Raw genomic sequence first — 144,179 nt, 5'->3', positions numbered from 1 at the left:
CTCCCCACACCATGATGCCGGGTGTTGGCCCTGTGTGCCTCGGTCGTATGCAGTCCTGATTGTGGCGCTCACCTGCACGGCGCCAAACACGCATACGACCATCATTGGCACCAAGGCAGAAGCGACTCTCATCGCTGAAGACGACACGTCTCCATTCGTCCCTCCATTCACGCCTGTCGCGACACCACTGGAGGCGGGCTGCACGATGTTGGGGCGTGAGCGGAAGACGGCCTAACGGTGTGCGGGACCGTAGCCCAGCTTCATGGAGACGGTTGCGAATGGTCCTCGCCGATACCCCAGGAGCAACAGTGTCCCTAATTTGCTGGGAAGTGGCGGTGCGGTCCCCTACGGCACTGCGTAGGATCCTACGGTCTTGGCGTGCATCCGTGCGTCGCTGCGATCCGGTCCCAGGTCGACGGGCACGTGCACCTTCCGCCGACCACTGGCGGCAACATCGATGTACTGTGGAGACCTCACGCCCCACGTGTTGAGCAATTCGGCGGTACGTCCACCCGGCCTCCCGCATGCCCACTATACGCCCTCGCTCAAAGTCCGTCAACTGCACATACGGTTCACGTCCACGCTGTCGCGGCATGCTACCAGTGTTAAAGACTGCGATGGAGCTCCGTATGCCACGGCAAACTGGCTGACACTGACGGCGGCGGTGCACAAATGCTGCGCAGCTAGCGCCATTCGACGGCCAACACCGCGGTTCCTGGTGTGTCCGCTGTGCCGTGCGTGTGATCATTGCTTGTACAGCCCTCTCGCAGTGTCCGGAGCAAGTATGGTGGGTCTGACACACCGGTGTCAATGTGTTCTTTTTTCCATTTCCAGGAGTGTACATCGAAATGTTCTTTTAACTTTCACTTTGGATGCGTGCTGCCAGAGAACGTTACAACACGCGCGCGCTGAATTGACGTTTTATTTACAGGCTTCAAACCGGAAAAAAATACTTCGATCAAAAAAAATTTCCAAGCATGTTTAGTAAGATTGTAGGGACATACAGCTAATAAGGGAAAGCATCAGGAGGTCGTAGATCAGACAACGAAAATCCAATGTGGATCTGCGAAAGTCGCTCTGCAAGCACCGTTGAACCGTTAGGATAATCACAGGGAGCTTCACGCACAGCCGTCACGTGCAGAACAGAAAACAAAAGGAATCGCGTAGCTGCCATAAACAATGTGATGAGGGACTGAGTGGTGTGGTTTGTTTAGAAACATATTGGACAAGGAACTTTCTGTAATGTGCTTCTTTGTAATATTATGTAGCTCTAGCAACTTCGACAAAAAAGAATATGCAAAATCTAAATCACAGTAGCAAACAGAGAGAAATAACTGGGAACAGGCGTGCCACTATGTGCAAATAGCAGCGTTGGAAACCTGAAGGCTTTGGGCGCTTCAACACTACCGGCCAGAGTGGCCGAACGGTTCTAGGCGCTACAGTCTGGAACCGCGCGACCGCTACGGTCGCAGGTTCGAATCCTGCCTCGGGCATGGATGTGTGTGATGTCCTTAGGTTAGTTAGGTTTAAGTAGTTCTAAGTTCTAGGGGACTGATGACCTCAGAAGTTGAGTCCCGTAGTGCTCAGAGCCATTTGAACCATTTTTTGCTTCAACTCAACTGCCGGGGAAGGCAGACCACGGCGCCCGTGTTGCGGCCGTGAAACCGTCCAACAAATTCTATCACAGATTTCTCTTTGTGATTTCTCGATCGTTCCCTTCTTTTCAAGTTGTGGTATTGATCAATTCATTTTGAAATTTTCGAATCGTATGTTATCAGTTTGTTCATTTGTATCTTCTGGAGGCAAGTTTTTATTTGGTGTTGGAACGTTTGAAGTAGGAAGATACAAATGTCAGTGGATAGAGTATCTCTCCCAGTTCTTAACTCACGCTGCAGGCGCTCAGTGTGGGGGCTGTTTGTGACTTGGACGCGCCATTCACTGCAGATGCTACTCCCGGTTAGGGCGCCACGATATCGGCCCGTATTGGGAATCTGTTCAGTGCGTTACCTGTATGCAGGCGCGAACTATTCCGCTGCGGCAGTAACGGAGCGGATAACTTGCCTGCATGTTCTGACGCATGTTCCCCCTTGTGGTGCGCCCTGCAACTACGCCACGGCGTGTGTTACGAACCGAAACTTGGCAAGATACTTTATCCACTGGTATGAGACTGTTTCTGCAAGCCTCGTAGTTTTTACGCTGTTTCCTTCTGAAAACCCGGAGGTATGAATAATACAGTGTATTAGCCATGCAAAAACTTCTTTCACAATGTTATCCTTTAAGAACACAGCTCTTTGTAAAAAGTCAGTAGAAAGATGGGCTTGCGATTACTTATGTGAAAGACCTTTTAGTGAATGACCGAAAAATCTGTATTCACAGTGTACAATATCAATTTTTTGTTTCATGAAAAGTCAAACGATGATGGGTTCCTTCATTTGATTCTAAAATATCCGACGAACTTGCTGCATCTCAATTTGTTGCAGAATCCGAGAAACTGAGGTAGCTGCTTGCAGTTGGCTACAATAAACTAGTACAATGGAGTTGCGGTGATTATTTCTGAATGTTGTGGACAAGGTGGAAATCTGATTCAGTACTATTCAAATCGCTTGCACAGAGAAACATTAATTTTAATGGTTAACCGGGAACCCATAAGTTACATTTAGCAGCAAATTTATTACTTCAAACACTGTCTGCAGTACTAGTTATTGAGAATCACGGCCTTTTGGCTAACGTTGTTCTTAACACAGATCACTATGCAAGTGTCTGAAGGTCGTGTCAAGAGCTTCAGGGATAAAGTTATCCAAAGGGAGTGTTTTAGAAATAAGAGAAGGTTTCTAAATCATGGCTGTTTATTCTCTCAGTAGGAAATACAACTGAGCGTGCAGAGAGCAGAATGACACACCACTAGGCACCCCATGTGGTTAGTAGTAGTAGTAGTAGTTGTTGTAGCTTTATTCATCCATAGATCACTTCTTACAAAGATATAGTACATTTCAAAGCATTTACAACTTTAGACCAATTTAAAATAAGCTAATTCGCATGCACATACATTTACAGACTTCTAATTAGAGACAATCATTAGATTTACTCATGGTATACAATACTTTTTTTTACAAATAACTTATTAAATAATGTAATCCCGTACTGTTCACTCGTATATCACTATCAGTGACTGCACACACTATACACAAACTGTTTCGTAACACTTCACTCACCACACACGTACACACACACACACACACACACACACACACACACACACACTTTGGGCCATTTTCCGTACCACAACTTCCCATTTGCTATCCTGAAAAACTGAGTCAGCATCCCTCAGTTCAGAAAGAGAAAGAGGTGTTAGTGTTGTGCTATGCATAGCTTGGGTGTGACTATTTACAGAAAAGGAAAAAGGAGGGAGAAGAAATATAGTGTCAAGGTGTTATGGGGTACGTTGGATGTTTTATAATCATTATTATCATTAATAATAATAATATTATTATTATTTATTTGTATAACATTTTTTACCAAATCCCTGCTTTGTTTCATCTATGTAATTCTTCAATATATAAATTGTATTGCATAACAGGTACTTTTTAGCTACCTTTTTAAGTAAGTGCATTTTTGCAATTTCTTTAATCTCTTTTGGTAATTTATTGTACAGTTCTATTCCTTGGTAGAAAATGCTGTTTTGAGTTTTATATTTATTTTTCTTGGTAATGTAAGTTGAGTCTATCTTTTATTACATGGTCATGGACAGAACTGTATGTGCAGTAATTACCGACGTCATTTTTGACGTGTACAACTGACTGGTAAATGTATTCACATGGAGCTGTTAAAATCCGCGTTGTTTTGAACAGATCTTTGCAATGAGCTCGACTTCTATTTTTGATGGCTCTTTTCTGGAGTGTGAAAATTGTTTTCATATTTTGTGCAATTTTCTCCCAAAACAGAATGCCATAGCTAAGAACTGAGTGTACATATGAATAGTATGTAACTAAAAGACACTGCATGTTACACACTGATGATGTTGTAGTAAGATGTTGTTTCGTGTTGCAAGGAATCCGAAAGTATTGAGGAAGGAGAGAAGAGCATGCACGTCATGACCATATCCAGAGAGAGAGGCAGTCCTTAGTTGGTCTTGATCTCTCACGCTCGTTATTGGCTGTTCTACTAGTGGTGCGTAGGCGCTTGCGCTTAGCGTTGCAAAACGTCGCGTTTGTTTGCTCTGTTAAGATCAAAAATGATTTACTGTGCACAAACTGATTAACTAACGCAATGAAATGTTAAGGCTTTAGCTGGGATCCTGAAATGGAGAATGCGTAATACTGAAAATAAAATTAATTAAAGGTTGTAACGCCGGAAATGCATATCCTCCTATTTCCATCTATTGTACTATTATTTTTTTCCTTGTTTTGTTACCTCAAGATATGACATTTCTGTCTCTTTATATATTGTAATTGCTTTACTGTTTGGATATATATATATTTATGCACTTATGTCGATGTATAATTGGTTTGTTTCGTAAATATTATTTGTATTTTTACGCTGGGTCTTGCCTAGGGAAAACTGCTATCGAACGATTACGTCGATAGGTCGTGTGAAGAATCAAAGTGTGTAGGATCTTTGGTAGTGTTAACTCTGCCGCGTGGAGCGCGGGGCAGAGGAGTAGGAGTCTGGCTGGAGTAGCGAGTGGAGCAGGTGTGTTGTGTGACGCTCCCGCGAGTTGCCGCGCTTTCGGGGTTTGGCAGCATGTAATTGCGCTCGACTCGCGATGATAGTTTCTGACATGGTGTCGCGGACGGGAAGCATTAGCTGGCGCACATCAAGAGCCCGTTTCGCCTGGTGACCGTGTCGAGAAGAAGGCGCGCCAACATCCAGCTTCTGCAACAGCGACGGCCGACAATGAGTGACTGTCGCCACCTCCTCGATCGACGGCTTCAAACCTTCAATCAACCATCAAGGAAGACTAAAAGCACGTAAAGTTTCAGAACTGTATGGCAGACCTCAGCTTTTCAAATTGTTCCATTTGCCTCGCAAAATTACAGCAACTTAGCATGAACCTCTGTTGCTCATTGTCCCAATTGCATTGCCAAGCAGGGTCCCTTCCTTTTCCGAAATGAACCCGAGTGTCGTTGAAATTCAAACGCCAGCATAATTCCATTTCACTGCTTTAATTTCAAAGTTCAATTCAAGCATTAGCTGGCTCCAATATTTAGATTGCACAAGCACAAATTAAGAGTGCGAGTTTTGTTACCGTATTTTAGTTACCTGTGACTGCAGCTCAGCTTGGTACGTACTAAATTTTACTATTGTTAATTGTTCAGAATCATTTAATTCAAGTTCAAAGTTAATTCTCTTATTTCTAAATTGCGTAGATTCAAGTAGCTTTTGAAATGATTGTTGAGGTAGTCCAAGACTAACCTTATTTTACTGAATGTCGATGTGCTTCAGAAAGAAAGCTCACTATTAACTTCAGCCACTAAATTAACTTTCGATTTTCCGGTTTTATTAATTCTTTTGCTAAATTAAGTCAGAGTGTAGCGAAATTTATTACTTCTGACAAACTTTCAGTTTTCACACTACACGTGTCAACCTTCAGTTGCCACGCTTCTAGTGTTAATTATATGTGTAATAACCTTTCTTTTTCAGTTACTATAGTAATTGTCCTTAGGACTGGCGACCGTGATTTCCCCCAAATCTCAAATATCTAATTACCGCTAGTTAATTGTTAACGTAACGGCCGCACATTTACTTTCTTTATTAACTTTACCCCTTTTCAAAATTAATTTCCACCAGTTTCATTTGCATTTTTCCTTTCATTTAGATGTAACCCTTTCCTCCCTCTTTACCGATAGATTAACTTCGGTGACGATTGCTTTTCCCAAATTTCCATTAGGTACACGCGGTTTAATTTTTCACTGTCATTAAGGTCGATAAGTGAGGGGGGAGGTTACACGTGGCGACCTGGTGACAGGGCAATCTTCAGATTTGAGGTTGTTCTGGACACGAATTTTCTTTGGTGCAAATGTCGTAACAAAGTACTGGTTACGTACAGGCCGTTACGTCAGCGAGAATAAGTAGTGGGAGTAATCCTAATTACATTTGAGATTTGTCATTTATATTGAAAATTATTAAAATGAGTGAAGGCAACAATTACCAAAATTTGGTAGACTTGGATACGGAACAATCGGTCGAACAGTGGGAAACGCGCACGGCGGTTCCCATTGTTCAGGGGCAGGCGGCTAGCATGAAAGACGCGACCGCCGAAACGCAACAAAGAGCAGAAATGGAATTCCAAACTTTAGAAAATGTTTCGGAATCGGAAGCGAAAATCAAATCTGTACCCCTTGATGATGAATACGGGGGAACATGTATAGAGGAACCAGCTACGGAAGTAAAACCGGTAGTCTCCGGGAATTTAAGTGATTTATTGAATGTTTTGATTAATGAAATCAAGAGTCAATCGGCAGAAATTATAGCTCTGTCTGCCAAGCAAGAAGCTCAGTCTGAAAAGATTGAACGAAAGCTAGACAATCAGAACAAAGCTATTAATGTTGTTAACAACAATGTTGGAGTTGTTAATACAAAAGTTGATAAAATCAAAGAAGATATTGTTGTAATTAATACCGAAATCGGTAATCTTAAACAGGAAATGATAGGCGTTCAGGCGGAAATTGCGAGCATAAATACTCGTTTTGATTCCGAAATTAGCAGAATCGAGAAAAGTGTAGGAGAAGCAGTTGCTCCGATCATCGAGAATAAGGTGACGGAACAAATTCAATTAGTGAAAAAAGAGGATCAACAGAAGGTGGAAACTTTAAAGGCTTTAGTGTCCGAAGTAGACACTAAAGTGAGGGAGCAGGCTAATACCTGCGAAGAGAAAAAGAGGGAAGTGGAAACGCTTGCGACAACCACTTGCCAAGTAATTACGAGAGTGTCGGAATTAGAAAAGAAACTTGACGAAAAACAGAGCTATGTGCCAATCTGTGCACATAGTTCGGAATTGTTGACGAAAGAGGAGCGGTTCGACCCCTTGAAAAAAGGCGGTATACACGCGACGGATTTCATTAAAAATTGTGAAAGAGTTTTACCCAGATCATGGACTAATGAGAGAAAAATTAATGCGGTTATTGATGTGCTGGCTGGTGATGCCAAGCGTTGGGGCTTAAACCTCGACATTACGAACCTGACTTTTGACGAGTTTAAAAATTTGTTTCTGGCTGAATACTGGTCAGAGCAAAAACAGCAAAGTGTCTGGCGCGAATTTGTCGTATCGAGGCCTTTCGATGCGAATTCGCGCGGTTCGATGAGGGAGTTTTGTGAGGGCTGGATCCGCAAGTTGGAATATTTGCGTGATCGCCGCACGGAATCCGAAATAGTCTGGGAACTCTACAAGAAGCTTCCAGATGATACAAAACGCTACGTAGGAAGCAATTACAGGACAATCAATGATTTCCTGGAAAGAGTTGAGGACGAGGACAATTGGCGCAATAATCGCGACAGTGGTAGAGGCCGTGGTAACAACAACGGGTACCACCCCAACCATAACAACGATAACCATGGGAATAATGCATACCGCAGCAATGACAATAATGGTTCGGACCGTAATAACAATCGGTACAATGCAAATAATAACAGGAATGACGGAAACCAGTATCATACTAGCGTGATACGGGCTGCGCAGAATAGTAATAACGCCAGAGGGTGTGACCAGCCGCCTCAGCAGTATCCGGGCAGCGTATCTGCTGGGACGAGACAGGGAAACCATTAGCCGCGCCGGTGAGGGGCCGAGCGGGCGTGGAGAAATTTTGGCGGCCCAATAACAAGAGAAAACCCAGGTGTCGCCGTTATGAAAATTCCGTATGGAATAATCAACGGCGGGAGAGTGTGCCAGTGTTAAGAGAAAGGAGTGCGCCCACAAGTAGTAGATCAGCAGTATACACGGCAGTAGGTAGTACATTCACTGTCAGTGAGAACAATTTAAGTAGTGTTCCGGAAATCGATTATAAAGTGGCAGCTGTAATACCCACAGCGGAACTGGAGATTGAGTTTAAGAATGGTTCGCAATTGTTGAGAGAAGATCAGATGTCGGATAACACGTCCGTCATCGAGCGAGGGGATGCAGAGAGGGATGAGGTCTGGTTAAGGCAGTTCGGTCGCTTACACGACGAACTAAGAGATTATAGGGGTCTGTATGGGAGAAGCGTTTATGGGGAGCGCGTGAAGGATTTTCCGCGTCTCGTCCCGCAGGAAGATAGTGTTTGTGAAATGATAGAAAGTTCTGGCCCTAACCGGCAGACTTTACTAGAAATAGTTGATGTTAATGGGGAGCACGAGCAAGATGCGTCGTGTTTCGTCCCGCAGGAGTTGAATGTTGAAGTAGTAACGGAAAGTTCTGGCCCTAACCGGCAGACCTTACCAAAAGTTGTAGCGGTAGAAGTAGCCGTCCTATCCTACACAAAACTCCAGTATAAACATTGCGAGAGTATTAATGAGAAAGATTACGAAAATTTTAGTGGTAGCCGGACACGATTGGTAGAGAAGCACGTAGATTACAGCGTGTATGAGGTTAGAGCTGACGTTATACGGTCAGACGGTAGCAGTGTGGGTTGCGCAGATCCAGAGGAAGTAATTTCAGATGCTACTGGGCACATTCTTCCAGGTAGATTGGCAGATGAGATCAATCTGACCAAAGAGGAATCAACGAAGGTGACAATTAGTGAAGTGATAGCAAAGCAGCACTCACTAGTTGACGAGTTACAGGAAAAGGTTTCGATATTGGAGGCGAAGCTACAGACTAAGCCTCAGGACAGACGTGTTGAAATTAAAACTGTAAGTGAACAGAGGCTGAAAAAGCCGCCAGATAAACCGGATTTAGGATCAAAGCCGGATGGTTTTTTCTGGGATGACCTGGATATAGACGAGGATTTACTGTGGGAAAATAAAGAAACAGTCGAGGACAAGTGTAGACAGATAGTAGTGTCGGTTAATATGCACGACCTACAACTAAACGTGTTGATTGACACCGGTGCAGAATTGAGTGCTGTATCTGGGAAAATATTTGAGTTACTGAAAGTCAGACCTGGCATCGTAGTTATGCCAGTAACAGGAGTGAAAATTATCGGTGCTACTGGGAAGGCCAGTAAACCGGTCACAAAACAGATTTTTGTCCACTTCGAGATATGTGGGGCACGATTTGAACAAGAGTTTGTCGTCGTGCCAGACTTGACTACGGGAGTAATTATCGGGTTAGATTGGCTATTAAAGTACCGTGCAGTGATTAATTGCGAAAGCAAAACTTTGACATGTATGTCACAAGATAAAACAATAGTAGTTAGTTTTGACGAGGCAGGAGACTGTGTGCATAGGCAATACCAGCCTATACACATTGTTAACTGGCCGGATGACATTGATGTAGGAATGAATTTGAACTGCCGTGACGTGAGGAATTTCGGCATTGACAGAAGTAAAAGTTTAGTGGAAGAGATAATCAAATTCCCTCCACGGATTGACATTAGTATTGGTGTGAAAAAAGATCGTTTGCCAGAAATAATGAAGCTAAGAACTGATGCTCGCATACGTCGTCATGACGCTAAAGCGCGTTTTGCTAAGTTTGCAATCGGAGACTTAGTACTTGTAAAAGCTCATGAGAAATCGAGCGAGATAGACAATGAAATCTCTAAATTTAAGTTTGTTTATAATGGACCATATAAAGTCATTGGTATGCCTCACACAAATGCTTACGGAATATTGTAGACTTGAAATTGTACCAACCTAGGATCGATTAATACCACACAATGGGTAATTTATACAGTATGTAAAATAGAGTGTAAGATTTAACGATTTGCTAGATTGCCATGCTTTTGACTGACCAAGGTCATTAAAGAAGTTGTAATTAATAAGTAATTAATTTTGATTAATCAATTTAATTTTAATCAATTTAATCATGATCTAATCAACTGAAAAATCCAAGCTGCTAGTTTAAGTTTTCAGCTGAGTCACAGTGGATTAAGGAATGTAAATATGATTTTGTAAATAGCTGTAAGATTTCATAAATATGTGATTTACTAGTCATTGCCGATGTACTTAGACGCTGTTTTAAGTTTCAGGCTTGTACATGTGTGATGATGGACAGTGTTGAGTTATCCACTGTGATAGTGTTTATGGACTCCTTGAGATTACTCGGGAGTGAGTTTTTCCGAAAGAATTCAGTGGAACGGACGTTCTGGAAACGCCGTCACAAGGGCGAGTGAGATCAAGCGTGCCGCACACGTGGGCGCAACAATACTGGCGAGGCGAGCCGCTGTCGGCTCTTGTGCCGCTGTTGGCTCTTTTGGGCCGCTGTCGGCATCCTTTGTACTCGCGAGTACGGAATGTGGAGTTGCTTTTCTTCCCGGACAGCTGATGTGAAAGGATTCTGCTGTCAATATTTATGTTTTATTTTATCTGCTGTATATTATTTTCTTGTTTAGCGTTAATTGGACATGACGAGAATATTAATTATGAAAAGGTTACATAAATATGTGTATTCTATGTAATTAATTATCAGTTTGCGTATTTTGATATACCTGTTTTTTATGACCATGTACTCTGATCAATTTTGCAAATAGTATTCCATTTCTTATAGTGTTACGAATTTTAATGATTTTGGAATAGCTAAACCGTTTTCTATGTTTTCTATGAATTTTGATATGTTGTCAACCTGTTTTATTTTGTGCAAGATGACAGAGTGGAATAAGATTAGGAGTTTCTCCACTCAATTATTATTGTCTATAAATTGGTTTATGGTTAATTAGACGAATGCTAAATTTTTTTGATGTTTTGAGCATATGCATTTCCGCTGTTTCTTTTTTGGGACATTTTCTGAGTCTGTTTACGTTACACGAACATCCTCAGATAATGTGGGGCACGTGTAACGCCGGAAATGCATATACTCCTATTTCCATCTATTGTACTATTATTTTTTTTCCTTGTTTTGTTACCTCAAGATATGACATTTCTGTCTCTTTATATATTGTAATTGCTTTACTGTTTGGATATATATATATTTATGCACTTATGTCGATGTATAATTGGTTTGTTTCGTAAATATTATTTGTATTTTTACGCTGGGTCTTGCCTAGGGAAAACTGCTATCGAACGATTACGTCGATAGGTCGTGTGAAGAATCAAAGTGTGTAGGATCTTTGGTAGTGTTAACTCTGCCGCGTGGAGCGCGGGGCAGAGGAGTAGGAGTCTGGCTGGAGTAGCGAGTGGAGCAGGTGTGTTGTGTGAAGCTCCCGCGAGTTGCCGCGCTTTCGGGGTTTGGCAGCATGTAATTGCGCTCGACTCGCGATGATAGTTTCTGACATGGTGTCGCGGACGGGAAGCATTAGCTGGCGCACATCAAGAGCCCGTTTCGCCTGGTGACCGTGTCGAGAAGAAGGCGCGCCAACATCCAGCTTCTGCAACAGCGACGGCCGACAATGAGTGACTGTCGCCACCTCCTCGATCGACGGCTTCAAACCTTCAATCAACCAACAAGGAAGACTAAAAGCACGTAAAGTTTCAGAACTGTATGGCAGACCTCAGCTTTTCAAATTGTTCCATTTGCCTCGTAAAATTACAGCAACTTAGCATGAACCTCTGTTGCTCATTGTCCCAATTGCATTGCCAAGCAGGGTCCCTTCCTTTTCCGAAATGAACCCGAGTGTCGTTGAAATTCAAACGCCAGCATAATTCCATTTCACTGCTTTAATTTCAAAGTTCAATTCAAGCATTAGCTGGCTCCAATATTTAGATTGCACAAGCACAAATTAAGAGTGCGAGTTTTGTTACCGTATTTTAGTTACCTGTGACTGCAGCTCAGCTTGGTACGTACTAAATTTTACTATTGTTAATTGTTCAGAATCATTTAATTCAAGTTCAAAGTTAATTCTCTTATTTCTAAATTGCGTAGATTCAAGTAGCTTTTGAAATGATTGTTGAGGTAGTCCAAGACTAACCTTATTTTACTGAATGTCGATGTGCTTCAGAAAGAAAGCTCACTATTAACTTCAGCCACTAAATTAACTTTCGATTTTCCGGTTTTATTAATTCTTTTGCTAAATTAAGTCAGAGTGTAGCGAAATTTATTACTTCTGACAAACTTTCAGTTTTCACACTACACGTGTCAACCTTCAGTTGCCACGCTTCTAGTGTTAATTATATGTGTAATAACCTTTCTTTTTCAGTTACTATAGTAATTGTCCTTAGGACTGGCGACCGTGATTTCCCCCAAATCTCAAATATCTAATTACCGCTAGTTAACTGTTAACGTAACGGCCGCACATTTACTTTCTTTATTAACTTTACCCCTTTTCAATATTAATTTCCACCAGTTTCATTTGCATTTTTCCTTTCATTTAGATGTAACCCTTTCCTCCCTCTTTACCGATAGATTAACTTCGGTGACGATTGCTTTTCCCAAATTTCCATTAGGTACACGCGGTTTAATTTTTCACTGTCATTAAGGTCGATAAGTGAGGGGGGAGGTTACAAGGTGTCAACCGAAACAAATTTTAAATGAATATGTTAATTTATTCAAATAAAACACAAACATGGAACGAATCTGACCATATGACAATACTAAGTTAACATTACAAAACTCCACCATAAGGTTTGCGACAAGTGAACCTGATGGTTCCCAGAGTTACTTGGAACGTTTGAGAACGTGACCTATAGACGCAACTGACGTTCCGAAATGAGACGTGAGATTCTAACCAAACGAACACAGTGATTGTCTCATTGATTGTTAGACTGAAAGCCGCATGCATCGATCAATGTACTGGTGGATGTGGGACAGATAACGGCAATGGTGTGACTAAATTTAGACCAAAGATAGTCCTAAGTCGACAGTGATACTAAATTTGCGCACCGTAAATTATCGGCATGAGACGAGAAATGTGTTGACGTCGTAACTGGCTCTCTGAAGTACAGTACGGGGGTCATGCTCCTACATACACTGGAACATTGGACCCACTTTCGGCTGCTCGAACCGAGTCTGCATGCCACAGAGTTCCGCTCAGTGCCAACACCTGTGTCGAATTTTCCATTTTCTGTCTGAATCGAACAGCCCACTATTTCCCTCTCACGAACCACGACATGACTACTAATTGTTGTTTAAGAATGCTCAGTCTGTCAATGGCGTAATTTCTTTTACCACAAAAATCCCACCAAGAAACAAGCGACGTGACAATACTCCAGTGACGTTTCTATCCAACCCTCTTTTCCAAAAAACTTCTCCCTGGCATTTTTACCAAATGCAGTATTTCACACCAAGCAGCTATCTTCACACATACAACCCAAAAAAATAAATAAATAAATAAGAAAAACCTGTGCTCGAGTCTAGGCTCTTATTTCGTGTATCACATATTACTTTTGGAAAGCCACTATTCCGAACAGGGCAGAACGCCGTCTCCCACTACTAAAAGTTCTTTCACCTGGCACTGCTCAGCCGCTAAGATGGGTCGTAAATAAACTGTAGCACCAATCATCCGGATACTCGCCCGGTGACGCAGTTCTCAGACTGACAACACGTCATGCTAATTGCCGTGTTCTCTGCAAATGCCAGAATCGCTGCTGGCTCCTCAAGTCCACTTTTTCTTTATGCTAGACACTACTGTATGCCAAGCTCGATGATGTGTTCTTTTGGTGTGTGAACCACATGTAGGAATAGTTTATAATTTACTGTTGGCCTCTTGTTTTGCACTACACAGCGTACGTGTTGCCTGCAGGGTTTGGCACCATATTTAATAAAATGGGTTTGATTACTTGGGGAGAATTCCAGCGTGACGTGTCATTTCTAATGCTATATTTACATTTGCCCTATGTGTGAAACGCCTGGAAGTGTAGTCCTCGATAGTTTAGCCGGTGCTTAGTAATGTCAGCTGTACATTGTGATCTGAGTTGCACAATATGATTGAAATTCTGTACCTGGTTTCTGTAATTGAGGCTGCAGCATTCGTGTAGTGATTTCAGTCATGTGCAACGAAATCGGTACATTATTAGATCCTATGCAGTATGCTCCTGGAAGCGGTAGTCTTTGTATTCTTTACCTCCTCTGTCACATTGTTTTCTAACTTATTTTGAACTGTGAAAATATTGGCTAGCCTCGTTCGTGGTCACTAGCACCAGGCTAGAGTACAAGTTGCTTCCTTCGGCAGGCGTCAACAAGATGTTGTCATCAGCAGGGTTAGTAGTGAGTTTGGATGGCGTATGTGAGTCTGGTCTACCACATATCACGCGTTCGAACTGGTTATGCCTCCTTTTTAGGGTGTTTCAAAAATGACCAGTATATTTGAAACGGCAATAAAAACTAAACGAGCAGCGATAGAAATACACCGTTTGTTGCAATATGCTTGGGACAACAGTACATTTTCAGGCGGACAAACTTTCGAAATTACAGTAGTTACAATTTTCAACAACAGATGGCACTGCAAGTGATGTGAAAGATATAGAAGACAACGCAGTCTGTGGGTGCGCCACTCTGTACGTCGTCTTTCTGCTGTAAGCGTGTGCTGTTCACAATGTGCAAGTGTGCTGTAGACAACATGGTTTATTCCTTAGAACAGAGGATTTTTCTGGTGTTGGAATTCCACCGCCTAGAACACAGTGTTGTTGCAACAAGACGAAGTTTTCAATGGAGGTTTAATGTAACCAAGGGACTGAAAAGCGATACAATAAAGGATCTGTTTGAAAAATTTCAACAGACTGGGAACGTGACGGATGAACGTGCTGGAAAGGTAGGGCGACCGCGTACGGCAACCACAGAGGGCAACGCGCAGCTAGTGCAGCAGGTGATCCAACAGCGGCCGCAGGTTTCCGTTCGCCGTGTTGCAGCTGCGGTCCAAATGACGCCAACGTCCACGTATCGTCTCATTCGCCAGAGTTTACACCTCTATCCATACAAAATTCAAACGCGGCAACCCCTCAGCGCCGCTACCATTGCTGCACGAGAGACATTCGCTAACGATATAGTGCACAGGATTGATGACGGCGATATGCATGTGGGCAGCATTTGGTTTACTGACGAAGCTTATTTTTACCTGGACGGCTTCGTCAATAAACAGAACTGGCGCATATGGGGAACCGAAAAGCCCCATGTTGCAGTCCCATCGTCCCTGCATCCTCAAAAAGTACTGATCTGGGCCGCCACTTCTTCCAAAGGAATCATTGGCCCATTTTTCAGATCTGAAACGATTACTGCATCATGCTATCTGGACATTCTTCGTGAATTTGTGGCGGTACAAACTGCCTTAGACGACACTGCGAACACCTCGTGGTTTATGCAAGATGGTGCCCGGCCACATCGCACAGCCGACGTCTTTAATTTCCTGAATGAATATTTCGATGATCGTGTGATTGCTTTGGGCTATCCGAAACATACAGGAGGTGGCGTGGATTGGCCTCCCTATTCGCCAGACATGAACCCCTGTGACTTCTTTCTGTGGGGACACTTGAAAGACCAGGTGTACCGCCAGAATCCAGAAACAATTGAACAGCTGAAGCAGTACATCTCATCTGCATGTGAAGCCATTCCGCCAGACACGTTGTCAAAGGTTTCGGGGAATTTCATTCAGAGACTACGCCATATTACTGCTACGCATGGTGGATATGTGGAAAATATCGTACTATAGAGTTTCCCAGACCGCAGCGCCATCTGTTATTGAAAATTGTAACTACTGTAATTTCGAAAGTTTGTCTGCCTGAAAATGTACTGTTGTCCCAAGCATATTGCAACAAACGGTGTATTTCTATCGCTGCTCGTTTAGTTTTTATTGCCGTTTCAAATATACCGGTAATTTTTGAAACACCCTGTAAGTGGTTTCACTACAAAGTGCGATTGGTGACTAGGCACACACGTGTCGTTTGTATTTTGGTAATCTAATTACATCACAGATTAGTGGCTTATAGTATGTCTGTCTGATGATTTTTGAGACCCTTGTAGCATCTGCTTGAAATATGATTCTGTATCTTAGTGATTTGAAACGAGTAATGGGGTTTGCCGATGAGAAAATACGTTTCGAATGTCGCTCAAGACGAGTGACCAGAAAGTCTTTTGCGTGTACTACGTGGAATCTTGAGCAACTAAATTAAGACCGGAGGTACTACCGTGTGTTAGATGATTGTTGTTTGATGTCACATCTGTGGCAGCCATGTTCCATAGACTATTAAATTTAACTATTTGCGTTTTATTAGCTTGTCATGAGCTTGTTGATTATTTTTTTGGCGAGCTTAGCTGCGTCATTGTCTCGAATTGCTCTGTGTTTGCTACTGGTACTCTCGCCATGATTTTGATGTTACTTGTGTGTTGAACACATTTCCATCCGTGTATGTTAAGTCGGCGATGTGAACTGATCAGTGTGTGGCTTGGGGATTTCCTTTGTGTGCTTTAACTGGTTCTAAGGAACGAGGTCCCTGTTGGTTTTGTTTTGTGAAGACTTATTACACGTTTTCATACTGCTTATTTTACGGAAAAGTACTTATTGACCTTGTGTGTGCAATGGTACAAAATGGTTACTGCTGAATAGTTGCTTTTCCGAACAGCATCTCATATGAACAAACCAGTTGCATCTTCACTTGTGGTCACTCATACTTTAGGTACTTGAGCTGCGCACAACTCTGTTTAGAAGGAACAGCTCGATTTAGTCATAGGGTTGAGCTGCACACGGCTGCATCCATTCCCCACAGCTAACTCTTTCAGATAATGTAGCGATGATCCTGCAGTCAATTACTCTCTGTACTGGATAGGACTGCGAGTTAATAAAATACACAGAAATACAAACTAACAATGTAATGAATACGTTATTAACAAGGGTTTTATTCTTACGTCTGTGACTGATCTAGACGACAGAGAATTATGTTACAAATGTTTATTTAAGAAAGAACATTTCAAATAAACAGTAAGTGATCCTACGTTATTCAGTTAAAGTACAGCCAGAAAATACATTTTTCAAATGCAGGAAAGTTACATTGGGAGCGTTACTAGAATGGCAGCGAAATTCCAACTCAATAGTCATTGGTGTTACGTAAAAACTAAGACATTTCGTAATCACAATACACGGAATATTCACCAACTCAAAACAGTTCAGAGTTCAACCTGATGATTTACAAATTGTCACATTTGATATAAAGAATAGTAACTCATACTATGTGTATCCTCAGTTCTGTGATAAAAGCACAATAAGTTAAGAGTTCTATTCTGGAACACATTCAGACCACTCGAAATATAGAGACCCTTCAGAAGTTAAGGTATGGTAGTGTTTGCTCACCGCCCAGAATCACACACACACACGTTACCTCAGGCAGGTCTGCGTGCTTCAAGTTGTTGTGTCCAGACAAGACAGCCTACACACAATGAGAGGAAGCCGAAAGGCACGCGCTTAAACTCACGCAGGCTGGCGTGAGGTCTGAAACAGGATACGTCATGAATGCTATAAAGAAAAGTACGTAGCTTCTGGAATACTTAACTTTAATCCACATTTGTAGAATATCGCTCTTGATGATACATTAATAGAATCTCAATATCAATTGAATACGGCGCCTTGTTAGGTCGTAGCAAATGTAGCTGAAGGCTATGCTAACTATCGTCTCGGCAAATGAGAGCGTATTTGTCAGTGAACCGTTCCTTGCAAAGTCGGCTGTACAACTGGGGCGAGTGCTAGTAAGTATCTCTAGACCTGCCGTGTGGTGGCGCTCGGTCTGCTATCACTGACAGTGGCGACACGCGGGTCCGGCGTATACTAATGGACCGCGGCCGATTTAAAGGCTACCACCTAGCAAGTGTGGTGTCTGGCGGTGACACCACACAAGTACCCTACATAAAGTGTCCAGAATCGATCCCTTGAGCTTTTCGCTCAAAAAGTCGCAGTCTCCACGTGACTCCCATAGTGTTCTGCAGCCGTCTGCTTTTCAATTGCCTGAAGGCTGTCCCCAGTCCCCCCCCCCCCCCCCCAGAAAGACATCGTTCTTACGTTCTACGAACATCATTCGATTCATCATGGCCACTTTCAGGAATAACTAATGTATAAAAACAATAATAAATAAAGAACTGTTATAAATATTTGGTCACACTCAGATCATTGACAATAATCAAAAATAAAGGTTTGTTGATAAATAAAAAGCTACTACTCTTGAGCAGGCGTTCTCACATTAAATGACAAACATTTATCATTAACTTTTGATTAAACAATTATTTATGTCCTCTTGACGGTCTTCTTAGCTCTCTTCTCAATTTCATTTCACTGTACGCATGTGATTGACAACTTTTTTATTCGCACATTTTTTATAGCACTTGAAATCAACATTTGAATAAAGTTACTGACAAAATAGAAAGCTGTTCATTTAATAAGTATACAAGTATGACAAAATATGTGGTAATGATGATGTGTTCATTTTCTGTGTAAATGTGAATGACTATTTTGGTTTTTGCCGTGCTCAACGGCGGAATTATCAATGCCTGTACATATTCCCAATCTTTTCACTGTCCAGTCTCGCCATTTCCCTCAGTGATGATGAAATGATGAGGACAACACAAACATCCAGTTCGCGGGTGGAGAAAAATCCGCAACCTGATTGGGAATCAAACCTGGGACCCCATGATCCACAGACGGCAACGCTAACTACTAGACCACGAGCTGTGGACGTAAATGTGGTGAATACAGTTTTCTGACAATCGTTCGCATAATGAAAAAGATAAAAAAGAAGTAATTAATCAAGAAATAAAATAGATACAGATACATAGCTTACAGAGATTATGGCTGTACTGCAGTGAGATATGGTCCGTTGCAATTTCATGTTGCGATTAAATGTTATTAATTCAGAGGTTCGTCGTGTAAATGTTTCTTGTAACACCTCGGTTCAGTTTACAGTGATAAAAGCTATAGAAAGAATAATTTAAAATTAAGAATAGAATTTTTAGAGGGAAAAATAGTGTAGAATCAGAGTTCGGTAATTGCAGATCAAAATTGTAGCATATCAGCAAGTAGTTTAACGTCTAAGTACAGCAAAGCCACGGAAGCTCCGTCATGGAGAAGGCAGTGACGTTAAACTCTTGTGATGAAAAACCTATAAAAAGGCCTGATCGTCATTATTGCCGCCTTTTTCTCCTTGATTGTTTCGTTAAAGGGCGGGGAATCCGTGTCAGTCAGCGAGACAATTATTAGATTGGACATTATCGTGTTAAGATTCACGATAAACTGTTAGAATATTGCGGAGATTAGAAGTGATGTAGTGTACGATATCGGACTGTTGGTAGCAACGGAGTATTAAGGGGATTTTAGGTCCCTAGTGCTAGATTGGAACTTTACGGACATATAGACGACAGAAATTCCAATTATCTGCTGATACGAGTGAATTCAGAGGTACCGGTATCCAGATATTAACGTGTGGACTTTTGAAAGTGTCGTGTGCCGTTAGTTGCGAATCTGGAAGTAGCGCGTGGATACCGGAATTTGCGAGCTATTTAGATTCCTCCAGGCTAGTAACCTTTTAAATAGACCGTCATCCATCACCATCTTAATCCTTGAATATAGAGTGAAATACAAGAGTGTTCCACTTATTTCATTTACCTAGTACTAATCAGTGAAGGTTTTACGGAACCAAAGCTATTCAGCAGTAAGTCAGCACCATCTAGCGGAAAGCGTAGGCATTAACTAACACGCTGACTGAAGTGAACGTTTAAGTGTTTTACGGACTGCTTAATATGAACTTTTGTGACTCTTTGACGTCCTCACTCCCTCCGAAAGGTGGCGCAGGCTGTCTTAATCATAAAAGGGGACAGTTTTAGCCGGGCAAATTACTAAATAAAAGCGATATTTACCAAACTCGCAGTAATAGCAAAACACAAGGCCCGCACCTCATCGGAGAGTCGTCGCTGTCACGTCGGGAAGTAAAGCCGGAAAACCTACCGACGATACGTATCTACGAGCAGACGTCAAAGTGGAGTACCTAAAAAGGGAACCGCAAGAGAGTTGGGGATGCTTCATTCTTCAGTGTGAATTATCAACTTCTGTAGTTTTAAAGATGTTGAAATATTGTAGTGTCATTTTTCTGAGATCGCACATACATTCACATTTGTGAGCTGTTGCCGAATTTCAAAGAGCTGTAACTTAGCCATCGTTAAGATTGTCCGAGACTCTGGCATTTCTTGGACCACCTCCTGCTTAAAGGCCATGTGAACAAGTCTTCCAAATCCTGTATTTTGGATTTACCCCATTTCCGGCCACACACTCCTTGTCTCTTTACCTGCACTCGCTCAGGACGACATGTGACATCCTCATCCAGCCGTCTCGCACCCAGCCCAGCAAGCATATAATCAAATTCATCTCCCCTCAGTACCATCCCTAGGTGGGTAAGTAACCCTCCAACATATTCATAACATTACAAGTTATATTAAGAACAATGGATATGTCTTTGTTGTCGTGATTCTCCACATTTTTTTTTCTTTCTTTATTGTATTTCAATTCCCCATCGGGGCGGGCTGGCAGCAGCATATGCGCTGCTCTTCAGCCGAAAGACATTGAACAAAACAATAGAAGACATTTAAAAACAGCAAAGGAGAGAAGAAGGCGAACATAGATAGAAAAAAGGGAGAACATCATGGAAGGCAATAGACAAAAAAAACGGGGTGACTGTAAAACGGAGATAAAAAACTGTTTAAAAGTAGCACACACAAAAAGCCTCACACTGCGACGATTAAAAGAACACAAGGCACAGTACGACTGGAGCACAAAGGTGTTGACGGATGGCATAGCACATAACGTAACACTGACGGCGAAGCTCAAGGCAGTACATAATTAAAATCACACCTCTTGACGCACACGAGAAAAGCACTGAACACAACACTGATGTGGCACACTGATGACGATCAATACAGAGGATCAGCCAGGTTCTAGGAGAGGAGGGACACCTGAAGAAGGGAGGGAGGGGATTTCTCCACATTTCTACGTGGGCCTTTAGAGCACTCACCTGCGAAGTTCCTCAGCGAGAACTGTTATCATTCTGTAGTAATATATTAGTATAGAGCGCTTGTTACTACTGAGCCTCTTGTCATATGTTAGGATTTACTGTTAATCAGGCTAGTGCCTGTTCAGTTACTTGATGTGGCTAACGCCTATTCAGTTATTTGATCGTGCTAGTGCCCTTTTATTTATGAGAGGATATAAAATGTAGACTGGTAATGCCAAGGAAAGTGTTTCTGAAGAAGAAAAATTTGTTAACACCGAGTATAGATTTAAATGTATTTGTATGGAGTGTAGCCATGTATGGAAGTGAAACGTGGACGATAAATAGTTTAGACAAGAAGTGAACAGAAGCTTCCGAAATGTGGTGCTACAGAAGAATGCTGAAGATTAGGTGGGTAGATCACATAACTAATGAGGAGATATTGAATAGAATTGAGGAGAAGAGGTGCTTGTGGCTCAACTTGACTAGAAGAAGGGATCGGTTGGGAGGACATGTTCTGAGACATCGAGGGATCACCAATTTAGTATTGGAGGGCAGAGTGTAGGGTAAAAATCGTAGAGGGAGACCAAGAGATGAATACACTAAGCAGATGCAGAAGGATGTAGGTAGCAGTAGGTACAGGGAAATGAAGAAGCTTGCACAGGATAGAGTAGTATGGAGAGGTGCATCAAAACAGTTTCAGGACTGAAGACCACAGCAACAACAATTCCCCCATATAAACTAAAATCGTAGTTCAAGCTACGGCTAGTAAAAAAATGGTTCAAATGGCTCTTAGTACTATGGGACTTAACTTCTAAGGTCATCAGTCCCCTAGAACTTAGAACTACTTAAACCTAACTAACCTAAGGACTTCACACACATCCATGCCCGATACAGAAATACATGTGTCATCCCAACTACTCTGTCACAAACTGTTCAACATTCCGTTTTCCTTCTTGTTTTACTGTTTTACAGTAACTGCTACAATTCCCAATAGTGTAGTAGTAAACCACTGTTGAATTTATTTATGTCTATGCTACACCTAGTGTCGACTCTAAGAGTCTCTGCAGTTCGATACAATCTTCTAGCACTACTTCTTCTCATAGATAACTGGATGCGACTGTTGCATGTATTATGAATTAAAAAATTGTCCTTTCCTTACATGAATCAAAGTAAAAACCACGACAGCTTCATTGCTTACACCATCCAACCTCCTCTCTTGCTTAGAGTTCAATTCTATGTTTCGCCCACGACAGATTGTACGTTCAGGACATCCAAAAAGATCTTACCATTTCCCACCCCAGACTGACAGGTTTTGACTCGAAAATGCCCCCCCCCCTCCCCCCCCTCCACCACCACCACCACCAGTGAGCTAGTGTGATTTGTAGATAGCAACTGGCGGATGAGTATTATTTATAAATCCGACGGCCGGGGTGGCAGAGCGGTTCTAGGCGCTACAGACTGGAACCGCGCGACCGCTACGGTCGCAGGTTCGAATCCTGCCACGGGCGTGGATGTATGTGATGTCCTTAGGTTAGTTAGGTTTAAGTAGTTCTAAGTTCTAGGGGACTGATGACCTTAGCAGTTAAGTCCTATAGTGCTCAGAGCCATTTGAACCATTTATAAATCCGTCACTCCACACATAACTATTTAGCCATCAAAGAGATGTTGCTGCTCGCCAATAACAGGTCGAAGCGTGTTGTTTGACCTCGATGTTAAAGTAGGAGTCGAAACTCTGCGAAGATGAGACTCGTTCACATGGAGTGGCAGCAACTCTGCTATAATCTGACAGATTCTATCTCGGCATCCCTGTCTTGGGCAGCCGCAGCAGCTCAGTGCATCAGCAGCCATTGTGTTTGGCAATGCTATGCTAAAACTAACAGCTTAAGAGTCATCGCACAGCGTGGTGAACATATGTGGTTTGCAGGATATGGTATCCTTTACAGTGGACAGACTGAGTAAATCGCGAGTCCATGTTAGGCCAATTTCGGGCGATGTTGTAAAGTGTGTATTAGAAAGGGATGTTCATGATTATGATGATGATGACGTTAGGTAGCTACAGAACTGCTTGTATCGGAAATTCAATGCAATATGCTATACCTACCCCACTATGTTTGAATACAATGTATGCAGACTGTGAAGCATTAAAAAAGCAATTATTCACGAAATATTGTCGCGTGGAGAGTGGAAGTGATATAGAACGAAAAAGGAGACTGAGTATGTTTTAAATCTGTAATATGATTGACCAGTGTTGTCACAATGACAGCGTATTGTGTATACGAGAGGAAGCTGTAATAAACCGTTACTCTTTTACAATTTGCAACATGTGTTGTAAGTAGGCTGTTTAGGTTTTTTTATTGGTAACGCCACCTCTGTATGAAAATCACTGGCTGTGCTGTGTGCAGTCTGTGGCTAGTTTTGCATTGTTGTCTGCCATTGTAGTGTTGGGCAGCGGCAGCTGGATGTGAACAGCGCGTAGCGTTGCGCAGTTGGAGGTGAGCCGCCAGCAGTGGTGGATGTGGGGGAGAGATGGCGGAGTTTTGAAATTTGTCATGAACTGCTATATTTATATATGATGATATCAAGGTAAATACATTGTTTGTTCTCTATTAATATCTTTCATTTGCTAACTATCCCTATCAGTAGTTAGTGCCTTCCATAGTTTGAATCTTTTATTTAGCTGGCAGTAGTGGCGCTCGCTGTATTGCAGTAGCTTGAGCAGCGAAGATTTTTGTGAGGTAAGTGATTTGTGAAAGGTATAGTTTAATGTTAGTCAGGGCCATTCTTTTGTAGGGAATTTTGAAAGTCAGATTGCGTTGCGCTAACAAAATATTGTGTGTCAGTTTAAGCACAGTCGTTTGTAACTGTTCAAAGGGGACGTTGCAGTGTTTGAGTCTACCGTACTTATTATCAGTGTATTTCACTACAAATGTGGCTTAAAAGAGCTGAATACTGTACAGTGTAGTCTTTCATAGAAATCAAGCATCCTGCCGTGACCGTAACGATCTTGCATGTAAAAACATGTCAGTTGATGATATTATTCGGCAATCGAATTGCAGTTGTAGAGGTAAAAATAAATCATGTTAGCGCATCATAGGCTAGTATGCTACTGACTGCTTCAAGACCACTTAGCATAGGTGATGTCGATTCCAAGTTTCACATGTTTCTATGCAGACAGTTGTCGTATTTTCTAGTTTTAGACATTGCTTGCAATTAATCGCCGATTTCTCACGGTTTGTTCTCTGTTGCACCAGCTATTATCGACATACACTTCACTGGCCGAAGGCACAGAAACGAGCACTTTCGTGGAATTTCATTCGCATCCATAGCTGCAGCACACAGTTAACGTGCTGTCATTACAATGAACTCTGTATACAGGGTCTGATTAAACGGTTCATTTGCACAGTCATTCCATATATTGGCTGAGTCATCTCGTTCTGCTCTTGAACTTGGTGTATCGTAGTGTGCTGTAGGTTCAGTACAAAGCCGTCTACCGTTTGTGTGAAATCCAGCCGGTCTTGCCGGAGCTCGTGTTAGTGCGACAGGAGAGCGTGCGCCCGCCGCTGCTGCTGCCTGGCTGCCACGCCCCCCTCAGCCTGTCGTCAGAAGTCGGAGCGGACGCCCACAGGCTGCCGCGCCGAGCCGACAAACCACCACACGGTCTCCCCCGTCTGCTTGCCACGTAACAACGTCCTTTGTGCCGTTCTGTCACGTCTCCACATTGCTACATTTACTTTATACAGCTGACTGTCAAATATGCACTACCTCACTGCCGTAGCTTACGGCAGCGGTGCAGAGTCATGTGATCGTCTGGTACCAAGCTTACACGACCTGCAGTGCTCCGTGGCTAGCAGTGGGGTTCTTTCAAGGGGCTGGCGGACATTTCGTCTGGCGAGCTTAGACATTGATAATGCAGTTCTTATTGTGTTTAGTAACAACAGTTTTGTGCATTAGAGTGTAACAGGACATCCTCCTACAGCGTTATTTTTCTTCAACAGTAGTTGTTGATACCAGAATTATTTTTCGAATTTTGGACGGGTCAGTATTCTGGTACCGCGCGCCACGAAATTTGAATCCGCGCCAGATGTCATGGACGTCGAAGACCCACAGAGGTCTCTGCACCATCGCGCCGTAAGCTGTGGTGGCGCGCGCCTCCTGGCCCGCTTTTAGTGTGAGGGCGCCACAGTGGAACACGTGGTCCCAGCGGCCAATAGCGGCGCCCCCGATAGCGTACTTAAGCGCCGGCCTCTCGCTCAGCCGACTTCTGTACTTGTTGTACACGGCGGACATGCCGCCGCCGTCACCCCCCGTCCACCTTCTCCAGTTTGCCGATGACACCGCCTTCCTCGCCCTTGCCCCCTCCCTGCGACGCTCCCAACACCTTCTCCAATCCCATCTTGACCGGTTCACCGCTTGGTGCAACCAGTGGTTGCTCAAGGTCAATCCTTCCAAAACCCAGGCGATCATTGTAGGCAAAACCACTCCCTCCTTCCGCCTCCTTGATTTCTATCTCACCGTTTATGGCCGTCCCATCGCTCTCACCCCCACCCTTAAGTACCTTGGCGTCACCCTCGACCGTCGCCTCTCCTGGACTCCCCATCTCCAGACAATCCAAGCCAAGGCACGTTCCCGACTCCGTCTCCTCAAGCTCCTTTCCGGCCGAACGTGGGGTCTGGACCCCTCCACCATCCTCCACACCTATAAGTCCCTCATCCGCCCTATCCTCTGTTACGCCCATCCCGCCTGGATCTCCGCCCCCCCTTCCTTTTATAAATCCCTCCAAATCCTTGAACGCCATGCTCTCCGCCTTGCCTATCGCATCCGTCTCCCTTCCCCCACGCGGATCCTGTATGACCTTATCCCCTTCCCCCACCTCCTCCTCTTCCTCGAAAGGATACGAATCCTATACACCTCCCGTAAACTCGATCCTCCTCACCCGCTCGTCTCCCCGATCCTCTCCCACCCCCGCCCGCTGCCGCGCCTGTACTCCCACGTCCCACCTGGTCTCCATCTCTCCACCCTCCTTACCCTCTCCCAAGGTGGTTTCCGCCAGCTCCCTCTCCCTGATGATGTCCTCGTCCCCTCCATCTACCCCACCTACCAACTTTGATCCTCCCACCCTCCTCCTGTGCTTGCTCCTCGGGGCACCCTCCCTCCCTTCTCTCCCTTTTCCCTCCCTCCTCCTTTTCTCGTCCCTCGTCCCCCGGGCCCCCCCCTCCCCTGTCCCTATCCTCCTGTCCCCGTCTCCTAAGCCATGGCATCCTCTTTTCCTCCCCTCTCCCCCTCCTCATCCCTGTTGCCCTCTTGGCAGGTCCCCGGACTCGCACACGCTCAGTGGACATTCGCGCGCCGGAGATCACCGCCATCAGTGTATCGTGTGTGCCGTCATGTTTAGTGTTCAGTGTTTACCGTCACACTCCATCGTTCACCAGTGCCATCGTCTCCTTCAGTGTTTGTGCGTCGTCTCAACAGTTTGCAGTGTGGCTTATCGTCGAGTGTGAACGGCTCCGTGTTTGTTTCTCTGTTTCTCCTGTTTTATTGCCCACCATTTTGTAACTTTTCTGTTTTTCTCCTGTTTTTGCTGATTGTACCTTCTATGGCTGAAGAGCAGCGTAGTATGCTGCTGACAGCCTGCCTGCTGTACAGGCTTTAAAATAACAATAAAGTAAAAAAAAAAAAAAAAAAAAAAAAGCTCAGCCGACCCTCTTCATCTCCTGCCCCACCAGTCTCTTGCCTCTTTGTGTACCTGCTGACGCCCCTACTCTCTTCATCCCGCTGCCTCCCCTGCAGCCCCTTGCTCTCCCCTCCTTTTCCATCCTCTCCGACCTTTCCCTCGGCAGGTCCCACCTGACAGTATTATTCTTCGTCGTGTGTGCTCCAAGTGGGTTTTAAATGTGTTCTTCCGGAGTGTTTTTCATAGTGTGGCCGACTTTTAACCTGTGCATGTGCATTCAGTGTCTTCTCTGTGTTTTAAGACTCGCCAACTGTGTTTTTTAACTTTCTCGTGATCTTTTAACTGTCCCGCATGAACGTCTCCATGTCAGTGTTTTTTTACCTCTGTTTTCTCCCCTTACTCTGTTTTATGCTCCCCTTTTTTATCGCCTTATGTATGTAACATTTTATTCTTGTCTTAGTTGTCATGTCACTCGGCTGAAGAGCGGCGGATTGTGCCACTGCCCAATGGGGCAGGGGAATGGAATCACAATAAAGAAAAAGAAAAAAGCTCTGCCAGCCAGTCTAATCTCGCGTATGTCGGTTTACACCTCGCTTCGCGCTAGACAGCTAACTTCCTTGTTCTGTGTAGGAGTGGACGTGTTTGTTTCATTGTGACTGCGTTGATCGGTTTGGTTGTATTCGTTCTGTCCTTCGTTGGTCATGTCCATCCTCTCCCGTTGTGTTGTTGTCCATGGGCATCTCCACGGGTCCCACCCCGCTTTCCGTCATTGCTACCCTGTGACCGTCCTGGTCACAGTTGCAACAAGTATTATCTCAGCTGCTTTTCTCAAAACTTTTTAATATAATTTTATACACAGTATGTTATATTTCAAGCGAAAATTTATCAAAAGGAATTACTTTATTTTGGACGTTATGTTTGATAAGTACTAGTTCTGAATATACAGTTAAAACTATTTCTTTTAGAAACATTTGAAATTACGAATTATTTGGCACACTTAAAATTTCCATAATCAATCATGCAATCTAGAAATGTTTACTCTGTTTATTTCTGAATTCATTTATGAAATAATAATCGAAACTAATAGAAATTCATTTGTCAACAAAAATTATTTCCGCTTAGTGACACAGTAGTAAGCATGCCTCTGAAGTGATCGGATGTACTTTTGTATTTTCTGCGAACAATGTAATTTCCGCTTTGTTAAAAAATGTGAAAAATCAAAAGAGTGTGTGATATACTAACAAAGTATATTAACGTAACAACAAAAATTCTGCAACAGCTATCTTCAAATTTATTTAGATCAATTCAACCAGGATGACGTAAAATGTGAGATTATCAGTTCAAGAATCAGACCCCTAGACAAGAAGAAATGCAACCAAATCTACGTGAAAAGATAAGTAAACTAGAAAGTTTATTGTAATCTTCGCCCCGCCTCGAATCTTCATAAAAGATGAATGTCGACAAAAGCAGCAAGTAGGAAGGAGGAGGTAGATTACAAGATGCAATTGTGTCAGTGTCAGGTAAGTACCGAACAAATTTCGTGTCTCTGGGCGCGTGTCGCGGTGCTGAAATTCTCCACCTCAATTCATATAGAGTTATATCGAAGCGTGACTACTCCACGTGATCACACTCTTGTCGCCAAACACAAATCGTGTCTGTTTCGGGGACGCTACCTCCACCACGCACCGTGCCCTGGCAGGGCACCTTGAACACTGTGCCACTGTGGAAGAGGGAGGGACAGTGGGCAGCAGCCATCGTCCCCTCCCCCCCACCCCCGCCCCCCCTGTCCGTGTCACCATCGGCGCGCCTTTGCAGCCGGCTGCTGGAAACGCCCACAAGGGCCACACACACACACACACACACACACACACACACACACACACAACAGGCCGACCTGGGGTTGCTTTGTGCGGCGTTCAGCAGCCATTCGGCGACGCTTTGGCGTCATATTTCACTCGCCTTATCAACGTGGCGGCAAAGCGCTTTCTGATGATAATGTCCATAGGCGCGTACTCTTTTCCTCGCACTTTGTGTCCCGTCTGCCCACTCCCGTCGTCCACCCCTACCACTCTTTCCCTGCCGCGCATCCGACACCAGTAGTGGTAGAAGTTGACACCATGATGTACCTTTGTTTTCCCACCTCGGGTTCTTTCTCGCTCACAAAGACCACTTGAGACAATAGTCTGCTGCCTAATAGACTTCTGAATCTTCCGGCTAGACTGCCTCTTTCACGTTTGATAGGGCACGTATGTAATTAAAGTAACACGCTGTTTTGAGCTTTGGGACGTCTCCATCCCACATTTGTCTAGCAAGAAACTTTCGGAACTGGGTAGAAGTACAATGGACCATGCGCTAAATATACAAGGTGAGACAGATGAGACAGGCCACCCCAGACATACCCAGAATGAGTAAATAAAGGGTGTCTCCAAAAGGATTTTACAACTTTGAAAATTCTTATAAATTAATTCATACCTACAGAGGTGATTGTAGTGTCAATTTGAAGGTAAATACATCAAGTTTTGTCTCGCTTAGTTCGCTAGTGCCGAATCGCACCGTAAGAAGGGCTAGCAGCAGTTGCGTTAAAGATGGTTGCCTTCAGTAGACCCGAGCGTGCTAGCTCTGTGTTGTGGTTTGAAGAATCGAAATCGGCGACAACAGTTCAGCGTAATTTCCGTACCAAGTACTCTAAAGATCCTCTTAGTAGGCCCACAATTTATGAGTGGCATAAATGTTTAGTAGAAACAAGGTGCTTCGTAAGACATAGGAAATCATCAGGTCATCCAAGCACATTTGACGAAGTTGCTGAGCGAGTGAGACGATCTTTCGTCAACAGCCCTACGAAATTGACCGAGCGTATTTCTCGTTAACTGCATATCCCACGTACGACTGTTTGACGTGCGTAGAGAAACCGTTTGCATTTGAAACCGTACAGATTGACGATCGTACAAGTAATAAAAGACAGTGATAAAATTGCTCGCAAGAACTTCTGTGCGGATATATTTAATCTATTACATGAGGATGAACATTTCTTGGACAAAGTTATCTTTTCTGGCGAGTCGACTTTTCACTTAACTGGCAAGGTTAACACACATATCTGTAGGATTTGAAGCAGTGAAAATCCACATCAAACATTGCAGCATGTTCGTGATAGCCCTAAAGCAAGAACAAAGTGCACAGTCCCTTTTTTTCCGTGAGGGAAGCATCAACGGTATAGTGTAACTAAATATGTTACAACAATTTTTGATACCACAGATCGATGAGGATGACCAAGAACGAAACGTTTACTACGTTCACGATGGTGCACCACCCCACTACCTGGCTGACGTCTGGGATTTTCTCAGTGACGGCTTTCCAGATCAATGGATTGGCCATGATGCGCCAATTGCATGGCCCCCACATTCCGCAGACCTGACACGATTTGATTTTTTAAATGGGGATTCATCTAGGATATCGTGTTCGTACCTCCAGTGCCAGCTTCTCTAGCCGAACGTAGAGCAAGAAATTACGCCGACACAGCGCAAGTTACACCTGCGACGCTACATCGAGTTTGGGAAGAAACTGACTTCCGATGGATGTATGCAGGATAACCAACGGAAGCCACATGCAACGTCTTTAGTTTAAGGTAAAAATCTTGATGTGCTTCCCTACAAAGTAACACTAAACCCAACTCTGTATCTTCTTTCAATAAATTTACATAAATTTTAAAAATTTTATAGACCTTTTTGAAACACCCTGTATATAGATGTGCAGTTTTTGCTAAGTTATAGCGGACAATATCGCGAATTTCCTGACAATAGCAAGTAACTTTATCATTTGTAGTTCCCGAATTACTACAGCGACTGGTTTCCTTGGGAATGGTGGGGGGGGGGGGGGCTATGTATGTTTTCTGTGGCATCTGAAATAAGCTTTCAAGAGACCTTCAATGACATAACATGCATGGAACTTGATCTAACAGCGTCAAGACAACAGTGCAGCAAACCACTGTCTCGCCGCCAGGAAAACAGGTTCCACAAACGTCTGCCGTATTGTACCAAAACTAATCAAGCACGTAACTCAGGTACGATTCTTGTGTTTACCTGAGCGCTCGGAGCTCTTCAGTCTGTGTTCATCTGTTGCAATGATCTGATAACTTGTCCGTAAGCCTATTGAGACATTCAGTATATACGACAGACCGAAAATTGCGTACTGTTCATGGCGAACGCAACCAAAGTATTAGAGCAGCGGTGGGGCTGTATGCTGAAGTGTATCTACATCGTCCCAAGCACCCACGATCTGTATTTGCAAACATTATAAAAAATGTTCTAGAAGCTAGAAGTGTGGAGAAAGAAATGCGCCAAGGAAAAAGAAGACCCACAGGTGAAAGAAATGAGACTAATGGTTTAGCAGCAAGGACACACAATGGAAATGTCATTAAGAGGCATCTCGGAAGTTCGAATACTGGACATCAATCAGCGTGGAAACAACAAGACGGATGTCTCTCCAATAATTCACAGGTACTGACAGACCCTCTAAATAAAACATTTACAGAGCATCGGAACGGTCGTTCAGAAAATACAGAATGGTCTACACACACTCACCAAACTTAACACTTCTATACTTTTAACTGCGGCGAAAATAAATCAAGAGGCCTGTCAGGGAATACAGACGATTACCGAAGGCATCAAATGCATTATATCACTGGCCTGTACTGCCGTTAACTACAGACGAAATTCAGCTTCTAATAACGTTTCTCCACAGTCAGTTTCTAGCGTGTAATGATGCTCACGGTCACCATTTTGACCACTTGGTACAACAGCCGTGATAATAAAGGCAACAATCGCATCAGGGTTACGTGTTTGCTTAAATGTGGTATTACAGGGCAGGCGTTTGTGAAACCTCTTCTTTTGACGGCGTGATAGTGCTTGGCGGCGCTGTTATCTTGATACTATTTGATAAAGTTCCAAATATATTACACCGCTGAAGCTCGCTTAGAAGCTTCTTTCAAAGGGCACATAAGAAAGCATAGGGCTCCTTAAAAAAAAAAAAAAAAAAAAAAAAATGAAGTCGGTGTCGTAAATTGGCGACGTTAAACGATAAAAATTACTTGCGAACATCAGAAACTTCGTCAGAATGTCCGCTACAGCCTGGTGAAAACCGCACATCAATGTATTTGACTGTTATTGTTTTTATGATGGTCTACTTTAGCTGCTTTATCCTGTACAGAAGGCTGTGAGCCACCTAATGGAATGGTGTGTGTTTGTAGCTGGCACAGAGTGTCTGTTTTGCAAAAATCAAAAGTAAATCACTATTTACTCCCTTCCAAGAATTAAGTGAGTAACTGTGTTTTCTCATACATTATAGACATCGTATTGAAACATTACTACACTTCTCAGATATTTTTCATTACCATCATGTAATAGTTCCCACAACAAAGTTCTGCCTCGAAGTCTGGCTCAAAATTTCAACAAATTCTGATCGTATGCAAAGTATACCAGTTAAAATCCCGCCCGGTTAGCCGTGTGGTCTAACGCACGGCTTTCCGGATTGGGAAGGAGCGCCTGGTCCCCGGCACAAATCCACCCGGCGGACTTGTGTCGAGGTCCGGTAAGCTGGCCAGTCTGTGGATGGTTTTTAGGCAGTTTTCCATCTGCCTCGGCGAATGCGGGCTTGTTCCCCTTATTCCACCTCAGCTACACTATGTCGGCGATTGCTGCGCAAACAATTTCTCCACGTACGCGTACATCACCATTACTCTAGCACACAAATATAGGGGTTACACTCGTCTGGTGTAAGACGTTCCCTGGGAGCGTCGACCGGGATCCAAACCGAACAAAAACCCTGAAAGAGTGGTTCGGTGTTGGGCGGCGGAGGGGTGAAGTGGACTGCGCTAGTCATTGTGGGGCTGTGGACCACTGTGGCTGCGGCGGGGACGGAGCCTCTGTGTCGTTTCTAGGCCCCCAGTTAACATACAATACAATACAATACCAGTTAAAAGTCTCAGCTTGATGCAATGGTGATTTTACCGAAAGCAGTGTTAGTAAAAAAGATTTCCCGAAATTCATTCAGCAAGGAAGATACAGTGATATTCCAGAACTGGAACCAAGAACAAATCTTAACAGGAATTATTGGTAGCTAGATACCCTCGGTGTCCGGTCTACACTGTACAGCCGGCCGGTGTGGCCGAGCGGTTCTAGGCGCTTAAGTCTGGAACCGCGCGACCGCTACGGTCGCAGTGTCGAATCCTGCCTCGGGCATGGATGTGTGTGGTATCCCTAGGTTAGTTAGGTTTAAGTAGTTCTAAATTCTAGGGGACTGATGACCTCAGATGTTAAGTCCCATAGTGCTCAGAGCCATTTGAACCAATCCACACTGTACATGAGTTAGCTACCTTTCGGAATATGGTCATGGAATGGCTACACTGTTGGAAGCCACATACAACCTGCGACCGAACCGCCGAATCTTTCCATCAGTAAATGGGGTATGTTCTCAACTTATTCGGTTGTTTTAACCCCCTCCACTGACGGAATGACCCGCTTCCTAATTCCGTATGTATAAAGCCAATACGGACTAGTAGCTGTCACGCCTTTGCGCTTACTGCTACGTATTTTAACCGTAAATAGCTCAGTCCTAATGGTAAGAGGTAGTAGTGAATTCACGTTGTTAATCTTTGAATACAGCACAGCTGCCACAAGCTCAGCTCACCTTTACTCCACTCCTACCCTCGCCATTGCACCACATTAACTAGGTGCTACATGGACCTTGCTAAATTCACTTGCGTAAACATTTTTGACCGTTACTCGCCAGTATTTACCTATTGGATTAACACACTCCTAACCGGACTATTTCCCAAAGAGCTGTGATGATTGAACGGGTTCGATCCACAGCCTACAGTGCCCTACAGTTCACACGGTAACAGTACCTACCTGACCCACTTAACTTGGTAGTGAGCTTATGTATCCAATCACCACTGCTAGCAGCAGTGGATAATCCTATCCGCACGACGAGAGCAGCAGACTTACCGTCGAATCATCCTGAAAATACTTATAACTACGGTCGCCAGCTCTGAAGGAGCAAAAGAATAAATCAATATTTTGGCTCGTTTCAAAGTGAAACGGCTTGAGTTGAATTTAAACTTAATTCTGAATATTACTATTTCTGATCGTTCTAGGTGATTCTACAAAGCAAATACTCTCTCAATTTCTGTGAGTTGGCTTGGTAATTGCTACCAAGACAATTTATGCAACTTAGGTTAACAAAATCCTATCCTTCAACTTATTTAATGATTTTGGATATTACTCTTTGGACAATTGATATAGAATTAGTTAAGTGACTTTACTTGAAAAGTTACTCAGAAAAATTTAAGTAACTATAAATAGGCGACTCATTCTGGTGTGACCATTGCTCTTTTCAACATTCTTATACGCTAAAGTATTCTACAACCAAAAGAATTGTAAATGAAAGAGGCGATGGTGGCCTCAGTCTGATTTCACTATACTATGTTTGAGGTTACTACACTTTACAATGAACAACATGTGTCGTAATTTTATTCATTACTATATTCTGTCCTCTGCACTTGCATAAAAGAAAACTGGTATTATCCTTTTACAGGTATACAAAGTTCGACTTAACAATTGCAAGCAGTCTTGCCTTGGGTAGACGTGTCGGTGCTGGTGGTGAGATGCATGTGGCTAACGCAGCTCTTCACGCCTCATGCCCTCAATGGCGGCTGGAACTACGAGCTGTAGCACTCGTATAAGCTACTGCACGTCCGCCATAAAATCTGGGCGCAGGAACTCTTACAATCAGCCCCAGTGGCATAGAGACGGCTTCGACAACCATTCGTCACGTTCTACTCCACAAACGGCGACGATATTCGCCTCTTCGCTGTTGCACAATCACTTTTGCATGAGCACAGTTACGCACGTCCTGTCACGTCAACACTCCCCAGGCCATTCCATTGTTCAGTCCCTGTGTCTCCAGCTACCTCTAGCTACGCTCGTATCACCAAGAGTGGGGGCGTTCCCCTACCACCTTCTGACCGAAATCATTTAGTATTTAAGAATATTTATATTTGTTACCCTGGAGCTCATACCAGTCATAATAATTTACTACTAGCGCTTTATAACATTAAATCATACAGTAATAACTTATAATTACCAAGAAAAAGAATACATTTGACTCCGAGAGCTTAGTGCATTGTCTGACAGGCAGCGCTAATTCCCAGTTTCGCCAATAGATGGCATCAGGGTGCACTCCCTGGCAGTCTCACACCAGCGCGCCCGTTTCCGACGCGCGGGCTCCAAATTACTGTCAGCCCACCATCATTTCAGTTCCGTTACACATGCCCCACTTCTTATTAAAGTATCTAACAGTGATAATTCAATAAGAAGTCTCTCCTATAATGAATCTGAAATTTTCGTTAAGCTTTTTACCAAGGGTTTTCCCTCTCTTTCTGATACACCTTGGTACTTACATTACTTATTTAAAATTAAACACCAATTCTTTCTATCTTTCCTGCTAAACATTATATAAATGATTTACATATATTCTTTCCAATTTTCTTACTTCTAAACACAGTACACTTTAAACATCTTTTTTACAAAAATTTTAAATACACTTCTTTTATCTCAGGCAAGTAAAACACACGTTATGCGCCTATTACTTTATTGCCCGTCCTTTTCACTTTACCTCCTCACTTTTCTACCTCTTCCACAACACTTATTTACACATCTATTAAGGCTTTCTTAGAAGCTCAGTCTTTCCCAGTCTGTTTAGTCTCTACTTAAACTAGAAGTTTCATTAGAATACTGCAACATATTTTAGTGAACATTTACCTTTCACATAGAACAAAAGAAACAAAACTATTTACATATTGGTTTACTTTAATATTTATTTATATATTTATTTTCAATCTGGTAGAATTCGTGGTTCATACCTTTTGAGATCCACTATGTTTCTTACTCCCAGGCGTTTGCCTGTTAATGGGTACTCTAAATAATAAGCATTCACATTGGGTATGGACACTATTTTAAATGGTCCATTGTATATATATTTAAATTTGCTGATCTCGTTATTAATTTCACTTGACTTTTCATGTGTTTTTACAAGAACGAGATCACCTATTTTGAATTTAGGATTCCTTACTTTTTCGTCATGACGACGAATTCTCGCATCTGCTTGTTTTCTCGTCTTGTCTTTTACTAAGTTCTTTTTACTATCATAATCTAATTCAACTCTATCTGGAAATTCTAGTAGGTCTTCTACTAGACTTTTACTTCTCGTCTTTTTCAGGATTTCTTCTGGAGTAAATCCAGTGCTCTCGTTTGTTAATGAATTCATGATTTCTTCGAATTCACTCACATACATGCCCCACTTCTTGTGGTTACTATGGTAGTACGTCCTAAATAACCGACCTATCTCACGCATATATCTTTCTGCCGGATTGCTTGATGGGTGATAAGCTGAGATATGTACCACTTCTACCTGTTTCTCAGTTATCCCATCCTTCCACATTTTTGAGCAAAACTGAACACCATTATCTGATAGTATTCTCTTTGGCTTCCCTACTTTCACAAAATAATCACACACCATTTTATCATGCACAGCTCTGGCAGTAGCTTTTCTCAAGGGATATAGCTTTATATACTTTGAGAAAAGTTCAGCTGCTACAAATATGTACACAAAACCCCCCATGGTTTTCGGTAATGGTCCAAAGATATCTACTGCTACTATTTCTAATACTTCATCAGGTTTTATTGATTGCATGGGCCCTTGATTAGTCGCATTTGTTACTTTCGCCTTTTGGCATAGATCACAAGATCTTATCCTCTGTGCTACCCTTCGTGCCATGTTGTTAAAGGTAATGCATTCATCTAACTTATCGGTACACTTCCGTGCACCACAATGGCCATATGCCAAGTGAACATAATCTATCAGCACTTCAGTGTGTTGTTCCGGCCAACATACTCTCAACTTCCCTGGATTATTTAATCTTTGAAGATACAGTACACCTTTATGTATTTTATATGAAGCCCTTATGTTAGTTGCGTCCGGATTGTCAAACTTGACCTTTACCGACTTGAGTGCATCATCATCACTTTGATATCTTCGCATATTCCGACATATTTCCCTAATTTTTTCTCTTCCTTCCGCTTTTTTGAAGTAATTCACCTCAAAAACATCTTCCCAATTCTTTACACTTTCTAGTGTCTCACATCCTTCCGGTAATCTCGACAAAGCATCCGGTACTGCATATTCTTTCCCTTTAACATACTTGATCTCTATATCAAATTGTTGTAAAAACAGCGCCCATCTGGTCAACCTGTTATGTAACAATCTGCAGTCCTTCAAAAATATTAAAGCTATGTGGTCTGTATGGACCACAGTCTTATGTCCCCATAAGAAAAGTTGAAATTTCCTAAAACCCCATACTATAGCTAAAGCCTCCTTCTCTGAAACCGTATAGTTTCTTTCGTACTTAGACATGGTTCTACTCGCAAATGCTATTTGTCTATGAGTTTTTTCCCCATCTATCATTACCTCCTGAAATATGGATACTCCCAATCCATAATCTGAACTATCTGTTGCCATGTGGAATGGTTCACACAGGTCAGGGTGCCATAACTTTATGTTTTTAGCCAAATTGTCTTTTAGCCGGTTGAATGCTGTTTCACATTCCTCAGTCCATATATACACACTGTTCTTTTTAAGTAGGTTGTTCAGATGTGGGCTATTGAACACCTGATCATCCACATACTTACGATAAAAGGAACAAAGTCCTATAAACGACTTCAGTTGTTTTTTATTCTTGGGAGCCAGACAATTTCTTATTGCTTTGACTTTATCGGGATCATTTTCAATTCCCTCTGGTGTTACTATGTGACCTAAAAACTTTATTTCTTTCTTCACAAACTCGCATTTTTTCAGGTTCAGGGTCATTCCTCCTTTAATTAAAGCTTTGAACACCCTGTCGCATAACTCCATGTGCTCTTCCCATGTCCTTGTAGCAATTAACAGATCATCTAGATAAACCGTGATTAGCGAACTAAGTTCACTCCCTAAAATTTTGTCTAAAGCCTGAATGAACACTGAAACGGAAGTATTTAGGCCAAATGGTACCACTGTGAAATGGTAGCATTTGCCATTGAATAAAAATGCCGTGTACTTCCTAGACTCCTCACTTAATGGGATTTGCCAGTATCCTGCAGTTAGGTCTAAACTAGTCATGTACTTTACACCATTAAACTTCTGCAATAAATTATCTATGTTCTCTGGACGATCCAACTCCCTCTTCACTACTTTATTCAGAGTACGAGCATCTATCACTATTCGTACACTTCCATCCTTCTTACCTATCACCAGTGGGTTATTATATGGGCTAGAACTCCGTTCAATGACCCCACATGAAACCATTTTATCTATTTCTTTTTGAACTGCTTCTTTCTTAGACAAGGGTACATTATATGGTGGTTTAAAGAAAGGTTCCTGCTCCTCTACCTCCATGCAGTACTCATAATTTATCACTCGTCCCGGTTTGTCCGAAAATACCTCCTGATTTTCTTTCAGAATTTGCCATAGATCCTCCCTTTGGGCATCAGATAGTCCTTCCGTTTTTTCCACTACATTTCGAAGGAGTGTCTCCTTATTTCCATCTTCAACTATCTGCCTCACCAGAAACCAATCGAATTTTTGACCTATTCCTGAATCATGATCATCTCTAAATTCTACCCATCTCAGCTGGTTCTCTTCCATTACTCTAGATGATTCAAATGATATTTCTAATACCGCACTATCAACTTTACAAACTATTATCCTTTTGTCACAATCCATAATTACTTTCTGTTTTATTAACCAGTCAATGCCTAAAATGATCTCGGCACTGAGCTCTGGAACTACTAAAAATGCATTCGAAAATTGCTTGTTTTTTATCTTAAATTCCATCATCACTTGATGTTTAACACGTTTACTACATTTCCCTGTCGCCCCTATCACTTTAACACCTGTTACTGGCATCATGACTACTCCTCGTTGCTCTTTGATCATCTCAAAAAATGCGTGCGAAATAGCACTTATTTGAGCACCCGTGTCCAACAATACATATAAATCGTACCCACATACATTAATGGGTAGGATTGTTTGCATCCTATCGTCCTCTTTCATACTTTCTTTATCTTCCCATAATAAATCCTTTTCCACTGCCAAGTCTTGCCATATTATTTTTCTTGTTTTTATACTGACCATTCCGTCTGGAGGTTTCTTTCTCCTTTTCATCCTAAATTCTTTCACCACTTTTTCCAATAGTCCTTCGTCTAGGCTCTTTAATGCCATCTCGTTCTCATTCGAATCTGTCATGCCTGAAGTCTCGGTTGCGGAATCGGAAACTTCCTCTACTTCTTTTTCTCCCTGGATGCTTTCTGATGCTTCTGACGATAATTCCTCCTCCTTAGAAATATGACCTTCTTCGGATTCAAATAATTCTTGCAAACTATAATCCATTTCTCTACTTTCCCTTTGTTGGATAGTGCATTCGCCACTCTTACTTTCATTATTTTCCCCTACTAATGGAATTCCAGTCTCACTCAACTCATTTGCTTCAGTACTACAGGGATCACAACACTCTTTCTCTTGGTTAGATACACTTTCTCTAATTTCCTTAAAAGAATCTTCATCACAGTCATGTACTCTTGCTGTCACTAGGTACATATCATAATCGGTATGGCTCTCTAACACTGTCATATTCGGGTCCAAATTAATCACTTGAGTGGAAGATCTTTCTAATTGTGCTGGCTCGCTTTTGAGCTGATGTACATATTCTGCATACGAGGTAATATCTGAATCGGCATGCGTCTCTGCACTATGCCCCTTTTTTTATCCACCCTTTCCTCTTTAATTACTTCTCGATGCGATTCGTCGACTATTCGTATGAACCTTTTACCATAAGTCACATCACTCCTCCCTTGCCCCTGCCTCTCTGCACAGTTGCCATCCCTACCGACAAACAACGCCTTGTCTGACTCTTCCTTCATCAAATCGTCACTCTGACCTCGAATTGTACTTATTTCATTCACGTGAGCCTTCACATCCAACCGATATTCTTTTTCTACTTCATTTCCCTTAATAATTCCTCCCTGCTCTCTCTCCTCTGTTTGTATCCCTGCATTATACTTCGCAAAGTTTCGTTTATGTAACTGCTCTTCAGGCGAACGACGCACTATCCTACTATAGTACTGACTACTCCGATCTTCCCTATATTTGGGCCATTTCTTTCTTTCCGCGCGCGTTAGGCCCTTGACCTGCGCGGTATTTAGTTTTCCTGATTTTGATAACGCATCCTGTTTCCCTGATAGTGTCCTCTCACTCGCTGAGAGTTACCTCCTCGACCTCTTCCTCTCATCATGTTAATTTGCGGTTCATTCCTACCACCTTTTACTATTCCATTCTGATTTCTGAAACCTCGAAACACTCTAGTTTCACGCCACCTATCTTCATTCTCGATTTTTTCTAAAAATTCATCGAATGTTCGATGAGTGCCTCCTACATAACGCTTTGAATTGTCAGGTAGCTTTTTCCACAACTCCCACACTATCTCCGATTCTGATCTACGATCTTTAAGATACTCCAAACGCTTGAACCATCCTTCACAGTATTCTTTCATGAGCCCACGCCCATGTTCTGGCATTCTGGCGACAACGAATTCTCTCCACAACCTATCTCTCTGTTGTGTGCTCCAGAATTCCTCAAGGAACTTTCCTTTGAAGTCTGTAAACTTCAAATTGTCGATATCCAAATTCAATCCCCAACGTTTAGCATGACCTGCTAAAGCGTCTATTACTAAATTAATTTTTTCTTTATCCGACATGTCTGTTGGTAAGACACATTCACAATTTTTTATAAAATCCATTGGATGCCAACCACCTTGTTTCTTTTAAGGATCGTATTTTTCCTCCCTACTCAGTATTTCCGATTTTTGCATTACCAATGGGATACCACTACAGATAAGAAACGTCTGATTCTGAACTTGCTGACTTAACAATTTTATCTCATTACGCAGTGTATTTTCCTGCTCCTGCACACATGCATCAAAACTCAACATGGTATTGCGCAGTGTTTCAATATCAGCTGCCGTTTCTTTAACAATATCTTTCTTAACAACTGGTACTATCACCTGAAATTTACTTTCAATTATCGGTTCTAATTTTTCACTAACCAAAGGTTCCACTGATTTCTCTATTCTCTGAATTTCGGTATCAAATCTTTTCTCTATTTCTGTGACTTTTCTCTGAACATTTGTTATTTCAGCCCTAATGCTATTTACTGATTTGTTTACCTCTGTGATACGCTGGCTTTGCGTGTTCAAAATATCTAAATTGGCTTTTATTTTACCAGATAGGTTTTCATCCAATTTGGATATATGACTAGCCATTTCTGCTTTCAAACTAGCATTCCCTTCTCGAATTTGCGCCATCATCCTAATTAACAAACTTGTTAATTCCATATCCTCTCCCTTGTGACTTGCATCCACAGATACATTGGGTTCACTTTTCACTACCTTTGGTTTCACTTCCCGTTCCTCCTGTCTTGTGGGTGTGGATTCATCTATAAGATTTTCCAACCCTACAACAGTATCTATGGTCCCAAATTCTGGGTCTGACCTTGTAATGTTTTCGTCTTGATTGTTACTATTCCACTCCATCTTATGCTGCTGTATTTTGTGCCTAATAGAAATGTTTATTAAACCAAGTATTACTTGTTTAACTCCTACTATTGGACTTTCTTTTGCTGCTTTGCAGGTTGTCTTCTTGAACTTACCAATTGTGGTATATTTGTCTACAACAGAATTTTAAATTTAAAATTTTCTTGAAACTACAAGTTTATATAAAACACTTTTATTGCAGCCATTATTCTACAAACTTGGTAAGTCCTGTCACGGTCGCCACATGCGACCGAACCGCCGAATCTTTCCATCAGTAAATGGGGTATGTTCTCAACTGACTCGGTTGTTTTAACCCCCTCCACTGACGGAATGACCCGCTTCCTAATTCCGTATGTATAAAGCCAATACGGACTTGTAGCTGTCACGCCTTTGCGCTTACTGCTACGTATTTTAACCGTAAATAGCTCAGTCCTAATGGTAAGAGGTAGTAGTGAATTCACGTTGTTAATCTTTGAATACAGCACAGCTGCCACAAGCTCAGCTCACCTTCACTCCACTCCTACCCTCGCCATTGCACCACATTAACTACGTGCTACATGGACCTTGCTAAATTCACTTGCCTATACATTTTTGACCGATACTCGCCAGTATTTGCCTATTGGATTAGTACACTCCTAACCGGACTATTTCCCAAAGAGCTGTGATGATTGAACGGGTTCGATCCACGGCCTACAGTGCCCTACAGTTCACACGGTAACACTGCCTACCTGACCCACTTAACTTGGTAGTGAGCTTATGTATCCAATCACCACTGCTAGCAGCAGTGGATAATCCTATCCGCACGACGAGAGCAGCAGACTTACCGTCGAATCCTCCTGAAAATACTTATAACTACGGTCACCAGCTCTGAAGGAGCAAAAGAATAAATCAATATTTTGGCTCGTTTCAAAGTGAAACAGCTTGAGTTGAATTTAAACTTAATTCTGAATATTACTATTTCTGATCATTCTAGGTGATTCTACAAAGCAAATACTCTCTCAATTTCTGTGAGTTGGCTTGGTAATTGCTACCAAGACAATTTATGCAACTTAGGTTAACAAAATCCTATCCTTCAACTTATTTAATGATTTTGGATATTACTCTTTGGACAATTGATATAGAATTAGTTAAGTGACTTTACTTGAAAAGTTACTCAGAAAAATTTAAGTAACTATAAATAGGCGACTCATTCTGGTGTGACCATTGCTCTTTTCAACATTCTTATACGCTAAAGTATTCTACAACCAAAAGAATTGTAAATGAAAGAGGCGATGGTGGCCTCAGTCTGATTTCACTATACTATGTTTGAGGTTACTACACTTTACAATGAACAACATGCGTCGTAATTTTACTCATTACTATATTCTGTCCTCTGCACTTGCATAAAAGAAAACTGGTATTATCCTTTTACAGGTATACAAAGTTCGACTTAACAATTGCAAGCAGTCTTGCCTTGGGTAGACGTGTCGGTGCTGGTGGTGAGATGCATGTGGCTAACGCAGCTCTTCACGCCTCATGCCCTCAATGGCGGCTGGAACTACGAGCTGTAGCACTCGTATAAGCTACTGCACGTCCGCCATAAAATCTGGGCGCAGGAACTCTTACAATCAGCCCCAGTGGCATAGAGACGGCTTCGACAACCATTCGTCGCGTTCTACTCCACAAACGGCCACGATATTCGCCTCTTCGCTGTTGCACAATCACTTTTGCATGAGCACAGTTACGCACGTCCTGTCACGTCAACACTCCCCAGGCCATTCCATTGTTCAGTCCCTGTGTCTCCAGCTACCTCTAGCTACGCTCGTATCACCAAGAGTGGGGGCGTTCCCCTACCACCTTTTGACCGAACTCATTTAGTATTTAAGAATATTTATATTTATTACCCTGGAGTTCATACCAGTCATAATAATTTACTACTAGCGCTTTATAACATTAAATCATACAGTAATAACTTATAATTACCAAGAAAAAGAATACATTTGACTCCGAGAGCTTAGTGCATTGTCTGACAGGCAGCGCTAATTCCCAGTTTCGCCAATAGATGGAATCAGGGTGCACTCCCTGGCAGTCTCACACCAGCGCGCCCGTTTCCGGCGCGCGGGCTCCAAATTACTGTCAGCCCACCATCATTTCAGTTCCGTTACACATGCCCCTCTTCTTATTGAAGTATCTAACAGTGATAATTCAATAAGAAGTCTCTCCTGTAATGAATCTGAAATGTTCGTTAAGCTTTTTACCAAGGGTTTTCCCTTTCTTTCTGATACACCTCGGTACTTATATTACTTATTTAAAATTAAACACCAATTCTTTCTATCTTTCCTGCTAAACATTACATAAATGATTTACATATATTCTTTCCAATTTTCTTACTTCTAAACACAGTACACTTTAAACATCCTTTTTACAAAAATTTTAAATACACTTCTTTTATCTCAGGCAAGTAAAACACACGTTATGCGCCTATTACTTTATTGCCCGTCCTTTTCACTTTGCCTCCTCACTTTTCTACCTCTTCCACAACACTTATTTACACATCTATTAAGGCTTTCTTAGAAGCTCAGTCTTTCCCAGTCTGTTTAGTCTCTACTTAAACTAGAAGTTTCATTAGAATACTGCAACATATTTTAGTGAACATTTACCTTTCACATAGAACAAAAGAAACAAAACTATTTACATATTGGTTTACTTTAATATTTATTTATATATTTATTTTCAATCTGGTAGAATTCGTGGTTCATACCTTTTGAGATCCACTATGTTTCTTACTCCCAGGCGTTTGCCTGTTAATGGGTACTCTAAATAATAAGCATTCACATTGGGTATGGACACTATTTTAAATGGTCCATTGTATATATATTTAAATTTGCTGATCTCGTTATTAATTTCACTTGACTTTTCATGTGTTTTTACAAGAACGAGATCACCTATTTTGAATTTAGGATTCCTTACTTTTTCGTCATGACGACGAATTCTCGCATCTGCTTGTTTTCTCATCTTGTCTTTTACTAAGTTCTTTTTACTATCATAATCTAATTCAACTCTATCTGGAAATTCTAGTAGGTCTTCTACTAGACTTTTACTTCTCGTCTTTTTCAGGATTTCTTCTGGAGTAAATCCAGTGCTCTCGTTTGTTAATGAATTCATGATTTCTTCGAATTCACTCACATACATGCCCCACTTCTTGTGGTTACTATGGCAGTACGTCCTAAATAACCGACCTATCTCACGCATATATCTTTCTGCCGGATTGCTTGATGGGTGATAAGCTGAGATATGTACCACTTCTACCTGTTTCTCAGTTATCCCATCCTTCCACATTTTTGAGCAAAACTGAACACCATTATCTGATAGTATTCTCTTTGGCTTCCCTACTTTCACAAAATAATCACACACCATTTTATCATGCACAGCTCTGGCAGTAGCTTTTCTCAAGGGATATAGCTTTATATACTTTGAGAAAAGTTCAGCTGCTACAAATATGTACACAAAACCCCCCATGGTTTTCGGTAATGGTCCAAAGATATCTACTGCTACTATTTCTAATACTTCATCAGGTTTTATTGATTGCATGGGCCCTTGATTAGTCGCATTTGTTACTTTCGCCTTTTGGCATAGATCACAAGATCTTATCCTCTGTGCTACCCTTCGTGCCATGTTGTTAAAGGTAATGCATTCATCTAACTTATCGGTACACTTCTGTGCACCACAATGGCCATATGCCAAGTGAACATAATCTATCAGCACTTCAGTGTGTTGTTCCGGCCAACATACTCTCCACTTCCCTGGATTATTTAATCTTTGAAGATACAGTACACCTTTATGTATTTTATATGAAGCCCTTATGTTAGTTGCGTCCGGATTGTCAAACTTGACCTTTACCGACTTGAGTGCATCATCATCACTTTGATATCTTCGCATATTCCGACATATTTCCCTAATTTTTTCTCTTCCTTCCGCTTTTTTGAAGTAATTCACCTCAAAAACATCTTCCCAATTCTTTACACTTTCTAGTGTCTCACATCCTTCCGGTAATCTCGACAAAGCATCCGGTACTGCATGTTCTTTCCCTTTAACATACTTGATCTCTATATCAAATTGTTGTAAAAACAGCGCCCATCTGGTCAACCTGTTATGTAACAATCTGCAGTCCTTCAAAAATATTAAAGCTATGTGGTCTGTATGGACCACAGTCTTATGTCCCCATAAGAAAAGTTGAAATTTCCTAAAACCCCATACTATAGCTAAAGCCTCCTTCTCTGAAACCGTATAGTTTCTTTCGTACTTAGACATGGTTCTACTCGCAAATGCTATTTGTCTATGAGTTTTTTCCCCATCTATCACCCTGAAGAACCATTTTTTCCAGTGTTGTCCGCTGCGAGACATGCAGGAAGAAAGTCAGTTGAGTTCTGGAAGGTACCTACAGGGATCTGGAACCATGTCGACTCCAGTTCCGTGGCCAGCTGTCATAGGTTTCTTGGTTAAGGAAAAAATGGAAACGAGTGTTTGGCATCGTTGATCGGGAGGCCCCTTGCGGGGCAGGTCCGACCGCCTTGGTGCAGGTCTTATTACATTCGACGCCACATTGGGCGACCTGCGGGCCGGATGGGGATGAAATGATGATGAAGACAACACAACACCCAATCCCTGAGCGGAGAAAATTTCCGACCCAGCCCGGAATCGAACCCGGCAGTCCGCCAGGCTGACCACTCAGCTATCGGGGCGGACTCGGTTGAGGATCCATAGCGCGAGAAGCCCGATTGAGGTGGTCCCACTGATTCTCGATTGGGACGAAATTCGCGTGTTTGATGGCCGGGGGAGTATGGTAAACCCATCCCGGTACTCTTCGAACGACGCACGCACACTTCGAGCTGTGTCACACGATGCATTGTCCTGCTGGTAGATGCCATCGTGCCCAGGAAAAACACTCCACATGGAGGGGAGGATGTGGTCCCCAGGCATAGTAGCACACTTGTTTTAACCCGTCGTGCCTACCAGACAGACGAGGTTACCCATTGGATGTCACGAATATATTTCCCACACTATATCGCTCCCTCCTCCGGTGGGACTCATCCGACGAGTGTTGCAAGTTCTTGCCTTCAGTTTGATGGGGTTTAAAACGTAATTCATCTGAGAAGTTCACCTGTCGCCCTCAGTGGACGTGCACTTGCGATACTGGTGTGCAAATTACAGTTTTCGTTGCCGATTAGCGGCAGTCAGCTTTTTTGCATCAACTAGGCGGCTGCTGCGGAAGCCCTTACGCAGCTACGTTTGCTGAACTGTCGTTGAGGAGACAATGTTGGTAGCCCTTTAATTCATACGAGGCGTCAGTTGCTCAACAGTTGCACCGCTATTCGCCTGTACACATCTTCGCAACAGTTTGTTCATCCCTGTCATCTATGGCATGAGATGTATCTCAGTTGCCTCGTTGCCGGTTTTGGATAGCACAGTTTTCAAACTTAACCTTTTCATAGATGCTTCCATCCTTGCCCCGAAAGCCAATGATCATGCCGTTTCGGACGTCAGATAAATCGCTCCATTTCCGTATTACGACAACAACTTAACCGTTTTCCGTGTTTCCCCTCCATTGCTAGTACCGCCACCTGCTGTCTCTGAGTGGTTAGTGCACGTTCATGTCGAACGTAGACGGTTCTCACATTAATGTGACTGGATCATTAGATGCATGTCACTGACATCGGTTTGTGTTATTGGTACACGAACACGTGAATTCTTGGTGTTACATGATGTCAGCCTTTTAACCTGGCTGGTCGGCAATCGGAAATGTGTGGGATATGGCGAAAACGACGGGTGCAGCGCCGTAACCCATTGCCAACAACCACAACTTTGGAACAAGGTGAACGCAGAGTGGATTGCTGTAGCACAGGACGCCATTCGCGCCTTACACGCGTCGATGCCTACACGCACGGAACAAATTATCAGGGCCCATGGTGGACTGTGCTTAGTAGGCAACAGGACACATGCTGAACCGAGATGACTGAAATGCTAATCATTTCTGCAGAGCATTCTAATGTATGCATATGGAATATCGTCTCAGTTATGCAACTGGATTAGTGATTTCCTGTCAGAGAGGTCACAATTCGTAGTATCTGACGTAAAGTCACCGAGTAAACAGAAGTGATTTTTGGCACAATTCGTAGTATCTGACGTAAAGTCACCGAGTAAACAGAAGTGATTTTTGGCGTTCCACAAGGTAGTGTTATAGGCCCTTTGCTCTCCCATATATATATATATATATATATATATATATATATATATATATATATATATATATATATATAAACAATTTTGGAGACAATCTCAGCATTCGTCTTAAGTTTTTTTCTGATGATGCTGTCTTCTGTCGTCCAGTAAAGTTATCAGAAGACAAAACCAACTGAAAAATGCTCTAGATAAGATATCTGTATGGTGAGATAATTGGCAGTTGACTCTAAATAATAAAAAGTGTGAGGTCATCCATATGAGTACTAAAAGAAATCCGTTAAACTTCGGTTACACGATAAATCAATCAAACCTAAAGGCCGTAAATTCAACCAAATACCTAGGAATTACACCTACGAACAACATTAACAGGAAAGAACACATACAAAATGATGTGAGGAAGGCAAACCAATGACTGTGTTTTATTGACAGAACAGTCAGAAGATGCAACAGATCTGCTAAAGAGACTGCTTACACTACGCTTCCCCGTCCTGTGCTGGAGTACTGCTCCACGGCATGAGTCCCTTACCAAGCACGATTAACAATGTATACCGGGGAAGTTCAGTGAAGGGCAGCAAATTTTGCATTATCAAGAAATACGGGAGAGAGTGTCACGGATGGGTTATAGGATTTGGTGGAAATCATTGAAACAACGGTGTTTTTCGTTGCGGTCAGATCTTGTCACGAAATTTCAATCACCCAATTTCTCCTCCGAATGCGAAAGTAATTTGTTGACGCCGACCTGCATACGGAGAAACAATATCGTAATAAAATAAGGGAAATAAGAGCTCTTGCGGAAAGAAATAGACGTTCTTTTTTCCGCGCGCTGTTAGAGAGCGGAATAATAGAAAACCCTCTGCCAGTGTCTTATGTGTGATTTGAATAGTAACCTTGTATCTACATCTACATCTACATACATATCAATCCACCATACGGTGCGTGGCGGAGGGTACCTCGTACCACAACTAGCATCTTCTCTCCCTCTTCCACTCCCAAACAGAACGAGGGAAAAATGACTTCCTATATGCCTCTGTACGAGCCCTAATCTCTCTTATCTTTGTGGTCTTTCCGCGAAATGTAAGTTGGCGGCAGTAAAATTGTACTGCAGTCAGCCTCAAATGCTGGTTCTCTAAATATCCTCAGTAGCGATTCACGAAAATAACGCCTCCTTTCCTCCAGAGACTCTCACCCGGGTTCCTGAAGCATTTCCGTAACACTCGCGTGATGATCAAACCTACCAGTAACAAATCTAGCAGCCCGCCTCTGAGTTGCTTCTATGTCCTCCCTCAATCCGACCTGATAGGGATCCCAAACGTTCGAGCAGTACTCAAGAATAGGTCGTATTAGTGTTTTATAAGCGGTCTCCTTTACAGATGAATCACATCTTCCCAAAATTCTACCAATGAACCGAAGAAGACTATCCGCCTTCCCCACAACTGCCATTACATGCTTGTCCCACTTCATATCGCTCTGCAATGTTACGCCCAAATATTTAATCGACGTAACTGTGTCAAGTGCTACACTACTAATAGAGAATTCAAACATAAATGGATTCTTTTTCCTAGTCATCTGTATTAATTTACATTTATCTATATTTAAAGTTAGCTGCTATTCTTTACACCAATCTCAAATCCTGTCCAAGTCATCTTGTATCCTCCTACAGTCACTCAATGACGACACCTTCCCGTACACCACAGCATCATCAGCAAACAGCCGCACATTGCTATCCACCCTATCCAAAAGATCATTTATGTAGATAGAAAACAACAGCAGACCTACCACACTCCCCTGGGGCACTCCAGATGATACCCTCACCTCCGATGAACACTCACCATCGAGGACAACGTACTGGGTTCTATTACTTAAGAAGTCTTCGAGCCACTCACATACTTGGGAACCAATCCCATATGCTCGTACCTTAGTTAGGAGTCTGCAGTGGGGCACCGAGTCAAACGCTTTCAGGAAGTCAAGGAATATGATGCAGATTTACTTTCGCCATTTGTAAGTGCTTTTGTCAATCCTACTTATTAGTTAAGCTTGCTACTCACTGTTTTGATCTTCTGTTAACGACTGTAGTCACAGACATGGGTACTGAACGCTAACAGACCCCATTGCAAACCGCAAAGTTCAGAGAGAGTCTTTTTGGTAAGTATGACTGTACATTTGATGTAGTCGTCTCGCGATCTTCAGATTTCATTTGTGGTGACCACGATAACTTGTTGAATATCGTGCCTTTTGTAAGTTTTGTGATGTTAATGGGTGTTCGGCATGTTAAATGTGCTGGTAAATCATAATATTATGTTCTTGTAAAAAATTTGATGTGGAAATTCCTTTTGTTTGTTATGTATATCTACGTTAATCACGACTGTCTTTGACACATACTGATACCGTCCGTTTTTCACATGATCAAAATTATGGGCTTGTGTGTACTAACTGCCAAAACAGATGATGTGTTTAAGTTTGATGGTGAAGAAGCACCATATAACTAATGTGCTACTGCTCGCCGGTAAAGAGATTATAGATATATCTATCAGAAGCAATGATATCACTTAGGAGAGAAGACAGCTGTATGTCATTATATCGATATCACGTAATTTCTATTTGTATTGATGGAAACTCCAGAAGCAGACTGAGTAGTTCATGTATAAATGTTTTGCTGTTACTTGAAATTATCAGATACTGGTTTCAGAATTTGTAATGTTAAGATCATAAATCTTAACAGGTCATTGTGCACACAAATCACTGAGTTTGTCGCTCCCATTACCTGCCAGTGTATAATTGTGATATTTATCACGACAAAAGACATTTATAGACCTTTAATTTTTTCAATATGTCTAACACATTCCGTGCTCGACTCAGAGTCGATCTCGGAACTTTGCGTTTCTCGTGCGGTGACCTCATTCCGTTTATTGCCTGCGCGATGTTGACGGACAGGCACTCACGTATAAAGAGTCCTGCAGTGTGAATAAACGATCGCACGTCTGTTCCTCTGAACTAACGACTCGACGAACGAATCAAACATTTTCTGAGACGCATTGTCGTAGCGAAATACTTGAACTTAAGACTGCTGTACTGTACACTGAACATTTCGTTATCTGGTTGCTGGCGATAGGTGCAATTTAATTTGTTTATTTCTTAGGTGAGCAGACGAAAGAGCAAGATTAGTACATGGATATCAGCTTCATTTTTAATATAATCTGATTTTGTTGCGGTTTCTCGCTATTTTCGGGACTCAGAATGCCTTTACATTATTTTATAAACGTCACTCACTTCTCTGACGTAATTATTTGATGGAGTTAATTGAGTTTCACCACACTAGCTCTTAAAGGACATTATCTGGGTCGCCGTTAATGAAGAAAGTATTTATTACTGCACCCTGATTGTAAGCTACTGAAGCCGGAATGTCAGTGGCAGAAATAGTTCCATAAATTATTGTCTCGTCTTGCTTGTGATCGTAAAAGTCACTTAAGATTTGTAAATTTGTTGAAGACAGAGAATTTAAACAAGGAGTAAAAAAACAATTCTGAAAACTCCCACATGTAAGCAAATGCTATAATTTAAAATAATTGTGAATCGCTACCCTTTCAGGCACACCGGACTTTTCGAGTAATGACCAGGGAACTTTTCAGCTTAGTACCAGGCTGCCTGGAAGTGGGACAGAGACAGGTTCCAACCTGGCGCATTAGTAACAAATGGCGAGGGGTGGCCAGTATCCAGGGCCGGTATTTGCTTTACAACCAATGGAAAACTCCCGAGAATATTGTTTCGTGTAAGTGTGTGTGTATGTTCCTTGCATTCTTCATCTCATCTTATACGTGCCAACAAAGTGTAGCCTCGACCCAGCGAGATACCCTATCGAACCACCTGAGTCGGGGAGGGCCATAACGATGTACAGGAGAATATGATGCAAGCGACCCTTAGTTGTTGTCTAACGGTAGTGTTGTGGATGTCCATGCTGTCCTATTTTAGATCGTTAGCAGGCAGCACACGCTTGCATCCAAGTTTTAGAATTTTTTTTTGGCACATGGCCAAAAGAAACGGTCTGTGACAAGTTTCTTTGGTGAACGGATCGCCTAATGGGACACCAATACTTGACATCAATGCAGAAACCACGGCGAAAGAATTTGTCAGTTTACGTATTATCCCACCTCAGTTACAACTGATCAATGCAGACAATTCGAATCACCATTTTTTTACCGAATTCTGTCATTTGTGTGTTCAGCACTTCCCGACTACGACTTGTCACCGTTCAATTAGTGGACTAGTTGAGCTATGGTACCGCACATTCAAAACAGTACTCGTGTGTTATGGAGGGGAGTAGGCAGAAGCCCTGCGACGAGTGCGTTTGGCGTATAAGGGGCATCTCCACCTCCCAGTGGAAATCCTGTACAGAGGTCCAGTGACTCTACTGGTGGACTTCACAGACCAATCTCAAGCGCCAGCTGAGATAGAATTCCCTCTTCTGATCCGCGAGGTGAAGCGGCACATCGGGCATCTCGAGATACCAACACTGGAAGCACATGGTTCACATGAAATCTTCGTCTATCAAGCTGTAAAGTTCTATGACTACTTAACAATGAGAGATGAGAGCGTCCGCCCGGCATTGCAACTGCATAGTCTGGTCCACTCCGAGACGGGAAAACAACCTGTTTGACATCTTACTGCATGGAAAACCGACGGCTCGTACCGCCAATAGGCTCAACCCCACACGGATCCTACCGCCGACGTTATTGTAATAGCACCGACCAGACAGACAACAGTACTCAATCCGATCTGTACGACGACGCGTTTCTAGTGTGAGTAGCATGCAACTGTTTCAACCTAAAGAGATCTCTGTTAAACCCATCGACGACCTTCTCGCCTTCTCGTAGTGCAAGGATACCACGACAATGAAGGGACACCTCCTGGAATTTTCTTTCAGCATTACAGACTTTCGCAGGATATCGACTCAGACACTATTACTTCTCGGTTGTTAGTGGATGGACCCCTCAGCATCAGAGTGACCAAGAACCATCGCAGCACTCGCAAACGGAGATGGACACACCTGCAACCACAGTTTCGCAACCTTCACCATTTAATGTTGCACCACACTCTAACGCTTATCAACAGTCTCGTTATGAACGCCCATATCGACTTCCCTCTCACTTTGCGGAATACCAATAACTCCTCTATTAACTTTCCATTACTTAAAAAATATCGCTAAATAAATGATATAAACGAAATTTCTGTACTGAGTAGCAACGATCACGTCTTACCTCATCCTCTCGATGCGCTGGTATGAAGAGGAGGTCAACAGCAGTGTCGTCGTCGCCCCTTCCCGCCCCCAAGCCCCAATGCTCCACACTAGCAGAGGGTGGAGGAAGCTCTCTAACGACCCAGCAGCGATTGCTTTGGTTAAGAGAAGAAAACTCTCTGCCCAGCCGTGCAGCTCTCTGCTGCAGGACCATCTTTGGACTGAGTTCGTGCTAAGCTTCGGTGCTACATGCCGGCGTTCGTATTTATTGCTACCTGGCAGTAAAATATACAAACTCTGTATTTGTGGTTACGAACACTATATCGTCAGCAACCTTAACTGGGTACTCTCCCCAATCACACTAGTCCCTCCTCCACTCAGTTTGGACGCCATGATTTCCAAACAATCTGTTCTCTTCATCGTATTTTTATTGACTGGAGTCCTTTATACCGCTCTTCGCTGACCAAATATCTATCATCATTATTCCGCAACTGCTGTACCAGATCAGATACGTCCAGCTCTTGGCTGTACTTTTGCACAACATTAAATCTTTCTGCACCTTTGTGTCCAGTCCAGCAACACCGCCATAGAACAGATTACTCTGTAACATCCCTTCATCTAAAACCACTCTCCATTCAAGAGTAGATTTAAGCTTTGTCGTATATCATTGCCGTTGCTTTCCTTATATTCTTTTCTCATCCTTTTGTGTTCCAGGTATTTCTTTCCATCTCATCTGCTAATCTCACCCCATTATTTGTCGTTCTTCCTTTGATCAATCAACTTTTTCTCCACATGGATTCCTTCTATTCTCTTACATGTGACAATTTCCATTCGCCAAGAACGTAATGAGAAACTTGGTTAATGTTAAGAAGACAGAAAATTCTTAGGTTCCGCATATTCATTACTACATATATTATTATCATTATTATTATTATTATTTCTTTACGTTCTCAGACGCTAAGTCTGATTAAAAATGGGACGTGACGCGGACCTTGATCAAGCGTCACTTCCTTTTAACTGTACGGTATATGTTATATTGCATTTAGGAACTTTCGGGTAATTGAACATGTATCAATAATTACGGATTTCTGTAATTGTATATATAAGTTTGGATGTAGCTGTATTGTATTGACGTACTGGTGGATATTGTGTGGTATGACTCCTGTAGTTGATAGTATAATTGGTATAATGTCAACTTTATTCTGATGCCACATGTCCTTGACTTCCTCAGCCAGTTGGATGTATTTTTCAATTTTTTCTCCTGTTTTCTTTTGTATATTTGTTGTATTGGGTATGGATATTTCGATTAGTTGTGTTAATTTCTTCTTTTTATTGGTGAGTATGATGTCAGGTTTGTTATGTGGCGTTGTTTTATCTGTTGTAATGGTTCTGTTCCAGTATAATTTGTATTCATCATTCTCCAGTACATTTTGTGGTGCATACTTGTATGTGGGAACGTGTTGTTTTATAAGTTTATGTTGTAAGGCAAGCTGTTGATGTATTATTTTTGCTACATTGTCATGTCTTCTGGGGTATTCTGTATTTGCTAGTATCGTACATCCACTTGTGATGTGATCTACTGTTTCTATTTGTTGTTTGCAAAGTCTGCATTTATCTGTTGTGGTATTGGGATCTTTAATAATATGCTTGCTGTAATATCTGGTGTTCATTGTTTGATCCTGTATTGCAATCATGAATCCTTCCGTCTCACTGTATATATTGCCTTTTCTTAGCCATGTGTTGGATGCGTCTTGATCGATGTGTGGCTGTGTTAGATGATACGGGTGCTTGCCATGTAGTGTTTTCTTTTTCCAATTTGCTTTCTTCGTATCTGTTGATGTTACGTGATCTAAAGGGTTGTAAAGGTGGTTATGAAATTGCAGTGGTGTAGCCGATGTATTTATATGAGTGATTGCTTTGTGTATTTTACTAGTTTCTGCTCGTTCTAGAAAGAATTTTCTTAAATTGTCTACCTGTCCATAATGTAGGTTTTTTATGTCGATGAATCCCCTTCCTCCTTCCTTTCTGCTTAATGTGAATCTTTCTGTTGCTGAATGTATGTGATGTATTCTATATTTGTGGCATTGTGAACGTGTAAGTGTATTGAGTGCTTCTAGGTCTGTGTTACTCCATTTCATTACTCCAAATGAGTAGGTCAATATTGGTATAGCTTAAGTATTTATAGCTTTTGTCTTGTTTCTTGCTGTCAATTCTGTTTTCAGTATTTTTGTTAGCCTTTGTCTATATTTTTCTTTTAGTTCTTCTTTAATATTTGTATTATCTATTCCTATTTTTTGTCTGTATCCTAGATATTTATAGGCATCTGTTTTTTCCATCGCTTCTATGGAGTCACTGTGGTTATTCAATATGTAATCTTCTTGTTTAGTGTGTTTTCCCTTGACTATGCTATTTTTCTTACATTTGTCTGTTCCAAAAGCCATATTTATATCATTGCTGAATACTTCTGTTATCTTTAATAATTGGTTGAGTTGTTGATTGGTTGCTGCCAGTAGTTTTAGATCATCCATGTATAGCAAATGTGTGATTTTGTGTGGGTATGTTCCAGTAATATTATATCCATAATTTGTATTATTTAGCATGTTGGATAGTGGGTTCAGAGCAAGACAGAACCAGAAAGGACTTAATGAGTCTCCTTGGTATATTCCACGCTTAATCTGTATTGGCTGTGATGTGATGTTATCTGAATTTGTTTGAATATTAAGTGTGGTTTTCCAGTTTTTCATTACTATGTTTAGAAACTGTATCAATTTAGGATCTACTTTGTATATTTCCAATATCTGTAGTAACCATGAGTGGGGTACACTATCAAAGGCTTTTTGGTAATCAATGTATGCATAGTGTAGCGACCTTTGTTTAGTTTTAGCTTGATATGTCACCTCTGTATCTATTATCAGTTGCCCTTTACATCCTCATGCTCCTTTGCGGCAGACTTTTTGTTCTTCGTTTATAATTTTGTTCTGTGTTGTATGTGTCATTAATTGCTGTGTAATGACTGAAGTTAATATTTTGTAGATTGTTGGTAGGCATGTTAAGGGGCGATATTTAGCTGGGTTTGCTGTGTCTGCTTGATCTTTAGGTTTCAGATAGGTTATTCCATGTGCAAGTGTATCAGGGAATGTGTATGGGTCTGCAATGTAACTGTTAAATAATTTAGTTAGATGTGAATGTGTTGAGGTGAACTTCTGTAGCCAATAATTTGCTATTTTATCATTTCCAGGGGCTTTCCAATTGTGTGTAGAGTTAATTGCTCGGGTGACTTTATGTTGCAAAATTATCACTTCAGGCATTTGTGGTATCATCTTGTATGTGTCTGTTTCTGCTTGTATCCACCGCGCATGCCTGTTGTGTTGTATCGAGTTTGACCATATGTTGCTCCAGAAGTGTTCCATGTCTGTTATGTTTGGTGGATTCTCTATTTTAATGTGTGTGTTATCTATTGCTTGGTAAAATCTCTTTTGGTTTGTGTTGAATGTTTGGTTTTGTTTCCTTCTATTTTCACTTTTTTTGTATCTTCTAAGTCGTTTGGCCAATGCTTGTAATTTCTGCTTCTTTTCATCTAATTGCTCTATTGCTTCCTGTTGTGAGATTTTACCTAACCTTTTTCGTTTTTTGTCTGATATTTCATTTCTTATAAATTGTGTTAGCTGTTCGATGTCTTTTCTCAGTTTTTCTATTCTGATCTGTAGCCTGTGTTGCCATGCTGGTTTTGTGGGTTTCTTCTGTGTGTTGGTTTGTTCTGATCTCTGCCTAGTGTGTATATTTAGTGTAGTGAGTGCTCCTATATAAACCAGTAGTTGTAGCTCTTCCATAGTTATATTTTCATTTATTTTGTTGTGTATGATTGTGTTGATAGTTTTTATTGTTGTTTCGACTTGTGGGTTATTTGGTGGTCTATGCAAGAATGGCCTGATGTCTGTATTTGTGTCTTTGTATTCTATATATGTCAGCTGAAATTTCTCTTCTATATCTAACACGTGTGTCTCTTCGTGTTCTATTTGTGCTTGTTCTGGTGGCTGTCTTAAGACTTCGTTTTCCTCTGATTGTTTAATTGATGCGTGTTGTTCTTTGTTTGTTTGCTCTGGGATGTTTGAGTCCATTACTGTATTTTCTTCTTCTTCTGATTGCACATTATTTTGTTCCAGTATTTGTTGTACTTGTTGTTTGATGTTTTCTAATTCTGACTGGGGAATCCTGTTATTTTTTATTATTACACGGATCTGATCAGCTAGTCGTTGTTCTGTTAAAAATTTTAATTCCGGGTATCTGGTAATAAATGTTGTGTATACTTGTGATCTGTATCCAGTTGTGTTGGTTCCTAGGTTTGTTGCTTGGTAATAACAGAACATGAGGTGTCGATTAACTTCATCTGACCATCTCATCCTCTGTCTTTGTTTTCCTTCTAGGGTGGTTGCAGGAAGCATATCCCGCAAAACACCTCTATTTGGATTTAAATCATTTTCCAGTTGGCTAGCAGTGTCGTTACCATTGTGGGCGGGCATAGGGTTCAAGCGTCGTTCCCGACCATGACAGCGCTTGTCCGAGGCTTCTTTAGTTCTGTCCTGAACCAAGTAATCACACTAAAAGGGGGGTTAGCCCTATTAGTGGTTTGTTCTTTTCGTCGCCTTTTACGACTGGCAGAACATACCGGAGGCCTATTCTTTTCCCGGGCCTCCACGGGTTTTATTATTATTATTATTCTTATTATTATTATTATTATTATTATTATGTGTACCTCTTGTTCTATATAAATTGTAACATTTACTCTCTGAAGAAGTCTTTTTAGCTGTAAGAGAGCGCCTGAAGGCTCTACTCTTGCCGGTTGAAAAAAAAGCACTAGTTAATAAACATTTGCAATACATGGCGCACCAAAATTTTGTATTAATCATTTGTCTTCCTCGTTGAAAATTACTCAATGCGTGGGACGTGGGTCTAGCTGCCTCCTAATTCAAAATAAAAATGTAATACTCCCTTCGTCTGTTCTGTCACTGCTCTCAGTTACGAGTTCATATTCTAAAAAAAAGTAAATGCGTTCCCCTCTGGGATTGGCACTCAGTAACCCATGTTTCCTCTCACATACACTCATTAATAAAGTCGCAGATTATCAAAAACTGATCATTCTCAGGCAACAGAAAAGTATTTTATGGTCTGCTCATCAAAAATTATCAAGGGAAACGAAACACATACAACCTCTGGCTAATTCGAAGAAAAATACGTCTTTCAGCTGCTCAGTAAGGGGAATTACGATAAACTGAAGTCATTTTTGCTATATCCACAACTGCCACTATATAAATCTGTCCTACGCGAAATCTTTCGTCGTGAGCAGGTGTATCATAGGCTCCCTTCATTATTCTCTGGAACCAAGGTCAGTTATGGCTTGTACTATCAGATTTAGCTGTCGATCGCTACTGTAGCTGCACAGTCGTGTCGTATTCGATGTCAACATTGTAGAGTCTATTAACACAAAGTAGCAACATACGTGACTAAATTAATTCTTAATATAGTAATCTGTTCATACGCTACAAACGTTATCCAGTGCTTGTTGCAACCACTGCATCAGAGTGTGCTCAAAGAACTGAGTTCCGAGGCACGATTTGCGACCCACCATCAGAGCTTCATTGCTGGCAATACTTCTTCTCCTACTTTCCAAACGTTACAGATGTTTTTCCTTCACAGCACGTTGAGTTGCCTGTCTTACGGTGCTTGAAATATTTTCTGGGCCACCTTGCCCTGAATGTGAGGTTACTGGCCTAAGTTCTATAATGTCCTTATCCCTTCGACAGTTTCAGTCCAGAAAACCGGTCCGCTTATCGGGTCGCTAAAATAATGGGAGGTGATCAATTGGGCAAGCTGGGCCACAAGATAAAGTGCTCAAACACCAATAGGGGTGGTCAAACGACTGAAAGGAAAATCACGAACGGAAACGGACTCGCAGAATAGGATTTATTCAGTTTTATTTGTATTGACTAAGTGTCCCATAAGCAAAGTACCAGTAAGCATATCTCCTCCGATTGTTTAAAGGATAAAACTACCATGTATAAAACAGCTTCAAACTTCTGATTACCTCTCATATGAGTAAAAATTGTCGCCAAGTAAATACGCGAAAAAAGTTTAAAAAAGGTTTCAAATTACATTTAAAATTTTTTGAAAATCGCCAAACCTTCTGATAACTGGATGATAATAGTCTTAGCTTTAGCGCTCCGTTAGTAGTATAGAAGTAATGAATTAAAACGTTATATCTGATACTAAAGTTTTATTGTATGAACAGCGGAAAAGTTAATAGAAGATCGCGTGTAGAAAACACATGTGCGATCCATTCTTGAGTCTAGTCGGGTGTTTGCAACCCCAACCAAGTCGGATTAAAGGAAGACATCGAATCAATTCAGAATCCGACAGTAAGAATAGACGGCTCACCAGTTCTTCGGCGCCACGAGGCACGATACCTGGGTGTAGTCGTCGACGAGAGGGGGAGGTATACATCACATATTGTCACCGTAACGCAAAGATCCTTAGAAACACTCAACAATCTGATAGCGATTGGACATAAACGATTTCACCTGCCACAAGAACTAATAAAACTATATCACAATAGTATTCTGACGTCAGTCGTAGGATACGGGTCAGGAGTCTGGGATCACAGGCTCACGAGGGTCATGCCTGCCATGGCCGTAAGAAAAGTGCAGCGAAATATGCTCCTGGGGGAGCACTAACAGTATTAATGGGGCTTTGTCCACTCGACATAAAGATCAGGGAACAAGGGGCATAGTAGAACGTCAAAAATGGAAACGGGAACAAAGTAATTGAATTAATGGGGATTCACGTGGTGAACAAATTAGAAATTAGACGTAGGGGGGAGGAACTTTGGCAAGAATACTGGGACAATGAAGACACAGGTCGTAGAACATATGAACTACTGCCCAACATCAGGGAGCGACTACAGTTAAAACACTTCAAGCCATCAAGAGGACTGCTGCACTTTCTTACGGGACATGGTCCCTACCCGGCATACCTATGCTGGTTTGGGAAACGGGCTACACCAGCGTGTGACTGTGGGGCCGCACCAGGCACCCCAGGACATGTGTATGAGTGCCACCTCTTAGACGACGTAGCGGCACAATTACGACAACAGTTACCAAACTATGACACGTATCACCTGCTCAGGCATGAGGACCACTTCCCAATCCTGAACAATTTAGCTAATGAAATATCACACAAAGTCATAAAGGAATTTCTGCGGAACAATAACTAACAGATCATATCTGATCACCCTACTAGACTCCGTGCACCTGTCCTGTTCCGCCGAGGTGTGGACCTGGCCAGCCGCTTCACGGCTGGGATCCGCCACGTCTGGGATTAGGGGGAGGGTGCACCTTTTACCCGATTCTAACACTCACCAGATATAGGACTAAATATAAAGTTAGATGTAGGATAATCTAGGATAGCAACATGAGTGTGGTACTACAGCGATTAACCACTCTGGGCTAGCCCGGTGCCAGGGGCATGCTCACCGGCATTGGCTCGGTGAGCACGGCCAACTAATGTAGGTTTATATACGCTGGCACACCAGTTACTCTGCAGGTAGAGTAGACTAGCGTAAGTACTAGTCCGCAGCTCGTGGTCGTGCGGTAGCGTTCTCGCTTCCCGCGCCCGGGTTCCCGGGTTCGATTCCCGGCGGGGTCAGGGATTTTCTCTGCCTCGTGATGACTGGGTGTTGTGTGATGTCCTTAGGTTAGTTAGGTTTAAGTAGTTCTAAGTTCTAGGGGACTGATGACCAGAGCTGTTAAGTCCCATAGTGCTCAGAGCCATTTGAACCGTAAGTAGTAGACATAGTTAAATATTCGTAACCTTAGGACATAGCAGTAGTGCCCATAGTGGAAGAGTAATAGAACTAACACTCTTAGAATAAAAAGCTGCAGTAGTAATAACTGTATTAGTATCAAGTAGGACCCACTAATGTATTACGTGGTGGACTGCTTATGCATCATGTATTGAAGAATAAAGATTGTTTTTTAAATCAATTTAAAAACTTGCTGCCAAAGTTGATAGGTAGGTTCTATGTGCATGCAAATATTACGGAGACGCTCAGCGAATATTCAAATGGGTATTTCTGGCGGGAAGGCGATGTTATTTTCGCGAAACACTGTTGAGAAAGTTTAGAGAACAGCCATTTGCAGCTGACTACAGAACGATTCTACTGCCGTCATTGTACATTTCACGTAAACGCCGGGAAGACAAGGTAAGAGGAACCAGGGCTCGTATGGAGACACACAGACAGCCGCTTCTCCCTCGCTAGGAAAGGAAATGACTAACAGTGGTTCGTAGTAACCACCACACATCGTACGGTGGTCTCCGGAGTAAGTATATAGATGTAGATGTAAAACAGACACCACAGATTCTTTAAGACATTAGTGGTTATCTCAGCGCTGATCTGCGACAGCTTCAAATTCGACGTGGCTCCCACATGATTCTCCTGTTGTTAAGTGTGATTTCTTTTTACGGAGTTATGTCAAAAATCGTATGCTCCTGGGTCCACTGTCAATTAAAATGGAAGAGATGCAGTGTGCAATAATTAATTCAGTCGCTGATGTCGGCCATGAAATGTTAGGCATGAGTTCGACTCCCGTGTTCTCGTTTGGCGCGTCACAAATCCTGCCCATTTTGAGCACCTGCAATGTGAGTAAATAAGCTGGACAGACGCTCTGGCCACTGACATGCGTCCTTTTTTTCTTATTTTTGGTATGCCTTGTAGTTTTCACACAATGTCCTGTAAACCCCGAAGGTACATACCAATAACGCTGAATATCGAGCACCTCACTGCTGTCATTTGTTATCTGGCTGGGTGTTCAATAAATTCCAAAATTTCTCAACTGATTTCAAGATTTTTCTTTCAGCTATTGCCTACATAGTTTTAATTTTTTTATTCTGAATTATCAGTTTCAGACATTTTACTCAGGCTTTTTGATTTTCAATTAATTCTCTTGGGAGAGGACAGTATTTTTTGTAATATGAAAACGGTCCTACTTTCCTCTTTGCCTAATCATTTCATGTAATTTCCTTTCTCTTGCATATGGTATTGTGATTCCTTTTGTAATCCGAGGCTTTGTTATGTTTGTTATTACTGCCATGCCTCACTGTTTTTTTAGCTAAGCATCTGTTGAAGACTGATGAACTCCATCCAAAAATACATAATATTTGTAACTGATATCTGTCAGATTATATACATCTCTCCAGTCAGCTTCAGTATTGCCATCACGGAACTCGTTTCATCATTAAACAGTACCAGCCGGAATACGTCTCTTAATGTCTCCCACAGTAATATTACATTGGTCATTTTTCAACTTCCGATGCTGTGCATGTAATAATTCTTGGTAATAGCAATACCATTCATGTTCCGAACATTTTACTGATCTTTTTTGTGTCTGCTATACATAGTGATACAGTAGTGTTTTCGAAAAAAGAAACATTTTTTTTTCTCGTTAACGCCGATTTTTGCCTTTAGCAGCGCTTTAAACAATTTCTTCTAAGTTTTCTAAGTGTTCGTCAATCGTATTTCCTGATACTATCATATCATCTATGCCAACAACAGTGGTAACGCTGGTTCCCGACAGACCATCGAAGTTATGCACTGTCGGGCTTGGCTAGCCCTTGGATGGGTCACCGTCCGGTCTGCCGAGCGCTGTTGGCAAGCGGGATGCCTTTAGCCCTTGTGACACCAATTGAGGAGCTGCTTGAGGGGGTAGAAGCGACTCCGGTCATGAAAACTGATAACGGCTGGGAGGGCGTTGTGCTGAACACATGCCGCTCCATATCCGCATCCAGTAACGCCTGTGGACTCAGGATGACACGGCGCTCGGTCGGTACCAGTTGGACCTTCCAAGAATCTGTTAGGACGGAGTTTAGTTTAGCATTGTATCATCTATGTAATTTGCTGCTTCTGGATGCTTCCTGGTTAATTTGTGTAGGTATCTTTGGTATAACGCCGGGATAGAATATATTCCAAAGATAATCTTTGTAAAGGCCAAATGGTGTGTTAACGACCATTATTTTCTGGCTTTCTTCGTTGGGTGGTGGGTGAAGATAAGTGACAGCAAAATGAATGCTTGAATGCTACCGCCCATTATCTACTTTTGCCATCATATCTTCAACCCTAGGGATTGACTACATGGACTGTGCATCATGCTTGGACTGTACATTCACAGTTGATTTGAAGTCACCGTGCAACCACAGCTTCACATTCAGTATTTTCTTTATGACTACATGCATGGGCCATCGACTGTTAGTAACGGTTTCAGTTGTGCCATTTCTTTCCGACCTCTTTAATTTCTGTTTGTACTATTCACACAAAGTGTAAGGTATGGGTTTAGTTTTACAAAACTCGCGCCAAGGTTGTATCCACCTGTTATGATCTCTGGAGATCCACTAAAAATTCGGTTGTAGTTTGCAGAAAGCCTTGCAGATTATTCTTTCTCATCCCTTACGTGTATTTCAAAATGTATGTGAAATCTTATGGGACTTAACTGCTAAGATCATCAGTCCCTAAGCTTATACACTGCGTAACCTGAATTATCCTAAGGATAAACACACACACCCATGCCCGAGGGAGGACTCGAACCTCCGTCGGGACCAGCCGCAAAGTCCATGACTGCAGCGGAGAGACCGCTCGGCTAATCCCGCGCGGCCTTTCGTGTACTTCATTTACTGAATTCTGGGCTGTGGACCCGAGCTTTTCACAGAGGTCGATCCCATGATGTTTGCAACCGCTGAAGACTTTCGTGAAATGTATTCGTAAATTGCTAATACGGTACCGCAACAGCTATAGTCGTACAGTTTACTGAAAAAATACGAAAATTTGTACCGGTTCGGGACTCGTACCTTGATTTTACGCCTGTCGCGAGTGTTCGCTATCGGATCACTCTTCCAGGGTCGACCCAAAATCACCGTATGTCCCAGTGTCTGCAGTGCTCGCACAATTACGTGAGTCCCGCACAGAAGACGACTTATTTTTCTCTTCAGGTTGCCTTGGATTTGGCACAAAACGCATTAGTGTAGTGTCTTTATTTAACAGTTTTTGTGTAGTTCGGTGCATGTCCGAAGCAGGAAATCCTAGTTTGAGTACCGGTCTTGCACATATTTTCATGTTTACATAACGGAGAGAAAATGCATCGAACTACACATACACCGCTAAACAAAGACACAACACTAATGTAGTTGAAGACTGTGTCACGAGAGATGTTGAATGCACTACTGTTTGCTTATATCTGAGCATTTACTGCGAATTGTCTTTTTATTTCCATCGGATGATCACTAAAGCTTGTCAGCGAGTAACGTAATTACACTAATAATATACCCATAGGTAACATATACTTGTAGTTATTTGTCATATGACTTTTTATCGAATTTTTACTAAACATATTTAAAGTATTTTTTAAGTTACGTAATTATTGTACCATTATCTTCTTATTGTGGTTTTTCTTCACTTGAATTTATATTAGCAGAATTGTGTAGAGAATATGTCAAATTAGTTTACCTAACGGTATGTAGAAACTCACCCTGGTTTCGATTAATATTTGGACATCCTTTGGCTGGGGAACTACCAATGACATGAAACATGCTGCAAGTTACCTCAGACGTGAAAAAGCTCGGTAGTTAGTCGCATGTGGACTGTTGACAAATGAACGGCATCTTGTCCTCATGTAAAGTTGTGACTGTTCTGTGCTGGTCGTGAGGCAAAAGGAGTAGTGGAACAGATAAAATATGGATGCTTTCTGCTCTAAACTGTAGTTACCGGTCGCGGATAGACGTTACACATCATGCATAACAATTGCACATAACGTAGTATGCAGAGAAAAAGTACGTGCAAACAGCTTGAGAGCTCACCAGTCTGGATCAATATTTCTGAACACCTTCAAACTGAGCACAAAATTCATCAACTTCGATCATCAATGGCGACATTTGGTTATTGTACAAACTTAAATTTGTTACATGATGGAGATTCGTGTTTTTACTAGGTATGCAAAAATTATAGTGTCACAAATTCAGTGTAATGTACTGGTGAAAGACTGCCCTGTTATTCCAATTCCTTTGTCTAATTCTGTGTGGTCGAGTATTTGTTTTATTAACGATTCCAATAATTAACTTGTTATCAGTGCTATTTCACAGTTACGAACGAAAAACTGCACTGATAACTCTTTCCACCCTGAGAGAAAATTTCTTAAAACCTTATCTGATATGTACCAATCGCCATACATTATTACGTGTAGAATCAGGTAAAAATACTGAAAAAATTCGCATAGTGATAGTTTGTTCAAGAATTCACCAGCATTATGATACTACTCAAAATTCAAACTTGTATAAAATGCAAATAGCATTTCATGAAAGTGTCTAGACACCTTACACACCTTGAGTGAAGCATTCTCAGTCTAAAACGATGCAGGAATTTCCTTAACCTAATGAAATGTTGGAAAACAGAATGCATTTATCTTGGTAACGCATGGCTTTGTCTTGTCGTTAAAGTTTAAAATGATCTGTTGCACTCTGGTGGTCAAGGCATGAAATAACACAGATGCCAAACGGAAGCTGGGTGCTCGCACCATCGCTGCAGTCTGGAGCGACGCAGAAACGTGATGTTGCTGAAACACGAAAAATTTATAACTGAACCCGCACGATTGTGCGGACCAGAGCGGAAAGGGTTAAAGATGGTCTCTTCTTGCTGGTAGGACAGATTTAAATTTTGAAAACCTTCAGTTATGCGTTACATTAATAATTTTGCTTAAATTTAATGACCTAGAAAGAATCTGTTCCAATGGAATAACTATCTATCCCAACGCAAGGGCAGTAAGTTCTGCTTTGTCAATTTCGTTTAAAAAACACTGCATTAATGTGCATACATCGTTAACGTTGACAGCAGATGTAATTGCTCTGCAATATTTCAAAGTTCATGCAAACAGACAGCATTTAAATGCACACATCCTTAGCCTTACAAGTCATGAAAAGGTTGTTGCTTCGCTCTCCCAACGTTCACTACTAAAGTAAAAATATCTTTACAGTTTGAAGCTAATGCAATGGGTTTCCTTTATTTCAGAGGTAACGCAAATAGACACTTTTCGAGCTTACACAGCTTCATCTTTGCTAGTAAATGAATTGTTTCAGCACTTCTCACAAATTTCATATAGTATGACAGTTGGGCAATCCACATATTTTAAAAATTGCAAGTAAATGAAATAGGTTTGCTAAGTTGACGCAAGGAAGATGTTTCCAAAGCTTACAAATATTTAGATTTGTGACTAAAAGCAGTTATTCTGATGCTTTAAATTTAATGTGTAAGGACAGCACTCATTTTCTGAGAGAGCTGAATTTATTAATCTTAAGTTTCTACGCTATTTCGCTCTATAAAATTATCAGGTGGGTGATATAAAGATGAGTTCTAGCCTCTGTGTTAGCCTGTGTACACCGCACTGCGACCAACTGTGATGCCGCAGCAGAAAACCAAGCAAGAAGGAAGTTATGGAATTACTTAACGACCATAGTTTAGTGGAACCATTGTATCCTGGGATATCGATTGCCTTTAATATCAGTTCTGTTCGCGATTCAGCCACACTGTAGCTGTTTCACTGGGTAGCAGGTTATTTATTGCCTTAAAACTGAGGTCACAACAAGTAAAGTAATTTCATTAAAACAGATTCATTACACGACAGTATAAAAAATTATATGCAAATAATTAATTAACTCGATCAATAGCGTAGTACTAAAATCAGAGATTGTTTTTTTCTGTAAGTAACAGCAAAAAGAGAGGCCGTCACACTTGGCTGTCGATGATAAAACTAGATTATATGATCTTAAACACTTGTTTAGAGGAAGCGCCGCTACAAACATATCTAAAATTTGTTTAACTTATGTGCCTGATTATGGTTTTGGAAGAACCCGTGTCTACGTACAGCTGCACACTAATCCCATTTATTTCCATCTCTGCAAATAATGTTTTAGAATCATACGATTCTGTTTCGTGTACCTAATTTTCGAAATGATCACTTAATTTTCTTCGTTACAAGTATTATACTAAATTTTACTACTTTGTTTTTATAGATCTACTTCTGCCTTATGCCCCTTTTTATTAAAATATAAACATTTCACTTTTTTAATAGAAAACTCAACTATCTTGTGTACTGAAACACTTGTCACATGATATTATTTTACTTCTCTTATTATTTGCATTTGCAAATGATCTCGTATTTCCTCATTTTTAGAGGTACTTTTGTAATCCCTTTACCTTCCTTTCAGTTAAAATGTCTGACATCTCGATTATATTTTGAAAACTTCGTTTTCCGTATTATTTCAAACAATTTCTGTTTCTTTTTTCTGTTGAAATGCCTGAATTAGTATAGTGTTCGGCTGTTTAACCTAATTAGGCCGTTTTTTAAACTGGCGTCAGGAAAATGTACGATTAGCATATCCCTTACCACCATGTACGTATATGACAGATTACGTTCACGGTTTCCACGTTTAAATTTACAGCCTCTGGTCAGACCTTGCAGCATAACAGCTTATACCTTAAAAGTTTGATGTACCGGTAGTTTCTTCTATTCTCTGTAAAATCTGTGGTGCACTGCTGCTATGAGGATCTTACTTTTGAAGCATTCTGTCAACTTTTCCTTACTCTCTGTGTAGCGTAATCCACTCAGATCTTTGTCCGAAAACAGTTGTTGAACTATATCACAGATTTCAGCTCTAACATTAGGTAGCATAAAATACTTTGCGTTACCTCACCTGTTGCTTCGTGCACTGTAAAATGCTGTTCCATCCAGAAGATTTAATTCCTCCATTCTCCCTTCTTCTGGTGAGACGGATGCCTGTGCCGTTCCCCCTATCTTTTCTTGTCCAAGATTTTTTTGTGTCCCATGTCTCCAGCAGCCTTTCCTGCGAGTTACTGATATACTATAGCAGGTGCAATACTTGCGTCCTAACATCGAGTTATTGCACCATTTGAAAATATAATCGACGCAGATTAATGTTCTTTTATTTAGTCTTCCTGAAAAAAAATGGTAGACAGTTTACCGTCAGGCTAGGTATCAAAATTTTTAAATTATGTACTATGTATTTATAATTTTCTACTATGCAAAATTTAACCGATGATGTATATCTCTGAACCACTGAATCCTTGAGTGCTTTTCACAGATTGTTCCAAGTTAACTAAGTCCGTTGCACTTGTTCTTTTAACTTAATAGCCGGAATAGGTGACTGCTGTATAATCGACGATCAAACAATTTCCGTTCGAAGACCGCACGCACCAGAATCCTTACGCCAATCAAGGTAAATCGCCGTAAGCATTGAGGTAACCATATCATCGGAAAACCAAGTTGAAGATACCCGTCTGGTAGAACACCATGTCCTGGTGCATATTGCACGTCCTCTTCCAACAGGAATCGGTCACCCTTGGCGACCTTTTTTAGGGAACGGAAGAGATGATAACCGCTTGCGAAGAGGCCACGATTGTAGGGTGGGAGCTCGAATGTCCGCCACTTGAGATGGTGGAACTCCCAGATCGACCGGCATCTTGTGTCCAATCGGGCCAACCCTAGAACTTGGCGCACCATTCCACAACGGTGATTTCCGGGTGGTGTCTGTCTACTGGTGTTTGCCTTTGGCACTCAAGAAAAGAATAACAGCACGTTGATCCCATGTGGGCGCATTTGGTAATAATGTCGCCATAGTTCATATTTCCGCATCAACCGCACGCACGTTGGATAGACTCGAATGTCATAGTAATCCCTTTCCTAGGTGTCTGTGCTCATATACAAGCATCGGTATCGTATCAGGTTGTATGTACGCTGCAGCAACGCGATCAAGTGGGAAGTTTTTGATCACCCCTCATCATTTCGCTTCGTCGCCAGAGAAACGGGAACGCGATGAATTCTCTACGTTGACAACAGTCTACGAGATGGCACTGATACTGAGACGAGTGCGGCTCGCGTTGGTGCCGTTGGCAGGTTTTACATTTACATTTACATTTATACTCCGCAAGCCACCCAACGGTGTGTGGCGGAGGGCACTTTACGTGCCACTGTCATTACCTCCCTATCCTGTTCAAGTCGCGTATGGTTCGCGGGAAGAACGACTGTCTGAAAGCCTCCGTGGGAGCTCGAATCTCTCTAATTTTACATTCGTGATCTCCTCGGAGGTATAAATAGGGGGAAGCAATATATTCGATACCTCATCCAGAAACGCACCCTCTCGAAACCTGGCGAGCAAGCTACACCGCGATGCAGAGCGCCTCTCTTGCAGAGTCTGCCACTTGAGTTTGCTAAACATCTCCGTAACGCTATCACGGTTACCAAATAACCCTGTGACGAAACGCACCGCTCTTCTTTGGATCTTCTCTATCTCCGCCGTCAACCCGATCTGGTACGGATCCCACACTGATGAGCAATACTCAACTATAGGTCGAACGAGTGTTTTGTAAGCCATCTCCTTTGTTGATGGACTACATTTTCTACGGACTCTCATAATGAATCTGAACCTGGAACCCGCCTCACCATCAATTAATTTTATATGATCATTCCACTTCAAATCGTTCTGCATGCATACTCCCAGATATTTTACAGAAGTAACTGCTACCAGTGTTTGTTCCGCTATCATATAATCATACAATAAAGGATCCTTCTTTCTGTGTATTCGCAATACATTACATTTGCCTATGTTAAGGGTCGGTTACCACTCCCTGCACCAAGTGCCTATCCGCTGCAGATCTTCCTGCATTTCGGTACAATTTTCTAATGCTGCAACTTCTTTGTATACTACAGCATCATCCGCGAAAAGCCGCATGGAACTTCCGACACTATCTACTAGGTCATTTATATATATTGTGAAAAGTAATGGTCCCATAACACTCCCCTATAGCACGCCAGAGGTTACTTTAACGTCTGTAGACGTCTCTCCATTGATAACAACATGCTGTGTTCTGTTTGCTAAAAACTCTTCAATCCAGCCACACAGCTGGTCTGATATTCCATAGGCTCTTACTTTGTTTATCAGGCGTCAGTGCGGAACTGTATCGAACGCCTTCCGGAAGTCAAGGAAAATAGCATCTACCTGGGAGCCTGTATCTAATATTTTCTGGGTCTCATGAACAAATAAAGCGAGTTGGGTCTCACACGATCGCTGTTTCCGGAATCCGTGTTGATTCCTACAGAGTAGGTTCTGGGTTTCCAAAAACGACATGAGACGCGAGCAGATAACATGTTCTAAAATTCTACAACAGATCGATGTCAGGGATATAGGTCTATAGTTTTTCGCATCTCCTCGACGACCCTTCTTGAAGACTGGGACTACCTGTGCTCTTTTCCAATCATTTGGAACCTTGCATTCCTCTAGAGACTTGCGGTACACGGATGTTAAAAGGGGGGGCAAGTTCTTTCGCGTACTCTGTGTAGAATCGAATTGGTATCCCGTCAGTTCCAGTGGACTTTCCTCTGTTGAGTGATTCCAGTTGCTTTTCTGTTCCTTGGACACTTATTTCGATGTCAGCCATTTTTTCGTTTGTGCGAGGATTTAGAGAAGGAACTGCAGTGCGGTCTTCCTCTGTGAAACAGCTTTGGAAAAAGGTGTTTAGTATTTCAGCTTTACGCGTGTCATCCTCTGTTTCAATGCCATCATCATGCCGGAGTGCCTGGATATGCTGTTTCGAGCCACTTACTGATTTAACGTAAGACCAGAACTTCATAGGATTTTCTGTCAAGTCGGTACATAGAATTTTACTTTCGAATTCACTGAACGCTTCACGCATAGCCCTCCTTACGCTAACGCTGACTTCGTTTAGCTTCTGTTTGTCTGAGAGGTTTTGGTTGCGTTTAAACTTGGAGTGAAGCTCTATTTGCTTTCGCAGTAGTTTCCTAACTTTGTTGTTGAACCACGGTGGGTTTTTCCCGTCCCTCACAGTTTTATTCAGCACGTACCTGTCTAAAACGCATTTTACGATTGCCTTGAACTTTTCCCATAAACACTCAACAGTCCTCCGGTATGTCTTTCGCCCCCTAACACACATCGAGACGACCTCCCGCTCTACCACAGGTGAGGGGCTAGCCTCAATGTGGGCAGTATCCCGGGCAGCCACTGTCTTAGTCCGATCGGGGGATGCGTGGGACGAGCTTGCCGTCCCCGACAAACCCCCATCCGGACCCCACAGTGATGCCCATTGGCAACAGCCTCAAGCTGTGTGACCAAAGCCAACACCGCCTGAAGCTGGGAGCGAAGGGATGCCAACTCAGCCTGCATCCGAACACAGCAGTTGCAGTCCCTATCCATGCTAAAAACTGTTGTGCAAAGAACGTCTGAACTAATCTACAGAGAGCACAAACAATTCGACAGAAAATTTAAACGGGTATTAAAATACAAGATTGCCTAGTAAATGCAGTAATGCTGCTACTTGCGCACTGCTGACACACTGCTCGGCGGCGGAAGGAGACTAAGCGATTTTACACTATTCAGGTACTAAAACGCGATGCTACAACTCTCAAATACTATAATACGCCCGAAATTTATGGATTAAACAATGCAAGTGCCAAAAACACGCAAATAAATTAAAAATTAAACTATGTAACAAATAAGTGAGCTAGGAGTATACGACTTGCTGAGCAGCTGCTTATCCAACGGCGGCAGAGAGCACACTGGCTGTGACCAACCAACAATAGCCGTTCAAAACAAAAACAGAAGACAGACGACTACGCGAATTTACACTATTCAGGTACTAAAACGCGATGCTACAACTCTCAAATACTATAATGCGCCCGAAATTTATGAATTAAAGAATGCAAGTACCAAAAACACGCAAAGAAATTAAGAATTAAACTACGTAACAAATAAGTGAGCTAGGAGTATACGACTTGCTGTTGGCAGCTGCTTATCCAACGGCGGCAGGGAGAGTGGCGTCTCGTTTTCTTCTTCTGTTTACTGGCGCCACTACGTTTGCTAGTGTTGTCTGTCCGCGAGTGGCAGCAACAACGTTTATCGATATCTAGTACCAGTACTATCTTTGGAAGGACGTAAAGTGTTTTCCGGGTCGGGTGTGTCGGTAGTTCGGTTGGGACGGAGCAGCAGAGAGGTCCGGCAGCGCGTGAACATGCCGGGACCTCTGGCGGCATGCACGAATTACCGGATCGAGAGGCTGTAGTTGCAAGAGCCACAACCTCGTCGTCCACCGGATCCAGGACGTGGAGTTGAGTGAACATTAATGCAGTAGTGAAATCTACACTATTTGGTGATCACGCAGTTTGTTCGTGCGTTGCCGCTCGCAGGGTCGCCGTGAGACGAACAGCAACAAGTGGAGCGTGTCGAGTTGCCAGAATCCATTAGCCGTCTTCTACTGGCTGTTATTAGTTTCTGAATTTGGTGTTATTATTGGTGAAGTGGAACCAACGGTATTTTACTGCCTAATGGCCACTAATGCCCCAATTACCTGCCCTGGAGGTTAGCGTATTTTTGCGGCAGTGTACTTTTCCTCGTCCTGCCGATGCTGTCCGGCATGACGTGAAGTTCGACAGCCTCCTCGATTGCGATGTGGATTGTGGTTTCTTTTGTCTACCTTGATTGTAGTGGTTCCTTCTGCCTTTCGATGTTTGAAACACCAGATTGTAAAGACGCAGTGCTGTCTGTCACTTCGTCCTCGTTTGAATTGTTCCGTTGTTATACTGGTTATCGCACGTTAGGTACATTTGGTAAGAGCATTGATCGGCGTTTAAAATGTCCCTAGTTTGAGTTGCCATGCTGTTACGTGAGCAAAACTCTCGGCTGTCTGTCTCACCGCTTATGCAGCAGTAGGGGATTTTCTCAGGTCGATCCTTGGAGCACTGTCTGTGGATCACTCCCTTCTTTATTTGGTCTGATTGTGACAATCGTTTAAAAATAATATTTTGTTTAAATTATTCCTATTGCTTATGGCCTTCAGTGGACAAATAATTTGAATTCTTCTTAATAAGGCCCTCTGCCGTCAGTGTAGCCTGTGTTAGTCAATTTTTTAAATGATTGTGTTAAAAAATTATTTTGGTATTTTTAACGTGTAATTGTCTTCCTCATTTGTAATTCAGGCACTCAGCCGTTACTTGTTCTAAAGTATTGCTCGTGGCCTTCAGCCGACGAATAATTTTGAATTCTTTCTTAATGAGGCCTTCAGCCGTCAGTGTAGATTGTGTTAGTCATTCTTTTAAAAATGATTTTTTAAATGATTTTTTAAATTATTTCCTTAAATAAACTGCATGTGTTTACTGTGCAACCAACGGTAACTGATTAGGCCCCGTTCACACCTTTTCCTGCTTTCCCTAATTCCCACGTTTCAGATCTTCTGAATAAACAGGTCCGCTACTTCCAACAGTGTCAAGCACGGATACATACAAATATTACAACAACTGAAATTGGTGCATGACCTTGTGTCCAAAAACACTGATGTATTCAGTAGCACAGATACACAATGTTCATGCTGTTATTGTAGAATAGTCCTAGCCTGTCTCATGGTCCCATTCAGAGACTAACAAGGGGAGGCCACCAATTGTGAAATTCAGATTCGATTCATACTGGGCATAATAAAAGCTCATGGCCAGAGGTGTAATGTGGCAAAGCACCAAGATGCACTTCTCAGCCGTTGTCGAGAAAATCGACAGTTAAAAGAAACCGTTGCGGTGAAATACTCTCTACGATTAATAATTTTCTACAGCGTCGTGGCGCAGCGGTAAGCCCTTGGGTACGTAATCCGAAGGTCGCCGGATCGAATCTCGCGCCATTCAACTTTTTTTTTATTATTTGTTTTTTGTAATTCAAATGTATATACACAATTATGCATATAATAAGTTGTTGAAAGTCGTTTGTCGTGGAAAAATAATACTTGAAATAAAACACAGTATCACAAATAATATTCAAGTGGATACAATTTATTGAAAAGTTCGGTATACACTCGCACATAATTAACAATTGGTGACCAGAAGTAGCTGGAGTATCGCACGAACCAGAGTGATAGTTATCATAGAAACATGGAAAGCAGAAAACAGCACGACATCGAGCACATCTGATAAACGATGCGTTTTTACAAGAACAATTGTTTTTTAAATTATCTGTTGGGAAACACACCTGATTGACATTCTGAAAAATTTTTCCATCGATCGTCAGGTTTGATGCGTACCACGCATATCGTATCATATCGGCAAAAATCGGAGAAGACAATTGGTGGTGGATGATGGATTGGATTTTTATACAATCGTCTCTGGAGTTGATGTCACGGTTTCGCTCGATTAAAAAAGCACAATTTTGAAGGCGCTTGACCAAATTTTTTACCTGCCGGTAAAAATACACGTCACACGGTTGGACGAGAGGAGTTCACTTCGGAGGAATGACTTTTATAGTGCACGTTGGTAACTTCTTATCGTCCTGGAACATCTCATCGTATAACGGCGGGTTCGTTTGCCTACCCCAAGAGTTTATCAGAAGGAGAAATTCTTTCTTTTGTACGTATGGTTGCAAAGCATTACGCAAGAAGTCCATGAACAAACCCGTTGTTAGTTTACCGGATTTGGAGGGTGTAATAACAACGTTGGTATACTTCTTGTCGTACTCGTCGACTGTCTTCTGTACTGTGGGTCCAAACGTAGCTGTGGACTCTTGGAGGCCTACGAAAACAAGAGGCAAGACTCGTCCAGACATCGTGATTGAATATTGTGGCGTATACGAATGCGTCACCTTGTTCATGTCGTGTCGGGTTACCAGGACAGCCTTTGACCCATTTATATATATATATATATATATATATATATATATATATATATATTGAATTACAAAAAAACAAATAATAAAAAAAGTTGCATGGCTCGAGATTCGATCCGGCGACCTTCGGATTACGAACCCGAGCGCTTCCCGTTGTGCCACGACACTGTATAAAATTATTGATCGTGGAGAGTATTTCACCGCAACGGTTTCTTTTAACTGTCGATTTTCTCGACAACGGCTGAGAAGTGCATCTTGGTGCTTTGCCACATTACTCCTCTGGCCATGAGCTTTTAATATGCGCAGTATGAATCGAATCTGAATTTCACAATTGGCGGCCTCCCCTTGTAAGTCCAAATCGGTTAATACGACCGCCTTTTTTTCTGGCGTAGACAATGCTCTGTGGCGATGTCTCGAGTTGTATCTGAGCTGCTGAAATCCCGTTGACGTGCGTAGTGACTCGTTTGTCAAACAGGTCGATGCTCCACGGCAGGTGAGCTACGGTGAACTGAACTGTAACCGGGGCTGAACGACGACGACGGCGACTCCCGCACAGCGTGGCTTACATCCCGTTAAGCACTGATATGAAGCTGAACACTATTTACCCACGTGATTGTTGAGAAGAAACGTAGTTCTCGTCCTCGAAGAAAGCACTTTACTTTGGTAGGCTGCTAGAACTGTTAGCGGACTGTGTCCGCCTGGCAACTAGGCTCTCCCGTGCAGCCTGCGTTGTTAGAGGGAAGACTGCCCTGAAGGAGTTGCGACAGTGCGAGTCCCGTTACAACGGAACCGCAACGCTATGGTGAACTTTACGTGCCGTATAATGCATATTCAGTCTGCACGGCACATTCTTCTGCGGGGGCCAGGTACGTCTTGCAAGAGTGATTCGTACTGAGTGAGTAGAGTCCTAATCTCCCCAGCACCATCACCTTGCCTACTCGCTGCGATATGACAACTATTTGGAATGAAGACGCCAGTCCGGACAATTAACAGAACTTCATTTTCCGTTAAGATCCAGATGCAACCCTCCACAAAGAGTGACGTCTGGATACAAACGATATCAGCACCATTATACTCAAGTAAAATCTTAATAAGTCAGATATGATCGGATCCTCTTTCAATGCAACTGCAGAGAGCTTACATGTTGGTCACTGCCTCTATGGTAAATACTTACTTCTACTGGGGGAGGATGTATGACTTCTCTGCTCGGAAATCAGCACAGGAGGGTGCCATAAATGGTTCATCAATTATTTGCGGTACATCAATGGACAATTTAGTCACATCTCGCAACTGGATTTACTTGTCTGTCTTGAGCAGATGTATGTTACACGCAACGAGTAACTGAGGAAAAGGAAATTCGACGGTTCGTTTCTTGAATTAAGTGATACGGAAGCGTTCCTGTTTTATTGCAGGTACTATTTAACTGCACGCTTTTGGTTTCGACAGAGAAATTACAACCTGCACAAAGAACTCATAGGTCAGCTACTTTACGAACAGTTCCTTATTCCAGAATATCGATTCTCCAGTTTACCCGCCTGTTCACCTGATCTGACAAGGCAATGTCTTCTATGTGAATCAAGATGGAAACTTGGAGTGATTTTAACTTATCCATTGAAACCAGAAGTTTACCTCGGTGGCAGTTAAAAGCTGACGATTCAAATGATTTCCACAGGTGACACACAGGTACATCGAATTTCAGTACTCCTTGGATATCGAGTCAAGATGAGGATATCACAGAAACAACAAGCGTACTGTGTTCACCATTTCGACAGGTGTAATTCAGTTACAACTGTGCTGCGCAGTTGTGGTGAAGGGCACGTCACTGCATCTTGTACAGCTCAAAGTATTCGACGATGCCACCAAGTGTTTCATGTCAGTGCTCGTTAACAATCGACATGTCGCCCCCGTTGCTTGTTCAGGACACTGAGCCGGCCGGAGTGGCCGAGCGGCTCTAGGCACTACAGTCTGGAACCGCACGACCGCTACGGTCGCAGGTTCGAATCCTGCCTCTGGCATGGATGTGTGTGATGTCCTTAGGTTAGTTAGGTTTAAGTAGTTCTAAGTTTTAAGGGACTGATGACCTCAGAAGTTAAGTCCCATAGTGCTCAGAGCCATTTGAACGATTTGAACCAGGACACTGACCGTATTCAATATATTATTGGACGTAGTCTTCAGAAGTCTGGTGGTCGTGAACTTGTCTGTCTGGCACGTCTTGCGGGAACTTTTCCGTTTCGCACCGTGCGGGATTCAGTTGCTACAGGACCTTCATAATATTCATTCCGAGCATGGAGATGGAAGATAATAATTTCGTATCGCGTCTAGTGTTTAGTGATGAGGTTACACGCCACGTAAGCGGAAAAGTGAGCCGCCACAATGCAGAAATACGGGGTCCCCAGTAATCACACTCCACAGTCGAGAGCGAGAAAGACTCTACGAGGCTTCAGCTGTTCCCGAGAAAAGATTTACGGCCCTTTCCTTTTTACAAGGGTCACGTGAGTGGATATATCGGAGATCTGGGTTTTTCCACAATTGCGGTAACGCGCCACAAATTCCATTCTTCTACAGGACGGAGCACCACCGCGCTAGCGTCTGTGAGAGTACTGCTTAATAATGAGTTGCCTCAACGATACATCGCGCAAGAGGGGTATATGGATATCACAGTGCAACATTGGGGTGTACGGTCTCCTGTTTTTACTGTATGTAATTCTTTTGTGGGCCACTCTTTCACCTCGCGTAGCATTAGCAGTGAATGCATTAACTATAGATGCACCCGCAAAAGTACTTGGCGAGTTTGACTATCGTCTGGATTTTTGTCGGACGTCCGGTGGGGGACACACTGAACATTTTCGAAACATAAATGAAAACTTTGAATGTAATCTTAATTGGAAAAAATATCCTGAAGTTATAGTGCATGGATGTTGTGGTATCAACGTTTGATACCACACTGGTTAAGAGTTGCAGTTACCGACTGCGGTCCGTAGTAGTATCGTTGGACCCGCGTGTCACGACCAGCGCCTTTCCGCGGCTAGTACAGGGTGTCCAGAAAAGGACTACCTGATTTCAAAATTAAATATCTCAAAAACACAGATCGATAGAGGAATGCAGTAAACGGTATGTTTATTGTGAAAGCTGTAAGAAGTTTATACAGCAGTTTGAAATAATAGTTACAAAAGCTGCTAACAGATGGCGCTGTAATCGCCATGCGTAATGCCTAGTATAAATAGTTATCCGAAGCCCAGAGCGATCAGTTCCACTACTGAAACGTGAAAGGAGGTTAGCGTACCGAAGGAAGAGATTAAAACCATGTACTCCATTGAACAACGCGTTTTTCTGGTGCTAGAGTACCACAGGTTAGAAGAGAGTCCTACGGCAATAAGGCGAAGTTTTCAAGCACGATTTAATGTTCCAAAAGGACTCGATGCGAAAACCATTCGTATACTCTTCGCAAAATTTCAACGAACAGGCAGCGTAACTGATGATCTAGTGGGGCATGTTGGCCGCAAGCAAATCGCAGTTACGCCTGAAAATATCGCCACAGTTTCTGGAATTATTCAGCGAAATCCAATGTCATCCGTCCGTAGAATCGCATCTGAGACTGGTTTGAAGCGTTCCAGCACGCAGAAAATAGTGAGAAAGAGCCTACACATGTTTCCATTCAAAATTCAAACGCACCAGGCCATACCCGTACGAGCTGTGCAACAAAGGGTTGCCTTTGCTAATCAGATGCTCACTATGATTGATAGTGAAGGATTTGATGTTGGCTGCATCTGGTTTACAGATGAAACACACTTCCACCTGAATGGATACGTAAATAAGCAGAACTGGCGATTTTGGGGTTCCGAAAACCCATATTGGTGTGAAGCGAAACCCCTGTATTCTCCTAAAGTTACTGTGTGGACTGCAGTATGCAGCAGAGGCATTATTGGCCCTTTTTTCATTCGAGAAACGGTCACTGGTGCACGTTACGTTGCAATTTTGGAAAAATTTGTCGCCACACAGCAAGCGTTAGAGGATCGACCAGGTACTGAATGGTTTATGCAAGATGGAGCCCGACCACATCGGACCGAACAAGTGTTTCGCTTTCTTGAGGAATACTTCAGGAATCGAGTCATTGCTTTGGAATATCCCAAATTTACTGGTGCAGGCATGGATTGGCCTCCATATTCGCCGGGTTTGACTCCCTGTGACTTTTTTTTGTGGGGCACGGTGAAATACAGGGTCTACTCGAAGCATCCCGCCGCGCTGGACGAGCTTGAATCGGCGATCCCTGTGACATGTGAATCCATTTCGGTTGAGACACTACGAAATGTGATGGCGAATTTCATTCTTCGTTTGCGCCACATCTGTAGTGCCAATGGTGAACATTTTGAAGGCATTGTGATGTGATTGTTTGCAAAGATTGTTTTCATACGATTATTTCACTTATGTATGCTGATATGAGCTGTACAGCGTACAGCGCCATCTGTTAGCAGCTTTTGTAACTATTATTTCAAACTGCTGTATAAACTTCTTACAGCTTTCACAATAAACGTACCGTTTACTTCATTCCTCTATCGATCTTTGGTTTCGAGATATTTAATTTTGAAATCAGGGAGCCCTTTTCTGAACACCCTGTATCAAGTTTCTAGAGAGCTCTCGTCCACCATTTCTCGGGACGTCAAGTAGTAAAGTAGCATAGCCTTCAGCTGATAGGAAGCAACCTTTAACAAGGCGCTTAGTAACGTATGGACTAAGTGAGGCCTCAGTACCTATCTGGTTATGATTATATGTATGCAGCCAAGAAGAATCCCGTACAACCAGTTACGTACAATATACATTATTTTTTACCAACGACTTCTAATTATTTTAGTAGTTGCAGATCCAGACCATGCAGCCAGCACCTTATCGACGTTACCGCAAACCTGCTGTGATTTATATGTTTGTATTTAGCACTGGCCGCCATTCATCATTGGAGACGACTTGTTCGTCGTCGTCATAACAGATTTAAAAGATATACCACTACGAAATCGAGTGACTCTTATGAACGTAATAACCTTACAGTCCTATGCGAAAGCTAAAGTTTATCCCAGGTTTCTATCTTCACTCATGTAGACGATACAGTGTATTGCAGCAGTTGGACGGATCCTTTTGAATTACCCAGCATTTCACCTTCAAATAATCACGTTACCTTCACCAAGAACAGTCGCTAAACCCATTTCCGCGCGTTGTCGAGACTATGCTGAGAGATGCAGACAGCTCTCGCTCGCAGTAACCTCAGGCGTGCGTGCGGTTTGAGGAGCTGCACATTTTATCTGGCTCACGTCCCAGCCGCGGTGTAAATATTCACCAGGCCCAGATCTGCTCGAGACGGCTGCTGGTAACACATGCGGCGCGCCGGCCCGCATTATTCAGTGGGCTCTCTCTCCGCCTCCTGGAACCAAACAAACGGCGGCGCGCGGCCGTCCGTCTCCCTGGAGGAACCGATCCGTCCGGGGCTTCCGAGTCCTCGTTACGGCATTGCCGTGGAACGTTCTCCGGTCCGGGTTTTCGGTTCTAAGGTTTTCTCGGAGTGAGTGATTAATGATGTGCTTCCTGCTGGTATGCCCAGTTATTGATTCCACTTTATGCCCAATAACTCGACAACGGACCCAGGTCCAAGAAATGGGTACTCAGTTCGTCAAACTGAACTGGCGCTAGAGTCAAAATCGAGATCGCCTCTTTCTCAGGGGTTCTCGAGATTATATATATAGGGTGTTACAAAAAGGTACGGCCAAACTTTCAGGAAACATTCCTCACACACAAAGAAAGAAAATATGTTATGTGGACATGCGTCCGGAAACGCTTACTTTCCATGTTAGAGCTCATTTTATTACTGAAACGTCCCCTTTGAACAATTATACAAGACTGTGCTTATACTAACACACAATATTTTTAGCGCAACGCAATCTGACTTTCAATAATCCCTACAAAAAAATGGCCCTGAGTAACATTAAACTATACCTTTCACAAATCATTTACCTCACAAAAATCTTCGTTACTCAAGCTACTGCAATACAGCGAGCGCCACTACTGCCAGCTAAATAAAAGATTCAAACTACGGAAGGCACTAACTACTGATAGGGATAGTTACCAAATGAAAGATTTTAATAGAGATCAAACAATGTATTTACCTTAACAGTCATAATATATATAGCAGTTCATGACATCCAGTCTTACAAATTTCAAAACTCCGCCATTTCTCTCCCCACATCCACCACTGCTGGCGGCTCACCTCCAACTGCTCAACGCTACGCGCTGTTCACATCCATCTGCCCAACACTACAATGGCAGACAACAATGCAAACTAGCCACAGACTGCACACAGCACAGCCAGTGATTTTCATACAGAGCGCTACGTAACGTTGCCAATAAGAAAACATAAACAGCCTACTTACATTACCTCTCTTCAAATCAAATTAATCATGGAATGGAAACACACAGCAACAGAACGTACCAGCGTGACTTCAAGCACTTTGTTACAGGAAATGTTCAAACTGCCCTCCGTTACCGTGGATACATGCATCCACCCTCCGTCGCATGGAATCCCCGATGCGCTGATGCAGCCCTGGAGAATGGCGTATTGTATCACAGCCGTCCACAATGCGAACACGAAGAGTCTCTACATTTGGTACCGGGGTTGCGTAGACAAGAGCTTTCAAATGCCCCCATAAATGAAAGTCAAGAGGGTTGAGGTCAGGAGACCGTGGAGGCCATGGAATTGGTCCGCCTCTACCAATCCATCGGTCACCGAATTTGTTGTTGAGAAGCGTACGAACACTTCGACTGAAATGTGCAGCAGCTCCATCGTGCATGAACCACATGTTGTGTCGTACTTGTAAAGGCACATGTTGTAGCAGCACATCCCGTATGAAATCATGATAACGTGCTCCATTGAGCGTAGGTGGAAGAACGAAACTAAAATGAGCTCTAACATGGAGATTAAGCGTTTCCTGACACATGTCCACATAACATCTTTTCTTTATTTGTGTGTGAGGAATGTTTCCTGAAAGTTTGGCCGTACCTTTTTGTAACACCCTGTATATATATATATATATATATATATATATATATATATATATATATATATATATATATATATATATAGGGTGGTCCATTGATAGTGACCGAGCCAAATATCTCACGAAATAACCATCAAACGAAAAAACTACAAAGAACGAAACTCGTCTAGCTTGAAGGGGGAAACCAGATGGCGCTATGGTTGGTCCGCTAGATGGCGCTGCCATAGGTCAAACGAATATCAACTGTATTTTTTTAAATAGTAACCCCCATTTTTTTATTACATATTCGTGTAGTACGTAAAGAAATATGAATGTTTTAGTGGGAACACATTTTTCGCTTTGTGATAGATGGTGCTGTAATAGTCACAAACGTATAATTACGTGGTATCACGTAACATTCCGCCAGTGCGGACGGTATTTGCATCCTGATACATTACCCGTGTTAAAATGGACCTTTTACCAATTGCGGAAAAGGTCGATATCGTGTTGATGTATGGCTATTGTGATCAAAATGCCCAATGGGCGTGTGCTATGTATGCTGCTCGGTATCCTGGAAGACATCATCCAAGTGCCCGGACCGTTCGCCTGATAGTTACGTTATTTAAGGAAACAGGAAGTGTTCAGCCACATGTGAAACGTCAACCACGACCTGCAACAAATGATGATGCCCAAGTAGGTGTTTTATCTGCTGTCGAGGCTAATCCGCACATCAGTAGCAGAAAAACTGCGCGAGAATTGGGAATCTCAAAAACGTCGGTGATCAGAATGCTACTATCAATATCGATTGCACCCGTACCATATTTCTATGCACCAGGAATTGCATGGCGACGACTTTGAACGTCCTGTACAGTTCTGCCACTGGGCACAAGAGAAATTACGGGACGATGACATACTTCATTCACCAACAGCGGTAACGTAAACCGGCATAATATGCACTATTGGGCAACCGAAAATCCACGATGGCTGCGACAAGTGGAACATCAGCATCCTTGACGGGTTAATGTATGGTGCGGCATTATGAGAGGAAGGATAGACCTAATTGGCCCCCATTTGATCGATGGCATTCTAAATGGTGCAATGTATTCTGATTTCCGTCGTAATGTTTTACCGATGTTACTACAAGATGTACTTCCAACATGATGGATGTCCGGCACATAGCTTGCGTGCGGTTGAAGCGGTATTGAATAGCATATTTCATGACAGTGGATTGGTCGTCGAAGCACCATACCATGTCCCGCACGTTCAGCGGATCCGACGTCCCCTGATTTCTTTCTGTGGGGAAAGTTGCAGAATTTTTGCTGTCGTGATCCACCGAAAACGCCTGACAACATGTGTCAGCGCATTGTCAATGCATGTGCGAACATTACGAAATGTGAACTACTCGCTGTTGAGAGGATTGTTCAAAATGGTTCAAATGGCTCTGAGCACTATGGGACTTAACATCTGAGGTCATTAGTCCCCTAGAACTTATAACTACTTAAACCTAACTAACCTAAGGACAGGATTGGAACCTGCGACCGTAGCAGTCGCGCGGTTCCGAACTGCGCGCCTAGAACCGCTAGACCACCGCGAGGTAATCACGCTGTAAGAGCATGCGTTCTTAGAAATGATAAGTTCACAAAGGTACATGTATCACATTGGAACAACCGAAATAAAATGTTCAAACGTGCCTACGTTCTGTATTTTAATTTAAAAAACCTACCTGTTACCAACTGTTCGTCTAAAATTGTGAGCCGTATGTTTGTGACTATTACAGCGCCATCTGTCACAAAGCGAAAAAAGTGGTCCAACTAAAACATTCATATTTCTTTATGTACTACACGAATATTTAATAAGAAATGGGAGTTCCCACTTTTTAAAAAAAAACCAGTTGATATCCGTTTGACCTATGGCTGCGCCGTCTAGCGGGCCAACCATAGCGCCTTAGAGCTAGACAAGTTTCGTTCTTTGTAGTTTTTTCGTTTAACGCTTATCTCGTGAGATATTTAGACCGGTATATATATATATATATATATATATATATATATATATATATATATATGAGAGAGAGGTGGAGTCTCTCCACGCGCCCGCATCTCGTGGTCGTGCGGTAGCGTTCTCGCTTCCCACGCCCGGGTTCCCGGGTTCGATTCCCGGCGGGGTCAGGGATTTTCTCTGTCTCGTGATGGCTGGGTGTTGTGTGCTGTCCTTAGGTTAGTTAGGTTTAAGTAGTTCTAAGTTCTAGGGGACTGATGACCATAGATGTTAAGTCCCATAGTGCTCAGAGCCATTTGAACTTAGTCTCTCCACGCTTACACAAACGTCGTGATCATCTCAAAAGGCCTAGTGCCACCTCGGTGTGTCTTGCTTACTAATCGAGGACTTCAGGGGATGTGGGGCAGTGATGTTATCCGTGCGTCTGGGTAGGATCACCCACTAACACAGGGTAGCGGTTTCAGGGGCAGAGGAAGAAAGGTGCCAAGGCAAGCGCCAAAGGAATAAAACATCTGCGATAGTCTGGACAGGGTAGTAAGAGCAGTTGCGGTGTCTTGCTGTCTGCGACAGATCATGCAAGCTTAGCGTAGTTTTCAGTTTTGCGTATTATGCAATGCTCGTTACCGTTGTCATAGCTTAAATCGTCATAAAGAGTGTCAGTCTGTTCGAGGAGAGGTACTGCTAGGCTGGCCACCTGCTAAGTCTCCTGGGCCAGCTGCAGCCTCTGCACCTGTCACATGCCAAGATTGTTATATAAGTGTTCGACTGGTCATAAATCGATCACTTCTTAAGAGTTTTTGTGGGGTTTGTTTGCATTGAGAGTGCAATGCAGATTTCCTGCGTTGCCAGTTGGTCGGTTAGTTAACAATATTTGTCTCGTTTGTGTGTTTGTGTTATCCAGAGGTGGTTAATTGTCCCTAGGCAGTAGAGAAAGAGAAATTAGGAACCTCTTATTTACTTTATACAGGACCAGTACTCGGAAAGATCGATAGCCTACTTCGGAATGTTGGAATACAGTGTATTTCGCTCCCTTCGCCTGATGAAAGATATGTTTTGTCATGTTAAAGACGACGCATATCACCGATGGGTGAGTGTGTTTCTCATTTCGTGCGTATGGGTCGTGTCGTAAATGGGCCACAATGTCGGAACAACGGACGAGAGATGCAAGAAACGTCGGCAACACACCCGACTAAAAAAGCTTCGAATGTAATCATGGAGACCAGCATAGTGATGAAAACGCCACGTTTCGGGGATAGCGAAATTAAAGAGTAAATGTCAGAAAAACTAATAAACAGGGACGGAGGTTTCACTTTAAAAGAAGCTTGCGGTGCGGCACTCATTTTATTAAAATCCCGCCTCCGGCCATCGCATCCACCAGCGCTGGAAAACGCTGAGAGAATTTGCGTTTCATCGAGTATCAGTGAAGGTGCTGAAAAACGAAAGAGCATCAAAAGGCCCGTAGTGGGCGTCGCTAATCGAACTCGTCTGTGAACAGCGGCGCGAGGTTAAGAATAGTTCACAGTCTGTTTGGAAACCACGCAGAGAGTACACAGAACAGCAAAACTCGCAGCTCCTGATGGAGACAACTGGTTCGGTCGCCAGTTTATTGGGCATGAAATGAATACAACGACTCAGCAGAACAGCTGGTTGCTCAGCACACCGTTACGTGTCATTTAGCGTTTGGCGTGTTCCCCTTCTAGGTCGATGCACTGTTGCCACACTTCTCCAGTGAATACATCCCATCCACGGAGGTACAAATACCCGTCTACGACTAGCATTACAGTCAAAACGCTTTTCATTTGTAATGCTTGGTATGAGTGATTGAAGAATTGGCTGAATGGGTCCGGTTGCTCTACAATTATTCTAAAAGTCAAGCACGATCTACTGTTAGATGACATTGTTGTTTATGTGGCTGTTGAGCAGGGTCTGCTCTTTCTCCCCTGCACCTCATTTTACTGATGGATACGGTCACCAGAGATCTTCAGAAATTAGTTTCTTGGACACTACTCTGAGCTGATGATGATCTGCTGGCTGCTGAAGACAAGAATGAAGACAAGAACGAGCTTCACCGAGAACTCCAAGCATGGAAGAACAGCCTTGAAAAGTCCGGACTACGTCTCAATATAAAGAATTCTCAGTATCTGTCAACAGAACCATTATCGATTGTGTCAAGGAAGGTTTTTTTTTAATTTTGGGCACAATAACTTTTCTTACGACGCAGTCATGACTCATTTGGGCTTAGAATGGCCATATTCAGATGCTACGATGAAAAATGAGAAGCTTATATTAAGACCAGAAACAAGTACCAATATTCTCATTAGGTCTTCTTGTAACCTGTGTAATGGCCTATTCAGGTCTTGTGGATCACATCTATTGGTAGCATTTGGTAAACAAATGTCATGCGTTGACAACCAAACATAATATCGGTATTTGGAGTACTGTACACATACAAGTAACTGTACTTCTCTTTCCCTACTGTTTGTGCTAGTCTCGTGGTCGTGCGGTAGCGTTCTCGCTTCCCACGCCCGGGTTCCCGGGTTCGATTCCCGGCGGGTTCAGGGATTTTCTCTGCCTCGTGATGGCTGGGTGTTGTGTGCTGTCCTTAGGTTAGTTAGGTTTAAGTGGTTCTAAGTTCTAGGGGACTGATGACCATAGATGTTAAGTCCCATAGTGCTCAGAGCCATTTGATTTGTTTGTGCTAGATATGTGCATCCCGTGTAAGACATTCTTGACTTGGAGAACCACAAAATGTAACAAATATTAAAATAACATTTCAATCAGTTATCCACAAAATATCAAAGTAGAATACAGATCGTTAGAGTAGTAAAACCAAATTTAAAACGGAGTGAGGACTTTACAATAAAAGAAACAGAGGCGAATCCTTGTAGTACAAATTTCTGATGTCTGATTGCGCTGAACCTTAGGCTGCTAGATGTTAACGCACGTCTCTACAAACGTATAAGAGACAGTATGGAATGGACTACCCGTGCAGTTGCATGCTGCCGCTCGCTGGCACCGTTCTTCCGGATTCGAGGTGTTCACTTAATCCGATCAGATTTTTGGAGTTTTAAACCGAGGCCCAGACACCACAGTGCGGCACTCGATGACAGGTAGGCCCCATTATCAGCTGGTGAACGTATTGCAGGACGCAGGGGCTACCTCAGATAAACAGATCGTCATAAAAATTAAAATATGCATCTGCTGCAAACACATACTGCTCACTGAGGAGCTTATCTGGTCTATATCTACATCCATATCTATTATCCATACTCTGTAAAACACAGTCAGGTGCATGGCAGAGGGTACGCCCCACTGTACCAGTTCTTAGGGTTACCTCCTGTTCCATTCACTTATGGAGCGCGGGAAGAATGATTGTCTAAATGTCTCTGTGCGTGCAGTAATTATTCTGATCTTATTCTCACGATCCATATGTGAGAAATACGTAGGGGATTGTAGAATATTCCTAGAATCATCATTAAAAGCAGGTTCTTCAAGCTCTGTTTATAGACTTCATCGGGATAGTTTACGTCTATCTTCAAGATTCCGACAGTTCACTTTCTTCAGAATCTCTGTGACACTCTCAAACGGATCAAACAAACCTGTCACCATTCGTACTGCCCTTCTCTGTATACTTTCAACATCTCCTGTTTGTCCTCTTTGATACGGGTCCCACATACTTGAGCAATAGTCTAGAATCGGTCGCAAGGGTGATTTGTAAACAATCTCCTTTGTGGACTGATTTCACTTCGCAGTATTCTACCAATAAACCGAAATCTACTACCTGCTTTACCCACGACTGGGCCTGCGTGACATTCGATTTCATATCCCTACAAAGTGTTACACCTAGGTATTTGTATGAGTTGGTCGATTCCAACAGTGACTCACTGATATTGTACCCATAGACTACTACGTTATTTCGTTTTGTGAAGTGCAGAACTTTACCATTTTGAAATCTTATCGAGATCTGACTGAATATTTCTGCAGCGTCTTTCAGATAGTACTTCATTATAGACAACTGCGTCATGTACAAAAAGCCTGATTTTACTATTAATATTGCCTGCAAGGTTATTGGTATACGGCATGACCAGTAAGGGTCCCAACACACTTCGTTGGGGCACACACGAAGTTACTTTTACTTTTGACGAGACTCTCCATCCAAGATACCATGCTGCATGCTCCCTACCAACAAGTCCTCAATAAAGTCACAAATTTCCCTTGGCACTCCAGCTGATCGTATTTTTGGCAAGCGTAGTTCCGTTAATGAGTCAAATACTTTTCGGATATCAAGCAATACTGCATCTTCCTGATTGCCATGATCCAAAGCTTTCAGTGCGTCACGTGAGAAAAGTGCGAGTTGAGTTTCACATGATCAATGTTTTCGGAATCCATGCTTGTTGCCATTAAGGAGGTCATTCTGTTCGAGATATTTCATTACGTGTGAGCACAGAAAATGTTCTAAGATTCTATAACATATCGATGTCAAGGATATTGGATGTTAGTTTCGTGGATCACTTCTACTACTCTTCTCGTACACGCGTATGACCTGTGTGTTTTTCCAGGAACCAGGCACGAATTTTTGTTAGAGGGATCTACGGTAGATTATAGTTAGAAAAGGAAGTAACTCATCCACAAATTCAGTATATTATCTTACAAGGATTTCATCGGGATCTGGAGCTTTGTTCAATTTTAACGATTTTAGCTGTTTCTCAACGCCACTGACACTTACGTCATTCATCTTTTCATTGGTACGAGGATTAAATTTGAACTATTCTCCTGGGTTTTCCTTCGTAAAGGAACATTTGAAAACGTAGAAGAGCATTTCAGCGTATGCTTTGCTACCCTCGATTTCAGTTCCTGTCTCATTCGCTATAGACTGGACACTTACTTTGGTGCCATCGACAGCCTTTACATATGAGCAGAATTTCTTTGGGTTTTGTGAAATATCATTTAACAATATTCTGCTACAGTAATCATTGAAGACATCACCCATTGCTCTCTTGACAGCCAAACGCTTTTTATGCAACATCTCTCTGGCTATAGGCTTATGCTTTGCTTTACACCTATTATGCTACACCCTCTGCTTCTTTGGAAGTTTCTTTACAGTGACTGTACACCACGGAGGTTCCCTCGCATCAAGAACTGTTCTACTGGTTACATATGTATCCAGTGCATGACCAACTATTCTTTCAAACCTGAACCAGACTTCCTCTATATGCTTCTGCCCTGTGCTGAAAGTTCCAATATCCTCATGAGATGTCACTATTGATTTTTTTTATCTAGTTTACTGAACATATATACCTTTCCGATTTTTTTGGTTGTTCATTGTACTTAGCTAATCTTTGTAGACACAACGGCTTCATGGTCACATAACAATTTCGATATGGACGTCTTCAAAGAGGTCAGGTGTGTTTGTTCCTATTACATCCAGCATATTTCTATTATGAGTGGGGTTCCTAAATATCTGTTCTAGGTAGTTTTCAGAGAAGGTATTTATTAATTTTTCACAGGATGCCTTACCACGCTCACCATTAACAAAACTATTATTTCTCGAGTTAATTGTTGGATGATTAAAGTCTCCACCGACGATTACTGTATGACTGGGAAACTTACGTGCAAGTAAATTCAGGGTTCTTCTAGATTTTTCAGTTATATCAAGAGATCAGTCAGGTGGGCGATAGAATGGTCCAATTATCATTTTGTGCCCACCCATGATACTGATTCTTGCCCAAACAATCTCACATGCAGAAACTGAATATCTGTCTTGATGCATTTGAGTTTCTTGTCTACTGCGGCAAATACACCACCGCCATTTCCCTTTTGTCTATCCTTCCGATATGCAGTTTCAGGTTTCGGCCAGCTTTGTGCCCCTGGTATTATGTGAGCTCCACTGCTTCCCGTCCCTTCCGTTTCGCAGTATGGATCTCCAGTTCTTCTAAAAGTCTAACCGTTTATTTCTTTCTGCTTTGTATACAATTTTGTAGTTGTTTGGCTATGTATCAGCATGTCCCTCGGTTTACATATGTGAGCATAATCCTGTTTTATTGTTGGTGTAGGTGTGCTCTTTAAATCTCAAGCCAAAGGAGCTGCCCCTCTGTTAGGTATAGCTTTTTACACAGTCACAACGTGATATTTTATAGGCCCCAGATTTCCCATATTTATGATTATTATCTGGCATGTTACAACTCACTCGTGTTTTTGTATTATCTATGTTCTGAACACAAAATGTTGTGTCGGTAGCTGGGCCGACACCGTGAAGTTGAGATGGCTGAAAAGGCACTCTAGACTAATGCAGACGGGCGTGAAGTACTGGAACAGGATACGTAATTAATGTTAGGAAGAAAAGTACGGAGCAGGTTTAATACTTAACTTTAATTAATCCTTGTGGTACATCGATCTTGACGATACACAGGAGACTTTAAGTACAATCACTGTATGGCTATTCTGTCTCTCGGCTAATGAGAGAGAAAGGCTTCGTACAACTGGGCGGTAGCTAGGTTCTCGTACAACTGGGCGGTACCTAGGTTCTCGTACAACTGGGGCGAGTGCTCTCTCGTATCACGAGACCTGCCTTGGTGGTGGCGCTAGGTCTGCGATTACACAGTGGCGACACGCGGGTCCGACATGTACTAAATGGACCGCGGCCGATTTAAGCTACCACCTAGCAAGTGTGGTGTCTGGCGGTGACACCACATTCCTCCCCCGCAAATCGGCGAACGGTCGTGTGATAAGGCTTCCGCCCGCCGTGGGGAGGACCACATGTTGACGTATGCGATGAGGTGGGGAGCCGAACAACAGGCGAGGCTGTGCCACCCGCACCCGGCCATCCGGTCCGAGGGGAGCTAGGAAACGCCTGAAAAACTAGTCCAGGGTGCACGTCAACATGCGGTGTATGCGCCCGTAAAGAGACAGGAGGTACCGAAGGGTCGACCTCCATTGCGTCGGGGTAGCCGACGCGCGATGACGTCATGTGGTCCGGAGCGGGCGGGAGTTCCATGGCGGAGGACAGCTGGTCACGGGAAGCGATCGGCGGCGCGTGACCCTGGGAGGCGCTTGGCGGCTGCAACGAAGCGTCGAATGCGGGCGGCGCCGGCGGGAGAACAAGCGGCGGCGGCGGCGGCTGCTGCTGCTGCGGCGGCGGCGGCGCGTCGCCATGGGGCAAAATGGAAGGCATCGTCGGTAACACCTGGGGATGAGGCGAGCCAGTAGATGGGTCCCCAGGGCGCTGACCGGACGGCACCGTCGCTGAAAGCAGACGGGGAGCGGCAGAACCCGAGCGACGACAGAGGCGCAGCTGATTGAGATGCCGACGCACCTCACCAGAGGCCCCCAAAACCAAATACATCGCGCGGCCGAGGCAGCGAAGAATGCGCCCTGCAAGCCAACGCCGTGAACCTCGATAGTTGCGATAAAATACAACGTCGCCTGGAGCAAAAGAAGGAGTCTGCCGCGGCACAGGAACCTGATGCGGCGGATGCAGCAAAGACATCAAGGTGCGATGAGGACGACCGTGGAGCAACTCAGCCGGCGAGCGACCATCTCGGGGCTGAGAGCGATACGAAGACAAAAAGAGCAACAATGCGTCCTCCCGAGAATGCGACTCTTTCAATTTCAACATCTGTGACTTGAAAGTCCGGACCAATCGTTCAGCGGCACCGTTGGACTGAGGCGAAAACGGCGCGGATGTCAGATGTTGAATACCATTGGCCTGGCAGAATGACTGAAATTCTGCGGACATGAATTGTGGGCCATTGTCGGAAACAATAGTCTGCGGAAGACCTTCTATGCAAAAGATAGCAGACAACGCTTGGATGGTGGCGGAGGACGTCGTGGAAGACATCCGGACAACAAAAGGAAAATTACTGAAGGCGTCGACCAGAACCAACCATCGAGCATTCCAGAATGGACCAGCAAAATCAATGTGCAAGCGTTGCCAAGGGGAAGTGGCTTTTGGCCACGCAAAGACTTTCCGCGGCGGTGCGGATTGTTGTTCGGCACACGCCGGGCACGAAGAACACATATTCGTAATCGCAGCATCGATTCCGAACCAAGTACAGTGCTGACGAGCAAGTTGTTTCGTTCGCACTATACCCCAATGTCCTTGGTGAAGAAGCCGTAAAACAGAGGACTGTAACGAACGTGGGACCACGACTCTGGACTGATCATTATCAGAACGCAACAACAAAACACCACGTCGAACAAAAAGTCTCTCCTTGTGAGCAAAAAATCGGCGAACCAACGGATCCTCGATCCGAGACTTTGACAAAGGCCATTGCGTAGCAACAAAACGTAAAACAGTAGCAAGGACAGGGTCAGCAGCTGTGGCTGTAGCGACACGACGAAAATCAATCGGAAACGATTCGACCACTTCATCGGTTTCCGAATCAATGAACATGCAAGCAAGTTCGGAAGAATCGAATGCTTTATCCTCAGCAACAGGCAAACGGGACAACGCATCGGCGTTTCCGTGCTTAGCAGTGGACCGATACAAGATATCGTAGCGGTACTGCGAGAGGAAAATAGACCAGCGAATGAATTTCTGCGCTGTACGTGGAGGTACAGGCTTGGTCGGATGAAAAAGCGATGTCAAAGGTTTGTGGTCTGTGATGATGGTAAAGTGACGACCATACAAGAAATCATGGAACTTAGTAACACCAAACACGAGAGCCAAAGCTTCTTTCTCTATCTGTGAATAATTTCTTTGCGCAGACGAGAGCAATTTGGACGCAAAGGCCAAGGGAGCCAACTTTGTGCGCAAGCACAGCACCGATCCCGAAATCCGATGCATCTACCATCAACAAAAGGGGTTTCTGGGGATCGAATGGCGTAAGGCAAGTATTAGAAAGCAACGCCGATTTCAACTGGCGAAAGGCGCGTTCGCATTCCGTCGTCCAGACGAACGGAACACCTTTACGGCGTAAGCGATGAAGCGGAGCTGAAATGGAAGAGGCATTGCGCACAAATTTATTGTAATAATTAATTTTACCCAACACACTCTGTAGCTGTTTCACATTTTGAGGGGAAGGCAATTCTTGTATGGCACGGAGGTGCTCTGGACTCGGATGTATGCCTTGGGCATTAATGACATGTCCCAGGTATGGTAAGTCACGAGCAAAAAACACACATTTGTCCTTCCTCAAGCGAAGACCATTTTGCCGCAAGACCTGAAATAAAGTTCGTAAGTTCGCAAGATGATCTTCTTCTGTCTGTCCTGAGATCACTATATCGTCCAGATAGTTTGCTGCAGTAGGGACCGACGCACAAATAGTTTGTAAAAATTGCTGAAACAAGGCAGGGGCGGATGCACACCCGAATGGCAGTCTTTTGAAGCGGTACAATCCAAGATGCGTGTTAACCACCAATACGCGCTGGGATTCGTCGTCCACCGGTATTTGCAAGTACGCATCGGCTAGGTCCAACTTTGAAAAATATTTTCCTGGGCACAGTTTAGCAAAAAGATCTTCCGGGCGGGGCAAAGGAAAAGTAGCAGTCACTAGCTGTGGATTCACTGTGGCCTTGAAGTCCACGCGAAGTCTCAATTTTCCGGAAGGTTTTGGCAAAATTACTAAGGGTGAGGCCCAGAGAGAAGCTTGCACACGTTCAATTACACCCTGTGATTCGAGATCGTGTAACGTTCTGGCGACCTCATCACGCAATGCGTGGGGAACATTGCGCGCCCTGAAAAATTTCGGTTGCGCGTTTACCTTCAGTTCTAAATGTGCTTCATAGTTTTTAGCGCAACCTAAGCCCGGTGCAAAAATGTCTGCAAATTCGTCACACAGCCGAGAAACACTGTCTGTAGGCACAGTCTGATTCACTGATAGGACCTGATTTACAATAGACATGTTAAACAACTGAAATAAATCTAGACCAAACAAGTTCACTGCAGAAGAAGAACGAAGAACGTAAAATGACACAAGTTTTGTTTGTCCCTTGTATGTTGCAAGAAGGCTGCACTGTCCTAACACAGGAATTTTCTGTCCGGAATATGTAGTTAGCTTAACATTTGCGGCACGCAACGGAGGTGCGCCCAGTTGTTTGTACGTGTCGTGATTTAGCAATGAAACTGCTGCTCCGGTATCGAGCTGGAATGGTATCACTTTGCCTTCAAAGTCTAAGTCCACAAAAAGTTTATTGTCCTGCTGACGACAAGAGCGACTGTTTTGTGCAATTTGAATAGACGCTGGTACAGAATCACTTGCTAATTGACGTGATTTCCGGCGACGTCGACGCACAGTTTTTGTGGGACGATCACAGTCACTGTTAGAGAAAGTGTCACTGGACGAAGTGGAATTAACGACATGAATGTCCATAGGCGAAGGTCCACGAGCCTGAGTGTCCTTGGTTCGATTCCGGCGCGAAGTAAAGGGCCTGGAATGATTGTGATTGTCTGATCTGAGCTTTTTCTGGCAAACACTTTGAACATGTCCTTTCTTATTGCAGAAAAAGTAAATAGCTTGGCGTGACGGGCAATGTTCACGCGAATGTCTAGTAGCACACCGCGGACATGATTTCACTGCATTTGTGTGCTGGCGCGGCACACCTGGCTTAGCGCGCGGCGGCAGCTGTGCGGACGTATGCGAGGGCAGTTGACCGGGCCGCGCAGCTCGTCCAGCGGGCCGGTTAATGTTACACACGGCTGGCGAAGTTTCAAAAGATTCCTGAGCACAGTCAAGGGTGTCCTGTCTATCCAATATGTCTATCACTTGTTGAAGGGAGGGATTAACTAGTTTCAAAATTTGCTCCCGTATGCGAACATCAGAAACGTTCTGTGCAATTGCATCACGCACCATTGTATCTGAATAAGAAAGACCACAGTCACATTCAAAGGCACAGTCCCTAGTAAGTCCTTGCAATGTTGCTACCCACTCCCTATTAGTTTGACCGGCCGTACATTTTGTACGAAAGAATGTATACCGTCTTGCAACCACATTAACTGTTTCTTTGAAATAGGCATCTAATGCAGACAAAATTTCCTCGTAGGACAGAGTTGCTACGTCTCGTCGGGGAAACAATTTCACTATCACACGGTATGTGGACACACCGACACAAGAAAGCAAAAACGGCCGCCGCTCTTTACCTTGAATTCTGTAGGCTGCTAGATGAAAGTTGAACTGGCGAGACCACTCGTGCCAGGTCTCCTCGGCTGCCACGTATGGTCGAAAGGGAGGTGCAACAGCGTTTAGTGGCAGCGGTAGCGAAGAAGCGGCGGCGGCCGCATCGGTTTGAATGGTACGTTGACCCTGGACGAGCTGTCCAAGGGCATCCAGTAACGCCTGCGTCTGCTGATTCTGCAAGCGATAAAATTCGGACAGTACATCTGGGGAATGTGGCGAAGCCATGACACAATTAAATGTAAGCAATCAGAAAGAACACTTTAAATCGTCGCCAATGTTGTGTCGGTAGCTGGGCCGACACCGTGAAGTTGAGATGGCTGAAAAGGCACTCTAGACTAATGCAGACGGGCGTGAAGTACTGGAACAGGATACGTAATTAATGTTAGGAAGAAAAGTACGGAGCAGGTTTAATACTTAACTTTAATTAATCCTTGTGGTACATCGATCTTGACGATACACAGGAGACTTTAAGTACAATCACTGTATGGCTATTCTGTCTCTCGGCTAATGAGAGAGAAAGGCTTCGTACAACTGGGCGGTACCTAGGTTCTCGTACAACTGGGGCGAGTGCTCTCTCGTATCACGAGACCTGCCTTGGTGGTGGCGCTAGGTCTGCGATTACACAGTGGCGACACGCGGGTCCGACATGTACTAAATGGACCGCGGCCGATTTAAGCTACCACCTAGCAAGTGTGGTGTCTGGCGGTGACACCACACAAAATTCCTTCCTCGGGAATATGTGCTGAGTTCTCTAATGTTTCGCATATATTTTTCTTATATACATATACAAGACCAGGAGATACTAAACACTCATATTATATATGTATTGTGTTTTGTATCTCCGGGTCGTATTCATTTGACTACTCACGAACATTTGTTTACCGACTGCCGCTCATTTGTATGATCCACATACATATTAGCAGCCCTTTACTTAGGTCACAAGAAGACCTAGTGAAAATATTTCTACTTGTTTTAGGTCTTAATATAAGCTTTTCATTTTTCTTCTTGACTCTGAAGGTGACCATTGTAGTCGAAACCATTTATAATTGTGCCATAAGAAGAGTGACCGTGTCAAAAATAAACAAAACTTTATAATAAGTCAGTCAGTGTCTCAAACGGGATGTCGTTTTTCCAAAATCTTCGAGTACCTCGCCTCAAAAATCGCCGCGATCGCTCACTCTTTCACAAAATCACAATCCGCGTTAGCAGTGTATGTCTTAGTTGGAGGACAGTGACTGGTGTGTTTCGTGATACAGTGATACTGGATAGACTCAAGTCGAAAACATAGCACTCTGCAGTTGGCTTGTACTGGGCAGAATGTTAGCTGGCAACAACAGAAGCATACCATCGTCTTGCTGTAATGGCAACCAAAATGGTTCGGTGAACATCTGGCCTCGCACTTAGTGATAATGTGACCAGTGATGAAATTCGCGGGTGCTACAAGGTGGCACCCATTACTGAGAAGAAGAAGAAGGAAAGTCATCCTCAGTGATATGGACACATGCATCGAGCATATCAAGAAACAACTGCAAAATGCGGGTGGGCAAACACAAAGGAAGAAGTTGGTGATGTGTGTAAGGTCAGAACGAGCAAATCTGGTGAATGGGATGGACGTGCCAACTCTTACTTTTAATCCCTTAGTTTCCGCACAGACGAAGCACCTATGGGTGAAGGTTACACTCTTCTGGTACACGTTCCTTTTTTTCTTTCTGTTTTTGTTAAAAAAAGATCTGAAAATCATCTTTAACCGTTTATCTGAGGTTAGAAGCTCATGTTGTCGTCTTTCCTTGTTTGTGATTTAAACATGGCTTTTAAAAATCTTAGCTTTTTGCGAAACACGAAAAAATCAAATTTCATCAACACTACTTCCAACGTAAATTTTCATTCAGTTTTTCCTTTTTCCGAAAAACTTGCGTAGCATTTACAAGTTTCATCCTTAGGAAGGTAATCGATAAGATTTTTTTTTTTTTCAGAGAACGAGGGCTATAAAGATTCCAGAAGATGAAATCGCGCTCTAATTTTTGGAACAAGGTCTCCGGCTTCTACTAAGTACTTTCACTACTGTGTGAACTGGTGGATCATTGTTTCATCCAGAGCAACACATCTGCTCATAAAATCAGTTACATTATCTTCCAAAAGGTTTAATCATTTCTGAGGTGTTCTTTTTCTTGTGTTCTTTTGGTCAGTTTTCAACACTGCTGGCACCCATATTTCATAAAACTTGCTCATAGTTAATTCGTCACGTAAATTTATTCAGAATGTTTCTTTTGATATGTCTGTGAAGTTAGCTACCTCGTACTTCTTTTTCGTCGATCGTCCAACATCGTATTGTGCTTTGATGTGGCATAAGTCCAAAGTCTACTGTTAATCATCGTAGAAGGTTATTTCCGCTTACGTCCGCAAAAAAAAAAAAAAAAAAAGAAAAATAATTTATTTCCACTGCAGCTTTGGATATACCTTATTTTGAAGCAAAATTTACAAAACAGATATGCAAATCAACTGTTCCAAACTTCGACCGAGGCCGAACGATATCCAAGTTATAAAATAAAAAGTTATACATAAAACCATGCCAGAATCAAGACAGTACACGAACCCTAACATATTTTTAAACGATCGTTAGAATATAAATATATTACTGTCACTGTTTTAATACGGTTTTATGTATATTTGTATTTGCGAGCTGGACTCCATCCACGATCGCTTGAAGAGTGGAACAATGGCTGTGTTTATGCCAGTGTTCATATCTGAATTTATGGCTTTTGCTTGGAAGTACAGGAATACTCGAAATTTCGCTTGAAATAAACAAGTTTTAGACAGCCGAGTGTAGAAATTACCGGGTGCACTTTCTCAGTGTTCTTATCTGTGCATTTTGGACATATTACATGGGCATCGTCTTCAAGAGAAATAGGACCCTATTTAAATTCAGTCTCACATTCCATAATTCTCGAAAAGGGAAGATCAGACTCATAAACAATCACCAACTTTGGATGTGTGACACGCCGTCCAAATAAAGTGTGTTATGAGACGATGTCCCCGATTATTCATGCGAGCAAAACACGCATCACGACTGCTTTGAGTATTCAAATAATTAGAACTATTCTGTAAACCTTGGCACTTTACTTAGCAACTCGTAACAGTACGACGCCTTGAGAAAATTAGGAAATCTTTACTGAAGTCTGTGTTGGTTCATTTTAGCGTTAAGTTTTGCTTTCAAAGATACTAAAAACAACAGTAGTTTTTTTTATTTTGGGAAGAGTAAGCCTGCTGCAGCTACTGCTACTATCCAGAGTAAGCCATTGTACAGCCAGCTACACAGTCTCGAGGATACGAAACTAATCAGACACGTTAGGACTACCAGTCAGCACCCTTAAGGGTGCGTTTCGCCGCTGCAGAAGGAAATGCTGCTGCAAGTTTCTGGAAAGAGAGATCCTCCTTCCGATAATGACATTTTGCCAAACGTGAATATACAGTAGACCGCTGATTTACACACTAAACACTCAGGGTGCGTGGTATACTCAGCGGCAAGTTACGAACCACATTGAAACCACCGTTCAGAGGCTTTGTAATGTCCACATGAGACTTACATGGTTACTTTTAGTAAAGACTGTAAGTTAACGAGCTTTGCGCTCTCATTTAAATACGAGGTTTGGAACTTAAATAGTGGCAACTATTTATTCACAACCGATACAAAAGAGTTACATGTTTTCACCTGTTACTGTCCTTCAAAGTAGTCACCAGCGTTGTGTAGAACCCGTTGCCAGCGATGTGGAAGGCGTAGTATACCGTTAGCAGAGCCTGTTTTGTTGATGGTGCGAATGGAGCGGTCTGTTGCCTGTCGAATCTCTGGAACAGTTCTGAAGCCGATGCCACGAAGCCAAAACTGAAACGCCAATCCAACGAATGACGCCATTATGGATCGCCGCGAAAGTCGAAGTATGATGAAAGTTATGGTGATTCTCGTGTACGACTGTGATGGTGTTATCCTAACGCATTACTTTTCTCCACGGCAGACGGTCAATGCACAGTATTACTGTTCGTTTTTGGAGCATCACCTGCGACTAGCTTTGCGAAAGAAGTGAAGACACTCTCTACGCAACCCACCCATCATTTTGCACGACAATGTGTGGGCGCATACAGCGCAAGCTGTGACTACTCTGTTCAGTCGATGGGACTGGGAAGTATTGTACCGTCCACCATACTCCCCAAACTTGAGTCCTTGTGACTTTGATTTGATTCCGAAGATGAAGGAACCACTTCGTGGCATTCGCTTCAGAACTGTTCCAGAGACTCGACAGGCAATAGATCGCTCAATTCACGCCATCAACACAACAGTCGCTGCTAACGGTATACTACGCCTTCCACATCGCTGGCAACGGGTTCTACACAACGCTGGTGACTACTTTGAAGGACAGTAACAGGTGCAAACATGTAACTCTTTTGTATCGGTTGTGAATAAATAGTTGCCACTATTTAAATTCCAACCCTCGTATATGACGGGAAGAGTCAGCCTACAGGGATTGTCATAGGGAAACCCAGCAGAAGTCGTTTGTGGCGTAGCAGTGTTAAATATAGTGGACCTAAAATCGGCTATAAAGGGAAACGTTTATGGAAACTATTTAATTCTGTGGTAATGCAGGGAATCAAGACACAGTAGTTTTAATCTGCCATCCTCCATAAATTTTCAAGGTGATCCCAAGAAAACTCGAATATTGATCATATCTATAATAGTTTAGGATTTACTGGTAATGTGAAATTAAGAAGTTTTGTAACAAAGACTTGAATGCTAAAATCTGAACGCTTTGGTCGATCTTAGCAATCGACTTTTCATATAGAATAGCATCATTAAAATGACAAATGTTGTAAATATCAACACTGTATCTTTATTTGTTTAAAATATATAGGAAATTTAAATTATCAGTATTGTCATTTAAACATCAGATCATCATTTCCTCCACACAAAACACATTGAACGATGACTGCATGACACCTCATTGAATCATTAGGTAATAGAATATTTGTTGTAAAGTTTAGTGCATAATACTTACTTTTGTTCTTTATTTATTTATCAGAAAGCACATCGGCGCAAGGCTATTGGCCGTGACGTTCAAAGTTATGAAAGAAAATTATATTGGTTTTATGTAAAAGAATTTGAGGTTTATTATGTAATAGATGTTATTGTTACTTTATGTAGAACATGAAAGTGGTCAACCTTTAATTATTAAAATATATGAAAATGTAAATTAATGTATAATAAGCCGTAGCCAGTCAGATGGACGGCTTCAGGAAAGGGAACTGCCCTAGTCAGTTGAGTGACAATAATTGGCGCGCGGGAAACGCGGCCGGGGACGGACACAGGGCAGTGCTGGGGCAGACCCTAAAGCGGACAGTCGGCTGAAGACACCAAAGGGTACAGTTCGGATTGAGACGCGAAAGCGGACAGTCGGTCTTCAGGCAGCTAGGAAGTGAAACGACTTAGAAAATTTCGCGTTGTGTGGTCTCGCGGGTCTTAGTCTCTGAGCGGTGAGCAGCCGCGCGCCTTCAGTGAACTCTAACTTTTCGCGTAGATAACTTGTATTTCACGATCAGACTGTGAATGATCGAACAGTGTCAAATGTATATGAGCTCGAGTGCAACAGTAACTCTAAATACGACCACTTTCGCTATTAGTTTCGCTTTCTGAATAAACATTATTCTAACTAAATCACAACTGTGTGGCCTACATCATTTATGGGTCACTAATGTAGTTCCTGATATTATTATTACTGTTATTATATGTTATATTAACTTTGTATTCGCAAACTTTCCATCAGCGAGACAATTTAACCAAAGGGTCACAAGTGTCTAATATACGACGTGTAATGCGACACGTGCGGTTCAACACCTAGACGAGTTTGAGCCAAGACTTTTTGAAGAAGAGGAATCGCATGTCAACCCGAACATCTTTGGGATGTTAGCTCGCAAGACTTACTACAGAGATTATGAAATGAAGACACGAACTTGGTGGGTGCGAACACAGAATTGATATGTCGAGAGTGCTGGTGACATTCCAAAGTGGCTCGTGCACTGCTTTGGCCGATATGGATCCAGTTGAGTCCTTCATCACTGAGGTGATGAACAGATTAGGGCTGTTGGGTCCATGTAACCATGTGGCTCTGTACTTGCCCACTGGTGTTCGATATGTGTGTCTAGCTGATGAGACGAAGAGTTGGTGCAGGTCATGGAAGAAACAAGGGAGTTGGTGTATGTCTAGTCTACATCGCATTCATTAGAGCGTGTGATTGATTTGACAAAGGTGCTATTTTTAACAGACATTGTTAAAATTCACGTGAAGTATTCACGAAAACGGCGGAAAATTCAAACTAGGATAGGTGGACAGGAATATGAACTCCGCACCATACCGAATAGGAGTGTAGTGTTTTAAACAGCGTAGCGTGTAGCACTGAGTAGATCTTCTGTTTCAGAAAGTCCCACTAAAGCTGTGATACTTGTCCATTGCCTGCCCTGCGGCGTATGTACAGGGGAACAGTGAAAAAATATGGAAATAGCAAAAACACAATACATTACCATAACTAATATGGTGTAGGAAAACCGTTGGTTTTAAAAACAGCTGCCAGTGTTCTCAGAATGGATAATTACAGGTCCTGTATTGGTTTTCAAGGGAGTGGTATAACATTCTTCTTGCAAAGCAGTGGCAAGTTCAGCTAACGGTGATGGAGGCGGCCAGCGCGACTGCTACGGTCGCAGGTTCGAATCCTGCCTCGGGCATGGATGTGTGTGATGTCCTTAGGTTAGTTAGGTTTAAGTAGTTCTAAGTTCTAGGGGACTTATGACCACAGCTGTTGAGTCCCATAGTGCTCAGAGCCATTTTTGGAGGCGGCCAGCGACGACACTTTCTTCTCTCCAAGGCAGACCTCAGGGGCTCGATGGTATCGAGACCTGATGTATGTGGTGCCCATGAGAGATGAGGAAACTCAATCTCTTGCTCACAAAACCAGTCCTGGGACAGGGACCCTGTAGACTTGGAACGCGGCATCACGGTTGGGGTACAGACAGTGTAGCGTACGATGGACCTGATCGGCTGGAATGGTCACGTAATGCTTGGCAGTAATGAGCCCATGGAATACGAAGATATGACTGCCTACCATGTTTCACTCTTGAGACGTAAACTCGACCAGCAGTTGGATACAATGTGTAATAAGATTCATCCGGCCAAATGACTTTCTTCCATTGCTCCATAATCCAAGTTTTGTGGCTTCGGCACCACGTTTTCCTTTTACAGACATTTGCATCATTCGTGAGTGGTTTTGGAATTCCATGTCGCCGTGTAGTTCCCTGCTTATGGGGCTTCAGTCGTGTTGTTAGGGTTCGGGAGTGCGACGTTCAGATCTACCGTGACTTTTGAAGCTGTCTTATTATTCATCACAATCCTCTTCAGTGATTCAATACATACTTTCGTCCGCGTTGTCATTTAGCAGATGATATTTCTGCGTTAGACCTCATAAAGGTAGTGATAAACTGAGAAATGAAAGACGAGAAAGGTCTTTATCACGAAAATTATTCTTTTTATAGCCCTAGAGAAGTTATATTAATAAATTATGACTGGGCACAATCTCAGATCTTACTACATGTTTACAATTTTCTGTTATTAAAAAATTATGTGGCTCTTGTGGAAATTCTTTCATCTAAGATAGTCTAAATATTATCATCTTTCCATGAAAAACTGGCCTTCTTAAAATTACCTATGAAGCTTTATTTCTCGTATACTGACTCTCAGGTACATACGATCGATTGGTAGCTTCAGTAATAGGCGGATACATTAATCAACGCTGACTTTCACATCGACTGTGACCCTTTATGAGAAACATGAATGGAGCGACAGTTTGTCTCCTGCATTTCCTGTATAGCGCCTGACATCGCTACCTTCCTCTGCATGAGACTGCCGTGGAGCCTGGTGGGAGAAGCTGACGTAATACATGTCGCTCACAGCTTATTCGACCACTTAAGGAAACAGCTAATCTCTACGCTAAACTTAGTGTATTCATTTGATAGCTAACTTTCATCGATGACCTTTTAGCCACGTTACCTATGTCGGGGGAACAGTGATCTTCTTCGTAATAAAAGGTAGCATATGTGTTAATTCAGGGTACAAGCTAATACCATTCCAGATTTCTACCAAATCCGTTCAGTCACTTCAGCGTGAAGGAGTAACGAACATACACGCAAACTTTCACTTTTACAATATAAGTGGGGTATAAGAAACCGTTTTCAAGGGTGGAAGAGGAGCTATATGTCACTACACTGGACTAAATATTAATTAATAACATACTCGCAGTATGCCTCTGCGAGCCACAGTCGAAGTTGTCCCAGTGCACTGTGCCGAATTCATGTTTCATGTTTTGTTCCTTATGCACTATTGTGACGTCAGTCACCTCCGCAATCCAGTCTAAGTTTACAGATACCATGTAGTGTAACAAGATTAAATGAAAAGAAATTGTCTGTTTGATGCTCTAGCCAAAAGCCAAACAACGGCCGGTAACTGAAGATGTGACTTTAATGACACATTCAACCTTTTTTTAAAACTTAACGTTATTTTTCTGTAAGAAAACAATGTTTTCTTAGTAATGCGGAGATAAAGTTAAGGGCTCTTTTGTCAGTAAAGTTCTTGTATGCGTGCGATAAACTGTTTCGTTATTTACTAACCGGCTTTCGGCTTATCAGGCCATCTTTTGGTGACAGCTGAATGTTGCAAACACAGATAATCATAATATGCGACGTACACAGTTATTTGTACAGAAAATACAAACGTGACACGGTGCTTACATAGGATGCATCAGACAAAAATTGGAATAATTACATTAACTGATAAACGGGTGAATATATGTATAACAAATGATGAGAAATAAAACAAGTTTACTGTGTGAATATGGTATTTGTAATGAAAACTTAATTTAACATAGGAGAAAGTGGAAACTGAGTCTGATCATTTAATACTAGGCTCGAATTCTGTGTCACATGTTTACTGACTAAAGTTCACATTCTACATCATATTGATGGATGGTTCTCTGATAAAATATGATAAGCAAAGGTCAAATCTTTCTTCTTAAATTGCCCATGATTTAAAAACTGCTACTGCAATTAGTGGCGAATTCCCACGCAGTGAGATCAGTATGTTAAGAAAGTTTAACAAGAAAATAATCTCCGACAATGTGATCACCACCAACGTTGATAAATCAAACTGTTTAGCTCCTTTGAACAAAAGTAATTACGTTAAAAAGTGAACCGATTCCTTGATAGTTCCGACTTCCAAAGTCTACGAAAAGAAACGACTACAGCTTTCAATAAAAGTCACCATTAAATCATGTAAATGTATTATATCTGAAACCAACAGCCGTATGCTAATTAACATGAATCTTGTGGCTTCCAGATTATATGACTTACCCAAATTACATGAAGATAGTGTTCCGATACGCCCAGTAGCGCCATCCTTTTCTGCTTCATGTTACCTACTACCAAATGAACTTGTGTATGTCACTGAAAAGAAAAGCTTTTGTAAGCCTAAGTTTGGTATGAAAAACTCTATGGCTCTTGTTGACAAAATTCAAGATATGATAATCCCACTCGGTTCTAAACTAGTATCGTTTGGTGTCACTAGCTTATGTACAGACGTTCCTACTGCTGAATTCATAAACATATTAACACATATTTTGCTAAAATTCAAAGTAAATACTGTCGAACAGCGTGACATAATCGATGCTATTCAAACGTGTGTAAAACAGAATTACATCAAGTTTGAGAAGAGGTTTTATAGTCAGTCTGATGACCTCCAAGTCCTATACTATCCAAAATGTTCATGGACAATTTCGAACAAAAGTTCTTACAGAAAGAGCCACTGAATTGTAAAATTAAGTACTGGTTCCGATATGTCGATGATGTTCTGTGTTTGTCGACTGGTACTTATAGACAGTTAGATGCATTACTACAGCATTTAAACTCGCAACATCAGAAAATTCAGTGTACAATGGGATTCACAGGCTCTTCTACAAACTTCTTTGACCTTAATGTAGATGTTAGTAAAAGGAAACACGTAATTAACATTTACAGAAAAACGTAGCTACTGATACAGTAATCCCTGCAAACTCCCAGCATCCACGCAGCCACAGACATACAGGTTTCCATTGAATGGTGCATCGTCTCATGTCTCTTCCAATATTCAAATCAGCCTTTCAGATAGAACTACAGACCATCAAACAAACTGCTTCCGGCAATGGCTACAGCTCTACCGTGATTGATTCTGTTCTACAAAAAAAGAAAATGAATAAAATCACACCGTTTCTGTACGCTGTCTAGCAACAATCACTCGGTAGTTTCAGAACCCGGTGTAAAATTTCATATCTTGCAAAACGTTTCAGTCTTGTAAAAAAGTTAAAGTGTCGCCACTACAGACCTGTATTTTATAATACCAATAACCTATCAAAATTTGTATTAAGTAGTAAAGACAAAATGCAACCCTTACGATAGAGTGGTGTATAAAAAATCACTTGCAAGCACTGTAAAAAAGTGTGTATTGGTCAGTCAGGAAGAGCTGTAGCAATTAGGCTACATGAACATGAGAGTAGCTGCAATTAAAGAAGAAAGATTCGACCTTTGCTGATCATGTTTTATCAAAGAACCATCCATATGATGTAGAATGTGAACTTTTATATTCTGTCAAAAAAAAGCAGAAATGACCCCACTGAGAAAAATGGAAATCAACAAACACATGATACAGAATGCCAGCCTAGTATTAAATAAACAAACTCAGTTTTCATCTTCTCCCATCCTTAATTAAGTTATCGTTACAAATACCATATTCAAACGGTAAATTGGTTTTATTTCTCAACATTTGTTATATTTATCTCTAAATAAAAACTTTGTTTTCCCCTTTTTTAGTTAATGTAATTATTGCAATATTTTTCTTATGTGTCCTATGTAAACACTTCCTCACTTTTGTATCTCCTGTACAGATTGATGTGTGTCACTCCCACATCTGTTTATGCGTGTTTACGATATTCATTTGTCACCTGGAGATGGCCTGAGAAGCCGAAAGCCAGTTCGTGACAAAATAAATATAATTTTGCAGAATATTAGGAAGTGTTTTCCGTTTTAATATTATTATGGTGTTCTGCAAAGCACCGACGGAAATTTCAGTGAATGTTAACTTATATAAATTAGGATTCCTTGGTTGTGTTTGTCGATCGCTGTATTAGAATACAATAAAGATTTGTCTCACCTAAGGACATGCAGAACTAGAACCTGTGCATCGTTCTGTAGCTCTTGTTGATATCAAAGGGTCATGAAAAACTAGAGCAGATCTTCAGTGATAGTTACCATTCGACTATCATTGACAAAGTGGATACAGTAACTTTCAGTAACAGTAACCAGGACGTTATCGACTGACTATAAAAAAAAAGAAAAAAAAAAACTGTAGAAAGGATTATTTACTACACCTCGTGGGTCAGAATAGATCACCTTTAACTTTGTGTGTCGTAGATGAACTGGTGAAAAATATGGCCATAGGTGTCTCAGGACGCCATCACATCACTGCCATTTCAATTACATTACACTCATATGGAGTCAACAGAAGACTTATGTGGCTAGGAGCAACAAAAAAAGTGTGCGTTAGCAGAAGTGGGAAGATTCACAAAGGATGCTATAATCCAAACTCCATCATCATACTAGCTTAATGTTGTAAGGCGCACGAACGGAATAATAATAATAATGAAAGCATAAGAAAATGAATGTGTCGTAGAAAGTAAAGCAGAACAACTTATTATTTGATTAAATTCTGAAAGCAGTTCCAGTGACTACACAGAAGATAGTGAAAGTGATACCGAAAAAACCGGCGTGAATTCGTTAGTGGTATATTGTGTTAGCCATACAAAAAATTCAGTTGTGTTCACCCGTTACAATTTTCTCCTCGTATTGAAATAATTTGTTCCTTCGCGGCATATGTGTGACTGAATACTCGTCTTATTGCTGTTGTTCGTCTATGACGTGTGATTACGGCACCTTAAGGCATCGCAGCAGTACAATACCCAACACTACCTACAAAGACGTTAATAGCGGTCGGTCAGCAGAATACTTGTTTCTTTTGTGCTGCACGGGCAACTGTGTACCGCATGAGCACGTGGAATGTTGTGTAGGAGCCGTATAGCGTCCCCAGTGCTATATTACGAAAAGACTTAAAAAACAGTATTTATAAAGAAGAGACATTTAAAAATTGAATAATATATTTTTATCATGTAGCCGTAAAACAATAATTTCTCTGTCGAGAAATGCAAGGAAATGCAATGCAAAGAAATAATTTATGACAAAATGATTTAAAGAGACGACAAGATACGCTCTTTTGTTAATTTTTTTAGTCGACTTCACTTCCAATCTTGTCTTTATTGTGTATAGACGGACATCTTTCGAGTGCTGGCAAATGTAAGCTTATATTAATTGAATATTATTATGCACTTTTAATTTGTAAGAGGTGATCCCGATTTCATGTCCGCCTTCCTTGAATTATCCTGTATTCAAGTAATTTACAGTTCAACAATCGCAGCGGCCGATGCAGCCAACGACGCCATTACGTGGCGATATTAACTTATGAAAAATTTGCGGAAGCGGAAAACTCGCCCGCTATTAACATAATATTAATTTTTCTCCACAGCCGCACGAAGTTGCAGAAATACGTAGCTTTAAGACTCTTATTTTCAAAAATGGTTCAAATGGCTCTGAGCACTATGGGACTTAACTACTGTGGTCATCAGTCCCCTAGAACTTAGAACTACTTAAACCTAACTAACCTAAGGACATCACACACATCCATGCCCGAGGCAGGAATCGAATCTGCGACCGTAGCAGTCGCGCGGTTCCGGACTGCGCGCCTAGAACCGCTAGACCACCGCGGCCGGCACTCTTATTTTCAGTACCATAGCCGAGAGCCAGAACCAGGACTCCCGACTAAAATACAGTGGTTAAGGGAGGTAAGAAAAATACTCTCGCGCGTGTGTGGGCCGCAATTGTAATTAATAACTAAAGATCTTTTGCTTTAAAGTGAACTGACTAGCCGAGGAAATTAATATGAAAGGTTTATTCCAATGTTCAACTTATATGCTCATGGTTTAAGATTCTGCAAGTCTAACATTCATTAACGTAACAAATAATTTGAGATTAATATTCTTAAAAAGGAGAACTTCAGGAAGGCATTTAATCGTAAAATCAAAATTAAATGGAATATTATTTTTATTAAGGCCCACCACGTAAGTCGGCAACAATCAAAAAATAATAATTACAATAATAATATATTAAATTACGACGGCCGACGGACGCGAGAGCCGGAAACTCTTCTCCCCACCATTGTCATCGACATCTGTCGATCACAAAGTAAATTTAACCATAGTATAGCTGGAAAAGGAATTTTTGTCAAGAGATGATATTTTTATTAGCTTACGGGAGGAGTCACCTCAATAAGAGAAGGTGCCGGTGAATAGAGACAGAGGAAATCTCCGCCAAAGGCTAAGGAGAACTTCGAAAAAGAATTCTCACTTTCTTCTGTGTGCTGGGAAGAAAACAAGCACTAGGGTCCAAGCACTTGTCGCATGCCTCTCGGAGGAATTCTGCACTTTCACTCGTGGTAGAAGTTTTGTGCAAGATGTATGTTGTGAGGCCCGGTGGACTAGTAACATAAACTCCAGGAAACTTTCTTAGGTAGAAGGATGCGGCTTAGGAATTCCGTGGTGTAAACCGGAAGGAACGTAAGTGATGGGATGTGGACTAGGCGCCATGTCAAGCAGGTAAGTAAGTCCAAGTTATGGAAAGCAAATAAACAATTTAATCACTTGACAAAAGTGCAATGAACTAACAGCAGGTAGTTCTTCTTTATTTTCTGAATGTCTTGACTGTGTCACTCAGCTGTCCTGATCTTTATGTCAGTATTAGTGGATTTCGAACTGAAACAAATTGTGTAATAAAGACAATTTCGTCTGAACAGCTGAGTGATACAATCAAGATAGCCAATAAATATTTCACAGCTATTATCCACCACCCACCAAATTTTTTATTTCTCCATTATTTCAGCATTGTTTAAACTTGCTCACATATCGTTGCACAGATTGCAGATCCGCACATAGACTGAAGTTTTTTCTTTGTTATTATAATCAAAATTCGATTCAGTGTACGGATTTGTGAATTACCTGTAGATCGTCAAAACGAACAGGTAAGAATATCAATTTCTTGTTGTTGTTTATATCGGAATCGGTTTCTAATGGTCAAGTACTTATTAGTGATGGAGACCCACTGAAATAATAGGCGGTAATTTATGAGAAGAGCCTCTGTGCAGGTGATACCCAAACACTGACACAGGCCGACGGAAGAGGTCGGAGCAGTGAATATGGTCGCAAGTACTTCCGCACACAAAAGACCGTCCGCTGTTAATGGCTGTATCCTCTTTAACAAAATCCGTGCAAAGCAGCTTTTCTGCCTTAAGCGGATATAAACGTTCCTCGCGGATGCAGTATACATTGTCTTTTGTGGCATATTGTGTGCAACTCATTTTGGAACGAAAGGTAGTTTTCCAAGGACTTGCGCAATGGAGGATGGTGTTTTAATATTCATAGACATCGATTTCTTGAAGTCAGTGTAAAAATCAGCCCAATACTTAAATAATTTGAAGCTCAAGCAAATCCAGATATGAATCATTGATCAAGTATCACAAACGACTGTTCAGCAGGTACTATGTTCATTTCCTCTGTCAAATACAAACATTGAATATGCAGAACTTGTTTCCTCATTAACAATGTTTGTACACTGTAAACGTACCATAACTATTCTTTTCGATGTCAAGAGTTTTTAAATATTAGTTTCCTTTTACTTTCAGTAAGAAAATTATATAAGAGATTTTGGTTTTTTCCAGTTTCCTCCTTACATTTGTCTTAGACAACGTCAGAAATCACCCATTTTATGTGAATGCGTTGGTGAATACATTTTGTTCACATTAACTCAATCCCTATAATTTTAAGGGGTAGTAAGGAAAAGTGCTATCCAAATAGTTTTTGTAGGTGTATGCTCTTGTTGGTTCCCATAAATAGACGACTTAACTTACTTGACGAAACATATGTAATGTTTCCACATTTTTTCCTGTTCTACGTCTAATATGTAAAAAGAGTATGTTCTTAAACAACCACTCGGTGTGCATTTCACCGACACATTGATTGGTGCTTAATAATGAATTTTGTCCCAAACAATCCAACACAATTTTTTCAAACTTTTGTGTGCGAAAGATAATTTCCCGAGACCGCAGGCAAGCGCTGTATGCCGTGAACGCCCCAGTTTCTCGCAAGTTTGTATCCAAGGAGATAAACATGTCCCTTTAGCAAAACTTTTCTCCACACACATTTTCTCCTTTCTGGTCAATACTTTCTCCTGCGCCACACATTAAATTTGTGTCGGCAAAATCTTGTAACGTTTAATGCGTAATCCTTCGTCCATGTCAAACCTCGGACTGTATACGGAGGTTAACTGCACCTTGGACTTCTCGCAAATGACTGTGTATTGTTTTTAAGGTAGCTTCATCAGTATCAATGCGGTAGACAGTTGTCTCGGCAGACATTTGTCTATATAGAAACATCTTCACACGAAATGCTTAATGAAGACCTTGTGTAGACGGCTGAATGGGCCAACCAGGTGTAGATTTTGATGATGACATCGTTTTTCTGGGAGAAACATCACAAAATTTACAGCTAATGACTACGAAGCTGGATGGAATGGGCAGTTCTGTAGGGCTAAAAAAAATAGTGATAAAAACAACATAGCCGGCCGAAGTGGCCGTGCGGTTAAAGGCGCTGCAGTCTGGAACCGCAAGACCGCTACGGTCGCAGGTTCGAATCCTGCCTCGGGCATGGATGTTTGTGATGTCCTTAGGTTAGTTAGGTTTAACTAGTTCTAAGTTCTAGGGGACTAATGACCTCAGCAGTTGAGTCCCATAGTGCTCAGAGCCATTTGAACCATTTGACCCATAAAAACAACGAGCACAAAAAGTGAAAATGCATCTACTCAAGTGATAATGCAACTGAAGATACTACAAGATGTTGACAGATTTTCATATCCCAGCAGGCCTATACTTAATAACGGGGATGCAAGTAACAGAGATCACCAGCAGACTTGTGACACTTCTACAGTCTTCAACCATTGCGACCCATATGACAATGAGACCGTAAGTAAGTCCACAAAGCTTAGACTGTAATCCTATGTCATCCTACCGATGGCCATATACGGATGTAAGGCCTCAATAATGTCAGCCAGATGGGCACACAAGTTCAATACTTGAGGCAAATTTTGAAGATCAGCAGTTGCAACCACGTTTCAAGTGAAGAAGTGCTTAGAAGAATCGCTGCTGAAAGAAGCTTCCGGGACATTTTCTGAAAGTTATTTGCTCTGACTCGATCGTTTGCTCATTCATGAGCTTTAAAGTGTTTTCCTGCATTTTACTTCAAACTGAATGTACTGTCCTGGAATTACTATTGCGAACAGCGTGTCTCAGTACATAAAGAAAAACTAACTGGCGTTCACTGTGCAGGAAATAACATCAAAACTGATACTCGAGAACCATAACCAAAATCAAACTGCGAAGTGCCCAAACAAATAGAAACACCAAAATTACGCAGCAACATTACGAAACACAAGCTGCTCACTGGGCCATTAAAAATCTGAATTTAAAAAAAATGCTTAGAATATGTGCAATGGAAACGTGAAATGAGAAACGAAAGAATCAACAAAATATGAAAAGAATCTCAGCTGTAAAATTACAGAATACTCAATAGCAACAGCACAGCATGAAGAAATCGTGGCAGTTAAAAAATGATAAAGTAAAACTATAAGATTGGGACGCTTTTCTCGTAAATAAACAACTTCTTACTTGAAAATATTAATCCACTCATTGTAATGACAATGTTTCATTTTAAACTCTTGTTTCACAAGATAGGCTGTTCTGTTTTAAGAGTTAGTTAAGTTATCAGTACGCACCAGAGAATATTATTAACTTAAAATCACATCCATAATGTAAATTCATTCTCTCTGTTTCATAACTGCTGCATGTGTAAGTCTTTCCATCAGATTAATAATTCCTAACAATTTTCTTCAGCAGAATCCTCCAATATGCATTACACTAAAACTCCTGCCATATTGCTCCATCTCCAACACTCGGATACAGACCGCTCTACAACTGAGCCAAAGATACACAAGTTCAAAGATACTACTGCCACTGCCGTAAGTCGACTGTTCCACAGATGTCAGACGCGACTGCTTCACTCTCATAATATGAAATTTCCACTCATTCTGAAACTATCTGCAAATATATGTCGACCTTTCGGTTCTACATATGAGAGATGGAAGAACCCCTGAACCAGCACTGTTGTGGGAACCATGGGATGGATACAGCAGAAGAGGAAGACATCGGAACAATTATATACGAATTTTTGCAAAAGATCTTCAGTGTATGAACATGAACTTGGAGGAGACCGAAAACCTGGCATGTCATAGTGTTACTTCGACTGAAATTGCTAACCTACATGCTACCTAGCATGCTAATATGTAAGTTAACACTTGGTTTAAGAATCATGAAAGATGATTGTACACATGGAGGAGACCTTAAGTTACCAGAAGATTAAAGAGACTTTCCACGAAAGAAGAGCAACTGTATGGATATTAAGAGCTGAGAGTCAGTATCGACCAAAGAAAGGAAGACCGAAAGGGGGATGGAATACTAAATTCTATATCGGTCAAAGAGGAAGAAATTTTAGCGTGAGATTCAACGAACAGACAAGAAATTGCGACAGCTGTCAATCAAACATTTATCTACGTTTCAAAAACCAAACCCGTAAAGTGGAAAGTATACAAAATGAATTACGAGTTCTACACAGAATACCAAAGGGACATGTCACGAACATCTTTAAAGAATTATAAATATATACACAAACATTTATCCAAGCGATATCCATAATGAACAAACCTATCTCAAACACAAAATTTGTCTAGAACATTGTTTTGCCATTTCACAAAACGAGAACGGATAAAAATTACAGAAAACAGATAACAAGAGATAGCCATAGATACAAAGGATAACAAAATTGTAACAGCAATAAAACAATGAAGGTAAATAAAAGTAGGGAGATTGCGGTATAGACTTAAGCTGTACGTCGTCTTGAAGCCAGAGTGGGTGGGATCTGCCACCATCTTAAATAGTCCAAAGTATTAGCATACTACTGCTTACGGTTGCTTCTTGCTCATTACTTCAATCATCTACCCGCAACAGCTGTTGTAAATACATTAAAAAGTACCGTGCTTGCATGAACAACATAGTGTCAGGAAGGCGATTTCGAATGTTTTTCTGAACGTGAATGCATATTTGCTCTTGTAATACGATATACTTGGCCTCATTAACGTAACTTGTTCATTGTCGATATATTTTGAATGACCAAGAACAGAAGGATATCATATGAAAAGGATGCTTTCGTAAAACAATTTAATTCCACTTTTACTGTATTTCTATGGACAGCGAATGAAGTTGGAATTTTGAAACCAATGCTTGTTTGCTTACTCGTACCGCTTCTTGTTCGTAAGATTTTCAGCTTTCAATTCGCATGCACAGCATTTTTAATGTTCACGTTTTTAAAAAGCTTACCCAAGTTTTCTTTGTTAGCTCGTAAACCTGAGCAGTGAGGAAAGAAGCAAGGCATGCTGTGGTATCTTTGGCGCGTCAACAAAGTGAACGATTACTGAAATGTCAAAGAAACAGAACTGCATTGTGGTATAATTCCATGAAGAATATAGTTCTTGTCTTATTAGAATGTCAGTGCATTAGTCTCGGCGTAGTTGCCACATATTCTCACTGCGAAATCTTACCTATGATGCGACATTCGGGGTGTAGCCAGTAATAGCAATTTACATAGTAAACACATATAAGTTTTTTAAACATGTTCCAGCGTTGTCCAGTGCTATGAAAGTGATTGAGGGAATTGTCTAAAACGCTTTAACCACCATAAGAAGAATATTTTGCTTTAACATGAATGTAACTCATTTTTTAGTGATTATAGCCTAAACAGTTCAACATATAGGGCTACTTTTCCAACAGTAGCCTATATACTTCATTTCCCGGATTATTTCTCGCCAGTAACTCTGTCAATTTTTCAAGAATAATCAAATATATCACAACTGGAATGTGCGTCTCCTTTTATGAAGTGCTTGATTCTACTTTCGAATTTCACTTTGATGTTTTCAAAGAATCTAAGGGAGATTCCAACAGTACAGACCGTTTTATAGTATCGGTCATCGCTAGATCACGTTTCAGCTATTAGGTGCTAGCAATTATCAGGGCAGCTATCATCACGGGGCCAGCCAATGTGGCCAGGCGGTTCTAGGCGCTTCAGCCACAGGTTCGAATCCTGCCTCGGGCATGGATGTGTATGATGTCCTTAGGTTAGTTAGGTTTAAGTAGTTCTAAGTTCTAGGAGACTGATGACCTCAGGTGTTAAGTCCCATAGTGCTAAGAGCCATTGAACTATCACGGGTGATCTGAAAGACACCATGATCCCACTCACGATACGTCGGGCCTTCTGTCCTGCGTTCCGTTATTTGTGAATTGTGGTCGCGGTACACATTTATGAGGTGTTGTTGTGGTCTTCAGTCCTCAGACTGGTTTGATGCAGCTCTCCATGCTACTCTATCCTGTGCAAACTTCTTCATCTCCCAGTACCTACTGCAGCCTGCATCCTTCTGAATCTGGTTAGTGTATTCATCTCTTGGTCTCCCTCTACGATTTTTGCCCTGCAGTACTAAATCGGTGATCCCTTGATGCCTCAGAACATGTCCAGCCAACCGATCCCTTCGTCTAGTCAAGTTGTGTCACAAACTCCTCTTCTCCCCAATTCTATTCAATACCTCCTCATCAGTTAGGTGATCTACCCATCTAATCGTCAGCATTCTTCTGTAGCACCACATTTCGAAAGCTTGTATTCTCTTCTTGTCTAAACTATTTATCGTCCACGTTTCACTTCCATACATGGCTATAATCCATACAAATACTTTCAGAAACGACTTCCTGACATTTAAATCAATACTCGATGTTAACAAATTTCTCTTCTTCAGAAACGCTTTCCTTGCCATTGCCAGTCTACATTTTATATCCTCTCTACTTTGACCATCATCAGTTATTTTCCTCCCCAAATAGCAAAACTCCTTTACTACTTTAAGTGTCTCATTTCCTAATCTAATTCCCTCAGCATCACCCGACTTAATTCGACTACATTCCATTATCCTCGTTTTGCTTTTGTTGATGTTCATCTTATACCCTCCTTTCAAGACACTGTCCATTCCGTTCAACTGCTCTTCCAAGTCCTTTGCTGTCTCTGACAGAATTACAATGTCATCGGCGAACCTCAAAGGTTTTATTTCCTCTCCATGGATTTTAATACCTACTCCGAACTTTTCTTTTGTTTCCTTTACTGCTTGCTCAATATACAGATTGAATAGCATAGGGGAGAGGCTACAACCCTGTCTCACTCCCTTCTCAACCACTGCTTCCCTTTCATGCCCCTCGACCCTTATAACTGCCTTTCGCTCCCTGTATTTTATCCCTGCCACCTTCTACATCTACATCTACATTTATACTCTGCAAGCCACCCAACGGTGTGTGGCGGAGGGCACTTTACGTGCCACTGCCATTACCTCCCTTTTCTGTTCCAGTCGCGTATGGTTCGCAGGAAGAACGACTGTCTGAAAGCCTCCGTGCGCGCTCGAATCTCTCTAATTTTACATTCGTGATCTCCTCGGGAAGTATAAGTAGGGGGAAGCAATATATTCGATACCTCATCCAGATACGCACGCTCTCGAAACATGGCGAGCAAGCTACACCGCGATGCAGAGCGCCACTCTTGCAGAGCCTGCCACTTGAGTTTGCTTAACATCTCCGTAACGCTATCAAGGTTACCAAATAACCCTGTGACGAAACGCGCCGCTCTTCTTTGGATCTTCTCTGTCTCCTCCGTCAACACGATCTGGTACGGATCCCACACTGATGAGCAATACTCAACTATAGGTCGAACCAGTGTTTTGTAAGCCACCTCCTTTGTTGATGGACTACATTTTCTAAGGACTCTGCCAATGAATCTCAACCGGGTACCCGCCTTACCAACAATTAATTTTATATGATCATTCCACTTCAAATCGTTCCGCACGCATACTCCCAGACATTTTACAGAAGTAACTGCTACCAGTGTTTGTTCCGCTATCATATAATCATACAATAAAGGATCCTTCTTTCTATGTATTCCCAATCCATTACATTTGTCTACGTTAAGGGTCAGTTGCCACTCCCTGCACCAAGTGCCTATCCGCAGCAGATCTTCCTGCATTTCGCTACAATTTTCTAATGCCGCAACTTCTCTGTATACTACAGCATCATCCGCGAAAAGCCGCATGGAACTTCCGACACTATCTACTAGGTCATTCATATATATTGTGAAAAGCAATGGTCCCATAACACTCCCCTGTGACACGCCAGAGGTTACTTTAACGTCTGTAGATCTCTCTCCATTGATAACAACATGCTGTGTTCTGTTTGCTAAAAACTCCTCAATCCAGCCACATAGCTGGTCTGATATCCCGTAGGCTCGTACTTTGTTTATCAGGCGACAGTGCGGAACTGTATCGAACGCCTTCCAGAAGTCAAGGAAAATAGCATCTACCTGGGAAACTGTATCTAATATTTTCTGGGTCTCATAAACAAATAAAGCGAATTCGGTCTCACACGATCGCTGTTTCCGGAATCGATGTTGATTCCTGCAGAGTAGATTCTGGGTTTCCATAAACGACATGATACGCGAGCAAAAAACATGTTCTAAACTTCTACAACAGATCGACATCAGAGATATAGGTCTATAGTTTTGCGCATCTGCTCGACGACCCATCTTGAAGACTGGGACTACCTGTGCTCTTTTCCAATCATTTGGAACCTTCCGTTCCTGTAGAGACTTGCGGTACACGGCTGTTAGAAGGACGGCAAGTTCTTTCGCGTACTCTGTGTAGAATCGAATTGGTATCCCGTCAGGTCCAGTGGACTTTCCTCTGTTGAGTGATTCCAGTTGCTTTTCTATTCCTTGGACACTTATTTCGATGTCAGCCATTTCTTCATTTGTGCGAGGATTTAGAGAAGGAACTGCAGTGCGGTCTTCCTCTGTGAAACAGCTTTGGAAAAAGGTGTTTAGTATTTCTGCTTTATGCGTGTCATCCTCTGTTTCAATGCCATCATCATCCCGGAGTGTCTGGATATGCTGTTTCGAGCCACTTATGGACTTAACGTAAGACCAGATCTTCCTAGGATTTTCTGTCAAGTCGGTACATAGAGTTTTACTTTTGAATTCACTGAACGCTTCACACATAGCCCTCCTTACGCAAACTTTGACTTCGTTTAGCTACTGTTTGCCTGAGAGGTTTTGGCTGCGTTTAAACTTGGAGTGAAGCTCTCTTTGCTTTCGCAGTAGTTTCCTAACTTTGTTGTTGAACCACGGTGGGTTTTTCCCGTCCCTCACAGTTCTACTCGGCAGGTACCTGTCTAAAACGCATTTTATGATTGCCTTGAACTTTTTCCATAAACACTCAACATCGTCAGTGTCGGAACAGAAATTTTCGTTTTGATCTGTTAGGTAGTCTGAAATCTGCCTTCTATTATTCTTGCTAAACAGATAAACTTTCCTCCCTTTTTTTATATTCCTATTAACTTCCATATTCAGGGATGCTGCAACGGCCTTACGATCACTGATTCCCTGTTCTGCACTTATAGAGTCGAAAAGTTCGGGTATGTTTGTTATCAGTAGGTCCAAGATGTTATCTCCGCGAGTCGCTTCTCTGTTTAATTGCTCGAGGTAATTTTCGGATAGTGCACTCAGTATAATGTCACTCGATGCTCTGTCCCTACCACCCTTCAGAATTTGAAAGAGAGTATTCCAGTCAATATTATCAAAAGCTTTTTCTAAGTCTACAAATGCTAGAAACGTAGGTTTGCCTTTCCTTCATCTTTCTTCTAAGATAAGTCGTAGGGTCAGTATTGCCTCACGTGTTCCAACATTCTACGGAATCTAAACTGATCTTCCCCGAGGTCGGCTTCTACCAGTTTTTACATTCGTCTGTAAAGAATTCGCGTTAGTATATTGCAGCTGTGACTTGTTAAACTGATAGTTCGGTAATTTTCACATCTGTCAACACCTGCTTCCTTTGGGATTGGAATTATTATATTCTTCTTGAAGTCTGAGGGAATGTCGCTTGTCTCATACATCTTGCTCACCAGATGGTAGAGTTTTGTCAGGACTGGCTCTCCCAAGGCTGTCAGTAATTCTAATGGAATGTTGTCTACTCCCGGAGAATTGTTTCGACTTAGGTCTTTCAGTGCTCTGTCAAACTCTTTACGCAGTATCGTATATCCCATTTCATCTTCATCTACATCCTCTTCCATTTCCATAATATTGTCCTCAAGAACATCGCCCTTGTCTAGACCCTCTATATACTCCTTCCACCTTTCTGCTTTCCCTTCTTTGCTTAGAATTGGGTTTCCATCTGAGCTCTTGATATTCATGCAAGTGGTTCTCTTTTCTCCAAAGGTCTCTTTAATTTTGCTGTAGGCAGTATCTATCTTACCCCCAGTAATATAAGCCCCTATATCCTTACATTTGTCCTCTAGCCATGCCTGCTTACCCATTTTGCACTTCCTGTCGATCTCATTTTTGAGACGTTTGTATTCCTCTTTGCCCGCTTCATTTACTGCATTTTTGTATTTTCTCCTTTCATCAATTAAATTCAGTATCTCTTCTGTTACCCAAGGATTTCTACTAGCCCTCGTCTTTTTACCTACTTGATCCTCTGCTGCCTTCACTATTTCATCCCTCACAGCTACCCATTCTTCTTCTACTGTATTTCTTTCCCCCAGTCATGTCAATTCCTCCGTTACGCTCTCCCTGAAACTCTGTACAACCTCTGGTTCTTTCAGTTTATCCAGGTCCCATCTCCTTAGATTCCCACGTCTTTGCAGTTTCTTCAGTTTTAATCTACAATTCATAACCAATAGATTGTGGTCAGAGTCCACATCTGCCCCTGGAAATGTCTTACAATTTAAAACCTGGTTCCTAAATCTCTGTCTTACCATTATATAATCTATTTGAAACCTTCTGGTATCTCCAGGGTTCTTCCATCTCTACAACCTTCTTTCATGATTCTTGAACCAAGTGTTAGCTATAATTAAGTTATGCTCTGTGCAAAAGTCTACCAGGCGGCTTCCTCTTTCATTTCTTAGCCCCAATCCATATTCACCTACTACGTTTCCTTCTCTTCCTTTTCCTACTGTCGAATTCCAGTCAGCCATGACTATTAAATTTTCGTCTCCCTTCACTAACTGAATAATTTCTTTAATTTCATCATACATTTCACCAATTTCTTCATCATCTGCAGAGCTAGTTGGCATATAAACTTGTACTACTGTAGTAGGCGTGGGCTTTGTGTCTATCTTGGCCACAATAATGCGTTCACTATGCTGTTTATAGTAGCTTACCCGTACTCCAATTTTTTATTCATTATTAAACCTACTCCTGCATTACCCCTATTTGATTTTGTATTTATAACCCTGTATTCACCTGACCAAAAGTCTTGTTCCTCCTGCCACCGAACTTCACTAATTCTCATTATATCTAACTTTAACCTATCCATTTCCCGTTTTAAATTTTCTAACCTACCTGCCCGGTTATGGGATCTGACATTCCACGCTCCGATCCGTAGAACGCCAGTTTTCTTTCTCCTGATAACGACACTCTCTTGAGTAGTCCATGCCCGGAGATCCGAATGGGAGACTATTTTACCTCCGGAATATTTTACCTAAGAGGACGCCATCATCATTTTATCATACAGTAAAGCTGCATGCCTTCGGGAAAAATTACGGCTGTAGTTTTCCCTTGCTTTCAGCCGTTCGCAGTACCACAACAGCAAGGCCGTTTTAGTTAGTGTTACAAGGCCAGATCAGTCAATCATCCAGACTGTTGCCCCTGCAACTACTGAAAAGGCTGCTGCCCCTCTTCAGTAACCACACGTTTGTCTGGCCTCGCAACAGATACCCCTCCGTTGTGGTTTCACCTACGATACAGCTACCTGTATCGCTGAGGTACGCAAGCCTCCCCACCAACGGCAAGGTCCATGGTTCATGGGGGAGGGGGGGGGGGATTTATGAGGTGAGTAATTGAATTTATTTTTGCATGTATTTCAACTGTATGGTTTAAAGAACGTGGAGCCGTAATACTTTCAGGACATCGTTTATTGATAAATATGCAGTCGGTATCGTTTTTATTGCTTGATCGTCGGCCCCTTGCCTTCCAGTACCGGCCCATCACAACGTTGGGGGAGAAATAATAATAACTCCTCGTTTTCCATAGTGAAATGGCTGAGAATAAGGAGAAAATGAAAGGAAATTGAACTGAATATGATGATGGCAATAAATGAAACAATATCGCGGAAAATAGCAGCAAGGCGAGTAGCTGAGTCTTTTCATGTACCGAAAAGCACTTCAGGTGATCTAACAGGAGACAAAGAGCAGGGAGAAGGACGTTAGAAAGAAACTTTAAGTCGGGTCAAGCTCTCAATAGAGAAACGTCAGATGTATCTGACAGAAGCAAATAAGTAAATAGTTCAAATAGCGATTCAACAAAACGGAAGCGTCAAAAAGAGCAGGAATTTGATGGGGACACTCTAACAACGGACGAGAGCATAATATTTATAGTATGCTACGAATTGTTTGAAGAAAAATGGGTACAATGTACGAAATGTAAATACAGGGCGCGTGTTGATTATGTAGGCCAAGAAATTGTATTGCATTTTATTTGTGACCATTGCAATAAGTAAACAATGGTTCTTGAAATTAGTGAATTTTGTTCATGTAATAGCATGTTTAATGGTTTTCCTTACATGGCAGTGTTATTTAACAGTAAAGCCTGAAAATGTTCCTATATAGGCACTGGCCGGTACTGGAAGACAATTTTTGGAAAAATTTGGAAATTTGTGATAAGGTCTTATAGGACCAAACTGCTGAGGTCATCGGTCCCTAAGCTTACACACTACTTAATCTAACTTTAACTAACTTACGCTATGAACAAGCGAGGACTCGAACCTCCGACGGGGGGAGCCGCGCGCACCGTGATGATCACCTTATACCGACCGGGGGCGGCGAGAGTTTTTGTTTTGACTGAAAAACTACTCGTTGTTGCTTCTACACGACATGTCACTTTTGTAAAATTTCAGGGAAATCATACATGTAAGGCATTAATTTAAGTACCAGATTACTGTATTAAATTCCCTAAATTCTAAATATTTCATATTTCACTGTTCCCTGTACCACATACTTCATGATGTACCAATAGTTAGTTAGTTTCATGTCTCATGAATAATTTGCACGATAAATCATAATGATGTGGAATGAGTCTCTTTTTTCGTAAGTAGACTTCCTTGCTAATCATTCATCTTTTTTTGGTTTTTCAGTTAAAGACAGACAGATGTTAGTCAGTATTCCTTCCCATCACCATTTAAACATTAGAATAATAGGTAATTTTGTGCGGAATGCGGGGAGTTGTCAAAGAGGAACGTTTTCAGTTTAGTTTCAAATTTTACTAGCTGTGTGTCAGGCATTTTATATCACTGGGTAATTCATCAAAATGTTTGATTGCAGCCTTGCGAACCGCTGTTCGTGCTACAAAAACCTTAACGTGACGCAATGAATGTAATTTTTTCCTTCTGATATTGTAATTACGTACATCATTGTTCCTTTAGATGAGCAGTGGATTATTTACAACAATCTTCTGAGGGACTAACTGTACTGTGAAGCGGACAGATTGCTACTCACACGCCGGGCATCAGGCAGGCACGAAGAAAAGTGTGTTCACGTAAGTTATCGGCCACAGCCTTCTTCAGAATGGAAGCAAAGCACACACATACACATTCATACAATCATACCACAAAACTCAAACACACATGACCGGCTGTTCTAACCAGTATCTTTTTTAAAGAGGGAGAAAATGTGAGCAATGAATAATTATCAGCGCGGGCACGTAGCAGTGTGTTGTGCGCGGACGAGACCGTTGATACAATGTCGCTCGGATGTCGGTGCGTTTGTAGTTTGCAAAGGTAACGAAACACACGCAAAGAAGAGAAAGAACGGACACTGAATAAGAAAAACTTTAGACCAAAATCAAACAATGGAAAATTCAGGATGGAATGTAACAATAGTATGAGAAGGAAAGTTGCTACCCACCATATAGCGGAGATGCTGAGTCGCAGATACGTACAACAGAAAGACTCTCACAATTAAACCTTTCGGCCATTAAGGCCTTCGTCCACACATAGGCGCACACACACTTGAGACTATGATAACAAAGGAATACATCGCTAACTTGTGGGATAGAAGAAAAGCCGTTAGGCAAAACTCAAACAATGGAACGTCCAGGTGGAAATGTCAACAGTATTTGCTAATTCTGGCTACAGCAGCTGGAGACAGCAATCACGCCTGCGTCAAGTATTGTGTATATGGTTGTACGGATATGTTTTTGTGTTTTCTTTCCTTTCTGAAGATGACTTTGGACGAAAGTTTGTGTGAAGACTGTTTCCGTCATTCCTATATTCATTACGGTGAGTAGCAATATATTCTTTTCACCATCTTGTTGATATTCCAACTTGTACTTTCCATTTCATTATTTGATATACTGCGAAGCAGTCAAAATGCATAATGCCTTACGCACATGTCTATAAGATGATCGCTGGTGAGCACCACGTCATATTCTTACAGCACGTGTTTGAGCAACAGCAATGAATATCTTATTTCTTAAAGATATATTTCTTAAAGATGCGTTACTCCAGAACATTATTCCATATGCTACACTTACGATAGAAAAGTTATTTCGTGAAACTTTATATTACGATCGGATACACCCGAAAATGACACAAGCTGGTATTTTTGATGAAACAACTAGGTCTCCACACAATCGAAGCGCTAGATACTATTTGGGATACGACCTCGAAAGCGGATAGATAACGCCAACGGTCGAAACTGGGTACAGGTACGTCAAAGTGACGTCACGGGAAACTATCACCTCATTTAATGAAACGTATCTAACATCACTGACTAGCAAAGATTATACTGTAAACATAAAGCATCAACGAGGATTAACTGTCACTCTAGCTGTCAAAAGTATTTCATGAAAATATTCTATACAAACAAAACTTACGTAATTATGGGATCTAGCAACAAATAGACAATCGACAGTTCACTCACTGATGCAATATGGGTATCTATTCCGGCTAGATGTAAGTATGTATGCAAACTGATGTTTACGTACAAATTTTATAAACGTAAGTAGACTCACCAAATGTAACATCTACGGGTTAACTTGAGGATGGCGCTATAGCGGAAACGAGCTTGTAGTAAAGAAGAAGTATTACTAATTAATTATTCGTTACAAAATGTAGTACAGTGACGTATTATACACTGTGGGCCCGGTCGAAAAGAAGGGAAAAGGAAATATATTTGGAAGATATAAGGCTAAAAGGATTAGACAGAGCACTGAAAGACTGTAGTCGTGAGGAATCCACTGGAGCAGACGTCTCTCAGAATTGTTTACATGGTTAAGAGTGTCAGCCATGACGAAGTTGTTATTGAACTTAGCACGTAAGTACGGGCCAGGCGAAATACTCACTGACGTGGAGAAGATTGTGATAGTTCCAGCTGCAAACAAGGCAGGTTCTGTCAGTGTGAATATTATCAACGATCAGTTCAATAAGTCACTGCTGCAGATTACTGACGGGAATGACAACAGAAGAATGAAAAAAGTGGTAGAAATTGGCCTCGGAGAAGATTAGTTATAGTTCCGGGACTTGGAGGCCAATACTGACACTTTGAGCTATCTTAGAAGTTAAAGTAGGACAAGTTTACGTTTATAGCGTTCATGGATTTAGAGAAAGCTGTCGATATAGTCCACTGGGATACACTCTTTGAAATTCTGGATAAAATGCATGGAGCGAAAAGTTCCGAAGAGTTTGCACGAAACTAGACTGTAGTTACAAGAGTGGAATGACATGATAGAGAAACAGCAGTTGAGAATGTGGTTTGACTGGGTTGTAGCTTGTTCCCGAAGTCATTCAATCTACACAGTGAGCAAGCAGTAATGGAACCCAAGTAGAAACTGGGAAGGGAATTAAAGAAAAGAACTAAGGTTACCTTTGACTTTATAATTCGGTCAGAAAAGCTGAAAGTCTTCCAAAACCAGTTGGATGGAATGATTAGTGTCTGGAAAAGTGGTTAGATAAATATAAAGGCAAGTAAAATGAGAATAATGGAATGTAGTGGAATTAAATCCAGTGATGCTAAGGGAAATGGGTTAGGACTTAAGCCTACTGGATTGCAATACGAGGGCTGTCCTGAAAGTAAGTTACGATTGATCGCGAAATGAAAATCACAGTGAAAATCAGAAATGTTTCATTTGTAACAGTTAGCTACACCTTTCAGCTACTTCTCTACGTAGTCGCCGTTCTGACTCAGACATTCGTCGTAGCGTTGTACCAACTTTCCAATACCCTTATCACAGAAGGCAGCCGCCAGTGCTTTCCGCCAATTCTCTACGCTGGTCTAAAGCTCGTTGCCTGTGCCAAAATGTTGTCTTTGTTGTGGATTGGCAAGACAGCCAACCCACTTTGAGAGGAAGCCGAAAGGCACGCGTTTTAGCTCACGCAGGCTGGCGTGAGGTCTGGAACAGGTCAAGGAAATGAGACTAACAAAAAACGTACGTAGCTGCTGGAATACTTTAATCCATAATTGGTGAACATCGCTCTTGACGGTACATGTTTTACAGCATCAATAGTAACTGGTAATGGCGCCTTGCTAGGTCGTAGCAAATGACGTAGCTGAAGGCTATGCTAACTATCGTCTCAGCAAATGTGAGCGTAAATTGTCAGTGAACCATAGCTAGCAAAGTCGGCTGTACAACTGGGGCGAGTGTTAGGAAGTCTCTCTAGACCTGCCGTGTGGCGGCGCTCGGTCTGCAATCACTGATAGTGGCGACACGCGGGTCCGACGTATACTAACGGACTGCGGCCGATTTAAAGGCTACCACCTAGCAAGTGTGGTGTCTGGCGGTGACACCACAGTCTTCATAGCCAGCGGTTCGTTTGAGCAAAGATGAAACTCTGTGGGAGACAATTACGGGCTGTATTGTGGGTAACCAAAAATTTCCAATTGGAACGATGCGGGAACATCTTCATTGCCCCTGCAGAATGAGGCTGAGAATTGTCTTGAAGAAGAAACCGCACGACAGTTATGTAATGTTGGTTGCGTAGCTTCAGGGGAAAATTCTCACCAGGCCCTCGTACTTGGCGGGAGACACTATTTTCTATAACATCTTTACGCGCTCACTAAGAGCTCATGAATGAAAAGAGCGACATAATTCTACCTAGAGTCATACTAAAGACACTGCCCAACACATCTTTGCAAAGCTTTATCGGATTTTCATAGTCGTTTCCATTTCGCGACCGATCGTAACTTACTTTCTGGACAGCCCTCGTATAATTGACCGTGATGGCATATGCCTAATGAAATTTTACAGTGAGTAAAGCTATCGTTACCGAAGAAAAATAGCACCGGTTGGTTGGAGGAAACTGTTAACAGACTCTTCTGAAGGAAGAATCTATTCTAAACTAAAGCTAAATACTGATGCTAATTTTGAAAAGGGTGGAGTACAGTGCAATCTCTCACGAACCGTACAGGTGTGGAAAAGGGTACCACGTAATATTTACTACAAAAATCACTGGTAACACAAAGAATACACTGATTAGCTAAAAAAAGGGATAATGAAATGGTCGCCAGCCCGCTAGGGCAACAAATTTCCAGAATCCTGAGAACGATAACGGCAGAGAAATTTAAGCAAATAATCACTGGCGTGGCAACAGAAGGTTGTCACGCTTTTCCACAGAACAACAGTTCACGAGAAAATAAATGAATCGGAAAGCACTGAGTTTGTAGTTACTTATTCTGATATATTAAATTCTGAAAGTAACGTTAAATGAAATTACTGGTTTAATACATGTAAAAAAAAAAAACTTTCAAATGTTCAAGTGTGTGGAATTCCTAAGGGACCAAACTGCTGAGGTTATCGGTCCCTAGACTAACACTCTACTTACGTCATTCGCTAAGCTAAATACAGAATAAATGAAATTGCCCACTCTTAATTTGTGCAGTATCTTTAGTTATTAGTTTTGCCATTGAAATTTTACTTTATTTTAAGCAGCCTCTGTTATACAATACAAGACTGAACAGTTGCTGTGGCAGAAAATTTAGATTGAAATTGTTCTTTCGAAACACACAGACTGGCAGTAAATAGTTAATCACTTTTCTTTCGTTTTCTGACGACACTCGTTGACTGCATGGAACGGAAAGGGACCCTGCTTGACAATAATGTTTGAGGTCAGTGACATCCCAGGTGCCCTACAAGTTTTAACTATTGCAAGTTATTACACAAGTTATTCATACTTTGTGAAAGAAAATCAACAGGACAAAGCCTCTACATTTCTATATCTGTCAGTTAACAGTCTTACGGTGTAGCTGTGCGGACGACGAAGAGTGTAGCAGACTACAATGCTGAGCTGCCGTTGCTGCTGCTGCTGCTGTTTGAGAACTCCGAGTCGTCTCCAGAGCCACGGATAATCAAGAGACAGGCAGTAGTCAGAATTGCAGCTTCCTCCGCCTCTCCACTCCTACCATGCTCTCAATACTCGCGGGTTAACGAATTAGACGCGTCTACACTGGCGCGAGCATAGCTGCACACCGCGGCGGCGGGAGCGCCCAACGAACACTTCCGCACTCTTTCCTAACTCAAGCTGCTCTGCTTACTCCCAGCTCGCAACACAACAGAGACTCTCCATACACAAAGATAAACAACGGCACAGCTAGTACCATTTTGCCGTTGCTATCGATACATTACAATAAAATTTCCTTGTCTATTACCGAGCAGTTTACAATATTTTCATTACAATTACAGTCAGTTATACACAGTCAAAAATAAATAAACTAATACATCGATTACGTATTAAATATAGTTTCTGTAATACAGCTTACATCTTCAGAATCAAAAGTACACACCAAGTTATCAACGGATATTAAACGGCAAAAACATTGGATGATGCAGAAGATATTTTATCTGTATTTTCGGTGTTACACACTCAGGATGGCCGAAACAGAGGTGATATAAAATGCAGACTAGCTACAGCTAGAAAACTATTCCAAAAAAAGATATATTTGTTGATGTCGAATATAAAGTGAAGTTTTACGTAATATTTTCTGAAGGTATTTCTCCGGAGTGTAGCCAAGTACGCACACGAAACGTTGGCGACAAACAGTTCAGACAAGAAGTGAACAGAAACTTTGGAAATGTGGTACTATATAAGGTTACTGAAGATTAAATGCGTAGATCAGATAAGTTATGGAGAGATTCTGTAACGAATTGGAGAGAAAAAAAGACATGGCAAAACTTGGCTAAGAGAAGGGATCCTTTGACTGGATCGATCCTGAGACACTAAGGACTTGTCACTTTTTGAGTAGAAGAAAGTTGGGGGGTAGAAAATGTACTGGGTGATCAAGGTGTGAGTACAGTAATCAAGTTCAAATCAATGTGGTCTGCACCAGTTACTGAGAGATGAAGAGGCTTGTACAGCATAGACTAGAATGGGAAACTGCATGAGACCAGTTTGGGCACTGAATAACGCAACAACAACAACAACAACAACATACATCAGGCACGATTTTCCTGTTTTATAATGATACGAGAATGTACTAAAAAGTATACGAAATTAATAAAACACCTGTAAAAATTCGATGACGATTTGATAGTAAAATATAAAACCGTTAGTGATGAGTATGTGCTCGATGACGACCTGGTAAATTAAAAACACAATAAACAAGCAGCCTAGTCTTTAAATATAAAAAATCGCAAAGGTTTTTGATCAGTTCAAACTTTTCGTTGTGCCTCTATATTTCAATCGAAAAGTACCGACATGATAGAAGGAACTGTTTTGAAAGTGAATCATGTCTGTCGAGGGTGGGCTGTTTTCCTGAAATGAAAACTTTGTAGGCCGGCCTCGGTGACCGAGCGGTTCTAGGCGCTTCAGTTCGGAACCGCGCGACTGCTACGGTCGCAGGTTCGAATACTGCCTCGGGCATGGATGTGTGTGATGTTAGGTTTAAGTAGTTCTAAGTTCTAGGGGATTGATGACCTCAGACGTTAAGTCCCATAGTGCTCAAAGCCATTTGAACCTTTTTTTTTTTTTAACTTTGTAGCATAAAACTGATATTGTCGTGAGAAACTCACTGTGTGTGTTCAGAGAAATAAATACGACGTGATGAAAGAAAAATGTGTTGAACCCTTATTTTAAAAGCATGATTTCACCTACTGCAGTTTGTCAAAAGATATAGGACCTCGGAGACTCAAACTACGCCACTGCACCGTCAGTATTGTTTTGAACTGTATGTTATGTAATTAAATGAGACCTCAGACTAGAACCACTTTACTACTGATGTTGTTGCTGTAAACTTTTTTGAATTTATTCTGATATTTAACTGAGCTAAAAGATTTTTTGGATCAGCCGTTATTTTAAACGCTGTGTTGGTGGTTCTGATGCTGACGAAAGTGAGCCGTGAAGACGTAACGCAGAGGGAACGTGAGGCCCTGTGCGCTTGTAACCTGAACACCGTGTGTCTCTCCCTCGCGGCCTCTACCGTAGGGCTCGACGGGCGGACTGTGCCGCAGCGAAAGGATGCGGTCCGTTACTGGGCAAGCTGCAGATGGACAGGAAGAGGAAGGAAGGGTTGGGGACCGACAGGGCAGGGCAGACAAGTGGTGTGGAGTCGCAGCTGGGCGCCGTTTCCTGCTGCTGGGGACTCTCTTCCCCCCCTCCCCCCTCTCACTCCCACCGCCCTTCACCCCCACCTACACCTCCTCACAACGCCCCACACCCTGCGTTATCTTCCGTCTCATTGCGCACGACAAAGCAGAGGAAATTATTCATCCACTTGTGATTTACGTTCACTGACCTTCAGACAGAGGGGAATCTGCATAGAAAAAACAGTGTGACGTACTCATAGTTTCACTAACTTGATAGCATACGTCTGTCCAGTTGAAACTCAACTTGGTACATTATAAGGCACAATAACCAGAACAAACAGACGTCTATTTACAGTAGTGTTTTGAATGGAAACTCACGATACTCTGGGTATCTCACGTAATTTGGGACATGCTTATTAGATAGATCGTCATCATCATCGTTACCATCATCATAATACAGTACTGGCCATTAAAATTGCTACACCACGAAGATGACGTGCTACAGACGCGAAATTTAACCGACAGGAAGAAGATGCTGTGATATGCAAATGATTAGCTTTTCAGAGCATTCAGACAGGATGGCACCGATGGTGACACCTATAACATGCTGACGTGAGGAAAGTTTCCAACCGATTTCTTATACACAAACAGCAGTTGACCAGCGTTGCCTGGTGAAACGTGGTTGTGATGCCTCGTGTAAGGAGGAGAAATGCGTACCATCACGTTTCCGACTTTGATAAAGGTCGGATTGTAGCCTATCGCAATTGAGGTTTATCGTATCGCGACATTGCTGATCGCGTTGGTCGAGATCCGATGACTGTTAGCAGAATATGGAATCGGTGGGTTCAGGAGGGTAATACGGAATGCCGTGCTGGATCTCAACGGCCTCGTATCACTAGCAGTCGAGATGACAGGCATGTAACGGATCGTGCAGCCACGTCTCGATCTCTGAGTCAACATATGGGGACGTTTGCAGGACAGCAACCATCTGCACGAACAGTTCGACGACGTTTGCAGCAGTGTGGACTATCAGCTCGGAGACCATGGCTGTGGTTACCCTTGACGCTGCATCACAGACAGGAGCGTTTGCGATGATGTACTCAACGACGAAACTGGGTGCACGAATGGTAAAACGTCATTTTTTCGGATGAATCCAGGTTCTGTGTACAGCATCATGATGATCGCATTCGTGTTTGGCGACATCGCGTTGAACGCACATTGGAATCGTGTATTCGTTATCGCCCTACTGGCATGTCACCTGGCGTGATGGTATGGGGTGTCATTGGTTACACGTCTCGCTCGCCTCTTGCATGCATTGACGGCACTTTGAACAGTGAATGTTACATTTCAGATGTGTTACGACCCGTGGCTCTACCCTTCATTCGATCCCTGCGAAACCCTACATTTCAGCAGGATAATGCACGACCGCATGTTGTAGGTCCTGTACGAGCCTTTCTGCATACAGAAAATGTTCGACTGCTGCCCTGGCCAGCACATTGTCCATATCTCTCACCAACTGAAAACTTGTGGACAATGGTGACTCGTCACAATACGCCAGTCACTCTCTTGATGAAGGCTGGTGTTGTGTTGAAGCTACATGGGCAGGTGTACCCGTACACGCCATGCAAGCTCTGTTTGACTCAATGCCCAAGCCTAACAAGGTTGCTATTACGGCCAGAGGTGGTTGTTCTGGGTACTGATTTCTCAGGATCTATGCACCTAAATTGCGTGAAAATGTAATCACATTTCAGTTCTAGTATAATATATTTGTCCAATGAATACCCGTTTATCATCTGCATTTCTTCTTGGTGTAGCAATTTTAATGACCAGTAGTGTAATTTCCCAAAGCCTACTTCCTGTCATTGCAACCACGCTCTCTTATTCTGTGCATTTCTCTTCAATTCTTAACAGTTTTGGAATTCTGTAACTTAAAATACATTGTCGACTATTTTCTCGCTTAGACTCTCATTGCTTTTCTTTCCCTGTTTTGTGAGAATTGCTGCGACGTTTCTACGCTCATTGATCTCATTCCAAACTTCTTCGTCGAAGTTTCTTTCTACCCAGCACCACCTCGTTATCCCTCTGCGAAGCCACAACTCCACCGTTTCAAAGCGCTTTCTACATTTCTTTTATAGCGTCCGGCAATCGCAGCGAGGCACACAACATGGACATATTGAAAAACTGTTTCTTTTTTCCTTACTAATTGACTTATTCTTTAGTAGATGTCCTCGTTCATTTAAAGAGCATTAGAGGTCACAATTCTTTTCATTTCTACGCTGCATCTGTTGGCTTCTGTAATTAATATGCCGAAATAACAAAATTTATCACATTTTCTATTTCATCACTTTCAATGTGTCCTAGTTTTTAATTTCCTTACATCATGATTTTGTTTTTTTTTTTTTTTTAGTATTAATTTTAATTTTAACCTTCACAAATTTCCTACAAATATGTGAAGTACATTTTGCTTATATTTTTCAATATCAGCTGTTAAGGCAATATGATTTGTAAATCTTACGCAGTGCGTGAGAATTCTGTTTAGTTTAACTCTAGATGATTCTCATTTGAAGATCCTCATGGATTTCTCGATAAATAAACTGAACCAATAAAGTGAAAATGATTATCCGTGGTTCACTTCTTTTCTGATTTTGGCTACACATTCCTCTCTGTTAGTAACCTACCTCACACCTTGGTTTTGATTTGGTTAAATACTGTACTTCTATCTTTACAGTGTAAAAGTGTATCTTTCATGGTCGTGAGGAGTTCCTTCCAGCTAATACTTTTGTACGTCAGTAAAGGCTACGTAAGACGTTCCTTCTGTCTTTTCCTTAGTATTTATCCCAGGTACTACAGGCTACAATTTTCCAACTATACATCACTTAACTGCGTCGCCAACTGCCCGTCGTGACGTCAAGGTAACCTAAGGGAGGGAAGTTGTCGCACCGTACATCTCTGAATAGACTGAACTTTTTTGTGTTTGTCGCATTTCAGCTGTTTGTACATCGTGTTATCTGAGGCGGAATTTGGGGACCAGCTCAGCATTTGTCTAAACAAGAGAGGAGAAACCACCTAAAAACCTACATTCAGACTGGCCAATGAATCAGACCACTGTTGTTATCCGAGTCGCGGATTCGATCTGCGTCTGACTCACCTCCACGTTTCTCTAGCTAGCAAGCTGTGCGTTACGCTTTACGAATATGATCAGAAAACTAAAAGTCGGTAGCTGTTCGCAACCAAAGTGAAAAGATATTGTATGAGCCATTCATTCTATAATTTCTCATAATATTTGGAATGGGATATGTAAATAGTATTTTACATTCTATTCACGTGGAACACTATTTTAACTCCATAGAAGCAGACGGTTGTCTGGGTATTTGCAAGCAGCAACGTGTCTGCTTGATATGATGCATTACACAAAGACAGCAATTGAGAAACTGAAGGATGACTCTACTTTTCCAGAAAGAAGTTGTCTTTCTGCTAATCTTCATACATGAATTAATACGGAAGTAATTCCATCAATTATCAGTGGGAGCACATTAGCAAAAGTCGTAGATTCTTGTTAGAATACTTCACAGATGTAGCCTGGAACGTCTGATTGAGCTCGTCAATGTGCTGCTTGACTCTTTCTGTACCCGTGATTCGGAACGTGTGTGAGAGAGAGAGAGTTAGTGGACATGAGGAAGATTCAGTAGCACACAACACTCATCGCATCTAACTGCCGAATGCAGTATTGTCCCATCCGAGCGATGCATAAGCGCTCCATGGACTGATTCCACAGCCCGACCCTTCCAAAGAAATCCTGCTGCTGACACTGCAGAATTATCCTCCCTGAGATGGAAAATATTTCGGAAGCAAGAGATTTTACTCAGTACCGACATCCACAGAATTTTTACTTGTAAACTTGTATCTACTATATTCCGTATGAAGGAATAGGAAACGACGATTAAGATTTACGTTGCATGTGGAGCGGAAGGCTGAATTAGAGAAGCAGAGCTCAGTCGCGTTTTTGTAGAGAACTATCTTGGTGGTTTAGGGAATCTACGAAAAATCTAAATCAGTTTGGCTGGACGTGGATTTGAACATAACTGCTCCGGAACCTTACTCAGTCCTCCATGTCACTTATTCCCGAATAATCGGATCAGCAGCATAAAATATAACACCTTAACAGTTACAGTTTTCAGTTACGTCGAAGTTCAGAAAGGTGAAGCGGATATGGGAGTTTGCGCCCTGGCAAATAAGTTGGAAATATGACTTTATGGCTGTAAAACGACAAACTTTCTATCGGTGGGAGGTTAGAAAACACAGTTCTAGCGTTGACTTCAATACGTTACCAGCTGCTGCAGAGGCAAAACGTGCGTTTTCTCGTTATGGTAATATTGGGTTAGATACAAAGTTGCTCATTTTTTGACCGCGTTGGAAGATGTTTCCAGATGCCGCGTCTTAGTAGCTTCCAGCGTGTTAGAATAACAAATGGATGAACACTTTCCTTAAAATTTTACGAGATTTTCCATTTACTCATCTGCACAGTATGTACAAAATATAGCGTCAATTTACACAGTTCCAAGTCCATAACTACAAGCCATAATCATTTGTGTCAGTCGTCGTGCTGATATACACTCCTGGAAATTGAAATAAGAACACCGTGAATTCATTGTCCCAGGAAGGGGAAACTTTATTGACACATTCCTGGGGTCAGATACATCACATGATCACACTGACAGAACCACAGGCACATAGACACAGGCAACAGAGCATGCACAATGTCGGCACTAGTACAGTGTATATCCACCTTTCGCAGCAATGCAGGCTGCTATTCTCCCATGGAGACGATCGTAGAGATGCTGGATGTAGTCCTGTGGAACGGCTTGCCATGCCATTTCCACCTGGCGCCTCAGTTGGACCAGCGTTCGTGCTGGACGTGCAGACCGCGTGAGACGACGCTTCATCCAGTCCCAAACATGCTCAATGGGGGACAGATCCGGAGATCTTGCTGGCCAGGGTAGTTGACTTACACCTTCTAGAGCGCGTTGGGTGGCACGGGATACATGCGGACGTGCATTGTCCTGTTGGAACAGCAAGTTCCCTTGCCGGTCTAGGAATGGTAGAACGATGGGTTCGATGACGGTTTGGATGTACCGTGCACTATTCAGTGTCCCCTTGACGATCACCAGTGGTGTACGGCCAGTGTAGGAGATCGCTCCCCACACCATGATGCCGGGTGTTGGCCCTGTGTGCCTCGGTCGTATGCAGTCCTGATTGTGGCGCTCACCTGCACGGCGCCAAACACGCATACGACCATCATTGGCACCAAGGCAGAAGCGACTCTCATCGCTGAAGACGACACGTCTCCATTCGTCCCTCCATTCACGCCTGTCGCGACACCACTGGAGGCGGGCTGCACGATGTTGGGGCGTGAGCGGAAGACGGCCTAACGGTGTGCGGGACCGTAGCCCAGCTTCATGGAGACGGTTGCGAATGGTCCTCGCCGATACCCCAGGAGCAACAGTGTCCCTAATTTGCTGGGAAGTGGCGATGCGGTCCCCTACGGCACTGCGTAGGATCCTACGGTCTTGGCGTGCATCCGTGCGTCGCTGCGGTCCGGTCCCAGGTCGACGGGCACGTGCACCTTCCGCCGACCACTGGCGACAACATCGATGTACTGTGGAGACCTCACGCCCCACGTGTTGAGCAATTCGGCGGTACGTCCACCCGGCCTCCCGCATGCCCACTATACGCCCTCGCTCAAAGTCCGTCAACTGCACATACGGTTCACGTCCACGCTGTCGCGGCATGCTACCAGTGTTAAAGACTGCGATGGAGCTCCGTATGCCACGGCAAACTGGCTGACACTGACGGCGGCGGTGCACAAATGCTGCGCAGCTAGCGCCATTCGACGGCCAACACCGCGGTTCCTGGTGTGTCCGCTGTGCCGTGCGTGTGATCATTGCTTGTACAGCCCTCTCGCAGTGTCCGGAGCAAGTATGGTGGGTCTGGCACACCGGTGTCGATGTGTTCTTTTTTCCATTTCCAGGAGTGTATAATGAAACACGGAATACCAAGCACGTGGCTGATGACCTCCGTGTCAAAGGGAAAGAGATAAAGCGGAAAAAGAACAACGAAGTGGAAATGACTAGTGCATTAGTTTAGGAAGAGTCTAAAGTATCCAGAAAACCGGAAGCACTAATTTTCAAATTCATTCTCCCGTGAGTATAACAATATAGACTGTAAGAACAAGTCTAACAGTCACAGCTACCGAAGAAATCCTTCGGTATGTTATCAAATAACTTTTGGCACTATTACACGTTTCTGAGTCTACTGGCTTATGCAGTTGACGTGATAATTCCTTTCACTATTTAGCTCTGAATTTAGATAGTAGCGTTTGGTACGTTGTGACTGATGTTCTTTCTTTATTTATTACAGATGTTTACTGTAAAATACATAAACCTGTTCCTGAAGCACAATGACTTCCATACGTTCACCAATCTGTTTCCCGTTTGTTGATGATGTTAGGACAGCAACCAGCCACAAATTTACTTTGAGTTCCTTTATTCAAAGGAAACCGTTACCGGTTTCGAATCGTTGTGATTCATCATCAGACGGTTTACACGCTTTCTTTCTGACATTAATCTATAAAAACACACCAAATATCAGAAAGAAAGCGTGTAAACCGTCTGATGATGAATCACAACGATTCGAGACCTGTAACGGTTTCCTTTGAATAAAGGAACTGAAAGTAAATTTGTGGCTGGTTGCTGTCCTAACACCATCAACATTTGTCTTCAAACAACAGCCACGGTCTCCAACATGTCATCATATGACAAAATTGCATGTTTCCCGTTTGTTTCTTTTCCAACAAATATTTACAATAAAAATCTGCTACTAACATAGTTATCTTCGCGTGGATAACTACAGCAGCCCTCTAATAGACTTTCAAAACGCTACTGAAATGCGATAATTATTACTACGAACATAATCAGGAAAGCTTGCTTGGCACTATCGGCTGTACTTCGATTTTTCGACCAGCTGCAACACAGAATAAACTCAGGTGTGATTCTCATGTACTCAATGCTAACCCTGCAACAAATTTAAGCATTTCACTGCTAAATTATTCTTCGATCAGGCCATCTGTCAGTGAATCGTTACTCCCAATGTAGGGACAAGACTGCCTCCGCCTCTTTATAGAACATACCAGCCGAAAGCAGCGGTGTCAACTTCCCAGTTTTCCGATAAAGAGAAGAAAGACAGTGCAATAAGCTTAGAATTTTTCCTGTGCAGAGAAATAATGCGAGTTTGCATACGTGCTGCCGCTTGACATGACGCTTGGTAGCATTCCTTTAGGTTTTAAATATAATGTTTGTCTGACTTTTCTTTTCAAATAACGATGTAACCATGTTACCATGCACCTACACTTCGAAAACTGTGAACATATTTTTTTAATGTTATCCCTTTCTCTTTCTTTTTTCTCGACAATATGAGAGTATAAGGCACACTTGTAGCGTGTTCTTAAGTTTTCCCAACCTGCGATGGTTTTGCGCTTTGGGTATCAGCAGGCCATGTGTCGACAACATACCTACATAGAAGCACCGAAACACCTCTAGCTTCTTAGCGGATGCAAACTTCAACACGAAGATTTGCAGCCAACTGTACAGGCAAAAACGTTGACGGTGGAGCTTTATGTGCAATTGGGTAGGGACTAATTTTTTCACAGACTCCCACTGCAATGCCAACAGCTGAATTTGACACTACTGTTGAGCAGGTGGATTTTCGGTACGACGTGATTCACTTGGGGAAATATATCTGCCACTCATCATTCCACGGAAGTCAAACGTCTGTACATAACTGCTGCAACCTGGACCCACCTGCTGTATCAAGTTTTAGTGTCTCCCCCCGCAACAATCTGCCCCTCTTCAACTCACACACTGGCACACACTACGCCCCATTACCATATTAACTATTCCTTGAATCCCCACGATGAGTGCAATCCCTTCTTCCAGTCATATTACACCATAATCCTCATTTCTCCCTGATTCGATTCAGTGTGTCATAATTTATTACCCGATTTACCCACCTAATCTTCGGCATTTTTCTGCGGTACCACATTTGAATAGCTTCTACTTTCTTCTTGTTTGTGGTGCTTATCGTTCACATTTCATTTCCGTGTAAGGCAATATATCAAACTTTAGTGCTTCCTGTAGATACACAGTGAACAACAGGGAGTATAGGCTACACACCTGCCTCATTCTCAACCATTGTCTTCCTTTCATGTTCTTAGACTACAGCTGAGCCCTGTTTCAATGCAAGTAATAACTTACCTTTCCATCCCTATATTGTGTCCCTGCTATCTTCATAATTTCAAAGAGTGTATTCTAGCCAACAATGTCAAAGTTTTCTCTGAATCTACACATGCTTTAAATACAAGTTTGCCATTTTTCAATCTTTCTTCTAAGTTAACTCGTAAGGTCGGTTTTTCCTGGCGCGTTCCTGTATTTCTCCGCAAACCAAACTGATCGTCCCCTGGGTTGGCCTTCGCCAGTTTTTCCGGTCTCCTGTAAGTAATTCTTGTTAATATTTTGCAACAACAACTTATTATACTGATGGCTAGCTAATACCTGCCTTCTTTGGAACTGGAATTATTATATACTTCTTGAAATGTGCCAGAATTTCGCCTGTCCTATATACAGTGTTTCCAGGAAGAGTGGTCATTCAGGGATATGACACGAACGTTCATTTGAAGCAAAAAATCTTCATACGGAGATTGTAACACCATTATCGATTGAAGTAGTTTATACAGTGTTATTGTGTGTATTTAACTATGAAGTGATTGCTCTGTACTAGTTAAGATCTTTGAACTGTCAGAGGGAAAGTGGAAGTTTATGATCTATATATTGTAAAGATGTAATAATGTTTAAAAATAATGAAACTTTATAAAATATGTATGCTTGTAAAATGGAAATTGTACTTAGAATACTGATTCATAATTAGGGAAGTTGTATTATATAAAGGAAAAGGTGTATGGAACCCCTCCGCTGGGGAAGGGGCTTGGCGCGCGGGAAAAGTTGGATTTGGCGGTCAATCTGGGCGGCAAGAGAGAGAACACGTTACGCAGTCAGTGGCCAGCAGTTGTACAGTCAACACCGTAGGTGCCAAGTGAGGCATTCGGAAGCCGATTTATGTTGAAATTGTCTCGGATGTGGTTTCAGCTGTAATATGGTGATCTTGTATTATGGAATGGCTCTGAAATGATTGATACGACGCCAAGAAGAGATCTGAAAAGAGCCTTAAACTACAAGAAGTGAAACCAGATAGCCGCCACTTGCTTGCCACCATTATTGCTCCGCTAACTTCAGGAAATCAAATATGTATTTTAGTAAGGACCAGTACATTTGTGTGTGTTTTTGCAATAATAGTGTCAGTGCTAAAAATATGTGTTTGAACTTTGAAATTGCCCTGATCATGAAACCAATGCGTGGTCTATCCTAAACGTGTTAGAGACTGACTGTCCTGTTTCTGAATAATCAGTGATTTGTTTCTACTTTGAATGTGCCAAAGTTTCAGGGCTAAAGTGTATAAATGATGCTACTTAAACCATCTGCTTCACAGATAGTAAAAGAGGCACATAATTTGATCTTTCATGAAACTTAACTTTTTTGTGACTATTACTAGGATCTAATTTCTGAAGTTTTATTTGAAAATATTGAGTAAATTGCTACACAGTGTTGAAATATAAACAAATTTAAGTGGCGTTAGAAATCCACTTTAGTGTAAACAAATTGTCTCTGAAATAGTTGCAGAATTTACCTGTAGAGTAAATGACAGTTTATGGGCCCCCTCTACATTCTTTTCCACTACGAGAAAGTCTAACTAAAGATTGTTTTTTTTGTTGCTATTAAAAGAAATCTGTGACATTGCTAATAATGAAGGCATAATAAGTACAGGTGTAGGATCATTTAATTTTATTTGTGGTATGTATGTGTTAGCTGAAATCAGAACTCTTTCCATACCCAGTTTGAGTCCAATGTGTCTTCAGTAACATCTTAATGTTGAATTAGTACTGAATTAATTAATGATTGCAATAGTAACTTTTATTACTATGAGTGAAGTATTGTTAGTTCTCTGTTTGCTGGTTTGTGTAAAAAGCTATCTACTGCTAACCACTACGTAGTACGTTCGTAATTTGTGTGTATCCATTGCACTGTTTAAAAGGGGCATTAATGGAAGTCTCTTCAGCAATCCATGTTCATTTTTCTTTAAACTTAATGTTTCAAGGTATTATGCGTGATTAGGCTGGCGACCGTTTAGTATTTCATTTACGTGAACTTTGCTACTTTCATTACTTAAAAAATTAAAGTCTTTCAACTTTCTATTAACTGCTATGGTCAGCAATCCATGTTCGATACCCTCTATCCATTAGGTTAACATACGGTCAAACAACTCTAAATTCCTCCCAGGGAGTAGCACTTAGTGTACGTTAACGTCATATCTGGCACAACGTACGTACAGGTGTTATAAGATATGCCCGTATCTCCGAGATAGAACATATTCAATGTACATTTGTTTTTGTACTATGGGCGCGCACGTATGTGTCTTACCCACGCAACCTCTTTGAAGTTTTATTCTAGCAGAAACTACCTCGGTGCTTTCAACCTCATTGTTCGGAATATCTTTCTCCCACTAACCCAGCCTATTGAATGCGCTGTTGTCCATGGTGTGTTGTGAGTGAAGTAGTCTGAAGGATTGTGGCAGTGTCAGAGAGAAGGATCTGTTAACTGTGTTTCTACATGAGCTGGGTAAAATGTCACATACCTGCACTAATGAAGGATATCCAGATGTAGTGTATGTTTACGGCTTCTGCGAAGGTAGCGCTCCTGCTATTGACGAACAATTCCGTGGGCGCTTTCCGACACCTCACATCCCCGATCCTAGACTGTTTACCAGAGTTTTCAGCACGTTGCGTGAAACGAGTCTTCTCCCAATTTCCATTTTTCTCTGAACTTATGGTTCAACAGCCAGTGCAGTAACGACAACATATTTTTGAAATGGTGTTGCGTAGTCCTGCTACCAGGACAAGGCGACTTTTTGCTCGTATCAATGACCCACGAACACGTGTGTGGCAAACATTACATGCAGAAAACATGTATCCATGTCACATGCAGCGTGTACACAATCTTCACGTTGGCGACAATGCCACACGACTTGAATATTGTTACTGGTTAAATGACAATCGTCATTTGCTTCCATTAATACTATTCACTGATGGAGCCACGTTTACAAGGAGTGACACTCACAACACACGTATCAATGTTCGATATCCACAGGTAAACTCTCACGCTACAATGGAAACCAATCTACAAATTGAAACTTCCTGGCAGATTAAAACTGTGTGCCCGACCGAGACTCGAACTCGGGACCTTTGCCTCTTGCGGGCAAGTGCTCTACCATCAGAGCTACCGAAGTACGACTCACGTCCGGTACTCACAGCTTTACTTCTGCCAGTATCTCGTCTCCTACCTTCCAAACTTTACAGAAGCTCTCCTGCGAACCTTGCAGAACTAGCACTCCTGAAAGAAAGGATACTGCGGAGACATGGCTTAGCCAAAGCCTGGGGGATGTTTCCAGAATGAAATTTTCACTCTGCAGCGGAGTGTGCGCTGATATGAAACTTTCTGGCAGATTAAAACTGTGTGCCCGACCGAGACTCGAACTCAGGACCTCGGTCGGGTACACAGTTTTAATCTGCCAGGAAGTTTCATATCAGCACACACTCCGCTGCAGAGTGAAAATCTCATTCTGGAATCTACAAATTGTTTTTCGACCAATGTTTGGTGTGACACGATCGGTAACATGTTGATGGATCCAATCATTTTAGGCGAGTGAATGACGAGAAAGAATTACTTCCAGTTTTGGAACATTCGTTTACTGAACTTCTTGAGGACTTTCCTTCGGTCACACGAACTGCAGTTTACTTCCAGAATGAAGGAACACCTTCAGAATTTACTATACATCCGAGGGAACATCGCAACTGCACTTCTTAGCTCAGTCGCTGGATTGGTCTTCATAGTACAGTTAACTGACCACCAAGACCGTCAGTCTTTACGCTATTAGATTTTTGTTTACGGAGTTGGAAGAGGAATACTAACGAAAGGTGAATACGCGATAAGAACTGCTTGGTCGTACCACAGACGCTGCTGGCGTTGTTAGGGAACACGCATAAGCACTTATACAAGCAATGCAACATCCTCTCCCAAGAGTGCATAGATGCGCTGAAGCTGACGGGATATTCGGACATTTATTAAGAACAGCTGCAAAATGACTTGCACTTTAATGTTTAAAGGTAATACGTAGTTTACATCTGATACTTTGTAAGACGCATGTTTTGATGTTTACCAACTGTTGTACGTGTGTAATCCTGACAATGTGTTGAACAATACAGAAAATAAATAATAATGTTCTATCTCGAAAACCATTCGGATCAAGACATATGCCCATATGAAGTTTTTGCTAGAAATAATCGTTCCTGCCATATCACTGAACATTGACCATTCCTCGAGGGACACCCTGTATTTTCTATGCCAGGTGGAAAATTTTTCATGATTGATTCTACCAAATATCTTAACAGTTCAGAAGGAATGTGGTCTACCACAAAGAACTTTAGAGCTAATGCGCAATGCAACTGATTTAGAGTCTGTTATGAAACGTGGGAGCCCTAGCCACTAGTCATCTGGCTTAGGATATTTGCATGTGAGGCAGCAGTCCAGTTATTATTTGACCACTGCGCACAATGTCAACACCACACACTGAAAACATTAACTTACAGTATACCCGGTTGTATTTGTTAATGATAGTCGCGTAACCATTGCAGAGGTTGTAGGAAACAGGGTTCCCAAATGGAAGTCGAAATCACAAATTTTCATTCATTTTTAAAGTACAAGAGCAAAGCTCACTGCGATGCTACTCTAAAAACAGAAACGCAGGAAACTAAGTTGAAAAACTGAAGCTTATTTTATGGGACTTTCACTGAAAACGCTACGGAGACTGAAAGAAGAAACAAAAAGAGTTTCTCATCTGACCAGCACGCACTTTCAAATTAACGAGAGAAATAACACCACGAGCAATGCATACTAGAAGAGCAAATGAACAAAATTAAATGTGAGCTGATCAGAATATGGACTCGGAAATACAACTAGAACGTCAAATGTGACTTACACCTTCGAAACCCAGTCAGAAAGAGACGAGAGCCAGGAATCAGACGATAAGAATTCGAAGTTCCCGGTTCTCAGCCCAGACTCTGCTATTCCCAATATAATGAGACGTGGATGACCCTCGAAGCTTGAAAACGGCGGGAACATTGCAAAAATTTCCCTGAAATGATGCACAAATACTCATGTAACAGTTTATTGGGTTGGTACAGAGTCCGAACGATCTTTTCCTGTTGATGGGTATCGCACACGGAGTGTGTTGAAGGAGGGGCAGTACACTGGATTAGATAGACAGAAATTCTTTTGAGAGGAGATGAGATTTTCTCGAAATGCAACATAAACAAGAAATAGTATACACTTGTTGACATCCGCGCTGAACAGCTGCTTGTCACAGCTAGAGTGGACACATGAGGGCTTGAGCGAGGGCCGGCCACGGCGTGCCAGAGCGCACGGCAGCACGGTGTGCGGCTTGCGTGCAGTCGGAGGCTTGGCCTCACGCAACTATTCGGTACAGCACGTCATTCCGTTTAGCGTTGCAGTGCAGCATTTTTCCGTGGGCACGACTTTCTTCAGTTGGAAAGAATTGTGTTGTCAGCGCTGTGAACCCTTTGCTGTTTCTCCGTGGCATAAGAGAAGTTCACAGGCCCAGTGGCTTTATGCAGAAAAAGAGGAAGTCTAGCGACTAATGTCACAACCCCTTATACATGAAGGGGACGGGCAAAAGAAGGATGAGAGTTCTCAGTATCTGTTATGTGATACAGTGTCTCCTAATAGACAGGTACAGCAAATTTGCTATGGAACGATATCACAACAGAATGGAAAACGAATTTAAATACACTACTGGTCATTAACATTGCTACACCAAGAAGAAATGCAGATTATAAACGGGTATTCATTGGACAAATATATTATACTAGAACTGACATGTGATTGCATTTTCACGCAATTTGGGTGCACAGATCCTAAGAAATCAATACCCAGAACAACCACCTCTGGCCGTAATAACGGCCTTGACACTCCTGGGTATTGAGTCAAACAGAGCTTGGATGGCGTATACCTGTACAGCTGCCCATTCAGCTTCAACACGATACCACAGTTCATCAAGAGTAGTGACTGGCTTACTGTGACGAGCCAGTTGCTCGGCCACCATTGACCAGACGTTTTCAATTGGTGAGAGATCTGGAGAATGTGCTGGCCAGGGCAGCAGTCGAACATTTTCTATATCCAGAAAGGCCCGTGCAGGACCTGCAACATGCGGTCGTGAATTATCTTGCTGAAATGTAGGGTTTTGCAGGGATCGAATGAAGGGAAGAGCCACAGGTCGTAACACATCTCAAATGTAACGTCCATTGTCCAAAGTGCCGTCAATGCGAACAAGAGGTGACCGAGACGTGTAACCAATGGCAACCCATGCCATCACGCCGGGTGATACGCCAGTATGGCGATGACGAACACACGCTTCCAATGTGCGTTCACTGCGATACCGCCAGACACGGATGCGACCATCATGATGCTGAAAAACAGAACCTGGATTAATCCGAAAAAACGACGTTTTGCCATTCGTGCACCCAGGTTCGTCGTTGAGTACACCATCGCAGCCTCTCCTGTCTGTGATGCAGCGTCGAAGGTAACCGCAGCCATGGTCTCCGAGCTGATAGTCCATGCTGCTGCAAACGTCGTCGAACAGTTCGTGCAGATGGTTGTTGTCTTGCAATTGTCTCCATCTCTTGACTCAGGGATCCACACGTGGCTGCACGATCCGTTACAGCCATGCGGATAAGATGCCTGTCATCTCGACTGCTAGAGATAACGAGGCCATTGGGATACAGCACGGCGTTCCGTATTACCCTCCTGAACCCACCGATTCCATATTCTGCTAACAGTCAAAGGATCTCGACCAACGCGAGCAGCAATGTCGCGATACGATAAACCGCAATCGTGATAGGCTACAATCCGACCTTTATCAAGTCGGAAACGTGATGGTACGCATTTCTCATCCTTACACCTGGCATCACGACAACGTTTCACCAGACAACGCCGGTCAACTGCTGTTTATGTATGAGAAATCGGTTGGAAACTTCCCTCATGTTAGCACGTTGTAGGTGTCGCCACCGGCGCCAACCTTGTGTGAATGCTCTGAAAAGCTAAACATTTGCATATCACAGCATCTTCTTCCTACCGGTTAAATTTCGCGTCTGTAGCACGTCATCTTCGTGGAGTAGCAATTTTAATGGCCAGTAGTGTAGTTAACCATGAAAGAGCAAAAATGGACAACGATCGACAGATAGGGTTCACTGTTCTGTACATAAACAAGCACTTCGTGCTATATTTACAGGCACTGAGCCCGTGATGAAATTGGTAGTACCATCTGTAAATTTTCTGTAGTCGCAT

Source organism: Schistocerca piceifrons, chromosome 5, assembly GCF_021461385.2.
Source record: "Schistocerca piceifrons isolate TAMUIC-IGC-003096 chromosome 5, iqSchPice1.1, whole genome shotgun sequence".
Classification (NCBI taxonomy): Eukaryota; Metazoa; Arthropoda; class Insecta; order Orthoptera; family Acrididae; genus Schistocerca; species Schistocerca piceifrons.
The sequence above is the reverse complement of the archived record's forward strand: the minus strand, read 5'-3'. Positions refer to the sequence as shown.